The sequence below is a fragment of the Ammodytes marinus genome (genome assembly GCF_949987685.1).
Source record: "Ammodytes marinus genome assembly, chromosome: 8".
NCBI classification, from domain to species: domain Eukaryota; kingdom Metazoa; phylum Chordata; class Actinopteri; order Uranoscopiformes; family Ammodytidae; genus Ammodytes; species Ammodytes marinus.
In genome coordinates this window covers 16,039,410-16,181,258 of record NC_137212.1, presented here as the reverse complement: position 1 = coordinate 16,181,258, position 141,849 = coordinate 16,039,410, and the positions used below count along the sequence as shown (strand labels likewise).

At 40.2% G+C, this 141,849-nt stretch overlaps 13 protein-coding genes across 14 annotated transcripts; 5 read left to right on the top strand and 8 right to left on the bottom strand.

Annotated features, from left to right (window-relative positions):
• Positions 1-3,314: 3,314 nt before the first annotated feature.
• LOC307254418 (atrial natriuretic peptide receptor 2-like) lies at positions 3,315-16,499 on the top strand (the record flags this gene model as incomplete). Its single annotated transcript, XM_080032809.1, has 23 exons — positions 3,315-3,359; positions 4,000-4,090; positions 4,384-4,516; positions 4,934-5,057; positions 7,507-7,611; positions 8,006-8,108; positions 8,733-8,878; positions 9,211-9,298; positions 9,627-9,771; positions 9,942-10,028; positions 10,161-10,304; positions 10,723-10,844; positions 11,501-11,645; positions 11,890-11,938; positions 12,023-12,139; positions 12,284-12,403; positions 12,590-12,683; positions 13,035-13,122; positions 13,320-13,459; positions 13,712-13,864; positions 14,556-14,654; positions 15,677-15,768; positions 16,389-16,499. The coding sequence occupies 23 exons, from the start codon at positions 3,315-3,317 to the stop codon at positions 16,497-16,499; spliced, it is 2,541 nt and encodes an 846-aa protein (XP_079888935.1).
• Positions 16,500-18,054: 1,555 nt separating this feature from the next.
• Positions 18,055-24,189, top strand: LOC307254889 (afadin- and alpha-actinin-binding protein-like; the record flags this gene model as incomplete). The annotated part of the gene is made up of 14 exons (XM_080033436.1): positions 18,055-18,120; positions 19,744-19,853; positions 20,259-20,428; positions 20,570-20,773; positions 20,954-21,064; positions 21,164-21,299; positions 21,391-21,466; positions 21,699-21,879; positions 22,150-22,297; positions 22,802-22,938; positions 23,205-23,378; positions 23,478-23,595; positions 23,843-23,990; positions 24,096-24,189. The coding sequence occupies exons 2-14, from the start codon at positions 19,835-19,837 to the stop codon at positions 24,187-24,189; spliced, it is 1,716 nt and encodes a 571-aa protein (XP_079889562.1). The 5' UTR covers positions 18,055-18,120; positions 19,744-19,834.
• Positions 24,190-26,489: 2,300 nt separating this feature from the next.
• Positions 26,490-38,418, bottom strand: LOC307254417 (vitellogenin-like; the record flags this gene model as incomplete). Its single annotated transcript, XM_080032808.1, has 35 exons — positions 26,490-26,593; positions 26,692-26,853; positions 27,000-27,165; positions 27,279-27,373; positions 27,550-27,644; positions 27,735-27,915; positions 28,011-28,134; positions 28,229-28,364; positions 28,454-28,596; positions 28,690-28,896; positions 29,115-29,183; positions 29,303-29,347; positions 29,451-29,596; positions 29,753-29,995; positions 30,379-30,583; positions 30,664-30,805; positions 30,894-31,079; positions 31,160-31,253; positions 32,367-32,553; positions 32,654-32,773; positions 32,888-32,989; positions 33,075-33,199; positions 33,286-33,383; positions 33,463-33,680; positions 33,967-34,185; positions 34,272-34,397; positions 36,040-36,205; positions 36,297-36,454; positions 36,555-36,705; positions 36,794-36,942; positions 37,027-37,188; positions 37,274-37,525; positions 37,613-37,764; positions 38,006-38,026; positions 38,379-38,418. 35 exons carry the CDS (start codon positions 38,416-38,418, stop codon positions 26,490-26,492), a joined length of 4,989 nt encoding a protein of 1,662 aa, XP_079888934.1.
• An 11,764-nt stretch (positions 38,419-50,182) lies between these two features.
• On the bottom strand, positions 50,183-61,123 carry LOC307254416 (vitellogenin-2-like; the record flags this gene model as incomplete). The annotated part of the gene is made up of 34 exons (XM_080032807.1): positions 50,183-50,308; positions 50,414-50,575; positions 50,796-50,961; positions 51,064-51,158; positions 51,267-51,361; positions 51,476-51,659; positions 51,746-51,875; positions 51,955-52,093; positions 52,304-52,446; positions 52,537-52,743; positions 52,836-52,904; positions 52,992-53,036; positions 53,155-53,738; positions 53,826-54,027; positions 55,465-55,603; positions 55,700-55,885; positions 55,999-56,092; positions 56,174-56,360; positions 56,451-56,570; positions 56,691-56,792; positions 57,647-57,771; positions 57,857-57,954; positions 58,048-58,265; positions 58,363-58,581; positions 58,794-58,919; positions 59,014-59,179; positions 59,263-59,420; positions 59,508-59,658; positions 59,745-59,893; positions 59,985-60,146; positions 60,227-60,478; positions 60,566-60,717; positions 60,851-60,871; positions 61,084-61,123. 34 exons carry the CDS (start codon positions 61,121-61,123, stop codon positions 50,196-50,198), a joined length of 5,199 nt encoding a protein of 1,732 aa, XP_079888933.1. The 3' UTR covers positions 50,183-50,195.
• Positions 61,124-79,286: 18,163 nt separating this feature from the next.
• Positions 79,287-84,450, top strand: ctbs (chitobiase, di-N-acetyl). Its single transcript, XM_080032280.1, has 7 exons — positions 79,287-79,458; positions 80,280-80,418; positions 80,514-80,722; positions 80,856-81,027; positions 81,122-81,219; positions 83,723-83,884; positions 83,979-84,450. Exons 1-7 carry the CDS (start codon positions 79,345-79,347, stop codon positions 84,165-84,167), a joined length of 1,083 nt encoding a protein of 360 aa, XP_079888406.1. The 5' UTR covers positions 79,287-79,344; the 3' UTR covers positions 84,168-84,450.
• A 303-nt stretch (positions 84,451-84,753) lies between these two features.
• On the bottom strand, positions 84,754-89,650 carry spata1 (spermatogenesis associated 1; the record flags this gene model as incomplete). The annotated part of the gene is made up of 12 exons (XM_080032292.1): positions 84,754-85,014; positions 85,423-85,521; positions 85,874-86,049; positions 86,367-86,492; positions 86,583-86,703; positions 86,980-87,040; positions 87,143-87,308; positions 87,910-88,294; positions 88,581-88,634; positions 88,854-88,971; positions 89,347-89,453; positions 89,591-89,650. 12 exons carry the CDS (start codon positions 89,648-89,650, stop codon positions 84,865-84,867), a joined length of 1,623 nt encoding a protein of 540 aa, XP_079888418.1. The 3' UTR covers positions 84,754-84,864.
• Positions 89,651-90,614: 964 nt separating this feature from the next.
• LOC307254719 (guanine nucleotide-binding protein G(I)/G(S)/G(O) subunit gamma-5-like) lies at positions 90,615-91,917 on the top strand. Its single transcript, XM_080033203.1, has 3 exons — positions 90,615-90,800; positions 90,964-91,117; positions 91,632-91,917. The coding sequence occupies exons 1-2, from the start codon at positions 90,720-90,722 to the stop codon at positions 91,087-91,089; spliced, it is 207 nt and encodes a 68-aa protein (XP_079889329.1). The 5' UTR covers positions 90,615-90,719; the 3' UTR covers positions 91,090-91,117; positions 91,632-91,917.
• On the bottom strand, positions 91,917-95,897 carry rpf1 (ribosome production factor 1 homolog). The gene is made up of 9 exons (XM_080033202.1): positions 95,587-95,897; positions 94,554-94,610; positions 94,339-94,419; positions 94,148-94,243; positions 93,773-93,926; positions 93,436-93,518; positions 92,954-93,135; positions 92,708-92,834; positions 91,917-92,595 (listed from the first exon to the last, which is right to left on the bottom strand). Exons 1-9 carry the CDS (start codon positions 95,830-95,832, stop codon positions 92,554-92,556), a joined length of 1,068 nt encoding a protein of 355 aa, XP_079889328.1. The 5' UTR covers positions 95,833-95,897; the 3' UTR covers positions 91,917-92,553.
• Positions 95,898-97,871: 1,974 nt separating this feature from the next.
• Positions 97,872-101,552, bottom strand: LOC307254610 (deoxyribonuclease-2-alpha-like). The gene is made up of 7 exons (XM_080033059.1): positions 101,472-101,552; positions 99,724-99,821; positions 99,463-99,625; positions 99,300-99,381; positions 99,040-99,198; positions 98,736-98,933; positions 97,872-98,443 (listed from the first exon to the last, which is right to left on the bottom strand). Exons 1-7 carry the CDS (start codon positions 101,487-101,489, stop codon positions 98,070-98,072), a joined length of 1,092 nt encoding a protein of 363 aa, XP_079889185.1. The 5' UTR covers positions 101,490-101,552; the 3' UTR covers positions 97,872-98,069.
• Positions 101,553-101,977: 425 nt separating this feature from the next.
• Positions 101,978-108,570, bottom strand: dnase2b (deoxyribonuclease II beta). Its single transcript, XM_080032091.1, has 6 exons — positions 108,457-108,570; positions 108,162-108,336; positions 107,215-107,298; positions 105,631-105,790; positions 104,815-105,012; positions 101,978-102,831 (listed from the first exon to the last, which is right to left on the bottom strand). The coding sequence occupies exons 1-6, from the start codon at positions 108,564-108,566 to the stop codon at positions 102,497-102,499; spliced, it is 1,062 nt and encodes a 353-aa protein (XP_079888217.1). The 5' UTR covers positions 108,567-108,570; the 3' UTR covers positions 101,978-102,496.
• Positions 108,571-110,181: 1,611 nt separating this feature from the next.
• uox (urate oxidase) lies at positions 110,182-114,738 on the top strand. The gene is made up of 8 exons (XM_080032563.1): positions 110,182-110,280; positions 110,981-111,193; positions 112,218-112,334; positions 112,567-112,645; positions 113,636-113,822; positions 114,004-114,127; positions 114,356-114,439; positions 114,531-114,738. The coding sequence occupies exons 1-8, from the start codon at positions 110,260-110,262 to the stop codon at positions 114,603-114,605; spliced, it is 900 nt and encodes a 299-aa protein (XP_079888689.1). The 5' UTR covers positions 110,182-110,259; the 3' UTR covers positions 114,606-114,738.
• A 128-nt stretch (positions 114,739-114,866) lies between these two features.
• samd13 (sterile alpha motif domain containing 13) lies at positions 114,867-117,134 on the bottom strand. The gene is made up of 5 exons (XM_080032075.1): positions 116,999-117,134; positions 116,506-116,624; positions 116,113-116,155; positions 115,840-115,951; positions 114,867-115,746 (listed from the first exon to the last, which is right to left on the bottom strand). Exons 2-5 carry the CDS (start codon positions 116,531-116,533, stop codon positions 115,603-115,605), a joined length of 327 nt encoding a protein of 108 aa, XP_079888201.1. The 5' UTR covers positions 116,534-116,624; positions 116,999-117,134; the 3' UTR covers positions 114,867-115,602.
• Positions 117,135-117,276: 142 nt separating this feature from the next.
• Positions 117,277-132,293, bottom strand: prkacba (protein kinase, cAMP-dependent, catalytic, beta a). 2 transcript variants are annotated; one of them, XM_080032093.1, is made up of 10 exons: positions 131,973-132,293; positions 128,070-128,131; positions 127,598-127,726; positions 126,535-126,633; positions 126,369-126,451; positions 126,052-126,178; positions 124,545-124,640; positions 123,481-123,603; positions 123,184-123,348; positions 117,277-120,647 (listed from the first exon to the last, which is right to left on the bottom strand). In XM_080032093.1, the coding sequence occupies exons 1-10, from the start codon at positions 132,016-132,018 to the stop codon at positions 120,522-120,524; spliced, it is 1,056 nt and encodes a 351-aa protein (XP_079888219.1). In that variant the 5' UTR covers positions 132,019-132,293; the 3' UTR covers positions 117,277-120,521. The 2 variants fall into 2 exon arrangements, with proteins under 2 accessions (XP_079888219.1, XP_079888218.1); XM_080032092.1 differs by lacking the exon at positions 131,973-132,293 and adding an exon at positions 130,180-130,413.
• Positions 132,294-141,849: the final 9,556 nt, after the last annotated feature.

Below are 141,849 nucleotides of genomic sequence, written 5' to 3'. Positions count from 1 at the left end.
TCTTAATTTTTCTGCACCAGATTCATGCTTTGCACTTTAAAAACGTAAAAAGAATCTCCCGGGGAGGCATACCCCTGGACCCCCTAGGAGGGTCGGGATCTCGACTGTCATATATTTTCACACAGCTGGACATTGAAAGCACTAGTGGAAAACACTGGGTGTGTGGATACAATTTAACAAGGGCCAATAATTTGGCCAGCGCTACCATTGGAGAGGGGCCCCCTAATCATATTCCGCTTAGGGCACCATGAAGGCTTGGGCCGGCTCTGTATGAACGTCAGGTTGAATAAGACGCCCTCAAAGTACCTAAACATTTTTCAAATAATCTTTTTATGAAAATAATCTATAATATTATACAGAATTTAACTTAACTCTTTAGAATTGTTTGGTTTGAGTAAACTGTCTCAATGAATATTGAAGGAATTACCTTAAGATTTGGTAAAGATACTCATGCTCCCCTCAGTAACTTAAATGATCCACTGGCTTCCTCCAGTGCCATCTTCAGGTTAAAATCTTCAATTCGTTCAATACTTTAATACTCTAATTTATGACCAAATACCTGCAAAATGTGTTTATTAAAAAAATTGTGAATATTGTAGATATGTCAGTATACTTAAATGGTCTATGGGAGCATGTTAGTATTAGATTGGCTGCACATCGCTGGAGTGGCTGAAGCATTTTTTAAATGTTGCACAAACCACCCACAAACCAAACCAAGTCATTACTCGTAAATCCTGTTTGTTTGAGTCACACGGTCTACTGACTTTACATAAAATATTAACTGTCAGTAATGTGCTTGTAATGCTAATACCAAAAAACCTCATAGTGCAAATATAAGCTTTTTTAAGATATTTTTTTGTTATGTTATGCTTTATTAGACAGATTGGAAATACAGGGATGACTTTGGAAGGATTATCCGTCACTCCTTACATGACTTGCGCTTCAGTCAATAACTGATTAAGTACCGTGGTTCGAGATTTGTGGAGCTGAAGAGCTGCCACTTCTGGATGATTTCCTCTGTTCGGACTAAGTAGGGATTGCCCTTTGGTTCCCATTCAGTCAGTTAAATGATTGGCTAAAGAGTTTGAGAGAAAAAGGAATTGACTCTTAAATTTGAACAAGATTAAACTGCAAATGAATTACATCAACAACACTTAGACATTTCATTAAAATTTGAAATTACTTTGATAAAACTAACTTGACACTGAACATGATAAAATGAAGAGCAAAAAAGGAAGAATAAAATAAATGTAAACCTTAAAACATGTTTGGTAGGTTATAAACTTAATATTGTGTGCATGTGGATTTAAATGTATCGGTTCTCCCCTCAAGGCCTTTAATGAATCCTGTTAAAGTTTCAAATCTTCCCTCTAATTTACTCAAGTGGACATGCTTGAAATGCAAGACTATTGTTGTTGGCCTTTCCCTCTTTGCAATGAGAAAACCACAGCCGTTCCCCTCCTTCTCTAGGTTACCTGCTTTCACAGCATGTCCCAAACGCATGTTAAATTTCTTTCATGCAGTAAAATGCCATTCAGGATTTTATCCCTTAAACACGACCAGCCGAATAAAAAGTTCAACATTGTATGTTTTGCTCGTAGAAAACTACTCAGGATGTGAATGACACTTGGTTTATGTTTCAGTTTGAGGTTTGCCCTGATTAAAGTCATGTGGTCTCCATTAAAAACAAGTAAGTACTGTACGTCCTCAGCAAAGCCATGTGTAGACCTGTCGTGACTGCCGCCCGCCACTCTGTTTTTTGCATTCCTCAAAAAACATGAACTGTAAACTGTGTGGTGTGGCATGCCCTTTTTCTACAGCTGTGCTGTAATTATGCATTCTTGAAAAGCCAATTAAATTTCACAGATGTTCAGAAATGTTGTCTTTTAGTTTAATCTTATTCTCAGGGCACACAGATGCAAGCAATGTTAAAACATTTTCATTTTCATGGTATGATGTTACATAAATATCCCTTGCGCCATAAAGACAAGGACTCATATAGAGGCCACTTTCAAAGTTCAATCACATATAGTTTACACAAATTACTAGTTTCTCCCACACAGTTCCAGGATACATGGTTATCCAATGAATAGGATTGCAACAATAATACGTGCAATATAGGACCTGATAAACGTGGCCAAGCAGTTTGACTGCACATACTGTCAAAAGGAGAGGACAGCATAGTGACATATGGTGACAGTGATATAATGACTGACTGTGCATCGTCACAATTCGATCCAAGTTAAGATTTATTACAAATGTAGTCTTGCACAGCCAGACCAAATTACATTACAAATCTGAATGGCAAATGGACAGTTTTTACTGTCTTTCACAGTAGACAGCCAGCAGCTTCTCATTTACACACACACACACACACACACACACACACACACACACACACACACACACACGCACTGCTGTAAAGAATCACATATTGATCAGTGTGTCTCATAAACTGCTTGCATTTGGACAACCGCATATACGAGTGCCTGTTATCATGTGATCAAAGTTCTAAACTTTAATTGAATCACAGCTGAACAGAAATGAGAAGCTAGTTTTTTGTCAAACTACGTATATTTTTGTATTGTTCTATAAAGAAAGAGTTTTGTTGGAAAAAAAAGTGTCTGTAGTTCCTCAAAGCAAGAAACTTAAAAATGTAGACTATTATTTTCACACAATACAAAAACTTGATTGTTTCGCCAAAGGTCACTGGTTTGGCACCTGTAAACTCAACTACTAATGCTTCCTTTTGATGAAGACAATAAAACACTTTCTTCATTGTGAGCTTAAAATGCATAAATTGTAAAGTTTATTAACATTAACGGGCCCACAAACCTACCAGGGTTGAATGCTCAAATGAAATGTCAGTTGATAAAAGAAAACCTTTCCCGGTATATATCATTTATTAGATGAAGTCAGATCATCTAAAAGACAATAGAAACCATGGCATGGTGGTGTGTGTGTTTAAAGTATGTGTGGCAGAGACCTATGGAAGATTCTTCTGACCCGTAGGGCGGTGAAGGTGAGCTGGAGCTCCTCGAGAACAAGGACATGGGCAAAATGTGATTGGAGAGCCCCTTTAACTGATTGGATAATTAGGAACAGGGGAGAGGGTGGGCTTCAGGAATAATAAAATAAGAAATTGGGGCAATGGTACTTCACTCTCTCTCTCTCTCTCTCTCTCTCTCTCACACACACACACACACACACACACACACACACACACACACACACACACACACACACACACAGATTTGGTCATTCACTCAGTCAGTCAGTTCAGAGTGGGTCCAGCCATAGCAACAAATCTCCTCATGGCTCTACGGATAGCTGCATCGCTTTACCTGTGTTTCGTGCTGGTAAGTTCTCCCTTGCTTACGAGAGGATTTTAAAATCAAACAATATGTCAGATTTTAATTCCAGAGAGGAAGTGTGGACTAAGTTGTGTTTGAGGGCAGTTTGTCACGTTGATGAACTGTATCATGGCTGTGTTACACAGAGGAAAGTATATGAGCCATACTGCGTGAACTGAGAGAATTATATTCACATTTTCATTTCTAGCAGAGGAAGCCCTCTTGCTTTTGTTGTCTTGTCAGAAACACTTGCTGCTGCGGGGCATGTGGTCATGGGCCCGTGGTGTTCTGCGTATTGGTTACTTGCCAGCTTCCTTGTGGGGGCTAATTTCCACGATTAAAAAAACTCTTCTGTGATCAACCTCGAATGAAAGAACAATTCTGTGATGCTTGCTTATATTTATTCACCATTGTGCTTTTATTAGGGTTGCGAATGTCAGTTGCTGTTTGATGTTGCTCTTAATCATTCTGGCTCGAAACCAAAAAGGCTTTACATAGTTGAGTTGTGTTTTTCATTCATAAACATGATATGGGCAGCCCTTACTCACTGATGGAGACTGAGACTGAGGCTTTTGCAAATGTATTTACACCCACAAACACAATAAATGCCTTGACATAAAAAAGCTTATACCCTTCTTGTCGGCAGGGAGTAAATTGCTGGCATGATCTGGACAACACAGAGTATGACTGTTGGCCAATCAACAATCCAAATGATTACAACATGATTAGCTGTGGTGGTAAGTTTTTAAATCATTGATTTGTTGGTCTTGGTCTCTGTTTTCCTGACTGTTTTGTATTGCATTTCAGTTTATGTGTGAGTTTTTTTTGAACTGCAAAAATCAGATGGCTTTCCTCGAGTGGCTAAAAAAAGAAAGGACACAACATCGTAAAGCATTTGTCAGAAATGAATTACAGTGACTTAGTAGGTGGGGTTTGCAAATTTGGTGCACGGTATTTCCTTACTGTATGCATAGGTAGGTGCACTGTTTGTATGTGTATGTTCAGGCAATGTTCCTTTGCCCTGCCACAGGTCTGGAAATGGCCTGGGTGCAGCGTCCTCCAGAGAAAGTGTCCAACGGGGAAGAGTTCAATGTCTCGTACACGGTGACGGCCTCAGATTCATTCTACGAGTATACAGTGAGGAACCAGCTTTTCCAGTTCAGGTGAAGGTGTTACACAAACACGCGAAATCCTGAAAGTGTGCCATGCTCACTCACACGCACACAAATGCAGCCGCATGCATCAGAGTTGATCGTTGAATGCTGCACACACACACACACACACACACACACACACGCACACACACGCTTCACTAGAATTAGCCTTTTGTGTTTGTCTTCAGAGTAAACATTTAGTATGTAAGTCAATGTATCATTAAAGTATCATTAGTAAAATTACATCGCAGTTTTTCAATACACCGTACAAACTATGAGTTTCTGACTGATCCTTTTTCAATCTTGTTCAAGGTTAAGCTCTCAGAAAGGCTAGTGTGGATCTTTATGTTTTTGTTTGAGCCCTACAGCATCATGTGGTGTTGTATCAATGCGTTTATCAGTCTATCCACCCCTTTTCCCTTATAGTAATGCGTCAGAGGCAAAGAAGTTCTGTCATGAACACGAGTGTCCGGCGAATTGGAACAACGCAAACGAAATGAACTGCTGCGTGTATCACGCCAACATCCACTCCTGTCCTCTCGGCCTCATGGTGGGTACCAGGCAGCGAGCCACCTGACACTTGGATTCATCTCACTTTCATATTTTCTTCCTCACAGACAAAAGACTAAAGCATACACTTACGCAAATATGATCTTTAGACTATGCCAGAGCTGTTGAGTGATTAATGGGCAGTTATACCTTAGGAGTGCATTATATTGCATGATACACTGATATAATTCATTGGGAGTCTAATCATCTCATTATTTCTCATGTTTTTCATTGAAGCATTTCACATTCCGTTGAACGGTTGTACACTGAATTTTCCCTTGAGCAAATTTAAAGGTTCAGTAAGCGGAATGGTCAGTAGCTAACTTCCTGTCATTGACTGCAGTTAGCAGTCCCCTCCCTCGTCCACACGTCACCACATTAACCCCTTCAGACCCGCATTTTTTCTGCTGGGCAAATATTTTTTTTTTTAGCTAATTCAGACTACTCTTGAACATAAAAACAGAGTGGAAATATTTTTTTTTTTCGAACTCATGTTTTTATGAGTTTTTTTTCATGTCCATTCCAATGGACGCCAGGACACGATGCACGTAAAATGCCATAAAAACATTAAAAATAAAAGGCATATATGTCCTCAGGTATGGCCTAAACATCTGGAACTGGATGTTTTTGAGTCTGTGTAAGTTTCTGAACATGCACAACTTGATAGGTGTATCACAGCGAGGGTAGGCAACAGCAGTGGGGTCATCACCAGGAAAGCCCAGTGCCTACTAGAAGAGAGGGAAATGCTATGACGCGGTCTGAGCATGCACATGAAGACAATATATGTAGGATTGTAGATAAGATGACATAAAAAAGAAATCAGTTTTGCCTTCAGTAAAACGATCATGGAACTTCCAACACATAACCATGCTTTTTATAGTAGGCTAATTAACCTTTAACAAGGTTATTCGCCCGACTCCTGATGTCCATTGCAATGGACATTGGACTTTGAAAAAATCCTACAAATTAATTACGTGACATATGTTCAAAATAACTTCAAATATTATCACTTGTAATAGTTGAAATTATACTGAGAGCACGTTTGTTTGGCTAGCATGAACATTAATGTAGATTTTAGATTGAAAAGGGCAGTTACTCTTCCCTCTCTGGATCGACTCAGCCATACTTGTCTTGTCAGATGTCTGTCACTCTCTCAGAGCATGCTCAAAGTCATTACATGATTTTGATTGGATAATCAGGATCCAATCAGTAACCAGCAGTGCTGACATCATCCAATTACAGAGTATTTATTGGTTTAGAGAAAGAAATATGTCATGTCCATTCCAATGGACGCAGGGTCTGAAGGGGTTAATGCACTGCGGTCTTCAAGCAGCGAGTTATCCAGCATTATCTCTGATCCGTAAGTGTGATAAAACATGATAAAAACAATCAAAACAGACATTGGAAAGGATTTTTACCGGCTCCGCCATTGTAGGCGCATACACATTCACCAATCTGTCGCCGTGCACCGGCAGTGAAACGGGTGCCAGTTTGTAGCGTTCTCTCTTCTGATTGGTTATCAGTGGTGGGATCCCCGAAAAGTTTTATTTGCAGATTACATGCAGAGCGGGTGACTGAGAGATCGGCTTTATGAAACGCGCACACTATATAAGTGATCACTGTATGAATAAAGAGCGATTAAACACTTATATTAACATAAATAAATCACTTACTTCACCTTTAAGAAAATCTACAGTGTAGTTCAGTGTCATTCAACATTGTTTACTCTGTCTGTATCAGCTCTACTCTATCTGCTTAATCCAATACTTCATTGTACCAAAAGTGTATGATTCTGACTTTTGGGGGGTATTAAAATACACTTCCTTTTTTCCAGCTGCAGTAGCAGTAGGAAATCATTTTAGAAGTTGTGTGCATTTTATTTTTATTCTCCTTTTAGCAAACCTAAGCTCAAGGTCTAGTATCTTTGCAAACCTTGAATAAAATAATATATTTATCTATGGTTTTAATCCTAGTTTCTATAGATTGATTTATCATGAATCTGTCATGTGCCTGTTACCATGGTCAGTCTGCTGCTCTGTGCAAAGTCATGTCGTTTTTTAGATATTTGCTATCAAGGCACCATGACTTTGAAATGTTGTAGAGCAGCAACGTTTTTGAAGAAATCTTAATGAATATATTGTTGTTTGTGAAGTGGTTGAACAATTTGTGAAGTTCCTCAAGGAAGAACCATCACCTGAAAGACACAAACTTATCAGAATTAGTTCGAATTTCAAGACATTGTTATAAACACAGCATGAGGGTTAATATAAGCTAAAATATACAACTGCCCCCCCCTACCCTGTGTGATATTAAAGATTTCTAAAAGTTTCTTGTTGAATCCTAGTAAAGGTTATTATATCATATCAGCACTTCCTAGCACATGAATAAACTGTCTAATATGCATATTTTGGATTAAAACCTCTCCAAACAGTTTTGTTATCTCTTCACAGAAACAAGGTGGCATCTGTGGCCCATGGATTCCTGACGATGGTGAAATAGTGACTCATACTGTATCCAAAGCTGGCACGATGAGCCAGAAATACTGGACTTCAAAGGTGAGCCAAATAAAACAAAACCATACAGAAGAGTGCATCGTTTGTAACAAGTTTGGAGGTTTGGATAACATTTGTAGTATTTTTCTATCTCCCCATTTTATGGTCATATCTGCATTTATTCATTTCATGTTGTCAAAACTGCAAACCCACCCAATGCAATTTTTAACTGAACCTTTTTTGGTAAAAAGGGTAAAACAAATAATGTTCAACCAATTGAGGTTCAAAGAGGAATTCCTCCTTGCCCAGGCAAATCCTAAAAGTCATGTCTTTACAACATAGCAGCAGTGTTGGAATCATTTGTCTTAGTGAGGGACAGAGACTTACTACTGCACAACCTCACTCCTCCAAAGCAGAAATGCGTTTTTACTTTTCTCACAGAGTTTTTCTCACGTAGGTGGTGCTAATCCACGTGGGAGTCACCTCAGTCATTGCCCATATCAAAATAGGACGTATGCACGCGGCACTGGAGTCGAAAGTGCTTGTCGTCAGTGCTCAAGGTCAGTCTGCGAATACTAGCAAAGTTTCCATTTGTTGACCCTGCATTGTTTGCTGAGTGATGCCTCTGCTGCTCAGCCCTCCAGCTCTGTAGATCAATAAAACGCTTAAGTAGTAACCAAACAAAGGGGTTACTAGCCCCACTGAACCTGCAAGATTCAGTAGGGAAAAGGTCAACCTTTGTCTGACCTTGCAGAAGAATAGCCGTCATTTCAAAACTGTTACACTATCAGCTGAGTTACAATAATAAAAGTATTTTTGTTCTTGCTGGTAGAAACCTAGATAGCCAATACAAACTGGTGACTGCAGAAAAGATATAAGCATACTTTTATACAAATATTTATTTGGTTATGTAGCCGTGATTGTTCTTGTTACATGATGAGGCATCTCTTAGAATTACATTTAAATAAATGAGCCAAGTTATGGAATATATTTCCTAAAGGAGTGTATTTAAGTGAAACAATGTAAATACTTGTACTTTACACTTATGTTTTAATTTTTATACTTCCACTAGATTTTATTTATTTCATTACTAATTTGGGTGATACAAAATATAATGTACAAATAAATTATGATGTATTATTATGGGGTTAAGATCAAATTTGACATTTTTAAAATTGTTTCAGTGTGTGGGGATGATGTGTGCGAGCCGGAGGAGAACTGTCTGAACTGCCCTGCAGACTGTGGCATCTGCCCGATGTCCATCACTATTAAGGTGGCCATTGGGCTTCCAGTTGCTCTTTTCACCAGTGGCTTCATCCTCACCATGGTGGTCAGTCCAGTCTGTCCAAAACACACACACAGACACAGACACACACACACACGCACACGCACACGCGCACACGCACATGCACACACACGCACACACACACACACACACACACACACACACACACACACACACATACACACACACACACACACACACACACACACACACACACACACACACACACACACACACACATACACACACACACACACACACACACACACACACACACACACACACACACACACACACACACACACACACACACACACACACACACACACACACACACGTTTTATGCACTGATGTTTATCCTAATGTCCTTCTTGCAGTGGCTCCAGTACCAGAAACAGAGGATGTTTTGGGATGAAAGTTGGATCATCAACTACAAGAGCATAATATTTGGTAAAATGTCTCATGGTGAAGCAGTTTTTTTTCTCTATTTCCCTAGAAGTCTTTACCCAGGTGAAAGCTCTAGACTTTCTCTTGCCTTTAAAACTTGAGTGTGTTTAAGGGAGGGATCACTTTGACCTTAAAGTGACAAGAATTTGGTGTGCCAAAAATATTATTGATATTTTTCTCCAAGTAAGAGTGGGACCTCCTGAAGGTTATTTTCCCCCCTCTAACTCCCACAATCAAAAATCATTTGTATTAAATGTTACAAGGTTTATAACCCAGCAGTATAACCAACATATTCTTGTATTAACAGTACATCTGACATAAGTACCTTACTGTCTGGTGTCTGCAGGCAGAGTGTGCTGTACGGGCAACGACAGCACCACCAGCCTGCAGCGTGTCAAGAGCAACACCAGCATCAGTCAAATGACTGATGTGACCGTGTGCACTGGAGTCAACACCACCTTCAAACAAGGCTTCATCCAGCCAGGCCTCTAGTGAGACACCTTATTTTTTTTGGTTAATTTAAATGCTCACGCATCCTCATTCAGACACATTTCCTTAATCTTTTACTCTCTTTTTTTGCTGTATGGATCAAGACAGGATGAACAATACTACATACTGTACTAACGTACGATGTGGCTTGATGATATTTACTGTGTTGCAGTGATGGGAGAACCGTGGCAGTGAAACACATCCAAAATAAACACTTCACCTTCTCTAAAACCATCCGGAAGGAGGTGAAGGAAGTCAGGTAAGGAAGAATTCCCGTCAGGGGAAAGAAAGAAAAAAAATAAGAATTTTACTGACATAACAAAGTCATGTCTCTAGTCCAAAGTAAATAACAGGTCATTGCAACCTATTTAACTTTTTATAATGGCTATAGGCAACTGGACCATCCCAATCTATGCAAGTTCATCGGTGGTTCCATCGAAGTCCCCTACGTCAGCATCATCACAGAGTACTGCCCCAAAGGGAGCCTGTCTGATGTCCTGCTGAACGATGACATCCCTATCAACTGGGGCTTCAGGTGAGACAAAAACATTTTCTTGATAATTTACTGCTTTTACAAAGTAGTAGTGATAGCACCAAAGACCTGTTCTCAATCACTGCAATACCCTTAATCTTCCTCTTATGGCTTTTTGTACAAGGAGCTGAAACTCATGGTCAAGTAGCTGCTTGCTGCTGATTAGATGAGGCATCTCAACATAATGTGATGTGTTTAATCGTTGGTAAATGAGGAAGAGCTGTTTTACTCCACAATTGATCAGTCTGATCAGAAAGACCAAATAAAAGTATCTTCTTACAACAATAATGTCTCAGTAGACCACAATTCAGGGCAAGCTATGGCACATACAGTTTTATATTTTGTGTTGAGGGTATAGCATGACACATGATGTTGGAACACATGAACAGAACCATCCAAGAGCGTTTATATCCTCATGCAGACTGTCTTTTGCCACTGATATCGCCCGTGGGATGGCTTACCTGCACCAACACAAGATGTTCCATGGGAGACTTCACTCCAAGAACTGTGTTATTGATGACCGCTGGGTGTGCAAAATCTCAGGTAATAAAAGTGTTATTAAGAAATAAAATATGTTTTACAGTCTGTTTTTAAGCAACATACATACAGCTCTGGAAAAAAATTAAGAGACCAGTCCAAATGTTCAGTGTCTCTCGTTTTACTATTTAATAGGCATATGTTTGAGTAGAATGAACATTTTGGTTTTGTAATATAAACAGTAGACAACATTTCTACCAAATTCCAAAAAAATATTTGTCATTAAGAGCATTTTCAATAAGTAATATAGAGATATAGAGATGAAGATTTAAGAAAAATCCAGACTGGTCTCTTAATTTTTTCCGGAGCTGTATACAGCCATACATACATACAGCCATACATACACACACACACACACACACAGACACACACACACACACACACACACACACACACACACACACACACACACACACACACACACACACACACACACACACACACACACACACACACACACACACACACACACACACATACATACATACATACATACATACATACATACATACATACATACATACATACTTTACACAAACACAGTCTCAATAACACTGAGAAAAACATCTCTTTATAGGAACCGTTCAGCCACATCCTACACCAGTAGCATCGGGAAAAACCAACATCCTGTGTCACTGTACTCTATATTTTTCTGGCTTCAGATTATGGTCTCACGGCCTACAGAAAGGAGGAATTTGAGGGCATCAGCAATGGTTACAATTGTGGGGACGTAAATCGTATATACTGTGCCCCAGAAGTCCTGCTGGGAAACAGCTCTAACATGATACCAGCAGCAGACGTCTACAGGTGTGTTTTAATGTCATAGTATGAGCAGATCATTATAGTTAAATTAGTTCATTTTGGAGTGCAATATTAAGACCACATGAAAACGTATGATACGGTTAAATTAAAGATGTGGAAAAGGTGTTGTTTTGGACCAACAAGCAGCTCAATACATCTGAGAAAGTGTTGCCGCTGCATCTTAGAAACAACACAGGGAAATACAGGGAAACTAATATAATTTTCTCTACATTTCCCCTCCTCTCCTCAGCTACTCCATGATTCTAGTTGAGATCGCAACTCGCTCTGACCTCATTTCAGTGAGTATGACTGCCTCCTCAGCAGATTATAACCTTCGGCTTCACTTTGATCTTTGCTTTGTAACCAGCAGTCCTCTCTAACAGGACCAGACTGAGGGAGTGACCATGAATCCCATGGATCCCATGTGGCGGCCCCCTCTGCCTGAACTCAAAGCCGGGAAGGCAGATACTGACTGTCCCAGTCAAGTAGACTACTGTGAGGTCTGTCACATGTGCAAAGGTTGGAAATGTAGCCAGAACTGTGTAGGGGGAAAATGTGATTTTGGTACAAACTTACGCTTTCGTAGAATTGCCTTTTGAGTAACAACAGAAACCTTGAAATGTAATCTCTGTTTTGGAACACAGCTTATTAAGAAGTGCTGGTCTCATAACGTCACCATGAGGCCCACATTTGAGCAGGTGAGGAAGATGCTCGACAAAATGAACCCACACAAAGTCAGCCCTGTGGACATGATGATGAAACTGGTAATAACCCACTTAAATATGGTCTAATAATATGGTTAACGTTGGTTTAAAGATGTCTGCATTCATTCTACCATGATTAGAACAAGAAATGCAGAAAATATAAAGGGAGATTATTATGGATCCAAACCTACTTTTTTCCAAAGTGATAAAAAGATAATTGCTAAGAAAAGAAAAATGCTATTACAGATGGAGAAGTACAGTAAACATCTGGAGGCCATAGTCGCTGAGAGAACACAGGACCTTCTACAGGAGAAACAGAAGACGGATCGGCTGTTATACAGTAAGTCAAAAGTGTGGAGAGATGTGTAACACTTGCATTGTTTTAATGATTGATTCCAAGCAAATTCATGATATTGACCATATTCTTATGTCAATTGATCTAGTAGGGCGCATGAACCTAATTTGTAGCTCAATATCAAAAGGATAACGAAAGGCAAACTTTAAAACATGCACATGGAAAGTTGCCCAAGCAAATGAACTGCTTACATTTGATGCTAACATCTTCAAGTAATGAATTTGACACTATCAAAAGTGCTCACTGCCATCTAGTGGTGCAGAAGTAGAACTTTTATCAATTTTACCCAATGCCTTGAAGAAAAAGCAAATTTTTGCATCAGACTTTATTGTACAGGTATGTTACCAAAATCGGTGGCGGATGACCTCCGTCAAGGTCGAACAGCTGAGGCTCAGAGCTACTCCAACGCCACCGTCTACTTCAGGTCTGTGTTGGTGAGAGCGTTCTTTTAACTGACATTCCCTCAGTTTAACTTCAATTTAGAATGTGTTTTGTTATTTATTCCACCCCTATACATTGTCATGCTTCCAGCAATCTGCTTTTTTTTAAAGAAAAGGTTTTGGTACATACACGCATGTACAACCTATGATGACTAACAGTGTCTTACTCCCCCTGTGACAGTGACATTGTGGGCTTCACTCAGCTGTCAGGGGCCAGCACTCCCCACCAGGTTGTGAACTTCCTCAACCAGCTGTACACCACCTTTGATGACATTATTGACATTTACGACGTCTACAAAGTGGAAACAATAGGTGATGCATGTAAGTAAGGATGATACACTGATTTTGAACTAAAAACTTGTTTTAAATCATTTTGCTACAGCATCCTTAAAAAAAAATATATATATATCTATCTAGATATATCTCAGCTTTGAAATAAGGACTGAACATATAGGCGACTCGAGTATCTTAATGCCAAAACCAGAGTATCTGAATGGTGCTGTGACATTTTACTATATGGTCAACTCTCTCTCCCTGTCCCTCTCCCTCTTGTAATAATGGCTATCCCTCAAGACATGGTGGTCTCCGGAGTCCCTCAAGAAAACGGCATCAATCATGCTGGAGAGATAGCCAGCATGGCTCTTGATCTGGTCAGTGTCTGCCACTCTTTCAAGATCCCTCACAAACCCAACACGCAGCTGAAGATACGTGCTGGGATCCACTCAGGTACTGTTAATATCTCATCTGTATCAAGCATCAGTTTCCATCACCACCCCACCACAAATTGCACAAAGAAAAAAATACATATAGTATTATATGAAGGTTGAAATGATCTGACAGCAGGAAGACAACACCTTATGTAGTGCCCTTCTAATTTGATTAAAGCAAATGTCCTATGTTTTAAGGAGCCCTTGAACCCCTCAGCTTCTTTTTACGGGTTCGGATTTGTTTGGGCATGTGTCAATCATTTTATCTGTCATTGGAGATTAACCTGTCGGAAGGGCGGGGCATAACAAAAAAGTCCGGGGATGAGAGAAAAGAAGCTGCGAGAAGAAGCTGAAGAGACTACACGTTATGTCGGAGACATTCTATAAAAGTAATTTAATCAAAACAGAATTGAATGAGAGGGCTACACTTAATTCGATATTTTCCCTAAGTAACTAGAGTACACTTTTATAGAATACAATGAACAAAGGTTTCAGGATTTGAAAATAAGTGTTACCTTATTAAACAACCTGTTAATAACATAACATTTAAATGCACTTTCATGTGTACAACTCTTTGAGTAAAAGTAGCTCTACATTTTTGTTATTGACCCCTTATATCTTCACATGCATCATCATGGTTATGCAATGACATAAAAACAATATTATTCCCTGAAAGTGTTGCCTACAATCCCTGCTGTTTATTCTGCCAGGACCTGTTGTGGCCGGTGTGGTTGGCACCAAAATGCCTCGATACTGCCTATTTGGGGACACTGTCAACACAGCATCACGGATGGAATCAACAAGTGAAGGTAATGACGGATTAGGCACACTGCCTTTCATCCAATTATTGTCTCAAAGGGAAATAATTGTGCTCAGGAAATACCAGGTTAATTAAAGTATTCACTGGGCTCTCCTAATATTGTACAGCTCTGATTTGCAGAGATAGATTGTCTGCAATGTTGTTGTAACTGGCTTCAGTTCAGAATTATCCTTTGGTCTGTGATGTCATGGCTGCTATCGTTCCAGACGGGATTGTCTCCGTGTTGGCTCACCAACACATTGGGGTTATAACATGGAGGATGGACAATGTTCTCACCAAGCATGTAATCCTCTGCATTAGGCTAGTGGGATACTGGAAAGACACTGAGTGACTGCAGGCTCAGATTGTAGAGGTTAAGTCTTAACTTTAAAATAACTATCATAATTTGAAGTATGAGATGAAACAAGACCCCCTTTCTAAGGGAAATCTAAGTCATTCCAATCTTAAGTGACCCTTTTAAGTCAATACACACAAACATGCCCGTGCAGACATTACAGACATGCCTCACAGATCTCAAACTGCCTTATAGGCCTACTCATGTACAGTATATTACTTGTATATATTATACATATGCCACTTACAGCACTACATTTCTTTAGTAAATTACTTACATGCAATAATATATGGGGGAACTAAAATATAAGTACAGAGCATACTGTATAACTTGTGTATGAAATGTGCATCAAAGAGAGTAAAGTGATGTGACACAAAATAGCTATGATAGATCATATAAAATAAATGAATGAAAATCTATTTTATTCAACACTTTACTACACACAGTAATATTAATATGTATGTTGTTGTATTGGTCAACTGTAACAATTTTTTATATTTTTGTCCAGTGCATTGTGCCATACAAATCATGTTGATTGTTAAAGGTTTAAGAAATGGATGAAGAAACATGCAATTAAAAAATAAAACAAACAATTAAACTGCTTCAACAGATTACAGGCATGCATTTTAACATTAATAAGTATAACATCACATGTTTCTTCATATTTATGCCCTAAGCTCTGAAGATCCAGGTGAGTGGTGCCACAGCTGACCTGCTTCATACACTCAGAGGTTATGTTCTGACATGCAGAGGAACCCTTAGTGTGAAGGTAAGGTAGTATATTCATGTAGTATATGTTTGAGATATTTATGTTGTATATAACTTGTGCTAAATAATATTGGTTATAGCAAATTATATATTGATTGGACCTTTTATTATGTTGGAAAGCACATCTCACTGATAAACACTCGGCATTACTTTAACTTGGAACATACTAATGCAGTAGTGAAACAGTCCTGCAATAAATCCAGTCTTCTTGAAAATTACTGAAAAAGACAAGGTGTTTATGAGGCTTGCGAGTTGAAAAGATTGCAGGAAATTCAAAACTTCCCTTCAAGGGGTAAAGAGATTGGGTGTGGCTAGTATTTGCCTTTTTCTCAGGGAGGTATTATATCATCCAGTTCCACTGGCTTCTATTCCAACTGAAACTGAATACCTCTTTTTTTGGGTGGTGCCAGTGTGATTATGGGGGAGGGTTTTTCTTCTCAGTCCCTTAGGACAGGGCCTGCATTTCTGTCTCCTGTGATGTCTTCCTAAGAGGTAGCTGCTCTCTGCCCCCGATCAAACCCTAATGTCTTTATTTAAAATTCAAAGGAACACATGCTTTGCAATATGACTCTCTTCTCTCGATCATTCACTCTGTCTCTCATTTTTCTTGACCCCTAACAGGGAAAGGGTGATATGACAACATGGTGGCTGGAAGCAAAGAGAGACAACTACACAGATCCACTGATGAGAACATCTGAATCCAGAGAAGTCCCAGTGCCGGTCAGCGACTAGATTGGGTATAGCCTAAAATGAGAAAACAACAGTATAAAAACTGTTCAGGTTGTGTGTTGTCTAAATGAATTGTGTCCAGTGAGCTAATATGGAGTTTAATGTGCAGGTACAATTGTAGGATGAACAAATAGTTAATCATTAATGTAATTGTAATAATTAAGTGTAAATCTATTAGATGTTGCCAGTAAAGTGTTCAAAAGTGTTTGCCATTATTAATGGTTCCATTGCTGTTATCAGAAGTGATGATGAAAGGCAAAATCCCTTCGACAATACTTTGTGGATGTAATCAGAAATGCATTATATCTACATTATATCTTGTAGATATAATGCATTTCTGATTACATCCACAAAAAATACATTGTCACATATTATCTATTTTTTGCACTTATTGAATAGAATGTAAAAACATATGCAGAGAAACATGCCACAGTACAGGAAATGCCACTTTAATCTCACATTATATCTATTTCTCTCTCTCTCTCTCTCTCTCTCTCTCTCTCTCTCTCTCTCTCTCTCTCTCTCACACACACACACGTATACAATGCTTTATTTGTATTTTTGCAACATAAGCCACTTTGTTTATTTTTTCTTATACATTAAGAGTAAAGATTAATTCACTGCCTAGAAATTAAGAGAACCCTTTATTATTCTATGTAAATGTCCAAGTAATTTTATTCCCAAGGAATTTAGATAAAATCCATTGAGCATTCCAACTAAGAACTGATCTGAGCAGATAATGGCTTTTTGCACAGACAAACCATGTAAGCAGGAAAAAGCAAGTGTGTTATTAATAAACATGATTTTTTTCCCATTGTCTTTTGCAATTTAGCCTACTATAATGCATGGTTGCTCACTGGTGTTGCTTCAATGAAAAACCAACAACAGCAAAATAACAAAAACTCAGCCAGTTGCCATTGCTATTAGTTTGATGTTTTTGCATTGAATATTGTTTATGTATTGTTGTTTTTCCTTTGAATTTGCTTTGAACTCGACATCATTGTAAATGAGGGTCACCCCTCAATTGGTCTCTCGAGGATAAATAAAAGTTAAATAAATAAAATAAATAAATAAATAGTTTAACCTACATGTGTGTTTTTATATTGCAAAAAAATAAATAAAACTAGCCTACTTGTGATTTCCATTTGATGTAGTTTGCCTTGGATTTTCAAAATGGTGCATGACAAATGATGCCGGATAGATTTGAAACACACAAACCAAACCCACTGAACTCTTTTATTGTTTGTAAAATAAGAATGTACAGTTTTCTTTAGGAGTTTTCTTTTGTAAGGTATTACTGACTGTGCAGTACAATGTGCTATTTCAATGTATTGTTATTGTATCCACTGATTGTATGAATTGCATTAAAAAAGTTTAAAAAATATGTTAGTGTTTTATTCAAACAATAACATTGGTATATAAATGTCATTGAAGTGCCTTCTCGCCATGAACCAATCATATTGCGCCGTGCTTGGTTGCTAGACAACGAGTCGGCCAATTAGCGTGCTGTTTGGATCGGGTGAAGTGGTGTATATATGTACTGTCATTTGGAGCGATAAGAAGCTGCAGTACCGTGTACGAAGAGAGCGACTGGAAAATACATTAAACACGTTACAACGTTCAAGTAGGTGCCGTTAAAAACTTTTCTGCTCGCTTATTTATAGAATTAACATTTTATACGTCTGCATTCGTAACCATTCATCTTGTTTGGCTAATATAGCCTGTCCGTCCGGTTTCAATAGAGGAGGAGGTACGCGGTGGGTATTTTAACACTGACTGCACTGTAAAGCACCTGCCTGCCTGCACACCATTTGCTTGATTGCTTTATTTGGTTTGACTAAAGTGGTGAGGGGGAAAAAAAATATTTATTGGCAGAAAGGTGCCTTGGAAATAACTACAACAACGTAGCTCGTCACAGGCGGTTATTTTAACGTAGCTTAATAGTGCAGTTAATTTACCCCCCAGGTAAAACAATGTGACACAATCATAGATTATAACATAGTACATAATTAGAGATTTTATTTTGTGGTCCTGCCTGTTGAACTATAGGCCTATTGCATTAACTGTACTTTAATTTCCATTTTATTTGACCTGCCTAATTCACTTAGGCCTACATGAGGTTGACATAATCGACCACATTTAAAACTGAAAAACTAGACATCTTATAGGCTAGGCCTACTCTACCAAGGTGGGGTGTGTTGCAGGGCTTTTGATTAGACTAGCTTAGTTCAAGCAAGGTCTTTTTTTTTAGCAACTGAGTGTGTAGGTAGATCAGGCTGAGCTGTATCCTGTGATCCATCAAGTAGCCTATTTTTCATGTTTGAGAATCTGGTCAAAATTGTCACTCAAGTGAACAGTAGGCTATATTCCCGATGGTACAGCCATTCTGTTAATGCTGATATAAAAAAAACTTCCCATTGGAGAATCTATATTGTGACCGATGAGTAAAAAGGTTAACACTTGTTGAGAGTCTATGCAGGGTCTGGGCTTGTGAAGCTTTGTGGCTGTAGGCTTGCCATCTGTCTACCCAGGATGATTAGGTATCACTGAAACCAAAGGGTAAGGTCAACCAAGTTAATGATGAGTCTTGCCATGACTAAAAAATTCAAAATGAAATTCTTCATAAAAATGTATATTTCATTTTTAAATGCAGCGTGTTCTCATTGGGCTGGTATATTTTTTAATATCTCTGGATGAGCTGTTCTACACTATGATACCATATGTTTTCAGTTATATCTGTACATGGTGGTTAAAAAAAGGCATTATTCCCACATATGTAATGAAGAAATGTGTGTATGGTATTTCAGATGGTTGCGTGGTTCCACAGATAAACCTCCATGCTGTCTGTCTGGGATTAGTCTGATCAGCTGATGATAAGAGCATTGGGATAAGGTGCAGTCCCAACCTGTAACCTGCTCAAACAGTGACAATGTCATACAAAAAACACAAAAACAACATCATCAACACAGGATTCATAATACGCTTTGTGAAAGACTGTTAATAAACCCACATTTCCAAATATAGGTTTTAAAGATTTTAAATAATTTTTAAGAGGGCCATGGCAACACCGTTTGATAACTGTTCAGTTCCTTCGCTTGTGATGGATCAATGAATAAGCCCTTTTTTAATCTGTGACTGTTAATCAGGCTGCGTGTTACCACACTTTACCGCTGCATGTTTATTTCCATTGTTGTTTTGTAATCCAGACTGCTGAATGGGCGCTGCTAATCTGACCCTCTATTTTAAGGAGTGCGTAGGCAGATCCTGTGGCGAGCCTTGTGTATCCTGTACATGGAGTAGATGATCCAGGCACGTAGCCTGAAGGCTGCACTGCAACAATGCCTGTGTACTCTGTGGGTGAGTTTGGATTTTGATACAGTATTCAGTATTTGATGACCAGTGAATATGCACTCTCAATGAGACATGTTGAACGATTGTCTGTTGTACTCATTAACTCGGAATTCATTAACTCTGCTCCATGTTTCAAAAACTGTATTCTATATATTTTGTTATATGATTTTGACTTTTATGGTTGGAAGTGAAGTGTTATGCTTTGAGCAGTTGCGTGTAGGTTACTGTATAATTTTGTAATGTTTACCCTAAACTCTAGAGTTAAGAGAAGGTTAAACTAACCTGATCGTCCAGATGAATGTTAGTTTTTAGTTTTTGTGCCTCCATTTCTGTAACTTTTACGGTAAGTGGTTTCCTTTTCTTGTCAAGAAATAACAAATTACTGAAGGCCATGCTGTATTTCTTTGACAGACTTTTCACCACCACAAGTCAAGGACATACACAGCGGCTCCGTTGAATGTAGAGCATCCCCCGTGAGGCAGTTTAGCCAATCATCCCTGCCACCGCACAGAACCTCCTACATGCTCAGTACCTTCTGCTCAGAGCACAACGTGCAAGAATGTCTATCACACATCAATCAGGTCTGGAGCCTTACAGGTTTCTTTGATGTATTATTAGCACATTTATAGATGTGTAAAGGCTTGTGCCTGGGGAACTTAGACATGTACAATATAACAATATGACCATGTCCTCCATATGCTCCTTTTCTCTTCCTTTTACAGGAGGTGTCATCTCTTGGCCTCCCATCAGTTTGTACGGAGTCGGGCGGCAGCCTGGAAATGAATTTGGTGGCTGTGCTAAATTGCATGTATGACCTGATTCAGCTGCACCACAGGGGCCTCCGAACCCTGGAACACATGGAAGTGGAGCAGCTGAAGTCCAGCAGTACTGTGGAGCACCTGAAGCTCACAAGCACCCGACTAAAAGTACAATATCATTTAAACCCTGTGTTTCCTCTCTGGGAATATTGTATTCAAATTGATATATAGATAACAGAACAAATGTGGAACCAAAACTAAGCACCTCAAGAGTTGCTTCGTCAATGCTACAGATAATAGCTACTCTCATATTCAATTCCCTTGTCAATGTTTTCAATTTTATAATAGGAGCAGCTTGAACTTTCCAATAGAGAAAACACGGGACATCTTGAGAGAGAACGACAGCTCCAGTTAAAAGTGAAGAGTTTGCAAAACTGCCTGAAAAATGAAAAAGAAGAGGTACTTGATTTGGTATTACTGTCGCAGACAACACTGAGTCCGTCCACAGGCAGGATGGCTATTTTAACAGTAAACACTTGTTTTATTTTCCCTTGCCAGGTGCAAAAACTTCAGAACATAATTGCAAGCAGGGCTAGCCAGTACAATCATGAGATGAAGAGGAAAGAGAGAGAATTTAACAAACTGAAGGAGCGCTTGAATCAACTTCTAGTTGACAAAAAAGAGAAGAAACAAGGTTAAGATCCCCATTATTTGCCTCGTTCTTTTTCTCATCCTCCATCCTTCTTTAATTTCTGATTTTCTAAATTTGTCTTTCTGGCTTCCAGCCATAGATGTATTAAACAACATTGGGAGAGCTGATGGGAAGAGAAGCCTTTGGAAAACGGAAAAGACAGAGGCAAAGTAAGTTCATTTATTTTTCCAATTCTCTTACATTATCTATTCACATTATCTTTAAAGCCATATTTGTGTTCGTAAATACTAATTAAAAATGTAATCAATCGCATGGTCTGAGAAAGTACTACTCCAACTGGAACCGCTGAATCCTGGATGTTACTGTAGCTTTAATTGATGTCCTCTGTAGATGTTTCATTTGCGTGATATTATAACAGATGATTGTCTTTCTCCTCCTAAGGCACGAGGGGGAGATGTATAAGACTCTGCTGAGCAACTACGAGACACGACAAAGAGAATTGCTGCTGGAAAATGCAGAGTTGAAGAAAGTTTTGCAGCAGATAAAAAAAGACATGATGTCAATTTTAAGTTCAAGGAAACCAACGCTGAAAGATGACAAACATGGAGGCGATGGCTTACAGGTATAGGACAAGTTGTTTTTCTCTTTTCTCTTCATTAGCATTCAGCGAGAGAAGGAGAGGTGCTACTTTTAATTTTTGAGTGACTTAAGTAGTATATTGTAATCTTACTGACTGCAAACTGATTAGGCTCACAAACTTAACAACCACGGCTTCAAGGTATCACAATTTTGCGGACAGCTGATAATCGATGTCATTACCATTATTTAGTGTTTTAGAAAATGCTTGCCAGATGCAGTACCGATAGAAAGATGTTTTCATCGTCATTGTCAGGGTGACTCGACGGAGGAAGACGACGTGGTTGATTCCAGTAAAGAGAGCGTGGAGCTGTATTGTGTTCAGGCCCGGGAGAAGCTCACCAACAGTATTCGCCTCCAGTGGAGAAGACTCAAGAGCCACGTCGAAAGATTGGACAGCCAAGGTGGTCTTCATACGACATACTGTCAGTGTGTCTTTTTCCTGTGTTTTGGTACCATTGAAGTGGCAAAAGGGATTATAATAATACTTCAACTTAAAGAAGACACAGGTCTGATACTTTCTATACTGAAGACACTGGTCTGATGATCAGGATTTGTAAAGAAGTAAGAACTAATATGTGGACTGAAGAGGTTTCTATAGACATTCAAGACATCCTGTTCAAACCAATATATAGTGCACTCAAACTGACCAATGTACTTTAATGTACCAAACCATTTCACCCCAGTGTGAAGTTAGTTTCAAATAGTAAAACTGTTAAATGGTCATTTGTGGTTATCTGCCTAATCGACTGACTTATTTTGTTTTGTATTTGTGTATTGTTTTGTATTTATTATGTGATGTGTATATTCTCTGTCTGAATGTACATGATTTTCGGCTTCCGTTGAATAAATGAACATAGAAGCTAAATGTAAACATAATTGTAAATTTGGTAATGTTGTTTGTTAAGCATCTTCGGCTCAGATGGATGAGAGTAAAAATACTGATGCGGTTTCCCGAGAGACTCATGAGGAGGAGATGGACAGACTTAAGCTGGAGATCCAGCAGTGCAAGGACTTCATTCAATCACAGCAGCTGCTCATGCAGGTCAGACTGAATTGTTGCCATTAAGCTTCCTAGAGAGTTCAGTAGTTCAAGTGTGTGCCATATCACTTCTATATAATAAATGTTGTAGAGTTCTAAGGTCTTTCATAATTTAAAGGTGTACAATATTGAAGTTATACGTAGTGTAAACCAAGCACTTAAATGTAACCCTATTAGCGTGTTTCTGGAAAGATATTGTATTTTGTTTGTTGTTGTAATTATCACGTCTTCTTTTATTTAATTCTCCTTCTTTTTTAATTTTCTTGTAGCAGCAGCTGAGTTCCCCGTGTGTGGAGGAGACTGCATCTCTGCTTAGCGACTGCTACATGCTGCAGGAGAAAGATCGCCTCAGAGAGGAGTGGAAGACCCTAGAGGAACAAAGAAAGGTCTTTGAGAGGGAGAGGAGGAACTTTACGGAAGCAGCTATAAGGCTGAGCCATGAGGTGATTAGATTTATTATTATTTGTTTTTTATATACCTGTGTGCTAACCTTAAGTTTAAAAAGTGTGGATATGCTTTTACATAACTGATTTTGCTTGCAGAGGAAGGCCTTCGAGGATGATCGAGCAACGTGGCTCAAACACCAGTTTTTAAACTTGAGTCCATTTGCTGAATCAAAGAAAGCCTCGATGTCAAAGTCTAGTAGTGCGTTTTTGTTATGTGAGTGTCTACCCATTGTACTGGCCCAATAATGTGTATTATATCTTTTTGATATGATCGATATTTCTGTATTAATACATTTGAAGGATAGTGATTGTGATATGTTATAAATATAAATTTCATCCCTTTATACAACATCTGCAACACAGTTGTATTTCCCTGAATCATTTTTATTTTACATTTATGTATATTATAGTTACATTGTTGTAATATATAAAAATAATAAAGTTTCATCTTATCTTCACAGCTGAAACAAAGGTGAATGCTTCGTCGGCTCCAGCGAAGTTCATCAAATGCCCGTCTGACACAACCTCTTCCTCATCTAGTTGTGTCCCACTAACATCGCAATCAACAGCCGACCTGTATCACACACTTTGCCTTATCCCAGAAAACAGGTAACAATGTCTGTTTTTATGCACAAAATTGATGCTTGGAGAAATGGTAAAAATCAGTAAATCTGTAAATGAACACTGCAAATCTGTAACCCTGACTTTTTCCAGCTCAACCAAACCAAAGAGAGACACTGAGCATGTTGAAGAGTCCACCATCGTTTTTAATGGAAAAGGTTCCAGTTGGACACAAACATTGGAATGACAATGAAGACCACAGCAGCCGCACACTCACTAATGGAAGGAACAGCTCCATATAGAGCCATACACCGTACAAAAATAATCTTTATTGAACACTTGTATCGTGAATTCCAGACACTTCAATATAGACTGTAAAATTATTAAATATTTGTTTAAAGTTGAAGCCAAACAAGAGTTCTGGATAGCTTAGCCTGGTGTTTTGTGTGTCTGAAGAAAGTCTGTTATCTAATAGTTTTTTTAAATATTTTTAGATTATCTGATAACTGTTTTTATCTATTTATTTGACACTGTCAATCTTGTTTTGGCAGTCATATCGTATTTCTAGGTCTGAGTCTAGCATTTTTGGCAACATGGGTGTGCCACAAAATATCATGCAACCCAGTAATGAGATGTTTGCTTGGCCCTTGTCAGTGGACGCTGACGCACCTAAAACTGTCTTAATGTTGCTGTTTATGTTGCAGATTTTGAACTTCTGTTGTTTTTTAGGTTGTAGAAGTAATGCTGCTGTGTCACTGAATGCAATAAGAAACTTGGTAAAAATACGAGGGAGGTTTCTATAGTTTAATATAGAAATGTTTTCGTCAACATTATTTTCTGGTAGCTTTTGCAGATACATTAGAAGTGGATGTTGTTGCAGATAAGTAGGAAGAAGGGCTGTAAAATTGAGCAAGGATCACATAATGTTTAGTAGAACCCTGACACCTTGGACTGTATGAATGTACATTCCTCTAATTGTTAAAACAAAAAAAAAAGGGATGATGATGATGAATGTGTTTATATTAGTGGCTTTATATTGTTAGATAAGAATAACTCTAACCTGGAATCCACAAGAATTTGAGATAATGTATTCTAGAAAACCTTATATTCTTAAAACATTTATTATACATATATTCTTAAAACATTCATTATACATAATTGAAGCACACTTTTGTTGTCGTTTGACCTTTATTGGCCTCTGTCATGAAGAACAGCAGAACTGCTTCACCTGTCCCATCCCATTTATTGGTGGCAAATAACTGACAAAGGGTGTCAACTTATCAAAATGGAGGTGAAGGAGCAATTCAACAGGTCCGGAAAAGAGGTAAATTCTTTCACAATTTGTTGTGTAATTTGCACGTTTGCTTGAATATTTTTTGAATAGAACTGTTTTGCAGTATGGGCGAACCTTACTGATATTATTAATACTGACACTGATATTATTAGATATAATAGGACGTATGTCCTACGTCCGTTACTGCCATGCACATGCACATGCCATGGTGTGTCAGTGGTCGCTGTGGCACATGCCAGGCCGATAAACGATCTCGGCATCTCTCCAAAATTCTACACGATACCCCATAATGACGATAAAAAAGATGTTTGAGATTTTTGCAAATGTATTACGTAATAAATAAATAAACAAAGAAATCATTTGTACATACATAACTATTCACAGCCTTTGCGATCAAGCTCAAAATTGAGAAGGGCTTTAGTTAGGGAGGTGGCCAATAACCCGATGGTAACTCTGACAGTGCTCCAGTGTTCTTCTGTGGGGAGAGGAGAACCTTCCAGGAGGACCATCTCTGCAGTACTCCACCAATCAGGCCTGTGTGGTAGAGTGGCCAGACGGAAGCCACAGCCCATCTGAAGTTTGCCAAAAGGCACCTGAAAAACTCTCAGACAATGAGAAAATAACATTTCTCATGTTCTGGTGAGACAAATATCGAACTCTTTGGCGTGAATGCCAAGTGTTATGCTTGCAGGAAACCATGCACCACTCATTACCTGGCAAAAACTATCCCTACAGTGAAGCATGGTGGTGGCAGCTCCATGCTGTGGGGATGTTTTTCATTGGCAGGAACTGGGAGACTTGTCAGGATTGAGGGTAAGATGAATGCAGCAATGTACAGAGACATCCTGGAAGAAAACCTGCTCGAGAGGCTCTTGACCTCAGACGGTTAAATTACACAACAAATTGCGAAAGAACTTACTTTGAAAAAATGTTTTTTTTTTAAAAGTTGCCATCATGGGGTATTACAGTATGTATAGAATTTTGAGGGGGAAAAAAACTATTTAATCCAGTGTTATTCCAGGCTGTAACATAACGAAATGTGGAAACAGTGAAGCGCTGTAAATACTTTCCGTATGCACTGTAGTCGATTGATCATTTTAACCATGCACCAGTCATATGAAGGATTTTGTGATTTCACTGATTCTCAACAATAGGATTCTTCAAGCAAAGCATGACTGTAAATCCATTTATTTTTTTTGCAAATGTTTATTTCAAGATGCAGTTCATGTACAAGTGAGACAGTAAAGTGTTATTTAGGCACACTGAGCAGTGCAGCTGCAAGCGAGATGGGCTTCTGCGGTTTCCCTCAGGTCAACACTCTTATCATATATGTTGGTCAGACTCTCAGGGCGAGAACCTGCAAGTGACAAAGCAAAGCAATTAGGGACTGTGTTTTTTTTCTATACATTTTCATACTTTGTCTCTCACACCAGCTGGGATTTCTTGCAGACTTACCAAGAGGCAGGCAGTGGAAGCCAACAGTGACGGAGGTGGTCTTCACTGAGAAGCAGCCGGGCAGGCAGCGCAGCACAGGCTCAACAGAGAAACATTTGGAGTCCTGTCCATGGATGTTTACCTGCTTCTCCAGCTGCACAGATTCAAGCCTCATACGGCACTCTGTGAGACAAAGGTGTTGACAAGGGAGTTACTGATTGCATCAGTGTCTCCATGCATGTGAACTATTGTGGAGAAGAGGATGGTACATCTGAAAAAGGATATTGTTAGAAAAAAAACGTTATTCAACAATGAGCTTTGTATCTTACCAGTGCTGTCCCTGCAGCTCTCGGCTGGAAGAACCCAGGAGTGGGCGTAGCTCACTGCGTTCTTGATCACACGTCCGTTGGGTGTGAGGTATTCCTGTCTGACTTCCCCATCAGCCTTTCCACAGAGTCCACAGGTCTGTCCCTTCATCCAGTCCACAATTTTAACCTGCAGAGCAAGAGCAAATTAAAGATTACATTTCTTTTAGGTCACAGTTTTAATCCTTGACCTAATTAAACAAAAATACATCAGTCCTTTTTGATAGTTAATATTGCATTTACCGTCCATGAGTTCTTGGCAAAGTAGACTTCTTGAAGACCAAGGCTGGGAGCGTATACAGAGATGCCCTCAGCCTTTGGCCTGATCTGGATTTTAGCTGTTAGAAGAAAATAATAATAATTTGATAATCTTTTACTTCAAGCCAGTTTGTATACATTACATACACACAATTTAATAGTCTTGAGGTATTGGGACAATCATCTGTTGTTGTAATATAATGTTAAAGGTGAAGTAAGCGATTTTTTATGTTAATATATGTATATGTATAGACACCTGTGGGATGCTGGTAAGGCAGGCTGTTCATGGGTATTTCCATTCCGTTGACCTTCACAATCACTTCGGTGTTCTTTGGGTACAGGTCAATATCACTGCAAGAGCAGAGATGAACATTTTATTTTTGCTTTGTCACCTTTTGGTTAGAACCACTATGTCTTCTTCTTTGTTTAATGGACACTCACATGTCAGCAATTTTCACATTGATGTGGTTCTGTTCCATGTGATCCTTCTTCAGCAGAACGATGAATTTCATCTCTTGGGTGCAATCCTGTGCCAGGACTTGGTAGCAAGACAGCGGCATCTCATTCTTATATTTCCTGTTGTTAAATGTGGTAAGTGTGTCTCCGGCGAAGCTACATTCAGCTTCAAAGAAAAAAAAAAGTTTTAATTCTTTGCACACATCTAAAGATAACTGACAGTGTATTTCATGTGAAACAAACCATAAGATGATCCATTACCTGCAGCAGCCTTGGTAAACAAGTAGTGGACTTTATCAAAAAGTTCATCAAAGGGGGTGAGATCTTTGAATTCATCCAATGGCAGAGCCATGGGAAGATGCACGGCCATCTTATAGACGGTACGCTGTAGACAGATAAAAAACCCTATTATTAGAAGATGACAAAAGTGAATACAAATATGATTTAATAATTTTGAAGCACTAGTAAATTAGTCCTACTTTGGGTGTTTTCCAAATCAGTTCAAGGGTCCTGTCAGATGTGGCAACCACTGTAAATGAAAGCTGCTTGGTGCTGTTTTCAGCTTTTTCTTTTATCACGCCAGCCGGCATGTACGCAGGAATGTAGTTGTACATCCTGTGAAAGAATTGAAAGAAATGTTTATAGTCTATGAAAAGTATCCATATTACTTATGTTTGAAGCATAAAGATAGAGCCTTTTCCTACTTTTGAGCATAACGTTTAAGGGCACATGGCAGTACATTCCAGGACACTCTGAGGCGGGCTGCAGGGCTTGGACCAAGAAGTCCGGTCTCGGCAGTGATCATGGTGTCGTACTTCTTGCACTCCGCTCCCCAGCCGATTTTAGCCTATCAATAGATGTGATAATGCAGCTAGCTTAAATGGTACCTTTGAATATAATGTCCAAGGATCTGTGATATGCAATGCAAACATTGTCTTACTGTGACTTTGTGCTTGCTAAGCAGAGCTCCATCAGCGCAGAATTTCCAATTGTCAGCGGCAGCCAAGGAGGCCAGAATGATCTGAAGTCTTGTGGTAGGTTTGTCTAAGTAGACTGCCATTTCGTATCCAAACACCTTGCTATCAGCTGTGACAGCACGGAAGATGACGGCAAAGGTAGGAGGAAGTGCTTTTCCAAGGAATTTGTTCTGTGGGAACGATCATAGTTAATTCATTCGATATGGACCCAACAAACTATCAGTGAAAAGATTTGACCTTTTTCTTTTCAAATATAAGATAATAATAATAATACATTTTATTTATATAACGCTCTTCTCTCACTCAGAGCGCTTTACAAAAACAAAACAATAAACAAACAAAAATAACATGTAGAGTTGATGAAGAGTTTAAGATGACCAAGATTCACCTGTTTCCGGAGGTTCTCAAAGCTTGAGGCACTGCTTTTGCTCTTAGAAAATGCTGCTGAGGTGCTGGCCTAAATAAATAAATAATTGAAGTTAAAATACCACAGTAAAAAAGCTGCAAAACAAGTTAAAATGTTGAATTATAACTTTACAATACATTGTCATTGTTTGAAGCACCATCCAAACACACCTGCTTCTTGTGGTTCCTCTGGAACTTGTTACGATACATCACCCTCTATTCAGAATAAAATATATTTGTGTTACATTTCACACTTAATATAATGTTTAGACACGGTCATGTTCTTCTTGCAAAGTCACGAAACAATCTTTCTTTTTACCTTTGAGTTACGATGACTGGAGCTAGAGGAACTTGAGTTAGTGCTAAAGAGAGATGCAAGCCTAGTTGCGGAGCTGGACCTGGAGGACCTGCTGGATTTGGAGGAGCTCTTGCTTTTCTTGCTCTTGCGTTTCTTGCTCTTGCTTTTCTTGCTCTTGCTACTGCTACTGCTACTGCTGCTGCTGCTTTTACTGTGCTTGCTGCTGCAGCTGCTGCTGCCGACGACTTTGCTGCTGCTGCTGCTGCTACTGCTGCTGCTGCCGACTTTCCTGCTGCTGCTGCTGCTGCTGCTTTTTTTTTTGCTTGGAGCAGCTGCATCAATGGCCTTACTGCTAACACGAGATGATGAGCTGCTGGAGCTTCTGGAGCTAGAGGAGGAAGACATGCTTCCGTTCTTCAGACCAGGAACCAGGATTTTTTTGAGCTTGGTCAAAACTGGGCTTCCCTCAACTATTTCTTCTTCGCTCAGATTGATCTGTTTGATGAGCTTGTCTGCAGCCTTCGGTCCAACTTGAACCTCAATCTGCAATCTCTCAATGGCTTCACCTTAAAACAAAAGTATCATTAAATAATGCCAAATAATGGGGCGGCGGTGGCGAAGTGGGTAGAGCGGTCGGCCACTGGAGTGCAGGGTCGGTGGTTCGATCCCCCGCCTCCCCGCCACATGTCGAAGTGTCCTTGGGCATGACATTGAACCCCAAATTGCTCCCGATAGTTAGCTTGCACCCTGCGTGGTAGCTGCTGCTATCGGTGTATGAATGTGTGTGTGATTGGGTGAATGTGTACAAAACAATGTAAAGGCTTTGAGTCTGTGAAAAACCAGGGAAAAAGCGCTATATACAGTAAGTAGAGTCCATTTACCATAAACCACTGTGTTGTGCGTCCTGCCTTTACAAAATAAACAAGGAGTGTTTTTTCTCAATTCTTACTTGTTTTCAAAGAAACAGCAACAGAGTGCCAGCCAACCATTTTGTACAGAGCAGTGTCTCTGATGAAAGCAGCGTTTTCAGTGGCGACCTTGAAACAGCTTTTCAGTCCAATGGCTTTAGCACAGTACGTCTTCTCAAACTGAGCGGCCTTGGTCTTAATAATGGGCGCTGCCACATCTGGGTGAAGGATCTCTGAAGAGTTGGACTATGAAAAGAGAACATATTTATTAAATTGAAAATGAAGATACTATTGCAGCTATCCTAAACACAACGCTTAACGCTCACCCAGCTAGAAGATGCAGATGAAGCGATCTGAGATGAGAGAGTCTTCATTGAAGTTGGGTGCAGGACTTTGGTGCGGAAGATGGGAGTGATTTTTTCAGCAGCAAGATCCTCAATATTTCTTACTACAGCCAGAGTCTCAACACTGTGGGTGGAAGAAGAAAGGTAAATGGATACATCTTTGAAGTGACAGAAGTCTTAGAATGTAAGGGTGCACAAAATGTCAAACTTACTACACTGCAGCAATGGGTTCAGGAGCAGCAACAGGTAGAGCTTCGATCTTAAAGGAGCCCTCGTTGATGTCAAGTTTCACATTGATTTTAGCGGGCACAAAGGAGTTTAGTTTAACTCTGAATTGCATGGCAGCCTGGATTATGGCGGTGTTTACACCCATCACAGCAAATGTGTTTACAGCAATGCTAAAAAGAGAAGACAATTGTGTGCTACATTTCATGATATTATATATTTATTTTATTGTAGTGTCAGACGTTGTGCCTACCTTGGTTTGATCTCAGTCTCAAGCTGAATGTCTGTCTTCAGAAGTTGAGCAATATGGAAGTTTTCTGGCAGAGCTGGTGTTGCGGTGGCCTTAACTATGAACAAAAAAAGAAATACACCCATTTGTCACCACTTATTACAATCCTATTAAAGCTCTTGGTTCCATTATGATATTATGAACCATGTCCTGTCATTGCTTCTAATTGGCCAGAACTAGCGGTTCCAATGTTATTTTAAAGTCTGGCACACTGTTTTATTTTTTCTTAGGAAAAGCAGTGATAAATAGACATTTGCTTTTGTAAGTTTGCAAATAATGTATTTGGTACCGATGATAATATTAGGCTGGCGGCCCCTTTAATCAAAAGCGGTAGTATTTTTACGACGCCAGCTGTCGTAAAGCTGTTTTCTAGCGTGTGTGGGTCAGTGCGAGTGTCAAATGATTAGGACAAATATAGTGCATGTTCGTGTTGAAAGTGTGAAAGAGGGCACCGAATCGTTTCGGCTCCGTGAGAGTGGTTAGTAACACTGCATCAACTTATGCCAGTCAGTGCCACACACACCTGATTGCAATGAGTTGATGCAGTGTCACTAACCACTCTCACGGAGCTGAAAGATTCCGTGCCCTCACAGAAAGCGAATGAACAAGAGACGGCAGTATGGATCACGATGAGATAATGTGTTTATGCTGTTGTAAATAATGCCTATTTTAGATGAATAATGGTCATTTGATGATGATGAAGCAAAGTAAAGTTTGTTTTAGAACTGTTCATTCACTTAGGAGTAAACACTGCAGGACTAGTTCACTCCTGTTAAATTGTTTACACGTTGCTTGGCAACGCCCTCCTCCCGCCTGTCTACTCTCCCTTTTAGCTTTAAGTTGTTCTTCATTGAATTTTCTTTTATTCTTTGATGGTTCTGCCCTGTTATCAGCCATTATGACGACAAATAACTGTCTCAAACAAGGCTCCTGCTCCCCTTCCCTTACCTGGAGGGATAGGCTACTCAAATTGCGTTGCTGTACTACACTGAAATCTGCGACCAATAAGAATATGTGACCACAGAGCCTGCATGCGCTGTTTTTAAAGATGTTTAAAAGTTCCTCTTAGACACTTAAAGGCTGATTTGGAACTTGTATTGTCTGTTTTCAAGTTCCTCAAGAGCAGGTCAGCTACAAGCTAAACTCTGGGTGCTTTCTAGCTTCTGCTTACCTTGAACGGCTGCAGAAGCCACAGCAGCAGTGTACAGACTGAGTTCCATTGGAAGACCAGCAGCAGTAGGCATGATACGCCTCACCTCAGTGGCCAGGATAGACTTAACCATGTGGAAGGAAGTACCAGACAAGAGAGCCTTGATGGCGTTCTTAGTACCTGTCTGAACAGCAGGACCAGTGGCGAGCTATAGGGAAGAATTCATCATAACTATTGTGTCTGGCAAAATATTGTGGGAAAAAAAATTGTATTGTCTTGAGGTTGACAGGTGGTAATTTGAATCATACCGCAATGGCCTGGTCAAGGAAAGCTTTGTCAATGTTGGCAAAGGCAATTTCTTGTCCAAAGAATTTGACATAGATGGATGCAAGAGGTGGGCTGTTGGGCATTGCCTTCATCTCAGAAAGCTGTGGAAAGAGGAAACACAATCCAACATATTAATTTCTTGTTGTGTTTTATCATGTTCCATTATATACTATTCCATCCTTGTATTTGCCACTTCTTAATGTCTCATTGCTTACAGCCTTAATGACACGCTTCATTTTGGTGATCCTGTCGACATTGTCAAGAAGTGCAGGATTTTTCAGAAGAGCCTCCTGGAGTCCCTCAGTTCTTACTCCAACCTAGGAGAAATTCAACATATTACACAAATAGTTTTCAAATGACTGATTGGATTCCCTAGATTGGATATATTTTCCCCCCTTTTACCTCCAGAACATCAGCAGCAGCTCCAACAAGATAGGCACTGGTCTTAGCCACAATAGATCTGGGCAGAATGGTGGCAGCATCATTGATGTAGAAAGCGCTGGCAGCAGCACCAAGCATCAAGGGACCTGAAAGAGTTTGAATAGATGCAGTTAGTTGATGTGACAGAAAAGAAAGGAAACCACAGTGAGACCACATGTGACATTTGCCTTACTGTTATAGATATCCATGTGGATTGCTTTGCTGAAACGCAAGCTCAGTCTCTCCAGCCTTGGGCTCAAGATTTTGACGGCAATATTACAAGCTGCAGCACTGCAATGGAAACATAAAAGAGCTGAGTAAGCAGCAGAGATCTACTTGATGATCAATTAGGGTCAGAGAGTGTTCTTACACTGAGGCATGGATAGCAGCGGTGCTCCTGGTCAGAGACTTCATGTAAGAATAAACGAAGCTTGCCACCTGCAGATTCTTCTCTGTCTTCACAACGTTGGCAAGAGTTGTCACCAAACCCATTGGAGGGTTTGTCTCAAACAGGACAATGCATGCAAGCATACGGAGCTCTGGGTGAAGAGTCTTGTCCACGAAGAGCTGAAGAGCCAGTTCCTGGATCTAATTGACAAGAGGAAGCAACATCAGTATGGAGTTATGGTCGGGCGCTCTGGTGGCGTAGTGGATAGAGCCTGTAGCATATTGGCTTAGGCCCTGTTGCAGTGGTCGCGGGTTCAAATCCGACTTGTGGACCTTTACTGCATATCATCCCCCATTTCTCTCTGTCTTCCCATTTCAACTCTAATCTAATAAAGCTTGAAAATGCCAAAAAAAAGTATGGAGTCATGTGTAAATACTAGAATAACTTTTAACTTTTAAGAACTATTCAATGGTATTGAGAATTCACCATTCTGGGCTCCTTCTTTGCAATGTTCCTCAAAGCCATGATGGCATCAGCATGGACTCTCATTGGCAGAGATGCAGCGGCAGTTCCGTGGATAGGCAGAATCTTCGTGATTGGCTTAAGGCTAGAAGGATGGCCAGCATTCCCCAAAACCTTCAGGAGCACGATGATTTCCTGGGTGTCATCTCTAGATACAGCCTCTGCAAGGAGGTTCTGGATAGGCTGTTGAGGAAAAAAACTAATTGAGATTTTTCTAACCCAGACATGTGTAGAAGAGTTTGAACATGAAAACCACAAGGATTAGTCACCTTTACAATTTCAGCAGGGCAGACAGCCATCTCAGCACAGTATTTTGAAATCATGGTACCATAGCCAAGGAGAACGATCTCACGAAGCACTGGGTTTTGCACAATTTTGTGGTTGACAGCCAGGGCCTAGAAGAGAGAAAAAATCTGAAATGTGTCATACCTCCATTCTTATCAGAATCAGAATATCTTTGTCATTTCACAAAGTGCAATGAAATCGGGGTAGAGGCTCTCAAAATAAGTGCTTTAAAAAAACATATATATATATATATATATATATATATATATATAGGGGAGAACGGGGGAATCTGAGGCATCGGGTAATGTGAGCCACCCCCTGTATCTAGGCAACGGAAAACATTTGTGGTCATGTGAGATATGTGTTTTCAAGCCCCTCTCATTTCCCCATGGCCTTGAAAGAGAGGACCTCATGGTGCTGTGGTAAGCATGTTTTTTTCACCAAAATAGGTATTTTGCATGTAAAAGTAAAATTTTTTAAATTTGCTGTCAACTTAATCAACTGTTGTGCCAAAGCAAATGTATTCACGTAGAAAAACTTCTATCATACGTGTTGATGAACTACCAACATATGAAACCATGGGATGCTGATAACTGAAGATTAGCCTGAAATGCTAAGAGAGGTAGTTTTTTCTCAAATTGTGGTGGTGGGGGAAAGTGAGCCAAATGCTGTGGGGGAAAGTGAGCCACTGTCTCACTTTCCCCCACCATGAGGCACAAGTTAAGTTTAGTCTTAAACATATTTTAATGTAATATTACATGACATATGTTTTATTTTAATGTCATACACATTGTAGAAAAGCCATCATGCCAAGGAAATACACCAGGAAGACGACCTGGGGCAACCACACGGAAAGAGCACCTTCTCATCTTTCCCTGTAACCTTCAGGGCTGGAATGTGGAGTAGGCCTAGTTGTAGAGTATGACAGGCTGATGTTATAATCCAGTTGGGTCTTCTCCTGTGTTCTGAGTCCCAGGCTGTTCTCGCTGGTTCTGATTTTCCTATGCTTTGACCCCCAGACACTAGCTGGCTCTAAGGGTCCTGTGTTCTGACCCCCAGACTGTTCTAATCTAACTGGTTCTATCTTTCATTTGAATCTTATTAAAACCTTTTGAATTATAATATGTTGTATTAGATTTTGTTCAGAGTTACTTTCAAGTGTTTAGAAACTTTGCTTTGCTCAATTGACCAAACCCCATCATTCTTTTACTATAGTCCGACATTAGTTCTGGAATGTGTGGCTAGCTTTCAGGATTCTTACTGTTACAATATGTGTTGTTATGGTAGTTTCAGAGTGGAACAAGTAAGTGGATCAGTTTACTCCACAGCTGGGGTAAAGTGAGCCACATGACAACTTTTTTTAAAACAATCATATTTTCACTGCCCTTTGTCTAGAAAAAAATCTGCTAATGCCCATTTCTAGGAAACATCCTGAATTAATGGGAAATGTGTAAATTTGAGTGATAAATCATTTTAGCTCCCTTAGAGGGGAGCAAATGTAAAAAGTGGCTCAGATTACCCCTTTCTCCCCTATAATAATAATTTTTTAAACAAAAACAAAATGAGATTTTGTTTTTTAAATATATAGAATGTTTTATAATTCAAAAACAAATATATATATGTTCTCATATTTAGAAAAATAATAGCTCTGGGGTAGATGATTGCCCTGTAGCGCCTACCAGAGGGCAACAGTTCAAACAGGTCAGGTTATTATTATAACTGAAAAAGTAAGTTGCTTTGTCATTTACCCACCTCAACCTCCTTGATGGCCTCAGCGTTTGCGGTCACCATGTGAATAGATGCAATCAAAGCCTGAGCTGCTTCAGCAACAGTAAGCTCATTAACAGATAATTTCTCTTTGATGAATCTCAGGGCAGCAGAAGTTCCAATGGCAGGGATGGAATCCAATATCCACTGTCTGTAAGATGAATAAGGATTGAGTGAACCTATATATTTGTATATACTGTATAAACTACATCTCATTAAAATGTTAAAATGCTTCACGTAACCTGTAGGCAGGTCTTGTTCCGTATTGGCTCCAGAGTAAGGCCAGGTCTTCAAAGCGGGCTGCACGGAGGAGCTGAATGAGTTCCAAAAACTTCAGAGGGGCATCCTCATGGACTCTCTCCACACTGTGGGTGACCAAATGATTCAGAACCTCCCCAATCTAAGAACATGGGATTGAAGGGGAAGTAATTTAATAGAGCGGAAATTCCTAATCTTACGTTCTTGACATAACTGATCTTCACTGATCTCTGAAACGATACCTGGGCTTGGACATTGTTGATCTTAATGAGCTGAATGGGTGTCTGAAGAAGCTCAGTGGAAAACTCATACTTTAGGGATCCACGGTGAAGATACTGAGCCTGGATGGGTACAATGGGGGCCCCCTGAATCTCAAGGAACACCATAGATTGCCTTGAAGTAATATGAAAAAAGGTTAATCTGCAGCTCCATTAAATCCAGACATTGCCACTTTTACATTAGCTTTTAACTATTGACGTACTTGGTCTGCATCTGAGCAGCTCCATTCATCTCAGTGAAAGGTGAGAACTGGATCAGCTCATCGACAGCTGCCTCCAAGATCAGGATGCCGTTAGCAACTGGCTTCAAGATGTAATTGTATGCCGAAGCTCCCATCAGGTTCTTTGAATCCTATGAAGATGAACCACATAGTTACATTATGACACAATATTTCCTGCTTTCATGGATGTATGTCAAAAGGTTTTAAACCTATACCTGCTTGCACTTTGCCCATTTCTCAGTGTATGCCAACCCCATGTCCTTAACGATTTTCTCTTGACAGTGGTTCAGATCCCTGGTCTTTGTCAGAAGGATGCGTTCAGCCTTTTCGTCTTCACTGATGGCATACAAGGTCTTGCACACACCCTGAACTCCGGCCTGATAAGAAAAAGCGTAAGTTTACTAGGGAGATTCAATCTTCTTCAATGGATTTGTAATCAGCAATGTAGGATCTTTGACACACCTCCTGCAATTCATAGACATTTTGTGTCTTCTTGATGTTGAGCTGGAGGATATTCAAGATACCTCTGTAAACGTTCAACACCAGTGTAGAGATTCCCTCAGGTGCGTACATTTTTCCGACAACACCATTGGCATACTCAAACTTGATGGGAGTCATGAGCTGCGATGACATGGCTGAGGTGAGCTTGGCTGCTGGGATTAAAGGATCCTTAGGCCAGATACCACTGTACTCAAAGAGCTCAGGTTCCACAAGCTGGAGTGTAAAAATAAGATGTATTACAGGGCAGTTCACATTTTAAAAGTATAAACATTGTTGCTAACATATGATTTTGATCTTTACCTTCATCATATACATATTTTGGTCAGCGGTACTGATGAGAACTTTACTGCTGACTTTCAGCCCAGCTCTTGCCAAACCTTCCTCCGGCAGACCTGCAAGGAGCAATGCCTCATACTTGTAGACAAAAGTCTTACCAGGGGCAAAGGCAGGAGCTGTAAGAACAATTTCAATTAGTTTATTCTACCTTATCTGCAAAACAATGAGTTATGCATGAAATCATATGAACAATGAATTATGAAATAAATCTTATTTTACCAAATTAAGCCACTTTCCTGTAGCTTTAGCTGATGTTGTACACATTGCAATGCATTGTGTGTTCAATTATTTTTGGGCTTATACATTTTTTGGAAGAAGATGGAAATTGTTTAGTTTAGAATTCATCACTCAACTTACCAAGGTTAAGGGGATTTCCAGCTGTAACAAAATAAATAAAAATAAGTTAATGATCTGACAATATTTTAGCTTTTTTTCAGCATTACAAGGCATTTCAATGCAATTTAGAAACAAAATAATTGAAAGGTAGATGTTTTTTTTACAGTAAATGAACCACATCTAATTGGAAAAGGTTAAGATAATAGCTCCCTTATAACATCTAGGGACGTTTACATTCTTCAATAATAATGACCATTTCAAATGCATTAGATCAATTTCATCCATTTACAAGATAAAGTAACTTGCCGTGTCTGATAACTTTATATCACATTTAGCTGATGCTTTTATCCAAAACAACAAGTGCTAAAGTGATAAAAACAGAAATCTTACTCACCCACAAGGGCCAGAGTCAGGGCAAGCACAACCGCTCTCATGGCTGATGAGGTTGTGAATGTCTGCAGTGAAATGCAGCCTTTTAAAGGGAAATTTCTGCCCGAGAGGTCGAGGTCCTGAAGACATGACTTGATACCTGGCATGTGTCATTGTTATACTCTTATTAGATTTTAAACAAATATGGGTTTGAGTTAGGGAAGATTGCAGAGCACGTATCACGATGTTGTTTCAAAGTTCACACATTGGGGGCACCATGACTGTGGCTGTTTGCTCACTTTATTTGTTGTGGTCAGGGTGACAACTTATGTCATGACAATTTGGTTTGACAGCAATTGAAGGGGTCATTGGAAATGTGAATACTATGTACAGACAGAAAGAAAAAAAAATCTGAAAGTTGGCTTCTTTTTTAAGTTAGACTCAAAGTATGGTTGACGTGTTTTTAGTAAACTCTGTAGTCCATTTATGTTTTATAAAGTTTTATTAACATTTAATCAGTTTACAATACAGTGTAGATCTAAACAAGTTTTAGGTGATCTGCAATACAGCACCATTTCACTCATATAATCCTACTTATTTTTATTTTTTTTACAAATCATTTAAAAAAGACAGGTATGTATCATTTGTGTTCATTTTCACTTGTAATTTAATTTTTTTTTTTCAATTTTTTTTTCTGAATCATGAAATGGTTGAATCCTGATTTTTTTTTATCCATGCTCACATTTTTTACATTAATTGATTATCTACTCTACTGTATGTACAAAAATATTAACCATAGGTTATAGCTCTTTCACATACATTTGTTGACCACGTTTATTTTTTAATTTTTTAAAAAGTTTTATTTGAGTGGTTTTATGGTTTTTTACATATGGACAAAAAAAACAGAACAAGTAAACACTAGTGATGGGCCGTAACCATGGGTCGTAACGTGCCGAGGCTTCGGAGCGTATGTCGAGTAATCCCGGAAGTTTTTAGTGAAGCGCGTATCGAGCATGGACATATAAAGGTATCGAGGCTTGTATCGTTTAGGGCGAATCACGTGACTGATGACGTTCGAAGCCTCGTTTGCTCAAGAAGTGCTTTGGGTATGTGGATCCATAGACATACATAATTTATTATGTCTATGTGTGGATCCACTCGCACTTTGCGGGTTAGTGTTGGCGATTTATTGGTTTGGGAGTGATGTAGACGTGGATGTTGTACCAACTTGCTGTGACTTTCTTGTGCACCCCTGCCTCCGCTGTACCATGTGAAAGAGTCAGAGTGTTCTCCAAAGCAGGAGAAGTTGTTTCCAAAAGGGGAAATTGTCTGAAGCTCAGCACAGTGGAACACATTTTGTTTCTCAATAAAAATTAATCAAATCCTTAAGTTGCACAAGCACATTCACTGCCCCTTTAGGCCAGGCAAAGTAACCCATTTTTGGGCCAAAAAACCGACAAATTGTAAAAGAATTTTTTTCAGCTCAGATAATTTCTATGAGGTGTCCAGAACAACATACTAAAAGTCCTAAGAAATCCTAGTTGAGGAAATATGTTTAATTCTCATCAATCCGAGGTGTGTGCCAATAAGGCGAGACACCAATAAATCCCAATAGGGCTATTTTTTTCCTTTAGTCCTATCAAAATGAAACTTTACACGATGAAAGTATCCATGACAATGAAAACATTTTGTATTACAAGTTTCTTTGAAAATGAATTTTAATATGCAAATGAGCTATACACTAATCGTACATGCCCAAAATCAACCCAAATAGGCTTAATTTTTTCCTTTACTCCTACCACAATAAAACTTTACATAGTAAAAGTATACTAGAAAAGTAACTTTTTTTGTATTACAAGTTTCTTTTTAAATTAATTTGAATATGCACATGAGCTCCACACTTATTGAATATCCAATCATCCTACTGCCAATGGGTGATGGCAATGCTGCTTTTAGACTGGCCTCAAACCTGAAAAACTGCCTGGCTTACCTGCCAGGGGTATAACAGGTGCCTCTCATGAATTAGATTTGTCTCTTCAAATGCCACTGCACGCAATTTGATAGCACTACAACCAATCAGAGCAATGAACAATGTGACGTTTTAAGCCCCGTTCATTTAGCGAACAGTGGGATTAACTGTTAAATTTAACTTTTGCCGTGGTCGTCTGCAAAACCGAACATTCCACTTACTTGCTAATGAAAGATTTGAGTGCCGTCTTCCAAATTGTAAAGGGTCGAGGCCAAAGCCATCTCAAACTCAAACAACATATCCGCAGCCATCTTTGATGTTTACTATCACGGCTTCGACGGCGCACTGTCGTCATCCGTTTACGTCCGCCCCAGAGCACCATACATAGGGCTCTGGCCCGCCCATATCAGATAGAACCAATTGAAACGTAGCTCAGGATTTCTTGACATATTTAATGAGCTTCAATGGAGAGTGCCCAGACCAACAGGCGCAGCACATTTAATTTGCCAGCGCCTAGTGGCAGGTCTGGATTTACAGGCTAGTGCCATTCCCTTTCCTATGCCAGATGTAGAATCACAGCCTGAAATGGCATGGAGAAAGAGGAGATTGTCACGCACCTTGGGACCAAGTAACTCCTTTGTCTACTTTATGCACCATATCCGTCTTATTTTTGTTGCTTTCTTTGGTTCTTGTGCCATAAACAGCTCGTGTGCATTCAGATCAGCATGATGCAACAAGAGTACTAACAAGTCTGTGTCATCACCTACTGAGACTGTGTCTTTTGTTCTGGCAGAGGCAATGGCAATTTGGACAATGAGCACATCTGCATCGTGCTTTGCATAGTTTGTGATATACCATTTTTATCTTACAAGTTTCTTTGAAAATGTATTTTAATATGCAAATGAGCTATACACTTATCAAATATCGGCTACCCAAAATATATCCGCATAGGCTTAATTTTTTCCTTTAAAGATCCAAGTGACTCCTGCAGATATTGCTGCGGTTGGTTGCATACACATTCAGTACTTTATGATTCCTCCTATACGTGAACCTATTGAGTATCAGCCACTGGCTCTGTTGCCAGCAGATAACAAAACATTACAGCTGGATGTTTTCTGGAAGACATCCCTACTCCTTCACTCTCAAAGGTCATCGCGGTCTGGTATGATGCAGATCCTGCAACTTCTAGATGAACACCCTGGGAGAGCTTCAGTAACATTACTTCCAATGATTGATCTTGATCCCAGTGATGAATCCTGCATATACTCAACATTGAGGTGTTTGGCAACTCAAGCTCTGCAGTATGATGTGACCCCTGTTCTGACGTTCAACCAACCCCTTCTGGAAAGCCTTGACCATTATAGGTTAACTTCTAATACAAATGTTTTACTTTTCATTTAGACTTTCATTGTGTAAAGTTTTAACGTGGTAGGAGTAAAGGTTCAAATTAAGCCTATGCGGACATATTTTGGGTAGCCTATATTTGATAAGTGTATAGCTCATTTGCATATTAAAATTCATTTTCAAAGAAACTTGTAAGACAAAAAATGGTGTTTCACAAACCATGCAAAGCACGATGCAGATGTGCTCATTGTCCAAACTGCCATTGCCTCTGTCAGAACAAAAGACACAGTCTCAGTAGCTGATGACACAGACTTGTTAGTACTCTTGTTGCAAGTCTGATCTGTGGCAAGTCTGATCTGTATGGGTTCACTTTGGTGGGCCTACACTGACCTGGTTTGATCTCTGTTTTATCTAGTGCCACCCAATTTCTTCCCTAAAGATCTCTCATTACATTGGTCCATTTCATCACTCATTTTGGCCCACCTGATTATGTTTACCTGCTATTGAGCAGGTAAACATAACCCTGAGCTGCATTGGTTAAATTGTTAACCAATGCAGCTCAGGGTTCACAAACTTTTGGATATTCAATAAGTGTGGAGCTCATGTGCATATTCAAATGCATTTAAAAATAAACTTGTAATACAAAAAAAGTTACTTTTCTAGTATACTTTTACTATGTAAAGTTTTATTGTGGTAGGAGTAAAGGAAAACATTAAGCCTATTTGGGTTGATGTTGGGCATGTACGATTAGTGTATAGCTCATTTGCATATTAAAATACATTTTCAAAGAAACTTGTAATACAACATTTTTTAATTATCATGGATACTTTCATTGTGTAAAGTTTCATTTTGATAGGACTAAAGGAAAAAAATAGCCCTATTGGGATTTATTGGTGTCTCGCCTTATTGGCACACACCTTGGATTGATGAGAATTAAACATATTTCCTCAACTAGGATTTCTTAGGACTTTTAGTATGTTGTTCTGGACACCTCATAGAAATGATCTGAGCTGAAAAAAATTCTTTTACAATTTGTCTGTCGTAAAATGCTATTTTGCCTGGACTACTTATACCTTGTTATAACACTGCGACAGTTTGAAAATAATTATTCCTGTCATTATGAGTAATTCAAAGTTTGACAAAAAATATTTATTGATAGATTTATTAGATTTATATGTATTATCATGTTTCATACCCATAATAAACCAAACAAAATATAAGTTGTATTTATATGAATTAATACATGAACAATACATGAAATGCATGTATTAAGATGTATTGATTTATTTACTTGTCAGTAACTCATTCCCATGACTGGTTGCAGGACAGTATTGAGTGTTTTACAAATTGATAGAATTATCTGGCTATTTAACACTGTTTGACCAGCAGGGGGGGTTGTATTGTGTTCAAATCGGTTCAAATGAAGCCTCGAGAAATTAACCTTTTTGTGAACCATTTGGCTTTAAGGCTTCAAAAAGCTTCATTTGGCCATCACTAGTAAACACATACAATACATACCCAACACCCAACCCCTCGACATGTTTTCGACCGTGCTCATGGAGCTCAGATTAACATGATAGTTGTATGTAGGCCTACAAGTCTTACCTGAAGCCTATGAATAAAGTAAGCATTTAAAACCTATGGAACGAGTGGACATTCAAAGTTTCAAGTGTTAACTGTAGGCTATACGCACGCGTACAGACCATGGACATATAAAGAAATGGACACCGGATTGAAACACGGCCTCCATTAATTCCGAAGAAAGCTGCTCATTGGCGCAGAGAAGCAACAAGGAAGCATGATCAGGGCGGCAAGCGTAGCGGACTGGAGGTGGGAGTAGAATCATTCTCGTTCGGTAGCATCTAGCCTGGCGAAAACAAACTGAAAGCCGTTAAAAGCCGTTGGGCTAATAAATGATGGTATATTCTGTCTGACATAATTCTTTAACTTGTTCCTTTCAGAGAAAATCATTAAACTGTATATAATTTGTTGAAGAACCTATTTCGGAGTTCTTTGAAGGTATTCATGTCAAATGTGAGAGCCGTTCCAAATAAAACCAAAGATTCTAAATAAAATAAAAATTTCTTTATTTTTTAAATTGTGACTGAATTGTGTTGATAACAGATTGTTGCCATGACTTGATTTCAAGTTGGGAATATTTTAGTATTTTCAGTATGTTTAATATTGTTATTATAGAGAATGTACACGGTTCACAAAGAGCATTGTTGATTGATGGATTGTATTTAGGTAATCCTTATTCAGCACTATTTTGCATTTATTAAGTGTAACAAGTGATACATGGTTCCCACTTTACAATAAGGGTCACAAATAACATTAAGAAATTGTTAATTATGCTTAAGTGATGCTCAATCAGCACTAGTATGCCTTAATTAAGTGTTAATTCATGAGAAATGGTTCACACTTTACAATAAGGGTCACAAAGTCCATTAATAAATGGTTAATTACACTTAAGTAATGCATATTAAGGATAATTGTACTTCAGTAATGCCTATTCAGCACTGTTGTGCATTTATTAAGTGTCACTTAATGGATAAATTGTTCCCACTTTACAATAAGGGTCACAAAGAGCATTAATAAATGGTTAAGTATGCTCAAGTAATGTTACAAAAATGACATTTGTTACCAGTTAATTAATGCTTATTATTATATTAATCAACTTTTGGTAATGTATTAACTAAGGTTAATATAGGATATTTATAAACATTAAATAACGTATTAATTAATACCTTAGTTAACATGAACACCATTAGTACATGCTTACTAGACACATTAGTTAACAGTTAACTAATGGTTAGTTAACCCTTATTAGCATTAGCTAACCATTAATTAATGTACCCTTATTGTAAAGTGTTACCATTCACTTTATTGACAAGAGTTGTATGAGAAGAACAGTAACCACTCTCATGTCTGTACCTTAAATAAGAAGCTATCCCTAGGTCCAAGAGCCTGTTAACAATTTAGCTTGGCTTAGAAAGCTAGCCTAGCTCTGTCCGAAGGCCAAACAAACAACCCAATGTGACTGGGTAAAAATGTAAAACTTTTTATTACCCACACATAAAATGGCAAATCTATCGTATGTGTACAGTGTCCCTTAACATTTATTCTAAGAACAATGTAGGCCCATTACACATTCACAACATGGGATTTCCATTATCTCTTTTTAGTCGTGTTTGTCATTGTTGCAATGGCTGCTCTACGTGCCTTACCCTTAAAGGCCTACTTCACCAGTGGGAATATGAAGGTGTATTGACCTCTGAGATCCTAGTGTATAAATGTGCAACATTTTTAGAAATTGGTTCATCCTAGCCTGAGAAAAGGCAGAAAGAGTGTTTTATGGTCTCACTGTCTAACCCTACAGTTTGCCCAGTTGTGACATCACAGTGACATCAAATAAAGTTTTCTTGAACCATATACAGCAGGTGAAGATTGCCAAGTTACCTATATCCCCAATTCCGAAAAAAGTTGTGACGATATGGAAAATATAAAACAGAGTGTGATCATTTGTTAAAGGTGCTACGGGGAACTTTGTTAACTAGTAGCCACTTTGGACAAAAGCGGTAGTATTTTTACGACGCTAGCTGTCATAAAGTTTGTTTGCAGCACGTGCCGGCCGGTGCAGGGTGCCAGTATCTCGCTATTAGGTCCATGTCCATGTTGAAAGCGAATGAACGAGAGATTGCAGGATGGATCATGATTAATGCAGGTGTTCGATCCGGACAAATGTATTGATAAAAACTACATAAACACAGTATTCTTTGCAATGATGGTATCTTTCGCTGTTACAGGAAATTTATGATCATCAGAGGAAAAATTAGACTGTTTTAGAAATATTTAAAAGTTCCTCGTAGCACCTTTAATCCTTTTTCACATACAATCAAGTTGAAACCAATGCAAATGCAATATATTTTATGTTTTACCCTATCTATTTCATTTTTCGTAAATAAATGCTTATTCTGAATTTGATGCCAGCAACACATTTCAAAAGTTGGGACAGGGGCATTAAAAAATTGTGAAAGCTGTATAATGTTAAACATTACCTGTTAGGAACATAATTCACGTAAACATGTTAACTGGTAACAGGTGATATAAAGGGGCAACCGGTAAAGATTCAGTCTTCACAAGCAATAATGGGGTGATGCTCGCCACTTTGTGAAGAACTGCAGAGGAAAACAGTCCAACAGTTTAAAAACAACATTCCTGCAAATAATTTAAGGATTTCAGCATCTACAATCCATAATATAATGTAAAGAATTTTATATACTATCTATGAATATAATGAAAAGATTGAGAGAATCCGGAGTAATGCCCACGACCTCAGATGGCACTGCATTAAATACATGATTTTATAAAGGATATTACTACATTGTCCATGGAACACTTCAGAAAACCATTGTCGGTAAACACAGTTCGTCGCCACATCCACAAATGCAAGATAAGAATTTACCATGCCAAGTAAAAGCCATAAACAACAATATAAACAACATCCACAAATGCTGCAGACTTCTCTGGGCCTGGACTCATCAGAGATGGACTGAGGCAAAGTGGAACAGTGTGCTGTGGTCTGACAAGTCTACATTTCAAATAGATTTAGTAAATCATGTACGTTGTGTCGTGCGGGCTCCAGTGGAAAAGGACCATCCAGATTGTTACCAATACAAAGTTGAGAAGCCAGCGTTTGTGATGGTATGGGGCTGGTTAGTTAGTGCCCACGGCATGGATAACTTGCACATCTGTGAAGGCATCATTAATGCTGAAAAGTACATACAGGTTTTGGAGCATCAAGCTGCCATCCAGAAAACGTCTATTTCAGTGACTTCCCTTTTTTAAGCAAGACAATACCGAGCAACATTCTGCACGTCCTCCTAATACAGCTTAAAATGTGTGTATTTACAAAAAACAATAATGTTTATCGGTTTAAACAAATACATGTGTTTGTACTGTTTTATATTGAATACACGTCGAAAGGATAGGGAAACGATTCTGTTTTATTCACATATTACATAACGTCCCAACTTTTTTGGACTTGGGGTTTTAGTATTCCAAAACCAAATATGGGGTTCTGATGGTGCATTCTGGTGACTTGAAAATAAAAATAAATAAATGAGTAGCCAACACTGTTCTGCAAAGGTCTACTATAAACCTGACAGACTATTCCCACGTCGTTGTGATGTCTGCAGTGCTGCTTGATATATGGGCAGAGATTTGTGTCAGTAGAACTTGAATTTGAATTGATCGACTTGAATATGAATTGATCAACCTGCATTTGAATTATTGATACTTGAATTCGAATTTATACACTTGTATATGAATTATCCATTTGAATTTGAATTAATTGTACTTGAATCTGGATTTTATTTACTTGAATCTGAATCAGTTAATATTCCAAATGACTTTCAAATAAAAATTCAAAATTCAAGTTTTCAAATTCAAGTAGAAAAAATTCAAATTCAAGTAGAAAAAATTCAAATTCAAGTAGAAAAAATTCAGATTCGAGTAGAGATGTGCACATCCGGGTTCTTTGAGGAAGAGCAATCGAGTGCAGATCTCTGATCCTAGGCTACAGCGTCCGGCGGGTGACCGTTGTTTAACGTTCAGGAAATATAAAGTCATAAATTAGTTTGTTTAATCATCATCTGTGTTTTTGACCTCTTGTTTTATAATTGAAGTATCTTTTAGAACACTAATCACGTTTGAGTAATGAAACTGAAAGTAGTTATAATATCGCCAGGCTATAGGCTATCAATGAAAACAGACGGTCAAACAGCGTCCAAATGAGCTAAAATCCTAAATAGCCTACAATAAACAGTAACATGGCAAACTTATTTTTAGGCAAGCTCTAATTCATTATTTATTAATTTTTTCACACGTTTACATGTTTAGAGGCGGAGGATTCCTCCGACGCTCTCTGTCCGGCTTATCAGACAGCACTCAGCTGTTTTTTGGAGCATTAAATGCTTAATTTCCTGCATTCTGGTGAATTTGTATTCACCAAACACCTTTCTTCAGTGCAAATGAACAGTAGTGCAAATAGACCGAACTCTGATGTGTGACTATTTATTCTTGTGCCCCGCTGTGATCGCTCTCGCTGTCATAGCCTACTCTGGTTTGGTCGTGGCATCCTCGCTGCTGTCCTCGGCATTTGAGACGCAGCATTTATTTAATGCTCATAGTTAATCACATAGCCTAGTGCTGAAACGAAAGCTATCAAGGCCGTGGTTTAAGGCTGAAATTATAACCGGGGCAGTGCACCTTAACGTTGTCGAGGGGAAGGCTTCCGCGATCTCCGTTAGTTTCAGTTTACAGCCGACAAAGTTACAATCACAACGACCGCATAGACAGCGCATGGACAGCGTTTTAATGAAGCCTCTCATTCTTATTATCATAAGGGCGTTGATGCAAATGATGAAATCTAAACATTACGGCGGCCCTAGTGGTGCGTAAAAGGACAGCGCAGTTGGCAATCTCTCCTCAGTACACTACCGCAGCTAAAAAGCCACAGTAAAAGTCGATCGCACAGCCGATTCCTGCCTCTGACACGTTGACTCGCAACATAATGATGCTATAAAATGAAGACATTAGGCTACATTGCCTCTATTTTCTCTCCACACAAAGCGTTATCTCTCCCATTGCACACACGCATGCCCCGGCCGCTTCTGAGAGCACAGCCAGTGTTGGTTCCACCCGAAAAAATAAAATAAATACAACTTGGACATAGGCCCTGAAGCTGAATGACCGCTCTAGTAACGGGCAGTCCATTACTGGACGCCTAATACTAGACCCCGAATATAAGACGACCCGACTTTACGACCGAAGTGTTAATAGGCTATGTTCGCCTTTAGCCTACTTGATGCATGCGCGCTCACCGGCCGGCGGGGACACAATTCTTATCAGCGGTAACCGGCACACACCTTGGAGGAGCAGGTGCGCAGGTGAACATTGCATCCTGTCAGCGCGTCTCTCTCTCTCTCTCTCTCTCTCTCTCTCTCTCTCTCTCTCTCTCTCTCTCTCTCTCTCTCTCTCTCTCTCTCTCTCTCTCTCTCTCCCCCCTGTGGTAGGGCTCTTAGCAGACGGAGGGAACGTAGGCTATAGTGACTATGTTGAAGTTATCTACTGCTTTGTGCCATTAACCTGGATTTTTAATGATAACCTAATGCATTAGTGCGCGCCCCAGCACTCTGAGTCTACCGAAGTGCGCATGGGAAAGCGGGGCACAAACGTGACCCTGTAGGACAGTTAAAGCAAAATCACTGCATAGAAATCTCCATCGGGATGTTTTTATCATTTCCTGATGATTTTACGTTTGCTTGTCCAGCTCAACTGACAGACAGCTGAGTGCTGTCTGATAAGCCGGACAGAGAGCGCCGGAGGAATCCTCCGCCTCTAAACATGTAAACGTGTGAAAAAATGAATAAATAATGAATTAGAGCTTGCCTAAAAATAAGTTTGCCATGTTACTGTTTATTGTAGGCTATTTAGGATGTTAGCTCATTTGGACGCTGTTTGACCGTCTGTTTTCATTGATAGCCTATAGCCTGGCGATATTAGCCTATAATAACACCCGCCGGACGCTGTAGCCTAGGATCAGAGATCTGCACTCGATTGCTCTTCCTCAAAGAACCCGGATGTGCACATCTCTACTCGAATCTGAATTTTTTCTACTTGAATTTGAATTTTTTCTACTTGAATTTGAATTTTTTCTACTTGAATTTGAAAACTTGAATTTTTATTTGAAAGTCATTTGGAATATTAACTGATTCAGATTCAAGTAAATAAAATTCAGATTCAAGTACAATTAATTCAAATTCAAATGGATAATTCATATTCAAGTGTATACATTCGAATTCAAGTATCAATAATTCAAATGCAGATTGATCAATTCATATTCAAGTCGATCAATTCAAATTCAAGTTCTACTGACACAAATCTCTGCCCATATTGATAGCCCTGAAATACGCCCCACAACATACAGTGTAATTCCTCACCATTTACAGGGTAATATTTTGTGGTAACAATGTACAAGTACGGCTACCGATATACAAAGTGGATTTTTTTTTTACGATAATTGAAATAGGTTAGAGTCACAAGGCAAGGCAAGTTTATTTATATAGCTAAATTCAGACACAATGCAATTCAAAGAGCTTTACAGGGGGGCATATCAAAAAAGTGTTGTCATTTTGGATTGCTAAAAGGTGAGACCTTGATGAAGTGCTGATGAGATATTTTTGGGGGGATGGTATTTCCCAAGGACTAAAAATATATTCTTATTTATTATGTTCTTATGTTTTATTTGAACAAATATGGTAATGGAATGAATGACATCTCAGTTTACATTACAAGTTGCTTTATTTATTTGTTTATCAGCTTCATTTGTGATGAAGAGACCCTTCTGCAACATTTACAGTTTACATCAAGCAATTACATTAATATACATTGTGTACCTCAAACTTAATAGTTTGCAATGCTTGCTTGAAAATATGAAAATAAAACATGTGACTGAAGGCAATGAGCTTAATTGCAGTGAGCGGTGCATTGACAGGCCAGGTGGGCTTCTGCAGTCTCCATCAGATCTATGCTCTTCTCGTAAATGCTGTTCAGACCCTCAGAGAGATTCAGGTTAGACTCTGAAAAAATGGAGAGGGACAAGCATTTACATTGTGTATAAGAAAACAAGATAGATGTAGAATGATACAGTTCTATGAAGAAGCTGTGATTTCTCGCAGACTCACCAAGAGGCAGGCAGTGGTAGCCAACAGTGACTTTCGTGGTCCTCACTGGCATGCAGCCGGGCAGGCAGCGCAGCACTGGCTCCACGGAGTAACACTTGGACTCCTGGCCATAGAGGATCATCTCCTTATCCAACTTCACTGATTGAAGCTTCATGTAACACTCTGGAAAAGGTTGAACATGGAAGGTAAGCATTGTTAATATGATTACCTACAACAGACCTGACCATAAATCAGATTCTACATATAATCTAATGAAATGCTGCTTTGATGTCAGTTTGTTATGATTTTGCAAATTTATTTTATATGCTTCAATTTTGGTATTCTGGCTATGAATTATATTATGATAGAGAAAGGTGAGACAGGTAGTTCGGGTAAGTATTACCAGAAGAATCCCGGCAGCTCTGTCCAGCCTGAACCCAGGAGTGAGCGTAGCTGAGTGCGTTTTTGGTAATGCGTCCGTTGGGTGTGCGATACTCCTGTCTGACTTCACCGTCAGCCTTTCCACACAGTCCACAGGTCTGTCCTCTCATCCAGTCAACAACTTTAACCTGAAAGAAAGAAAAACAGTTCGGCATTTGCACAATTACCAGCTGTATTTAAATTAATAATAAAAAAATCGAATTTAAATCAGTTAGATTTTTTTATATTACCTTCAAGGAATTCAGATCTAAGAACACTTCCTGAAGACCATGGCTAGGAGCAATGAGGGAAATTCCCTGGCCCTTCTGTCTGATCTGAATTTTACCTAAACATAATGCAAATATAGGTATACATATAAAAATGTGATAATATCCAACAAATTAATAATTTTAGCATGAAAGTTGCCTTCAAATGGATAAAATAAGATCAAAACCTGCGGGATGCTGATATGGCAAGTTGCTGATGGGGATTAGCTCTCCATTAACCTTCACCATAATTGCACTGCCCATGGGATACATCTCCACATCACTGTTGAGAAAACAATGTAAAGGCATGTATGACTTCATGTCTTTATTTCCATATTTAGAATTTTTCTTTTTTGACCATTCCCACAATTTAGATATACATACTGGTTGTTCTTACATGTTTGCTATCTTAACATTGATCAGGTTCTGTTCCTGTATTTCGTCCCTCTTCACCATTACTATGAATTTATGCTCTGACGTACAATCTTGAGCCAAAACCTGGTAGCAAGAGTGTGGCATCTCGTTCTTGTACTTCTTGTTGTTGAATGTGGTCAGGGTGTCTTTGACCAGGACACACTCAGCTGGAGTGAAAGAGAAAAGGTTAATCAGTAAGTTAGCTATTTGCTGATCAGTCTGACTATTTAGTCTATTCTTTAAATGTATTCACCTGCATGAGCTTTGGTGACCATGTAGGAGATTGTGTCAGTCCAGCTGCTTTGGTATGCTTCAAGCTCAGCTGAAGTGTTTCCGAATGGCAGAGATACAGGGAGTCTCAGGCCAAGTTTGTTTATGGTTATCTGGAATATTCAATTCAGGGGGGTTTACGATGAGTGCGTTGCATTGTCTGTCTGTAAATATTATGCAATAAAACTGTACCTTTGGTGTTTTCAGCACAACATTCAGGCTTGTCTCGTTTGCAACAGCCATAGACAGTTTGATCTGATTGCGAACATTCTTGACCTTTACCAGGCTTAATCTGGTTTCCTTAGCGATGCGGTTAATGTACTCAGACAGCCTAGATGGACAAAAAGTTTTTTTTAAGAAATGTCAGACTGAGTGTTAAATGCACACAGAAAATGAAAACACGCCAAAGAAGGTCTCTTATCTACATCAAATAGGCCCAACAAGTCAATGTTTTTTTGATGAGAGGCCAGGATACCGTTGTTTAGCATGTTTTTTTAAATAAAACAAATTTTTTGAAATCTGCTTTAGTTTGGGGCATTACTCCTTTGCATAGCGCATCATGCTCTTTGGAAGTTTCTCCCAGGAAATCTTCAGGCGAGCTGCAGGGTCCTGACCCACAAGACCAGTCTCGACTGTGATCTCAGTCTCGTACTGCTTGCAGTCAATGCCCCATGCAATCTTGGCCTAAGCAAAAATAAAATCTCAATCATCATCACACACATTTCTAAAATCTGTTGGCATTTCAGTTAATATTAATCAAATCCAAGTTTTTACCATCAGCTTGTGGTGGCTAAGCATCACACCATCAGCGCAGATTCTCCAGTGGTCGTTCACAGCCAGGTTGGCAAAAATCACCTGTACTCTGGCATTAGGTTTGTCAAAGTAAGCTGCAATCTGGTATCCCTGAGCAATGTGGTCAGCCCTCACAGCACGGATGAGAATGGTCACGGCAGGAGTGACAGCATTAGTGAGGTACTTAGCCTTAAAGTGGAAAGCAGAGTTTTGATGTTAATGAAAGTCTGGATTTTCCCCACTGACACAATTAGTGTAAATGGCTTGATGTAATGACTTACCTTTTTGTAGATGGCTTCGAAGCTGTGGGCACTGCTCTTGCTGCTGGCGCGACCAGTTGAGCGGTCATGCTGCGAATAATGACAACATACGTTTAGCATGCTCAAACAGTACATGACGTGGCTGCATCATGCTCATGCAAAACAATCTCTAAATACCTGGTGGATGTGGTTCTTGGTAAAGTTCATCTCATACATTTCCCGCTGCAATAAATAGAAAATAAAAAAAATTAGTTGATACATATCTGAACACGTACTTTTTGATTCAACTGTTTTTTTTTATTAAAAAAAATGTATATACATGTTCAGTGTTTTGTCTCACCTTGGACAAGGAGCTGGAGCTGGAGGAGCTGGAGCTGGAGCTGGAAGAGCGGCGTCTGGATTTGAGAGAGCGGCGTCTGGATTTGGAAGAGCTGCGTCTGGATTTGGAAGAGCTGCGTCTGGATTTGAGAGAGCGGCGTCTGGATTTGGAAGAGCTGCGTCTGGATTTGGAAGAGCTGCGTCTGGATTTGAGAGAGCGGCGTCTGGATTTGGAAGAGCTGCTGCTGGAGAGAGATGAGCGACTGCTTGATTTGGAGGAGCGACTGCTGGAACTGGAAGAGCTTGATCGGCTTCTGTTGGGAGCAACGCCGTCAACTGTCTTGCTTTTGCGGCGAGAAGATGAGCTGGAAGAGGACTTGGATGATGCAGAGGAAGAGACTCTTGAACTGGAGCTGCTGGAGCTGGAGGAGCTCGATGTGCCGTTCTTCAGACCAGGAGCCAGGAATTTCTTGAGTTTCATCAGGACTTTTTTGTCCTCAATAATTTCCTCTTCATCACTCATGTTAATCACTTTCATGATCTTTTCTGCTGCTTTATCTCCTACCTGAATCTCAATTTCAATCTTCTCGATGACTGGTCCGGCAACTGCAACCATATAAATAAATAGAATAACTTATAAGCAACTTCCTGAAAAAATAACTAATATCAGTAATTTAAAACTATTTCACTTGCCTGGCACAACCTCAACCGTGACAGCATGTTTTCCAATCATGGCGTAGAGAGGGCAGTCCCTGATGAAGGCAGCATTGTGAGATTCAATCTCAGTGCATGCTTTCATTCCAAAGGTTTGAAATGCAGCACACATTCTCTTCTCAAATGCCTTGTTGACCATTTTCCTTGGTAGGTCGACAGGAATTATTTCAGATGATGCTGACTGTAAACCCAAAACAGATATCACTACGTTACATTGGAACATAATCCGTGTACCTTCCGTTCAATCCATAACCGTTTGGAAATCAAAACACGAAAAAAGAAACTGTTTGATTTAATTTTTTAGTTATTTGTTTCATTTAAAAAAAATAAAGAACGGACTGTTTTATTCAAAATATGCCTGTAAAACATGAATTGATAGCCATTTCTTATTTTTTATTTTCCATGTCGCCCTTTACATACGAAAATGGGAAAGGAGACAAACAGAAAATGTAAAAAATGTGCATTTTCATTTTTGAAGTTCCAAATAATAATTTATATTAATCAGCGGGTTAAACTGTGTCCTGCTGCCACAATGCCACGAGCTATGCGCGGCCAGCGCCGTGATGGCTCTGACCCATAGACTGTTTTCTGACCGTGGCTGTCTCTGTCTTTTAAGTAGGCTAAAGCCTCTTGTCGGTAACCCAGCCGAACCGTGCCGAACCGAACTGTGCTGCTCAGAGGAAACGAGGCATGATCTAAACAGCGACAGACATACAGCTGTTGATCCAGATCAAAACGGGACAAACCACCAATTGATGAATCTTTATTGAGAGGGGAAACATATTTTGGCTGGCTGCCAAAGGCTGCTATGTCATTGTCTGTCATAAGCTACCATCAAGAGCCTTATTTTACAAAAAGCTCAATTCAGATAGCCTATAGCCTAAACGTGGACAAAATATAGCCTAGACAAGTTTCTTCTTTCCTCGACACACACACACACACACACACACACACACACACACACACACACACATGCGCGCGCCCCCTTAAACTGGGCGATTGCCCACTGTGACTCGGCAAGTGAAGTGAAGACAGGGAAAAAAGAGAGACAGAGACGACGATCGCCTCAGACGCAATTTTCACTCGTGGAACTAACCAATACAAATGCTTTCATATGCAGCTGTCTGCACTGGGGCTCACGCCTCAGCTGATCACGAGTATCAATAACATTATCAATAATGTAGGGTGTGTCCCTCAGTTCCCAATGCGATGCTGATGTCCGCACGTAATCGGTGATTAATGAATGAAGAGTAAAACAAACATTTATTAGATGATTAGGCTATGAGACCCAAGGCAATTGCCTACCTTTGCGCAATGGTTAAGTTCGCCTCTGGGCGCGCGCGCACACACGCACACGCACTTCTTTCACTAAATTGAAACATGTATTTTTCAAAATCAACATTTAGGCCATTATTCTCATATTTGATATCCTGGTCATGAATGTTGATTCAAAATGGATAAAAACGTGTTTTAGTATAATATATAATGTAGATGAGAGGATGATTGTTAAAAAAACAGGTAACTTTTCGTTTTTCGTGTTTTGATTTCCAAACGGATATGGATTGAACAGCGTAGATGATGTTTGTATTGGAAAAGGTGGTCACTGAATCAAACTTACCTTACTAGCAGCTAGAGAGGATGCCATACTCGACCATGTTGAAGTGAAAGACTCCCTTGACAGCTTTGCTGGAATCATTGGTGTGTTTTTGGCAGCTGCAAGGTCTTCTACATTTCTTGCAACAGCAAAAGTCTCAACACTGTTGGAGGAAGAAAAATCGTTTTAAGAAACACAATGTTAAAACTGGTTGATACATGCTACTTGGTGACTACACGATACTAGGGAATGTACACACATTGCAGATGCGATCTTGTCCACACCATGAACAGGGAGGAACTGAAGCTTGAAGTTGCCCTTAACCATGTCAATTCTTGCCTCTATCTTCGCAGGGACAATAGTGTGAACTCTGGCTCTTGAGATCAGGGCAGCCTGGAGTAGAGCAGTATTCACTCCCATAACTGCATAGGTGTGCATTGAAACACTAAAAGGGATAGAAAATATAAACTTTGATGCTGAAATCCCGAAACCATTTGTTTTTAGTTACACTGATGAGAAGAAGGTTATTAGCTTTCAAGTAATTTACAACTATATTACCTTGGAGCAATGGCAGCCCTCATGCTGATTTCAGACTTCATGAGTTGGGAGGGATGGAAGTTCTTTGGCAGAGATGGTGTCACTGTGGCTTGAACTGTGAAAAAACAACATATTTTCAGTTCTAGCATAGGTCATTTTCTCAAATCAACACTTAAATTACACCAGTGGAACTTACGTTCAACAGCTGCAGCAGCCACTGCAGCAGTATAAAAACTGAGCTCCATGGGGAGACCAACAGAGGTAGGAAGAATACGACGCACCTCAGCAACCAGCATTGGTTTGGCAAAATGCATTGTAAAGCCAGAAAGCAGACCATCCAAAGCCTTCCTGCCATAAGTGTGCATTGCTGGTCCACTTGCAAGCTTCAAACATAAAACATGCTTATAAGACATCATGTATTCAATTTAATATAAAATTATTTCTAAGCATTTGTACAGAAGAAGATGGGGTACCTCTACAATCTGATCAACAATGGCTTTGTCAATGTTGGCAAATGCAATTTCCTGTCCGAAGAATTTCACATATACAGAGGCCAGGGGCTGGCTTGAAGGATGAGCCCTCCATGCAGAAAGCTGTGCAAAGAAAATAAAACAGTCCATTAAACACTGTAGCTTCTTTAAGCAAAAATGTGCTTTGATGACATCATTCTTAAAAAATAATTGTATTTTTTGTAATGATCCCTTTAAACTTACAGCCTTCATAACTTGTTTAATCTTGGTGATCCTTTGTGTATTCTCAGGTGCCTCTTGGGTTTTCAGCAAGGCCTCCTGGATTCCCTCAGTTCTCACTCCAAACTGAAAAATAAAATAAAAATAGCATTTTGTTTAACTTGTTTTTAAAATATTACAAAAAATAGAATATAAAAAATGTATATACTGTAGACCTGTTAACTAATTTTAACAAAATGGCATAAATTGACAATGGCAATATTATTTGATCTAATGTTAAAACTATTTTGTCATATATTTGTCAGGCCATTGCTAATTGAGTGGCAACAATTAACCCTTTTCCACCGAGGCAAAATTGGGACCGGTTGAGAGCAGTTGCCCAATCGGGCACCAGTTCTTTGTTTTTCCACCGCAAAAGAGGCTACCGGCCAGAAAAACTGGGTCCGAAGCGGCATCAACTCTGAGCTTGTCTGAAAGTGGGAACTGCTTATGGCAGGAGCAAAGGGCGCGATTATCGTGACCAACCAGACCAACTAAACTAACTGGATAAGTTGTGTTTGGTTAATAAAGCAAAGCCTGAGAAAAAACTTGTAAAAACAGGATCTATCCGCCACTGTTGTTGATGTTGTGCTTAAAGCTAGCGTTAGCATTAGCTGGGAGGGCGGTGATGTCGGTTGACATACACAGACGTTTACAGTGACGTCATGACTCATGACATGGCTATGTAGGTGAATCAGCAGCGAACCGACTCTAGTACCGGCCTGGAATTGACCTTGTTTTCCGATGGTGGAAAAGTTGATCAAGCCTATCAGCTTCACAAACCTCTCTCTGTATTTCTCAGTATTGCAATGTTTATAAATTAATATCAGCCGACAACAGTTGTTGTGCAAAGGTTTGTACGAAAGGAATGCACATGCTAGACATATGATAGCCTATTATAGTGTTACCTACAGTAGCTATGGAAAACATGAGTGTCATACCTCAAGAATATCAGCGTAAGCTCCTGCCATGTAGGTGCGAGCTTTGGCCACAATGGCTCTTGGCAGGACAGTTGCAGCATCGTTAATGTAGAAGGCGCTGGCAGCAGCACCCACCATCCAGGGGCCTGCAGGGAAAGATACGAAAACTGTCAAACCACATTTTGAATCTGAAATCCCTGGAGGAAAACTAATATTCGGTAGTGCTCTTACTGTGGTACGCATCCAAATAGATAGCTCTGCTGAAACGGTAGCTCAGTCTGTCGAATTTAGGGCTAAGCATCTTCACAGCCACATTACAGGCGGCAGCACTGAAAGTAAAAAGTTCAAAAATAAGAGATTCTAGGTCCTACCATGTTTAACTAGCAAAAAAATGTAAATGTAAATGTTATTGAAGTTCTTACACAGAGGCAAAGTCAGGAGCGGTGTTCTTGGTCATGGCTTTTATGTAAGAGTAGACAAAGCTAGCGACCTGCATATTTGTTTCTTTCAGGAGGACGTCGGCAACAGTAGACACCAGACCCATGGGCAGCTTAGTCTCAAACAGTACGATAGTAGCAACCATACGGAGCTCTGGGTGGACAGTCTTGTCCATGAACAGCTGTATAGCAAATTCCTGGATCTAAGTCCCAAATGAAAAAATATGAGAAATTATGATGAAACAGGTTTTAATTGTATGTACTACTAGAAAAGAAACGATTTGGAGAATATAGTCTCACCCTCTTGGGATCCTTCTTAGCAATGTTCCTTAGGGCCATAGCTGCTTCAATGTGAACTCTGTGAGGCATACTAGCAGCAGCACTGCCAAAGCCAGGCAGGAGCTTCATGATTGGCTTCAGGCTGGCAGGGTGTCCAGCATTACCCAGAACTTTGAGAGCGAGTACGACCTCCTCAATTTCACCTTTGGCAAGAGCCTGGATTGCAAGTTCGTGGAATGGCTGTGGAAGGAGCAGAAAGGTATTCCCTTCACTGATGTTATATAACACAATTTTAGTTAAATAAAACACATGTACCAATCATACATACCTTATAGCTTGCACCTATTTTAGTACAGTATTTTATTGAGTAATGTATTTTAATGTGTTCTATGTGTGTGTGTATGTTGGATGTGAGTGGACCATCTGAGTCCTTAATAAAGATTATTATATACCCTCACAAGCTCGGCTGAGCAAACTGGGTTCTCCACACAGAATTTAGCAACCAGGGTGCCGTAGCCCAGCATGGCAATCTCACGCAGAACTGGGTTTTCCTGGATTTTGGGGTTCATCGCCAGGCCCTAAGGATTGGTGGAAATAAACATCTGATTACAGTATGTGTGCCAGTTTTTGCACAATCACATATACCCAAGAAAACATTTAACGTTGCCTTGCCTCTGCAAGCCTGATAGCCTCCCGGTCGGCTGTCACCATCTGCACAGACATCAGCAGGGCTTGAGCAGTTTCAGCCATAGTCAGCTCATTTGCGAGGAACTTCTCCTTGACAAACCTCAAGGCAGCATGAGTGCCAATGGCAGGGACAGCATTCAGGATCCAGTGCCTGAGAAAGGGAAAAATATTCTATGTTTATCATCAATGGCAAGTTTTTTTCATGGCTCCTCTTTGAATGAAAGTTGCAGTTACCTGTAATCGGGTCTAGCTTTGAATTGAGTCCAGAGGGCCTCAATACTTTCAAATTTGGCCACACGCAGCAGCTGGATGAGCTCAATGAACTTCAAGGGGGCATCTTCATGGACTTTGGCCACATTGAAGGTCACCAGGTGGTTGAGAATCTCAACAATCTGTTAGGTAACAAAATTATTCCCATGAGCTTGTCGCAGGATAAATTCAACATAAATCGGAAGAAGATGGAATAGTTGCTGAGGTACCTGAGCCTCGGCATTGGTGATCCTCAGAAGCGCGATGGGTGTCTGGAGAAGCTCACTGCTAAACTCGTACTGCAGGGATCCACGGTGAAGATACTCTCCTCTAATGGGCTCCATTGAAGTCTTTTCGACCTTCAGGAAGGTCAGGATTTGCCTTTGAATATACATGAGCACAACATCAATCTCCACTGTGACACTTTGTACGGAGAATGCTGCTTACGCCACTGTTATCGCACATACTTAGCCTCCATCTGGGCAGCGCCATTCAAGATATTAAAAGGTGAGAACTGGATGAGCTCTGTAGTAGTTGCCTCCAAGATCAAAGCGCCTGTGGCGGCTGGCTTCAGGATGTAGTTAAAAGCGGCAGTTCCCTTCAGGATCTGTCCTCTCTGCATTGTCAAGATCCACAGTATTATCATACCCACAGTGTTAAGAAATGTTCCGTATTACAGTGTGAATTGAGATGGAACTTGCACTTACAGCCTCACACTCAACGCATCTCTCCATGTAAGCCAAGCCGATGTCCTTAACGATTTTTTCCTGGCAGTTATTCAGGTCCTTGGTCTTGGTCAGCAAGATGCGGTCAGCCTTTGTATCCTCACTGATAGCGTAGTGGGTTTTGCAGACACCCTGAGCACCAGGCTAGTTCACAAAGATCGAAACACAGTTGAAATATTGCAACATTTTGTGGTTTGAATTATATGTAAATTAGTTATATGTACCTCCTGAAGATCATAAATATTCTGAGTCTTCTTGATGTTCAGCTGGAAGATGTTGAGGATTCCCCTGTAGATATTCAGCACAGTTGCAGAGATGCCAACTGGCGCGAACACTTTGCCGACAACACCATTGGCATACTCAAACTTAATTGGAGTCATGAGCTGAGCAGCCAGGACTGAGGTGAGCTTAGTGGCCGGGAGGTAAGCATCTGTTGGCCAGATGCCACTGTACTCAAAGATTTCAGGGTTTTCAAGCTGTAAGGGAGAGTGACAGTTGGAATGAATTGTGAACACTTACCTATAGGCCACACAGAAAACTCAGAACATTTTAAAGGTATTTACCTTCAACATGAAGGTGTCAGCAGCCATGGCACTGATCATAACTTTGGTAAGGACTTTTACTCCGGCCCTCGCCAGGCCGTCCTCGGGCAGGCCACCCAGAACAAAGGCTTCATATTTGTACACGTAGGTCTTGTCGGTAGCAAAGTCTGGGGCTGCGAGAATGAAAATGAGAATGAGAATGAGAGAAAAGAAAAGAAACTAGTGATTGCATTTACAATTTACAACAGTTTTAAAACATTTGAAAATATAAAATCACATTTCTTATGTAAAAGAATGACAACTTACCAAAATGTACCTGGTGACTTGCTGCAAAATAGTAATACAAAGTTATTTGATATTCATATAGGATAACAAGATGTGTTGTGAAGGAAAATGTGTATTTTCTTTTCTAGCATCAGTTATGTATCACAGACATTACATTATTTACAAATGAGATCACTCTTAAATCACAATTATACACAAGCTATATTACATTTGAGTGAAATGTAAGGTATGAAATTAGCAATAAAAACACTCACCCACAAGGGCCACAGTGAGTGCAAGCAAAAACACCCTCATGGCTGGAGGAAGTGTTCTTCTGTAACCAAAGGGTTGCTTATAAAGCCAGTGTTTGTTGACTGAAATGTATCATTAACTAAATATCAGCTTGCAATGTCAGTGATGTTACCATGCCCTGGTCACACAGATTAATCAAACAGTAAAATATGAATGGAAATGTCACAGATGTCACAGAAAATAAAACATTGCAACTGGACTTTTGGCTTTCAAACAATGTGCAGTGCTAAGAGGGATTTAGGCTTACTAATTGTGGCTGCTTTAAAAAAGATAAATAAAAAAAACTTTTATGTCTGCAAAAGTTTACCTTATTTATTTTAGGCCTGTTGTTTTAACAGCATGACAACATAAAATCCAAGCACGTAGCCTATATAAATACCCGACAATTGAAAAAGCAACTTCTATATAATCTAGCTATGGAATTTTGCTGTAGATGTTCCTTGGAAGTATGCATATTTAATAGATAAGTGGATTAAATGAAAAACATTCAAATGTAGGCTACTGAAGAAATTAAGAAACTTTTCATTCGCTTCACTACAGTTTTAAAGAAATGTGTCTTTAAACATATTGACCGCAACATTAGTGATAATGACATATTTGAGCCCTGAAGGCTACCACGTTTTGCATAACTCTTGTTTTACCTTAACTTTTGTTACACTCATTACCTTAGAGGACAAAAACGTCCCCTCCCTATAAACTGCCATAAAAACATTATACAGTAATATTTTTTTCTACTTTTTTTACAAACCTTTTATCCCACTTGATCTCTGTACATACATATCAAATGATCATTCCTTTGTAATTGCTTTTAACCCTTTACAAGCTTATGTGATGACTTGAGCCATTTTTATTTAAAAAAAACACGATAATTGAAATAATTCTCTTGTAATAGATGCAAAGTGGATTTTTTTGAGTGGGATAATAAATCTCAAGGATATGTTAATGATTTGCAATAAAACTGCTTTTGATACATGTTTAGTATTTGTGCAGTCACAGATGCAAATACATACTCAAACTCAGCTCCCTGAGGACAAAAACTTCCCCTCCCTATAAACTGCCCTAAAAACATTATACAGTTATATTTTTTCTACTTTTTATGAAAACCTTTTATCTCACTTGACCTCTTTACATACATATCAAATATGAATTCATTGTCAATTGCTTTTGACCCTTTTAATTCCAGTTTCTGGTCTTAAGTTTTGGATTATTGCCTAATATCACCAAATTCATATGTGTTTGTCATCATGGCTGTGGTTTGAAAAAACAAAGTTTTTACAGGATTTAATGTTTTCAAATTGGGCCATTTTTTCCATACAAGTTTGAATTTGTAAAGTTTGGCTTTGTGTACACAAACACACACACTATATTTTCTCAATACACACATATACACCACACAATAGCATCCCTACCAACACACTCACACCATTTAGGTTGATTCTTTTTTCTATTGCACTGTGGGGGGCAGGACCGACAACCTGGAAAATTGCTATGCCAAATATAGGGAAATGGCTCAAAATGGTGATGGTGTTGAAAATGATACATTTTGATGCTTTATGTCGAGGATGAAAGCATAAAATCATTGAAAAAAAATGTATGCAAAAAAGGGGACACAAACATCCTTAGGGACATGACTGTAACAAAAAAGTGTCCTGCCTTTTATTATAGATGACACAAAGTTGCTGTGTAGAAATTGAAAAAAAAAATTGAAAAAAAATCCCTGGCCAAAATGTATTCAGGTAACATAAGCACAGCCAAAGTTATACATAAAACAACGCGTTAAAAAAGTGTGAAAGGACAAAAACGTCCCCAAGAGCATCTAAGGGTTAATGTGGAAAGCAGAATGACATTTGATATGCAGGGGCATCGTTATGTAGAAAGCAAAGAACCCTCCACACTTGTTGTAATGTTTACACAAGTCAGTGAATAAACCAGGTTAAATAAATACAAACCCAATTCCGAGCAAGTTGACACGTTATGTTAAATGTGAATAAAACAGAATGTGATCATTTCCTAATCCTTTCCGACATGTATTCAATAAATAACAGTTTATCAGTTTAAACTGTATAAACTGTTTAAACTGTATAAACTACCATTGTTTTTTGTAAATATACACAAATATACAATTTGAAAATTACTACACATTTCAAAAAAGTTGGGATGGGGCATTAAAAGATTGGGAAAGCTGTAGAATGTTCAAATAAATAGCCTACCTGTTTTGCACATTACTCACATAAACATGTTAACTGGTGTTACGCGCTCCCACCTCGCTTCTCTTGTCTCCCCTCATTTTCTCTCCCAGGTGCTGGGGCCTGATTCTTGCCAGGTGCTTCCAATCCCGTGGAGTATAAAGGCGTGGCCTGGGCGGCCGGTCTCTGGCGGTCTCTCTGCCTGCCTGTCGGACGGTGTGCGGCTGACCCGCTGCGACTGCTGATAGTTGCCTTAGTTTGTGGGTTTACTTATGGGGGGCTGCTAGACGGTATTCTTTTTGTTTGTCGTAGTTTAGAGGGGCCGGGGTTATAGTTTAGCTGGAGGAAGACCTGGGCAATATAGCAGTCAACTGTGCTGCCCCAGGTTTTTCATCCCGTTTTCCTTTTTATTTGCAGCCTCCTATGTTGAGTTGTGTTGTGGGATTATTTTGAATAAATCACGTTATTACTCCGATTGCTTTGTTTCATTTGGGTTTATTTTGCATGTCTACTGGCCGGCCAACGAGCCTGGGGCCCGGCCGTAACATAATGGGGGCTCGTCTAAAGTTTGTTTAGCGGTTGGTGGTGTTTGGTTTGACGCTCGGCACCGTAGTTGGAGATTTGTTACAGCGCAATGGAGTTTGATCTAGAGGATTTCGTGGGGTACCCAACCACTGAGAAGGTGGAGGGGTGTACAGTGGAGCATTTAAAACTCATTGCGGAGAGGTATGAGATTCCAGTAAGCAAGACGGGCAAAAAGGTAATTAAGGATCAGCTGGTTCAAGCGTTGGTTCACCAGGGAGTGTTAGCGGAGCAGGGCGCGGGTGCCTCTCCTGAGTCTGAAGGGGCGGGCTTGAGCAAGCAGGTGAGGTTGAGCGAGATAGCGCTAGAAATGCGTAGGTTGGAAGTCGAGTTAGAGATAAGGAGGATGGAGGGGGAGAATATGCTGCGGCTAAAGGAGATGGAGTTAAAAGCGGCTGTGCCACAACATGCAGCAGGTATGCAACCAGCTGCGTTTGATGTTACTAAACAAATTCGCCTAATTCCGTCCTTCTCTGAGGAAAAGGTCGATACTTTTTTTGTCCTTTTTGAACGTGCCGCAGCTAACTGGGATTGGCCTAGGGAGGTGTGGGCGGCACTAGTGCAGTGCGTAGTCATTGGTCAAGCAAGGGAGGTTTGTGCGGCGTTGTCCGCTGGAGACAGTAGGGATTACAACAAAGTTAAAGCTGCCGTATTAAAGGCATATGAGCTTGTGCCTGAGGCATATCGCCAAAAGTTTCGTAAATATAAAAAGCAGGAGTCTCAAGCTTATGTTGAATTTGCTCGGGAGAAGGAGCTATTATTCGATCGTTGGTGCTCATCGCAGGGGGTTAAAACTTACGATGAGCTTAGAGACTTAGTGCTTGTAGAGGAGTTTAAAAACTGCGTGCCTGACAGAGTCTCCGTGTATCTTAGTGAGCAGAGGGCTGTTAAGTTGTCCAATGCTGCAGTGCTTGCTGATGATTACGTGTTGACTCATAAGGTTGCATTTGAGAAAACGGTGTCGCAAGAACGTCAGGGTAAAAGCAGTTACGGTGCCTCTGCCCAGTCATACAGGAGCAGCACTTCTAGTGGTGGGGAGGAGAAGCCCGCTAGAGAGGGACAGGGTATGAGGGAGCGCCCTGTGTGCTTCTATTGTAATAAGCCGGGGCATATGGTTTCTAGCTGTTATGCTTTACAGGGGGAAAAGAAAAATGTGAAGTCCGTGGTTCTTGTGAAGACTTCTAAACCGGGGGGGGGGGCCTCAGTGTCGGGAGTCGGAACTAAACATATATAGTCCGTTTCTGATGAGTGGCGCGGTGTCTTTAACTCGGGGGGGGAGCAAGGTGCCTGTGAGTATTTTGAGGGATACAGCCGCGTCCCAGTCATTTATTCTAAGTGATGTTTTGCCCCTGTCTAGCGAATCTGATATTGATTCTAGTATCATTGTCCGGGGGTTTGGGATGCAGTGCATGGGGGCGCCGCTGCATACAGTGTACCTCGAATCAGATTTGGTGACCGGTCCGGTGGTTGTCGGTGTTCGTCCCTGTTTTCCCATAAAAGGGGTCTCCTTTCTTTTGGGAAACGACCTGGCGGGAGGTAAGGTGTTAGCCACGCCTGAGTTAACGGCGGTGCCTATGGTGACTGAGGGTAACGATAGGCTGGCTCAAGAATATCCTAGGGTTTTTTCGGCGTGTGCTGTGACCCGTGCAATGGCAAAGCGTCAGGTAGTGGATGACGAGGTTGATATATCTGACACCTTTCTGAGCGAAACTGTTACTCCTTCCTCTGGCAAGCTGTCCGGTGAGGAAGGAAGGTTCACTGATGTGTTTACGGGGCGTGGGTCGCTTGTGACAGAGCAGAAAGGCGATCTTAGTTTGTCTCTACTTCTTGAAAGCGCTGTTTCAGCGGGGGACATTGGGTCTGGGTCTCGTGGGTTCTTCCTCAAAAATGGAGTGCTCATGCGTAAATGGACTCCGCCTTATGCAGAGACAGGTGACGAGGGGGGAGCGGTTACCCAGATAGTGGTTCCGTTAAAGTATCGTTCCGATGTTTTGAGTTTGGCCCACGATCATCAGTTAGCTGGGCATTTGGGGGTAAATAAGACTTACGATCGGGTGCTGCGGCATTTCTTTTGGCCTGGGTTGAAGAGAGACGTAATGCAGTATTGTAAGTCGTGTCATGTTTGCCAGGTTACTGGTAAACCAAATCAAACAATTCCACCGGCACCGTTGTACCCAATTCCGGCTGTAGGGGAACCCTTTGAACGGGTTATCATTGATTGTGTCGGTCCGTTGCCACGTAGCAAGTCGGGTAATCAGTTCTTGCTTACTATCATGTGCGCAGCAACACGGTTTCCTGAGGCTATTCCACTGCGCAAAATAACTGCTCCTGTGGTGGTGAAAGCATTGATCAAATTCTTCTCTGTGTTTGGTTTACCGAAGGTGATACAAAGTGATCAGGGGTCGAACTTCATGTCACGGGTTTTTTCTCAGGTGCTGAAGCAGCTTGCGATAGCGCACGTCCACTCGAGTGCGTATCACCCTGAGTCGCAGGGGGCACTAGAGCGGTTTCACCAGACACTTAAATCGATGCTGCGGGCTTACTGTTTGGAGTTTGATAAAGACTGGGATGAGGGGGTTCCCCTCCTGATGTTTGCTGTAAGAGAGGTGGTACAGGAGTCTGTGGGGTTTAGCCCCGCCGAGCTGGTTTTTGCTCACTCTGTGCGTGGTCCATTGAAACTGCTGAAAGAGAAGTGGGTGGGTGGTGCTGAACCTCAGAACCTGTTGGATTTCGTATGTGATTTCCGTTACAAGCTGCGCCGGGCTTGTGACCTGGCGAGGGAAAATCTTAGTGCCGCTCAGAAAAGAATGAAGGGGTGGTACGACAAAACAGCGGCAACCCGAGTTTTTGCTCCCGGTGATAAGGTGTTGGTTCTGTTGCCGATTCCTGGGTCGTGTTTACAAGCTCGTTTCAGTGGCCCGTATTGTGTGGAAAAGAAAGTGGGCGACTATGATTACCTTATTGCTACTCCGGAACGTAGCCGCAAGAAGAGACTATGCCACATAAATATGTTGAAACCGTATCGGGATCGTGACGATGGTACCGGCCCGGTCTGTGTCAAAGATGACACAGTCCCGGCAGAGGGGTGTAACGTTGTCAAACTTGACGGAGAGTCAGTTCTGGCGCTGTCCGGGGCTGAAGTTGAGTTATCTGATGGGGAGCTGTCTAGTGCTGAAAATGCTGTTGCCGGGGGTGGGCGGGACATGCTGGAGATTGAGGGTGATATTGAGGTTCCGTCTAAAGCGCTAGTGCAGGGGAGGCTAAAGAACTCTCAAATACTGAAGGAGCTGGACGCTCATCTGGCTCACCTACCTGTCCTTCAACGCGCTGATGTTACGGGGTTGATTTTGTCACACACCGCCTTGTTTTCTGACGTTCCTTCGTGTACCTCTGTTTTGCACCATGATATCGATGTGGGTGGTTTCCCACCGATTAAACAGCATGCCTACCGTGTGAACCCAGACAAGCGGCGTCGCCTTAAGAGGGAGGTTGAGTATATGCTGGAGCATGGGATTGCGGAGCCTAGTTCAAGCTCGTGGAGCTCTCCCTGCCTGTTGGTGGACAAAGCTGATAAATCAGATCGTTTCTGCACTGACTTCAGAAAGGTTAACGGGGTGACGAAGGCGGATAGCTATCCGTTGCCTAGAGTGGAAGATTGTGTCGATCGGGTCGGTAGTGCTTTGTATGTCACGAAACTCGATCTGCTAAAAGGGTATTGGCAGGTCCCGTTAACAGAGCGTGCAAAGGAGATCTCCGCATTTGTGACGCCCGATGATTTTTTGCAGTACAAGGTGATGGCTTTTGGAATGCGCAATGCGCCTGCTACTTTTCAAAGGCTGGTGAATATTGTGTTGTCAGGGGTTTCTGGGTGCGAGGCTTATTTGGATGATGTGGTGGTCCATTCTGATGACTGGCAGAGCCATATGCAGCAGTTGGGCGAAGTGTTTGATCGGCTGAGCAGCGCTAACCTGACTGTGAATTTGGCCAAGTGCGACTTTGGGCAGGCTACTGTGGTCTACTTGGGAAAGGTGGTGGGCCGAGGGGAGGTGCGCACGGTGCAGGCCAAAGTGGAGGCTATCCATAACTTCCCTGTTCCAGGTTCGAGGTCAGATTTGCGTTGCTTTCTGGGGATGGCGGGGTATTACAGGGGGTTCTGTAAGAACTTTTCCGCGGTTGCGGCGCCATTGACTGACCTAATAAGCCCAAAGGTCCGGTTCGAGTGGTCCGATGAGTGTGAATTTGCGTTTCAGCAAATTAAAGCCTTGCTATCTAATGCCCCAGTACTTGCCGCACCGAAATTCGATCAGCCTTTTAAACTGGCCATTGATGCTAGTGATCTGGGAGCAGGTGCTGTTCTGCTCCAGGATGGGGATGATGGCGTAGAACACCCTGTGTCCTATTTCTCTCGGAAATTTAACCGTCATCAGCGTGCGTACTCTACGATCGAAAAAGAAGCTCTCGCCATTGTACTCGCATTAAACCATTTTGAGGTGTACGTCGGGTCGGCAAGCGTTCCTGTCACTATCTATACCGACCATAACCCCTTGGTGTATCTTCAAACGATGCGAAACACCAATCAGAGGTTGATGCGTTGGAGCATTTTTTTGCAGGCCTTCAATGTGGTAATTGAACATATTCGTGGCAAAGATAATGTTATCGCGGATGCGTTGTCGCGCTTGTAAATTGTTGTGTTTTTTTTGTGTGAAAAATCACTAACTTAGGTTGGGGGTGTTACGCGCTCCCACCTCGCTTCTCTTGTCTCCCCTCATTTTCTCTCCCAGGTGCTGGGGCCTGATTCTTGCCAGGTGCTTCCAATCCCGTGGAGTATAAAGGCGTGGCCTGGGCGGCCGGTCTCTGGCGGTCTCTCTGCCTGCCTGTCGGACGGTGTGCGGCTGACCCGCTGCGACTGCTGATAGTTGCCTTAGTTTGTGGGTTTACTTATGGGGGGCTGCTAGACGGTATTCTTTTTGTTTGTCGTAGTTTAGAGGGGCCGGGGTTATAGTTTAGCTGGAGGAAGACCTGGGCAATATAGCAGTCAACTGTGCTGCCCCAGGTTTTTCATCCCGTTTTCCTTTTTATTTGCAGCCTCCTATGTTGAGTTGTGTTGTGGGATTATTTTGAATAAATCACGTTATTACTCCGATTGCTTTGTTTCATTTGGGTTTATTTTGCATGTCTACTGGCCGGCCAACGAGCCTGGGGCCCGGCCGTAACAACTGGTAACATGTGATATTATCATGAATGGATATCACAGGGCATCCCGTAAAGCAGTGGTTCTCAATTACTTTCTGCCATGGAGACAGAATTTTTTTCGCGCCCCCCCCCCCCCTAAATTGAAATACTATTGAGAACCTGCTAATATTTATTTATCTGTAGGCCTACAAAACCACTGTATGAGTTTCTGGCATGAGCATTCTGCGTACAATCACCTTATTATCAAATTAGATAACAAAAATTAGCTTGAGATAACTTCTGCAGCAAAAAAAATCAAAGTTCAGTTTATTAGCTAAATTTGTAACATTTAAACAAGACTGCTCAGTCTGTGTGAATCTCAGGACAGAGAAACAAGAGCAAATGATTCACTGAGGTTTGCATTTCATTCAAAACATTTTTAAACTGTAAACATAGTTAGGGTGGTGTTTTTTTTATTATAGGCCACTAGGCCTTCTGTGATGCGATAACCAATAATTCATTAATGTTATTATTAGTCTACTTGCTTGATTTCTTTTAAAATAGCCTACAGAGACACTTGGAGACACGTGGACGTTTATTTACTGCATATCCCGGCCTTTCGCGCGGATATGACCATACACAAGCACACATCGCGCTTGCTAGCACTTAAAAAAAAAAAAACTTGGTCAGTTGGAAATCAAGGCAGCCCGCCCCCCCCCCCCCCCCCCCCCTGACAACTCACGGGGCGCGCCCCACCATTTGAGAAACACTGCCTGTGAAGGTCCCCACATCTGCCCAGTTCAGACCAAAGATTCGCCTTGCAACTGCTTGCAACTGCAACTCCTTGCGACGAGACGGCTGAGACGTTCTAAAACTGGACTTTGCGATTTGACATGTTGAATCTTCTGCGACGCCTTGCAACGGCTTGCAACGCGCTGCAACGAGCAGTTCACACTGCTGCGATTTATCCCCCGCGACGTTCTAAAACCGTCTCGTCGCAAGCAGTTGCAAGGCGAATCTTTGGTCTGAACTGGGCAGACTACCGGTCGCTCCAGAGTTCACTTGCAAACGTCCCGAGACCACCTCTTTCAAGCAGAGCAGAGTCCGGTTGTTTTGTGCGCACCAGAGTCTTGCCTCGTTTCCACAGAGTAGAGCAGGTCGGGTCGGATCGGGTCGGAGCGGCTCAGCTCACTTTTAAGAATCTCGTGGTGTTTCCACTTGTGTGCTGGAGTTTAGGCTGGACTGCGATAGCCGCCAGGATATTGGTCAAACTATCGGGCTGTGGACGGAGAGCTAGTTATCATTAGCATCAGCGTTAGCCGACATCACGGCAACAGCTGAATAATGTAACACATTACACAAGTTACACTACATGAAAACAACGGGCTGTAGACGCTAGAGTTATAATTGCGTGTAGGAAACATTGTTGAGACTGGAATTTCGTACCACAGCGGCCGTTCCATAATACAACACTCCCTTTAGCAATGGCTTAATATAAGACCTCCCTGTGCTGTGTATCTGCGGGAGCGAGTGGCATTAATAACTTCAAAACAGTAAAGGTTTAACATGATTACGTGCTTTTAGATGCTTTAATCATATGCCGAATTTATAAACAGACCATATTATTAACAATAAATTAAGTTATGTACATGGATACATTCATAAGTAAACATTTAATAGACAGATTTGTGAAAGGGGTTTGGCGCTGTGTGTTACATTAGCGATCCTGCAGCCAGGCTCTACTTTTCACGGCAGTAGTTTGGTCTTTAGATGTCGCCAAACCAAAATTCCTCCCTAGTTCTGCTTTAATTTCAACCGTGTTGTTTCCCTTTGCATGATACATGTCAGCTATGATGTTACATTGAATGTGCCATGTTTTACAGATGTGAGTGACCTGACTGAGCCTGTGTTTGATGAAGTGTCTGTTGACCCACCCGGACCTTCACACAGCTATCTGTTCCATCAGAGGAGGACGTGTTCACTGGGTGGGACAGGTGGTCTTCTTCAGCGAAACCAGCAACAACAAGAGCAGCAACATCTAGGCCGCTATAGAAAAAAAGTTTCACAAATCAGAAACTACGTTTTCTATAATCTATAGCCTCACTGTAATATTCTAGTCCAGATTTGAAGAGTCTAGGTGCAGTGGTTTTCAATCAGGATCAGTTCTAATGCAGTCTGGACCCCCAAAAAAACTTGAAATGTATCTTTATTGCATTTTCACAAATAGAAAAAAAGTTTCACTAATCAGAAACTATATTTTCCATAATCTATAGCCTCACTATGATAATCTAGTCCAGATTTGAAGAGTCTAGGTGCAGTGGTTTTCAATCAGGACCAGTTCTAATGCGGCCTAGACCCCAAAAAAGCTTTGACATGTGCCTTTATTTCATTTTCACAAATAGAAAAAAAGTTACACAAATCAAAAACTATGTTTTCTATAATGTATAGCCTCTCTGTGATATTCTAGTCCAGATTTGAAGAGTCTAGGTGCAGTGGTTTTCAATCAGGACCAGTTCTAATGTGGTCCAGATGCAAAAAAAGCAGTGAAATCTCCCCTCTCTTTCTTTTAAACAAACTTAATAAAGGTTACATCAATTGTAAACTGTTTTTAAAGAATGGTTAGACTCTCTTCGATAATCTAGACTAATTAATGTGGCTTTACCGCGGCGATTTAGGAGGTTAAACAACGGAGAATCAGTCGCTCCGCCGCTCCTTAAGAATCCCTTAACTTTTCCTTCTGCCGAATCGGCTGCTGCGAATCAGCTGCCAACTTCAGCGTCGTTGTCCAGTAAAACGGCTTTATCACACTTTTAGATTGCCAACATTTGCTACACAGCGTAGGCTAGGTAGTGTAGACGGAAAGATAACCTTAATAGCACTGTGAGTCAAAATCATGGTCAAAATCTGCATAAACAACAAGCCTGTCTGAACGTGTGCATCACTTTTAAGTGTCCTCTGGAAACACTTACGGAAGCACTTCCGTCGTGTTTCGGGCTATTTGCTTGCGTTTTGTCTTCTTGCATGTGTTTTCTGATGTTGCAGTGCCGTGAGCTCTCAGGGCCACCGTATAATACGCTCACAACAACACAGGGGAAACCAGGGGCACTGTGTTGCTTTGAGCTAAAATGCTTTAGCAAGCTGAACTTTTCTCAGGCGCACCAGAAACTATCTTGTGTGCACACAACAGTTTCTGGTGCGCACCATTAAGTACTTTTGGTTGTTGTTGTTGCCAATGTCACTTAAGGCTGGGACTCTAAAGAATCCAATTACTTTAACTAAAAAAATAATTATAATAAAGTTTCAGAGAAAATTGAACGTTATACAAATGCTTTTATGATTTTTTTTTTTTTTACAGTTGCAAAAACAATGTTACAGACTTACTATAAAATGTCATTGCATCATGACCTGTCAACAGAAACAGTTGCAGAGGTTCACTCTTTAGGCCTATAGGCACTCATTGAAATACTGGAATAATTCAACATTTCTACCCCACCCTATTATTGGAGGATAAACATTTTTACAAATCATATTAAGTTACCATATATGGTCCCTAACCAGTCTAGGGTAAATATGTTTCCCAAAAGTGTACATCTAAATAAGCCTTCTCTAGGCTACTCCTTCATGGAGAGTCATGCATGGTGAGGCAATTTGGGTGTCAACCATATCCAGAATTTAGTGCACACATTTCCAAATTATACCAGTCCATCAAAACAAAACAAAATTTAGGAGGAAAAGATTAATTGGGCTTACTCATTGGCCCTCATTTATCAATTTTGCGTGGAAACTGGTGCAGATTCTGGCGCAAATACCTCCCTACGCCAGGTGTCGCGTGGGATTTATCAAACAGGCGTATCTCGCCAATCTCAGTGTACGCCAGGCCATTATTGATAAATGCGGCGGATGAAAACTAGCGTATCACGCCCCTATATTTTCTCAGTTTAGAGGCCTCGCCCAGAGGTTTTACGACATGGATATGCGCAATACGGCACTTCCCTGAAGTAGAAATTGACAGAATCACAGCGAAAGTAGAAAAAAAGAGTTTCATTTCGGAGCATTAGCCTACAAGCAGCATCAAAGAACGACAGAAGGCAGCAGTTAGGAAGGAAATAACTGCTGCGGTCAACAGCGTTGGTGTTGACTCAAAATCGCCACTAAAAAAAGCGTGTTGCTGTTCTGAAATGCAACCAACTGGTGGTGCGGGGCTGCGGGCATAATATAAGTGGTGGAGGAGAAAAAGACGCACCAACTGTCCGATAATGGTCCCCATAAAATAAATACACGTCTGCAGAGATTTGAATGATTAGAATGTATTGGTCCTTTTAGATAGCACTATTCAAAAGGGTTTTAAAAACAAAAAATAACACATTTAGCGTTTTACTGTATGACAGCATGCGCTTGGCACGAGTGGTCAGCCCGGCCGTCAGCTGCACAAGCCGACCCGGCAGCGATCAGCTGTGAGAGCGCCCACCGTCCTGCTCCACCAGCAGATAGGAACAACGTGCCGGTTAACGGTGGAAATAAATCGCTCGCTTTAGCATTAATGACACATTAAAAGAGGAACTAACATCTACAAAGTGCGTCAAATAAATAAAATGTTAAGCTGAATGTTGTGCCGTGTATTTTTTTGTATCATAAAGAGCAGTGTATGTCTACTACATATTTAATACTTAGGCTAACATTTTGAATGAATGCAGCCCCCGTGCCTCAGTGTCCCCCCAGCTGCTCCAAGACGGAGACAACTGCCCTTACACAGTCCCATGCAGCCCTCCTAAGTGGCCGGTGTGCGCACTATTGAATCAGCTCTCCTACTCAGTTGCACACCATAAGCTGCTCATTTTTAAGTGATTAATATCTTTATTTCGGTCTTATTTGCACTGCATTTGTATTATCTTCTTTTTCCAACATTGTATTTATTGATTTTTAACATTTTGCACATACAAAGTCTTACACATTAATCAGCAGGTTTGTACCCTATATTAGCACCAAGGTGTAGGACATTACAAAAAAGATATATGAAAAAAAAACATATATATATATATATCACATGTACAACAGGATTTAAATAACGAAAATAAAAATAACGTGAGACCCCTCAATTCAGGCGTCTAACAAACAAAACCAAAAGTATATAACAGACAAACAATAAGTCCTGTAGTATTTCTAATGTTGCAATCGGGGAATACAAGTAAAATCACATTACAATCTAGTATTCATCATATAATCACGTGAGCGTTGCAGAGGGCAATTTATTCATCCCCAGGTTCTTCTATCATATGTGCTATATCTCTCCTCTCCAGAAAACTTATAAACGGACCCCATATGTTATTAAAGAGTGACTCCTTGGCCTTGATAATGTATGTAATTTTTTCTAAGGGCAGAGTTGTAGATAACTCAGTAATCCATTTATTTAAACTGGGCATGCCCACTTTTTTCCATGACAGAGCAATTATTCTTTTAGCCAACAATATACCAATTTCTAAAAATATGCAGTGTCCTTTCCCAATATTGTATTTTTCTGGATATAGGCCGAGTAAGAAAAGTTTGGCATCTAAAGGTATTTGTATTGGAATAATATCCTGGATACACCTCCTCACAGCCTCCCAAAACTTATTAACTTCTTCACAGTGCCAAAGACAATGAAAAAGAGTACCCTTTTCCTTCTCACACTTGATACAGATATCTGGAACGTCACTGTTGAATTTATTGAGTTTTTCTGGGGTGATGTAAGTTCTCATGAGCCAATTGTACTGCAGTAATTTAAGACGAGTGTTAATTGTTTGTGATTGTGCTTTGGTACATGCTCTCTCCCAGTCCACAATGGTTATGTTGTCATGTAGGTCTTCCCTCCAAGCCTCCAGCCTCTTTACCGATGACTCTGAGGACTCGACTACTAGAAGGTTATAGAATTTGGAGATTATGCCCCGCCCCAAATTGTCCGTACACATTATCTTTTCTACTTTTAATAAGGGTGGGATAGACAATGATTGGCCCTGTTGTGATCGGATAAAATTCCGCAATTGTAAAAATTTAAAAAATTGATTACGGGGGATATTATAGTCAGCAGTTAGTTTTTCAAATGATTTCAGATATTTCGTGACTGGGTTAAATAAATCTCCAATTTTTTGTATTCCATTGCCAGCCCAGAATTTGAATCCTGCATCGGATTTACCTGGAGGGAAATTGTATTATCTTCTAATAATTGTCCAACAAACTCATCGGCTACCCGGCACAGCCTGCACTGCGAGTCCAAGCTGTTTTCAAATTTGCGTACACGAGCTGAGAGCTGGTGTTGCCCCCTTGACTTGGTGGTAGTCAAGAGGGTGTGATATAAATCCTGATTTGAGAAACAAGAGACACGAAGCAAAACTTTCATTAGTCTCGATCGCAGGATTTATTCTGCACCAGGACATTTATTTCTTCCAAACATCCTGAATTTTACTTTATATCAAAACAATATAAACATATTCAACATTTTTCTTGACACTTAAAAAGTGATTTCTTATTAGGTTACTCTTTTGGTCTAAGTTAAACTAATTCACTCAGTACACAATGTTATCAAAAGAAAAATACAAAAAGTGCACTAATTTAGCTGTTATTTAACTTCTGTTCATTCATCAAAAACAACTTAACATTACAGAATGCACCTTTAACAGGTCTACGTTCGCACACAATGACATATCCCATTCAGCTGTTTAGCTACGGTACGGGCGTCACACCCAGAGGTGGGCAGAGTAGCCAAAAAATGTACTCAAGTAAAAGTAAGTTACTTTAAGATTATAATTACTCAAGTAGAAGTAAAGGTACTCATAAAAAGTATTACTCGAGTAAGAGTAAAAAAGTATGCAAGTTACTCAAGTATTTGTAACGGAGTAAATGTAGCGCGTTACGACCCACCTCTGGTCACACCCTTGCATTGTCCTCACACTCACGTGCCTCAGCATAGCATTACAACACTAGTCACTTGATCATACATAGATTAAATCCACAAACACATATTACAAACCCACGTTTGGTATAAACTAACTGTAAGCGGCTAAACCGTGCCGAGGTGAAACTCACGGCTTCATGAACCCAATGTCAGCATAAAGCTTGTAAGAACCCACTAGCTCCGCTAGTTTAACAGCATTAGCATGTAGCTTCATGGTCACGATCACACAAACATTCACAAAACAACCCGTTACTCTTATTCTGACTGAAACTACTACACTCATGACCTAACTAACATGTTTACTCTTCAAAGTATGCTGTGTGTGTGCATTTTGTATGACTATTAACCCACCTGATTTGAGAAACAAGAGACACGAAGCAAAACTTTCATTAGTCTCGATCGCAGGATTTATTCTGCGGTGCCGTGCCCCCGTGGTATTAATGATCCCCTGGGCGCTGTGCGCCCTCTAGTGGCTTGGTGAGTCATTATAGCGAAAGCTGACATTTTAAAATAGATTATTTAGTACAAAACAAAAAAAATAAAGGGGTGTCTATTTTTATCTAACTAAACCTTCTTTTACACTTTTTACTGATGCATCACATGTATTCATATTTTTAACCCTTTTCACACAATGTAGAACTACTTTTTCTAACCCATTACACTGGCGTGGGGAGATTTGCGTGGAAATGTACGTACACCCATTTTTCTGGTCTACGCAAGATTGATAAATGAGGGCCATAGTGTCTGCTTTAAAAAAAGCGTTTTATGTCTGCAAAAGTTTACCTTATGTAGGCCTTGCCCTATAGGCCTACAGAATGTTTTAACAGCAGGACAACATAATCCAAGCACGTAGCCTAGGCCATATAGCCTACCCAACAATTAAGAAAACAACTTCTGCATGGGTTATTTAATCTAGCTATTGAAATTAACATTCTCTTTTGATTTAGCTATTATTTCCCCAGAAAAGTTTTAAAGGAATTTTGTTGTAGATGTTTCTTGGAAATATGCATAGGCTATTTAGGCCTAATAGATAAGTAGATGTAATGAAAAGCATTCAAATGTACTGAAGCAATGAAGAAACTTGTCATTCGCTTCAATGCAGTTTTAAAGAAATGTGTCTTCAAATATGATGACATATTTGAGCCTTGAAGGCTACCACATCTTGCTTAAAGGATTACTTCACCCATACTGAACCAGCGTTCCATCATTATGAAATGGCTATTATAATATAAGGAAAGAGGTTTTTCTTGACTCAGTCTTCCCTTGGCCCAGCTGTCCTGATAATCCATACCCACCCCCCACCCCACATAGGTCTTAAAGTGAAAAGCAGAATGACATTTGATTTGCAGGGGCATCGTTATGTAGAAAGCAAACATTTGGCCAATTACTAGGCTACTCAAAAGTTAATCTCATGAGGCTTTTTTTAGATATGGGTTTCAGTGACGTTGTCGTGCCTTAACCTGGCCTTTACATCCCACTCCCATAGACTCGACATGGCAACAAACCATGTAACAAACTCAGGTTGCGTTCCGAATCGCATAGGCCTACTCTTTCTTTTTTCTATTCTACATACTACTAATACTACTACTATACTACATCCGACGATAAAAATAATCTAGTTAGGATGCAGTAGGCATACTATTGGGACATACTTTACTCTCTTATTTCATCATAACATTGCGCCTTGAGCTTGCCTCTTGCTTTTATGGTTGCATTCCGAATCGCATACTCTTTCTTTTTTCTATTCTACATACTACATCCGACGATAAAAATAATCTAGTTAGGATGCAGAATCTAGTTAGGATGCAGTAGGCATACTATTGGGACATACTTTACTCTCATATTTCATCATAACATTGCGCCTTGATCTTGCCTCTTGCTTTTATATCCGTCGCATCCCCGTTTGTTCTCATATGGAGGCTTCGTCGATGTTACGTCACTTCACGTGCGCACTGGATTGTGGGTCAGAATCGCCCAAATAGGATGCACTTTTCAACACTAACAATATTGGCCGCATGAAGTAGGAGGACATCCGGGTACTTCTAACTATCCTAAATCTGGCCACAAGAATCGGGACATCCTACATCTTTTCTTCTACATACTATATAGTAGAAAGTATGCGATTCGGAACGCAACCTATATCTCTTTATAGGTCCATGTTTTATATCCGTCGCATCCCCGTTTGTTTTCATAATGGAGGCTTTGTCGATGTGACGTCACTTCACGTGCGCACTGGATTGTGGGTCAGAATCGACCAAATAGGACTATAGGATGCAGTTTTCAACATGGTTTTCAACACTGAGGCCGTGTCTGAACTGCCATACTAACGTCCTACTCATACTCATTTTGACTTCAATTTGAGTATGTGACGGTTGGGTATGCGAGTTTGGGTATGTGAGAAATTCCCGGATGAGTACTAACTTCCGGGAAGATTTTGGGTATGAATCGATCGTATACTTTTCCTACTCAACCGCCCCACAATGCACTGGGTCAATTCTACCCGCCCAGGAAAATGAAATATTTTCGAGCAAGTTGCTAGGCAACAACATTGTTTGGGGTTCCGCGATCTGACAACTGTACGTGCAGTCATTCATACACTCTTACAATAGATAAGAGATGAAGATAAATACCTAACAACATTAGAGTCACTAAGTGAAATGAGTGTTGTGAGTCTGATAGTGGAGAGAGATCAGAGCAGATCGCTGTCCCACACACCGCGGCTCGTCCAGCTCAACTCACAGACAGCTGAGTGCTGATGAGCCGGACAGAGAGCGTCGGAGGGATCCTCCGCCTCAAAACATCATTATTATAAAACAAGAGGTCTAAAACACAGATGATGAACACAGGACTGTAAAAATCTAGTTCAATATCTAACCTGTAGAGGGCGCTTATAAGCTTAACAATGTCTAAACTGCCTGAATCTTATAAGAAGAAGAAGAAATTCTTCATTGCTTGAGTATACTTCAACTGAGAACGTTTAGACGCAGCTCGCATACACAATCGATCTTTGAGTAGAGAGTATGCATGAGTATGTAGGATGTAGGACGCTAGTATGGCAGTTCAGACACGGCCTAACAATCTTGGCCGCATGAAGTAGGACATCCGGGTACTTCTAACCATCCTAAATCTGGCCACAAGAATCGGGACATCCTAAATCTTTTTTTCTACATACTATATAGTAGAAAGTATGCGATTCGGAACGCAACCTAAATAATACCGGTGCGCGATAACTGCATGGAGTTTGTACCATGTTAGCCACCGTAGGCCAATGATTTGTTTGCAGCTGACAGCTGACTGCTCGGAGTTCATTTGGTTTATATTTTTTCTAGGCTCAACTGTTTCCTTGCCCCAACACAATGTCCTGGTTTCTATTGTTTTTGTCGCAGATAATCCTGGTTTGCGGGGCAACCGTGTGTCCGTGTGAGAGACCGGAGCTCTGTCAACAGATCCGCGAGGAGAGAGACTTTGAGGTAGCCTAATTGACACAAGAACTTCTGCCCGCAGCACCAAACATAATCAACCCATTACAAATCATTTAGCATCTGACCATACCTACTCTACCACGGTAGAGTTGTAGCCTAGGCCTAATACTTGTCGAGTTTGGGAGTATCAGTGTGAATTTAGAGGTTATTTCTTCTTAAAATGTGGAACTGCTGACTCCATTGAAATAAAGCATTACATGAATGAATAGTTCAACGTTTTTTTTAAAGCGTTTTGCCTCACTCTCCAGCTCAGGAAAAGGCAACAGAAACCGTTCTTGTAACGTGGGTGCATTTTTTTTTTATAAAGAAATGGGCAAATGTCGCTCATCCAGGTTAGTTTAGCTCAAACACTGGTAGTCATGGGGAGTAAGTCAAAATAGGCTATACCATCTCTAAACGCTCTTATGTGCTTGTTGGGACTTTATCACGTTATGTTGCACTTTTTCTTTTCACACGTTATTTAATTTTAGAATCAAATAGCCTACATGTTTTTGATTATTAATATGTGACCATCACAGGCACTTCCTGGTCTCCTTACAGTTTTTATTCTGGAGTTTCTAGTTTCCTCTTTCTTTGTCAAACAGACACCCTGCATGGGGCGGGGTGTCTGTTTGACAGTTCCCTTTTTTGACTACATATGGCCTCTTCGCCTTGTTTGTTGTCACCTGTTAAAAACTTGCATATTAAATTGCTAATTGAGACCCATTTTGCAGCCTATAAATACTACTTTATAGCAGTTTTTAATAGTAGTAGTATTAGGAGTATATAAGGATACGTGAGACTGACACGTGTTCATGTGTTCCTTTAAGGTGTTTGTTTTTGACGTGGGCGGAAAGACATGGAAGTCCTACAACTGGAGCATGGTGACGACAGTGGCAACATTTGGGAAGTATGACGCTGAACTCATGTGTTACGCTCACTCCAAGGGAGCACGGGTCGTACTTAAAGGTAAACTCAGTTTTACTCTTTGCTGTGATCTGAATTGAAAGTCCATTGTGCTCACAGTTTTATACATCGCTCTTCCCTTGTCGTTTTGAAAAAAGGTGACCTTCCCCTCACCTACATTGTGGACCGAGAAAACAGGACGGCTTGGATAACTGAGAAGGTCAACTTGGCCAAGAGTCAGTTTATGGATGGGATCAACATCGACATCGAACAAGTGGTGGAGGAGGGCTCTCCAGAGTACCGTGCTTTGACAAACCTGGTCAAAGAGACCACGGTTGCCTTCCACCGCGAGATCCCGGGTTCCCAGGTGAAGTCTTTTGTCCATTACCCTTAGGAATTAACCAGGCAAGAAATTAAACACAGGTAATGATGCTATAAGCCGTCCCTGACCTGATCTCAGTGATGTAATTCAGAGATTATTATTCTATCATTATCTTTAGGTCTCTTTTGACGTTGCCTGGTCACCAAATTGTATCGACAAGCGCTGCTATGATTACGTTACCATCGCTGAATCCTGTGACCTGCTGTTTGTGATGTCCTACGATGAGCAGAGCCAGATCATGGGGGATTGTATCGCGATGGCCAATGCCCCAATCTCTCAAACACTGAAAGGTTTGACATCCAGTTCATTAGAAATGAATGAGAACAAATCAGTATGTGAATGCAGAATTACTTAGAATAAAATGCCTGTTATCTTCCTTTTAAGCTTATGACCAATATTTGAGTATGAAGATCGATCCAAAGAAGCTAGTGATGGGAGTGCCATGGTATGGCTATGACTACCCATGTCTCAACCTTTCCCAGGTAAGATATATGGTTAATTAAAACAATATACAGTTAAGAAATCATTTTAATGTTTGTTCTTTGTTGTTTTAAGAATTATAATAATAATTCATTGTATTTACATAACACTTTTTTGGAGGGCACTCAAAGATGCTTAACATCAAAGAAAAAAATTAGAAGAAAAGACAGAAAATTAAATTATAAAGTTTGGAGTGGAGTCAGGCATGGAATGGGTGGATTCAGTTGTCATAGGCTTTCTTGAAGAGTTTTTTCAGTTTGAATGAGTTTATTGAGTCTAGGGTTGCGGATGTTTGGAGGGAGGCAGTTCCGGGGGGGGGGGCAGCAGCAATGGCAAAAATATGTTGTTTAATGACCCCTGACTATTCCTCTAGTGCCACCATTTTGTTGGATCAAAATGTCTTTACATCTATCTGGATGGATTGAAATCTCATGATTTATGAAGCATGATCCTTTATACTTTCAACTTTTCCTGTAGCGCCATCTGCTGGTCAAAAAGTTAATTCGTCCAACACTTTTTTTTGACCAAGTAGGCTACCTGACAAAATAATGATATTCCATCAGCCTCATGTTAACATGGTCATTGTGAACATGTAACCGAGGATGTGGTTAGCATGTTAAGGTTAGCATTTTAGCTTAAAGCTACACAGTACCCCTAGTAATGCCGCAGACTCTTCGTCTTGCACTTATTGTCAGCAAAGCCAATGAAAACTCTGAAATTAACATTGAATTGAGTCTGAAAGTATTGATAGGCGTATTAAGGCATTGTGTATTCGCTTCGGGGCAGCTGTGGCGAAGTGGGTAGGGCGGTCGTCTACTGGGTTTCAGGATCGGGGGTTCGATCACCATGTTGAAGTGTTCTTGGGCAAGACACTTGCTCCCGATAGTTAGCTTGCACCCTGCAGCTGCTGCTATCTGTGTTTGAATGTGTGTGAGATTGGCCGAATGTTTATAAAAATTTTTTTAAGTGCTTTGGGTCAGTGAAAAACCAGGGAAAAGCGCTATAGGGGAAGGTGGGGTGATTTGTGCATTTTGGAAGTTGCAAAACCACTTGTTTCTAGAAAACCGTGGAAGAAATTGGAAATGTGACCACATATTTAAGAAGAGCCATCCATTTGACTCATCCTGTAAAGAAGGGAGACACAAGGAATAAGATATAAGCACATTTAAGCTAAAAAAACTGTGTTTTGCCTTTCAAAGTAAAATTTCCATGATCAAGGTTTTTTGATTATTGTGTCTGAACAATTATAGACACGTTTGAAAACATATGACACATGTTTTAGTGCTTTGGTATGCTACACTTTGAGTCTATATAGTTAGCACAATGTCAACCCTAAATTGCTGCATCATGCCTATTATCCAAAATTCTGGGGATGGGGTGATTTGTGCGCAAGGGCCTGGGTGAGTTATAAGTAAGTAAGTAAGTAAAATGTATTTATAAAAGCACATTTATGACAGTTTGCACTGTCCAAAGTGCTGTACATAGTGCATTCAGTAGGTAAACAATGAAGGTAAAATAACAATAACCAAAATAAAAGACGTAAAGCCCATACATCCACATAAACACAGATAGTAGTGCAGAGGTAAGTAAGTAGTGCAGAGGTTAATGGGGAGGAAACACCAGGGTGTACATATGGGTTTTGAGCCTTGATTTAAAGGCAGAAATGTAGGGGGAAATCACATTTGTCAGGTGGCAGTTGGTTCCACAAGCACGGAGCAACTAGTGCAAAGTACATTTCTGAGAGTTGTGCCAGTGGCATGGCTGTATACGCTGGTCACCAAAAGAAAGTGATTGTCTACAGTAGCTCAGAAGAGAGTGACATCTCAATTCCACTTAACGACACCACTGATGAGAGTTCAGATGGCCAGAAAGATGATGATGGTGACTTTGTCATTGTGACACAATGACGCACAAATCACGTGATTTGTGCGACAAGACAACTTTTTTTCCGAAAGCTATATTTCTTAAACAGTTTATTCCAGATCCAAAGTTTTTATTGCCAGGTATGCACAACATCCTGAAATATATGTACATATTTGAGTTGGAGACATAACTGTCAAGGCCTCACTTTAAAATCACTTTGAGTAAAAAGTTGCACAAATCACCCCACCTTCCCCTATAAGTGGAGTCCATTTACCATTTATGGGATTTGTTATCTACAAGAAGAAAAAATAACATCAACTTTTGGCTAAATATGCATTGCATAAGTCACTTTGAATAACCCTTGTGTATTAAATACAGTATGATATACACATAAACCCATTACCTCAAATAAAATATTATGATGTGATAACAATACTCACATTTAAATCATAAAGCTTTTTCGAATTAAACTATTTTAAATGTTTCTCTTTTCTCTACCATTCATGATCTCTACTGGATTTTTTTCCATTTTGGAAAATTATGTCAAAAGCAAGCATTCTACTACCATTATTTGTGTATGCTTATTTTAATGTTGCATTGAGTCGTGAGTTGTTTCGTCTGTAATGTCTTTTCCCATTCCAGGAGGGAATATGCTCTATAGTCAAAGTGCCTTTCCGTGGAGCCCCATGCAGCGATGCAGCTGGGAAACAGAAAACATACAAGTGGATAATGACTCAGGTCAACGTCTCATTGTCCGGCAGGCTCTGGGACGACAAGCAGCAGGCTCCTTACTTCAACTACAAGGTGCATTGTCATTTTTTTTATGTCTTCCTTCTGCTTTAAATGAACTAAAACATACAACTTTGACAATTTTGTTCATAATCTGCATTTCCCCCAGGACGAAAAAGGACAGATCCATCAGGTTTGGTATGATGACCCGCAGAGTATTTGTCCCAAGTCAGATTTTGTTAAATCCAAAGGTTTGAGGGGCATTGGCATGTGGAATGGCAACATCTTGGACTATAGCGATGAACCGGTCGCCAGGCAACAGACCGAAATCATGTGGAATGCACTTTTAGGATGCTAGCTTAATACTGCTGTAGAAATGTATATCACCCTGGAGCCCGCTCCCATTTGTTGCTAAGTCAATAAAACCCCTTTTGTAGGAATAATGGGGTGTGACTTCCCTCGTAGTTCAGGGATGCATACTTGCACTTCAGAGTTTATTGTGGCTTTTTATTGCTCTCGTCTTTGAATGTAGCTGCGTCTCAGACATTCCTCTGTCCCAACTGAAATAACTGTGACTCTTTTAAATGTGACCTACTCAAACAGTCTTTTTGGATCGACCGATATCGAGCTTACTGAGATCTTTGCACTTTGTTTTTCATAAATAAAACATTTTCAAAATGAATCTGTCAATCATTGAAGCAACATAACCACTCAAACATGTCGGTTTTAGCTTTCCTCTTTCAGCAACTAGCTTACAGCACCAGAAAAATCATGTCAAGATAAGTCAACAGTATCGATGCTGTGAACAAACCAGGCCACGTCAGACAGCATGCAAATTTAAAAGAAATTGTGCAAAAATGCAACAGCACCAAAATACAAAACTCATGTACAAAATAGTAGGCTGTGTAGAAGATACAACTGCATATACAGTATATGCATTTTATTTAACATTTCAATAATATTTCTATTGCTTCTAAAAGACAAAATAAAATCAGTCTGTCCCAGCAGATTTGAGGCCAGACAACAGGCTTGTTCACGGTGCTCCCTGTACTGCTTCACACAGCGTTGCTCTGAACTTTTGGTCTGTCCCGTGTGGTATTTCCAAAACCTAGAGAGGCTGCGGGACCAGGATGGGAGGACTGGCTCTTCTTCTGGGCCAGCTCTGCTTTCAGGGCCCTCAGCTCTGTGGCAGCCTGTTTCCTCAACTACGCAGCCAATGATGAAAAAATATTTTTTTTTGTTATAATACACAGATATTGGGTTACCAAGAATAAACAAAGAAGCTAAGATTAAAAGTAAAGATACAATTTCACAGTAGCACCGGGCTTTTTAAAATGGAACACATGTTTGTTAAGATGTTTGCTTATTACATGAAATTGTGAAGTCCTTTCTGGGATTTTGGCAATATAAAAAAATCCCTTGGTGTTGAAATGTAGGTTGTAAGAGTGAAGTGGATGGAGAGCTTTATTCTGATTTTCACTAGGTGGTCCTCACTAGTGATGATTTTGGGATACTTTCTACCGTATGATGATGGACGGGATGTTTGACAAAGGGACACAGACTTGTGCCACTTAACGGGGCAGTTTGAGGAGAGACCAAAGATATTTGGTCACCTTTATCTCCGTCAGCAGCTTCATCTTGGCGTCCTCTACCTTCCTCTTCAGGTCATCGATCTCATGGCTCTCCGTCATGATTTGAATGATGAGCTCGTTCTGGAAAATCAAGATATTTTATTCAGTCGTTCACATTACTTTTATAGTCAGACGTCGTCGTGCTTTCAAATGTGTGTGTTTTTTAAGTGCGTTAGTTACACTTGGAGGCATCGAACTCCTCATATCGCCATGATATTACTGTAATTCAACCTTTGCCTTTTCTTGCTGCAGGTCAAAATGTATGAATGTGAAATGTGTGTATTGACATTTCAAAATATCCCTTGGCCTATCCAATTTCTTTGGAAACAATGCAAATATTTAGACTCAAACCTACGAAGGTCATATAGAATTTTTAGGGAAATAATTAACACATTTAGCCTGTTTTTAATATCAAGCAAAAACAGGCATATACCTTTATGGAAGATCTGCCCTGTCGTCTGGGCTTCCCTCGGTTATCTCTGGCCTGGAGCTGGTGCAAGAGTTTGTTGTAAAATGTCTCCAACTCTTGTCGTAGGTTCCTCAGATGGTCCTCCAATGGTGCCGTGGCCTTTTTGGTCTCAAAATATTTCTTCTTCCAACTGTCACGCGCTTATAAATTGAAGGGGAAATAAAAAGAGCAGCAGCTGCAAAAGTTTAGTTACTTTTGACCGTTCATTAAAACAGTTGTAAGAATTAAAAATGTTCTTTTTCTTTTTCTTAAACTTACAAGAAAAAGGGTCTCATCAACCCTTCCATTACGTATCAAGCATTTTGTAATAGAATATTTATTATTAAATTGAAGTTCATTTTCACAGTCAGCATGTCACATGTTGAAGCACACAAGAAAAAAATGTAAGAACTCAATGATTCCTTAAAAAAGTTAGCTTATCACTAAATAGGATTTATTTATTTTCTTATTAACTGACCTTGGTTCCTGCGGTGTCTGTTTTGAGCCAACAGATCTTTCCCTTTTCTAAGCAACTCTTGCCTCGTCCACTCCAGCTGCTTTCTCTCCTCCCGCACCAGCTTGATCTCCTCGATCAGCTCTTCTCCTAACAGAAAAAATAAAAACATATCAGTCTTTTTAAAAGAAAAAGAACAAAAATTAACCCCTCGGTATGCGGCCAAAAGTGACAGCTTACTGTTTGTGTGAAAGAGGGGAGACACGGATGTGTTTTTATGAGCGACTGTTGCCGACTCCGGACATGGAGCCGGAGAGGTGCACCGCACAGGCCGAGACAACACCGCTGGACTTTCTGTTACCTTGAAACAAGCAACAAATAAAACGAGATTATTCTTGTACTGAGCAGATTTTTGTGAGCTTCCAGTTCTTTGTTTACTTAAAATGCATCACACTCCACAAAACCCATCTTCTGCCAACGGAATTTGGATTTATCAATACAACAAACAACTTGCAAGAAACTGGACACTTCCTGCTTGTTTTTAAAGCCTTGCAAAAGTTCATCTAGAGCGACCTTTCTCAAGGGGAGAGACAAGAGAAAGGCTTTGACAACAAAATCAAAAAGTGCTATACATTACTCCAGTTGTTGTTTTGTTCCTGACTGGCTTCAGTGCGCGTGCGTCTTTTTTCCCCCCGAGCCTGCAAACAGATACCCAGTTAGAAGCAGAAGTGGTGGTAGGAAGTACTATACACTGCAGAGTATGAATGTGGCACTCTGTGATGCTAGCTACAACACGGTACCCGTCTGTGAGGGAAAAGCCTGAATCCCTGTCCTCCAGAGACTGGACCGCTCCTGAATCTCTGGCCTCCCTGCTCTGTCTGTGCTGCCGTTTATCCTTTCTGCACATTTCTTCTCTTTTTGGCAACTCCTTCACCTGAGCTGGTTCAGCTTCATACCTCTGTGAAGCTGTAGGTGAAGAGCATCAGAAGAGTGACGTGAGATCCAGAATATTCATTTGAAAAAAAGGGCTAAACGATATCTTCACCAACATGCTGGGCGGCGAATATACACATCTTCAACACCAAAATCAAAAGTGCCTGGTTATGTATTATGTTTACCTTGTATAACGTTGCAAAACCAGACTTGGGTAAGATGCTATTTCAAGGTAGATAGTACGTATATAGATGAAAGTTAAAGGTGCAGTCAGAAATTCTGGAGAATGCTTGTTCAAAATAAATTAATATCTTCTCACGATCTGCTACCGTGTCGTACTGTGTTAAACAGCTTAGGCTCTGTTAACTGATATGTAAACCAAGGGGCTTGGACCGACCCACCATAGAGCCCTTTTACAGAGCTTAGGGTTTGTTTAACATTGTATTTTGTTTCAGCGCACACACAGTGTGGACAGGTATCAGATTGTGAGGAGATTTTCACTGATTTTGACAAAAAGGTGATTTTGGCAACAAGGATTCTCCAGAATCTCTGACTTCACCTTTAAGTGTCATGCTGCCTAATTTGAGCCACTTGAGCGTGCAAATAATTATTTGCTGCAGAGGAAAAACTCAACCTTTATTCTGTGAAGCAGGCTGTGGTGCCCGTTGATTCTGAGGCTGCCGTGGGCAACAGTTCATCTCTGCCCATTCCGGCTTGTTGGAAGAGAGGCCCTCCTCTTCATTTTGCCCTTCTGCCTCTGAAGAACTATAGCACTGCTCTTCATCTTCCTCCTCCTCTTCCAGGCTGGGGGTGGGAGGTTGCTGATGGGAACAATGAGGGATGAGGGGGAATTTAACAGGCTCCTTTGTTCCCGCTGGCAGGCTGCACGTCTTGGGAGGGTGGTAATAGGTCTGGTGGTCCGGGGAGCTGCTGCTGCCGGTGTCCGGGGTGAGGGACTGGGAACAAACACTGCTGTCGCTCTCCAAAGTGGGCAATAGGTAAAGCTCCGGCTGCGGGGCCTGCAGGCCGACAGGTGACGACAAGACATTAGTGGAGCATGATTGGTACATAATAGATTCACAACAGTAGAGATTATATTGATTTACAGGATACACATTACATACAACATACATTTGTAATCTACCTGATATGACAGGCATGGGCCTTTTAGACTTTTTGAAAAAACATAAAGGCAATGTATTAACTATTTTCTAACTATTACATAACCCTGATTTTTTCAGTCAGTGATTTGTGAAAATAATTAAAACCTGTTGAGTGGAAATATGGAGCATGGATTCAACATACATACGGTGGAGCGAATGCTTTCACTTTAAGGTCCTTCTCCTGTTTACTCTTGACCTGTGGTAGAGAAGAATTTGGTTGAGTGGCACAGCAGTAAAAAAAAAGAACAACAATGTGCTCACACACACACACACACACACACACGCGTGTTTTACAAATCCTTTTCGAGCAGCGTGAATAGTGAACTTGATAATCAAACTGTCTGCTTTGTTTCCCTCTGCAGTGAAACACAACCAGCAATTGAACACCTCCCGTAAAACGACCAGCTGCACTCACCAGTGCCAAACTGCGCCCCACACATTTCAGGAAGGAGAACTTGTCGATGCTCCTCTCTGCACCAATGAGTGCTCCCAGCTCACTCCTCAGAGTTTTTAAGGTGACATCGGGATATACCCTGTAAAAGAGATTTAAAAATAAATGAATAACTTAACTGCTACATAACATATGACTTTGGCTATGTGACCGCACAGGATTATCCCAGATAAAACTGCCTTTAGTCTGTGTGTCAGTGGATCATGGTTGCCTGATATAGTCTGAAAGTTGAACATAAAAACAATTGGAAAAAGATGAATATTTGCTGGAATAAATATGTATTTGGTAGGCTATTACTTAACATGAGGAATAGAAACACTTTGTCCTACTTAATTACCAGGTAACAAACCTTCCTATTTTATGAAACAATAGCTGTGATCTATTAAAGTATTTTAATATATCTTCACTAATTTATACACAGCCTAAACTACATTTTAATACAAATTATTTTTCTGACCTGATGAAGCCCGCAGATATGAAGCTGTCAATGGCTTCAGCAGGGACTTTGTTGAGCTTCACATTCCATTGGTCATCTGGCACGTACAGCACATGCAGCTCCACAAACTTGGGACACACAGAAGAAGGGGCACGTTTTAGTGTGCATAATAAGCGAGTGACCATATTTGCTAAATGTCTTTGCTCTAACGTTCAAATTCCTGCACAAAAAGCAGCGTTGCATGCATTTCCTCAACATAGCCTACCTTACAACTGGCCGGCCGTCTGTCGTCCTGATATCTCATTGACTCACAGGACAGCTCCATCTTCAGTCTTTATATGTCCATGGTCCAGCTCAGCATAAGGAGCGATAGAGGGAAGATTTCCGTTAAGGTATGTTCGCAGGAAGCCTGTTTTCTTTGGAGCTGTGAAGGCGTGGACTGGCAAGTTACAATCTGGGTGTAAATCAAACACAGCCAGTGGTCCAGAGGGGTTTCTTTTAAGAGAGTGCCAGCAGCGGTTGCTCTGGTGCTGATGATAAGTGCTGCAGGAAAAAAGCAAATTCTCCCATATGGAGAATTTCTCCCATATGGAGAACTGCACTCAAAGGGGAAAAGGCCTTTAGTTTTCATACTCATTTTTAAGTATTTAATCTTAAAGTTAGAATGTTGTCAATGCAATTTTTGGATTTATATTTAGCTTTAATATTGCTTTAAAATATAATTCCAATGTCGGGAATTGTGTCATAGTTGTTGTAGGTTACGGCATGATTTGTGTGGCTAGTTATCGCGTCCAGTGTGAGAAGCATTCTCACCACTAGAGGCCGCAATTTGGATCGGATGCTGCTTTCGCGTACACTTAAAAGTAACCGTAATTTAGGTTGAGGAGATAATATTTTTCATAAGAAACGTGTTTTTGATATGGTGTTCAGATCCACCATATATTTAAATACATACATGTATTTATATCTATGCAGAACCACTAGACAACGCTAACCACGACGTAGGTATTCGATGACGGCGCTAAAGGATAAGATTATTTATTTTTGGCAAACATAAAAGCGCAAATGGTCTTCTACGAAAACGATTATTTTATCTCGGAATTTACCATGGATTATTCAGTTAATCTCCAACTAATAATATGGTACTTTAACGAAATTTACGTGCAGTCATTTGGCGCAATGTCCATCTCTAAAATAACTTCAGGAGGAAACTTTCTAAATAATTTCTGGTTTAGGCACATCCCGTGAAGGCAGCAAACAGCTGACACGCCTTCAAAGAAACCCGGAAACTCTGTAGTGAGGAGGAACTATTTAGGAAGCTAGCTATCAACAACAGGTGATTTATCAACATTTTGCACTTGTGCAAGTCACAGTCACTCAGTGGTATCTTAACAATGTCGGGGTCCTCCAACATCGTGGCGATGAAGAAAATCGTTCAACAGTTACGCCTTCAAGCTGGCATAAACAGAGTTAAGGTAACGGTTCGTGTCAAGTCGCTAGGTTACTGTTTTAGGGCGTGTCACGTGTTGCTGGTGGTTCCCTTTTATTTACGGTCCTCTTGGTTTTAGTACAGTGTCAGCCAAAGGACCCGCTCGTCATTTTGAGTGACAGAAGTGTTTTTCCCCACTAACATAACAGGTGTCCTGGGCCGCCGCAGACCTGCAGCAGTTCTGCCTCCAGAACGCCCCGCAGGATCCACTTCTCGCCGGCATGACGTCGAGCATCAACCCGTTCAGGCCGCAGAAAGTCTGCTACTTCCTATAGCACCGAAACGAATGCCCTCTGCTTCTGTGTGAGTACCAGCACAACACGTCACTAAAGAAAGCTGTGTTAGTTTTCTATCAGTCTCAGTGTTTTTTCCAAGAAGTCCCAGCCCTGAGCGGTTTTCCTCACATCCATTTATTCTATCCTGACAAAAGCTATCTTATTGTAGCGCGTAGAAGCACATTACAACACTATTACAATACTATTTTTTTAAAGGTTTTTCTTTTTTTTCTGTTTGATCACTTCTTCAAATCCTTGTTTTATTAAATAAATAAATTATATTTTTTGTGTGTATGATGATCTGATATTTTAATCATCATCTATGATTCTCTGCACTATTTGACTTTTGTATTTAGTTTACCACATTCTGGATTGGTTGCAGTACCAGGAAGAATTTTTTAAGAGCACAACTTTTACGCATTATGCAAGAGGCCATACACAGTAACCTAAACTTGATTGAACTCAGATGTGTACAATATTCTGCAGTAGCTTTTGTGTAAAATGTAATCTCGCTCCGAGCAATAAATGTAACATTTATGCAGGTTTTGGACTTTGTGGTGCCTTGAGGATCCTGGCTGCAGAACCTGCGCAGTGTTCTGGAACTGTCTCAGGAGTTTGGGGACAAGTGACTCACTTAAGTTTTTTTTTCTTTTTTACGTTTGCCTTTGTAAAATCTCATACAGAAACGTTTCCAGGTGCTGTAGCACAATCACCATGCAAACCTACTACTTGCTTGGAAGATAACCCATACCAACACACACACACACACGCCTTTTGAATTTGTAAATGTTTCACAAGTATAAATAAATGGCATTACCACATTTTAAACTTGCAGCTATTTTTTTTATTAAAATTATTATATGCACATTTAGAAAATCTGAAGCATGCTTGATGTGTAATCGACATGTATGTTGAAAGTCCTGTCACACATAAATGCACCTGCCCTGTAGACACTATTTACCCTTCTCCAGAAACTGACTCCTGTTTTACTGCTCCGTATATCATTTCCAGACCTCAGGATGTAACAGGTGTATCTCTGCATGCACAACAGACTGACTAGGAAAAGGCTCACATTGACTTTCTGGTCAATTTCAGAGCCATGTTTATAAATACAGTATGTGGAGACACGTTGCACATCTTTCTATGTTTAGAATTATCAGGTTATTGGTATTCATGTGGAGTCCCATCTGGTGTCTCCCTAATAACAGAGAGGGTGAAAGTCCTTGCAATTAACTACACTCTGGTATCCAGAAAGCTTTGCAGAAGTTGTTTCTCATAAAATCCAGTTCTCCCACCTCAAATTATGTTGGAAAGGCCAAGTGTCAGTTGACATGGGTTGCCCAAAAAAAAATCTGTTTTTTATCCACAATAAAGTCTGTTTGTGCAACGCCACAACCAGCAATAAAATATTGGATAATAGCAGAGATGGTCCTTGTCCGAAGCAAAACAAAAAACTTTTTTCATTCAAAGCTGGAACTTCCGTCTGCAGGCATCCATCTCATGGCGCTGGAAAAAGAAAAAACATTTTATTATTTTGGAGGAAAAAGCTTGTATAATACTTCTATTCTGTGTCCGATTTAAAATGTACATTTGACATGTTAAGTGCTAAGAGACTCACCTTCAGGACCCACTCGTACTCCCCAAACTTAGAGTCAAAGGTGCCTTTTTGTAGAGAGCGGAGTTTGAGGGTGAATCGGGGCCCTAGCTCTTGTATCCCAACTTTCTTCTCATTCTTGAAGATGTACCTTCACAGAGCAGCAGAATTGTTACAAATTAGCCTTCCAAATTAAAGATAAGCTTTCTTCAACAGCTTCTGGGGGGTAAGGGTTACATTTATTAGACAAATCAACATCCTAACGCTCACCTGTGGAACCTGAAGAAGACAAAGTCTCTCTGGTTGTGGAAGGTGGCGACTTGTCGACCCACAAACTGAGGGTCTTGTGGGAAGAGTGCAGCGAACAGCCGGCCGACGGTGTGGCCCAGACGCGTGGAGAAGTTGTTAAGGATCACCTCTGGGCAGTGTTCGGTTGGATCTTTGCCTCGCCTCTGCAGTGAAGAAAAACACTAGTTATGATAGGGTGGCACAGCTGAGCTCCAAAGACAAAATGATGAAAGTCTGATTTAATGCTTTGTGCAAGAGGAAGGATGACTTGTAAAATGTCCAGAATGCCACAAACTTTGGAATGGATCAATATCAATATATATCCATCAATACAGAGGCACTTTCTGACAAGTTCCACTCTTTCAGCTAAGTAAGGCTTCATAAAGCCATTATGAACATTATGGGTATTACAATCGATACATTACAGAGACAGGTGGGAAAAGAGTTTGGATTTGTTAACTTGCCTTCATCTCCTTGCGTATTCGAACACTGCTAACCTTGAAGTGAGCAGTCGGCCCGTCGGGTAGATGACAGAGAACCAACCCATCTTAGAGTCACGGTTAAGGGAGCTGACATTAAAAACACTGTCTGCCAGCGTAGAGCCATTCCACATATTCACTTACTTACTGTAACTTTCATATTCATTCCTGAGCTTTTACCTAAGAAAATAACTGAATGGATTTGATTCAACTGAATTCTCGTCATAATTCAGTTGTATAATACATGCTAGGTAACAGAAAAGCACTTTGGAGCATTGTGTATCATACTCTTCTCTCCTGACACGGTTTTATTTGAGGATACTGATTACTTTGCGGTCCTCGTTGATCACCATAAGGTAGGTGAAGTTCCGGGCGACACACTGTGGAATGACTTTCTTCAAGGCCAAACCTCTTCTGTAGTACACGTGTGCATTTGGGATTACCGTGGCGAGCTGATTACAAAACTTCACCGTCCTCTACATGATGCACATCAGAGAAAGATCAACATGTTAACAAGGTAAACATTATTCATTCTTTCTAAATACAAAAACATTTTAAAGTTTTTGTACAACAACAAAAAGAACAGCAATATGAGTTTGAAACACAAAGTGGGGCTGAGAACACAGTCCCATTTCGAATAATTCGATAAAGACTGTACAAAAAAAAACGTGTATAGTGCCAAGCAGCAGCCCCTCACCCCTCTTGGTCTGTCTGATGTTGTGATGAGCACTTTGGGGTTTGTCAGGCCGTTGAAGTAGGCAGAAAATTCATCCGTTCCCTCATCAAATGCAACCTGTAGATGGCAGGGGACACACAGATGAGTGAAAATTCATTGTGAATAACACCTCAAGATAGTTTGAACAAGCTCAAGCCAAACTCGGTCCAAACCTCTTCATCTTCTGGGTCAACCATTGTCTCGTCGTACACCCTCTGGTTTTCTATGGTCTTTGGGACCTCTTTAGGTGGTGCCTACACAAGGGACAGAAAAATTAAATGGACAAATAAATGCCCGATATTAATGACAAAGAGGCCACATCATACGTTTTCATGTTTCATCTGATAATGGCCACATTTGGGACAGGACAAAAAGAAAAAACACTCACCTTGTCACCTAAAGCTTCCCTTTCCTTTTTCCTCTTTTTCTTAATCTGCATCTTTGCCTGAATGGGAAGACAGAACAAATATTAACGCAGAATACTGCAGGATTCAATGTCGACTATTGACTGTAGCGCATATAGTTGATTCATCGTTGTTGTTTTTTGTCAGAAAATTATCTGAATAACCTTTGATGATTACAGTCAATAACAATATACAGCAACTGGGTCACAAGTATTGGAAGGGTTTCATGCTCTAGTATCTAGGGTTTCATTTAAAATTGAGACCGAATTTGAAATAACTATATACAAATAATCAAACTAGTATTTAGACATGTTTAGACCTTTAAGATCCAACATTTAAGATTTTTAACGAACCAGATTTGCACTGAAGTAGTGCTTGAGTAAATGTATTTAGTTACCTTCCAGTTGGCCTATGTAGGCCTTTTAAATATTAGAAAAACAGTAGGCTACAATTCAGCAGCACCACAAACTAAATATCAGAAGAGTTGCATTAAAAGTGGAGTCAGTGATGTCAATAGTCAGTCTGAGCTCTGCAAACTGGTTTGTAAACAAAAGCGGTCCACCTAGCTAGCGCATACACAGTACGGACAGTTAGTGGATCGTGAAGTTATTCACTGATTTTGTCAATAAGGGATTCTGACAAGCATGCTCCAGAATTGCACCTTCTTCTTTAAAGCCCAGTTCAGACCAAAGATTCACCTTGCGACGAGACGGTTTTAGAACGTCGCAGGGGATAAATCGCAGCAGTGTGAACTGCTCGTCGCAGCGCGTTGCAAGCCGTTGCAAGGCGTCGCAGAAGATTTAACATGTCAAATCGCAAGGTCCAGTTTTAGAACGTTTCGGCGGTCTCGTCGCAAGGAGTTGCAGTTGCAAGCAGTTGCAAGGCGAATCTTTGGTCTGAACTGGGCTTAAGTCAGCATGCAGGGCTAAGTTTAGCTGTAATTGGGAACTGGAAACTAGACATAGCCTAGTTAATTCGCTAATGGCAGCTGTATCGTGCATATTTTGTTGCATTTACCTTTCTTTTCTCCAGCTTGAACTTCATGAACATGAGGTGTCTCCGCTGTTTGTTCTTGATTTCGGACACACTGAAGGTGGGGGGAAAGGCAGATTCGCCTTCTGCTGGCGGCTCGCTCTTCTCCATCTCCTCCTTTATCTCAACGCCGTCTCCATTACTCACACTCTTCTTCTTCTTCTTTGGACTCTTATTCTTCTTTTTCTTACCATTGTCTTCCTGAGACACGGGGACTTCTGTGATATCCATCTCGTGTCAGCTATCTGTTGTAGGTATCCCTTGCCTGTTTTCTGTTTTCACGTGCTGGTTGTCCGTTCGTGTGCTCGCGAACAGGAAACAGGAAGTGAGTGACCCATTTAGTGAGGGGGTCGGCGATGAAAATGTAGGGACATCTAGTGGTGAGGAGGGGAAAGAGCGTAGACAAACAGCCGCACTCATTCATCAGATACTAATTACACATCAAGCTGCCAGAGGCGATATTTGAAGTCATGTTTATGGCCATATGGTGAATGCAAGTCCAATACTCTCTGTTTCAGCACTGTTTTTGGTCTTTACCAACTCCGTAGTTAATAACTGACACTAGAGCTCAGGGCCGCCGCTCCCTATACGCAGAGTACGCAGACTGCGTAGGGCACCAAGTTCCTGGGGGGGGCACCCCAAAAATTTTTTTTTATAATTTTTTTATTTTTTTTTTTTAATTAAAAAGGAAAAAGAGATGGTCCGGGGGCCCCCCAAAATAGTTTTTTTTTTTTAAAGTTCATGATAATCATTACATTACAAAAAATATATAAATTAGTTATGAACAGGCCCATCGTTGTTTTTTCTTAATTGTGTAACCTATCCAGGGGTGGATTACTGCACAGGCACACCGGGCACAGGCCCAGGGGCCCAAGGGCTCAGGGGGGCCCTTAGCCAGAGATACTGATAGTAACTTTTCATGTTGCATAGTCAAAGAGCTCAGTCACTGATGTCAATAACAGGGTCCAAAAAGGAATAGCCTAAATATAAATACTCATTAAAATGTAACAAGATAGAAATCATCATGGGCCCCTCAACTAGTAGGGGAGAAATACAAAAGCAAGTTAAAAACAACAGCATTAGTAGCTCTGTCTAAGGGGGTTGAAGGCCCCCTCACACATACACAAATAAGCTTTATATGTGTGAATTCTAAATTGTTCATATCCACCCTTTATCTGTTGAAATGGGCCCCTCCATCATAGAACATGGGTCTGCAGACCAATCTACTGTTTTTACAGTTGCAGAGTAAAGAGTGCTACCTGTTTAAGAAAAATCTGAAAAATAATGTTCCTTCTGCATCTCAGGATTTGATATCTCTCTAGTCTCTAATTTCCTCACAAAGTGCACCAGATTGATGCATTTTACTTTAAAAAGGTAAAAAAAAAATCCGGGGGGGCATACCCCCGGACCCCCCCCCCCCCAACAAGGTACAGGGTCCCTCCAACAATACCCCAAAATCCTGTGGGAAACACTGACTTCCTTAATATGTTTTTGCCATTAATTGTATGTATCCGTGTAGAAAATTCAGTGTACCTGACTGGATAGGGACAAGTGGGGGGCCCTTTAAGAGTGTAAGCCCAGGGGCCCATTATCTCATAATCAGTCTATGATCCTATCACTCAATTCCTTTGCAAAGGCAGTTTTTTCACAAGTTAAGCTGTTCTTTCTGTTAGTAAATGCTGGCAAATGTGCCAAAAAGCAGTCGCAGAGATCTTGCAAGGGCAAAATATTTCCGCTCGCGCCCTGCGATCGCGAGCTTCTGGGTGTCTTTTTTTTGGGGGTGAAGGGGGCATCACTGACAATTTCTGCTTAGGGCACCCAAAAGCTTAGCAGCGGCCCTGCTAGAGCTGCTAAATGCCATCCACTATGTTCACCATCTCGTCACGTTATGTTTGCTGCTGTTTGGTAGCCTGGCATTCCCAGACCTGCCACTAGGCGCTGGCAAATTAAATTTGCTGCGCCTGTTGATATCAGGGTCTGGATTTCCAGGCTAGCTGTTTGGTGCTTAGCAAGTGGTTTATAGTACATTGGGGCTTTTGAGCCAGATAGTATCCCAGCATTAAAACCTTTAGTCCTACTATCTATGATTAACATATTGCACAGATGGGGATCTTGGTGATTATAGGGGCCCCCAATAAATTGAATCTGTCTGGCTGACAGAGGGCTAATTTCTGACTAAAAGAGAACACCGGCAGCAACATGAGTTTTGTAATTGAATGTTGATGTAAACATTTATTCAATTCATTATATCTGAAGTAATACAAGCCTGATTGTATAGAACTTAATGCTTAAGGAATGATTTTGAAGATTAAAACATTGGACTTTTTCCACAGATTAAAATACATAATAGAGAAGACAAAACACAAGGTTAATATGGTGTGTATAACGTAAAATGATTTGTAATGGTGTAGTGGTTTTTGGCAGTGCAGTTACCGATTTTTGTCACCCTTCGGGATAGGGATGGGCCCTTAAAGCTCCCTGTGTTGAGCATCAGAACTTGTATCTTCATGTTTACATGGTTCATACTTGAAAATCAGTTTGCGGAAAGCTTTCCCAACTGCAACATCATTGGTGCATATTGCTCCTCCACCTCTTTTCATCTGACTCTTTTCCCGATTCATATCAGCGATGCAGGTCCAGCCACCGTCGGACGTTACACACCACTTGGAGTGATCTACAGTATCAGCAAAGTCCATACTTGAGATCTTTACTCTCGTCACATTGTACACATGATGAGGGATGCTGGCGCTGCAGTTTGAAGACAGAGGGCCTTTCAAAGATCCCCAGCTCTTCACATACAGATTATCCTCCAAATGTTTTACTATAAGTCCAGAGTAGAGATCTAAAAAAATATCAGAAATGACACAGAGCACAAACCTATTAACTATGACAAGAGTGATCCCTGTACAATTAACCATTGGACACAACATCTTCATGCAAACATAACAGAACTACAAAGCAAAAGGGCAGTGATACAGCACACATTTAGTTGTTTTCAAAACCTGTCACTGTGAGGAGAATTTTAAACATTTTCCTGATTTTACTCGGTGAAAAAGCCTCTAAGGTTTATCATATACCCAACACTAAGATTTAACACTGGAATCCTGAAATGTACGTCCTTTTGAAGCACTCACCATCCCCAAAACGGGTGTATTTTGCAAAGCTTAAGAACCTTTTTCCACTCATTGAAGACAAATTTTTCACACGAAACCAGGGTTTGTCCGACTTCTTTGGGTAGCAGTCTCGCTGTGCGACACATCGCAGCTCATTATGAAAGGTTTTCGGGATGTCAGATTCATATGAATAAGCATGAATATACATAAACTGCATTCCTGAGAAGATATAAAGAATATCAACACATTATAATCTTTTTTTTTCAGAAATAACTTTATAAATTGCAGCCAAAACATGTCCGTTGTTTAACTGGCATTAACCCACCTATTTCTTTGAATGTATCATAGGAGTAGGTCACACACATAAATGCTTGAGCATTTACATTTCCATTTTCAGGCCAGAAGTCTCTACTGCCTTTTTTTGGAAATCTTGGTGTACTGTGTGAGAGCCAAACTCCAGAATGTTTGTCCAACATCACGACTCCTTTAGGAAGTATAACAGCAGAGGAAAACAGAAACAGAGCTTTGTTACATTAAGATGTTTCTGACTTTAAAAGCAATGAAGTGGAACATTGCTGCACCCACCTTTGCTGTGGCCAAACGATGCTGGAGCAATACCTTTTGGCGAAGGTTGATCATTATAGAGCATGTATCCAAAGCCTTCAGACTACAAAACAACAGAAAACTCTGAATTGAACTCACTGTTATTTGAAGTGCAAGAGAGATACACATTCTTACAATACTTCACCTTTTTGACATAGAAGTCAAGAAGAGGTTTCAAGGTGTTCGCCAGAGTGCCAGATCTACTGTTAATTCTCTCTATGCTGCGTCTCCATCCGTTGGTGCTCTCATCCATGTACATATATGACAAACCATCACCTTTCATTTTGGGCAGCTTGTATATAATATACCTAGTGAGACAGCACACAGATACATTAAATTATGTATGCAGCTGCCATTGAGAGTATAGGTGAAAATAATAAAATCAAAATCAAAAGTTTCCACCAACCAGTCCACCTCGTTCCCATCGTCATTCCTGCATTTCACATTGGAGTCACACGCTTGAAACATGATCCCAACACTGAAGAGGAATCTCATCACTGATATCTGAAACAATTAAACAGAATCATGATAGTATTATAAGGACAAAAAGCAGTCCTGTTTTCACAGAAGAATCTCAAGTTCATGGCATGTATTGAGAAAATATTGTGAACAATTGAGCAGGTTCTAGGGGCAACGATGAGAACTTTGCAATTTTTCTTGCATTTAATTTGGACAAATTGGGGACAAAAAAATTGTGTACAGTGTAATTTAGAGTAAGATAGACACAAAATGCCATTACATACATTTTACTGAACTTAAATTACTATGATTATGTTTCTTCAACTTTTATGATCTATAAACGTTGTTATAATGATTTATAGTCATGTTTAACCATACTAAAGTGTCAAGTAATGGCTTATATGCATTTAGACGTATTCCCTGCCGACCGTCTGGGGTGGCTGTGCAGAGCGCTAAACACTAGGGCAGCCGGTCGCGATTCACTTGTTCAAATTTCCGGGATTTATTACATAGAGAATCCGGATTTTTCCATTTATGGTAACTGCAACGTGCTCCGGCCATGCCCCCACCTGCCTGCTCAAATCTGCCCACTCGTGTTCCGGAAGGTAACACTTTCAGCGGCGTGTGGGGATTGCAGGAGGGGGGCTGAGAAGCACAAAGCCGAGTGTGGACAACGAATGCTGAAATTGCTGAGATGAGAGGAAGAGCTTCCCGAAAATCTACATGGTTTTTTGTGCTGTGATTCGTGTCAGGTTGCTCTATAGGAGTCATTAATGAGAAATTAAGACCAGAAAAGTAGTAGCTATAATAGGAGATCTTTAAAGGTGCTCCAATGAACTTTCAGTTTGTGTTCATTCTTGCACCGCCTTTGGACAATAGTGGTAGTGTTTTTTCTACGCCAGCTGTAGTTCCTGGGTGAGTGACCCATGACAAAGGCATTAAGAAAACTATATAAAAATAGCATTCTTTGAACTGATGGTCTCGTTTGCTGTTACATGTAATTTATGATCATCAGAGGAAAAATTAGACTGTTTCAGAAATATTTAAAAGTTTTCGTAGCACCTTTAAATTAGCTGCACACATATATGTGAACAGATCTGATGGCTTAATGAAACAATCTCAATTTAAGGTCGATAGGTGAATCCTTGAACAGCGACAGGAATTATGTCACCTGTCATGATGGCCTGGTGGTCACATGACAACATGACACACTCAGTGTCGATAACTGTGCCCGAATTGGAAGCTTCTTAATACGTTTTTATTACTAATCAACTTTGTAACTTTTTAAATGGAGAACTGTTACTATATGTCAGCAACATCAGGAGGTGTGATATGTAAAATTACGCACATGGGTTGTTAGAGGTCCGCATGTCTACAAAGCCATTTCCTACAAGATTAAATCACCCAATTGTGCAACATAGAGTTTTGACAATTCAAATCAATAGTCAACATTTCAATACTTGCTATTGTAAACAAACATGTTTAAAATCCTTACTTTACAACTAACAGTCCTTTCGATTATTTAAAAAAAAAAACGTTTTATTCCACTTCCCTTATCTTTATGCTGTAGTTTTTAGTAATTTTGATCATTCTACGAAAACATCTAGAACATCATGTTTTGAATTCTAACATTTCAAATTTCAACTACTTTTGAAGCATCATCTGCAACATTAAACATGTTAACATTTAACTTACGTATGAAGCCATCGTCATTTCTCCTCACAGTCAGTCTGCAACCATGCATCTGTTTTCTGAAGCTGCTTTCATTACATCGCACTGTTAAAACGAAACTCACACCCACATTTCTCCTGGGTCATGTACTTCCTTGTACTTTAAGCAGGAAATTCATTGAGATGATTCATCGATTTTTGCAGCTGGCAACATAATGTTGATAAGCGGTGGACAGTGTGAGGGTTTAACTGTCATTTGTAGGACCCAGTTTGACTGGTTGCTTTGATGAAGGACCACTACATTGACAGGTTGACACAAGCTGAATCCCACCCATCTGGTATTTCCACCGCATTATACAACAGATCATAGTTCATCAGCTCACAGAAATAACTGTAAGCATTTAGGACCTAAAGGAAACCAACAGAACAAATCTTAACAAATCAAAGTGCGGTAATAACGTTTGTCTATTATTTTTTTATTTTTGTTCTTTCACACATGGAGATTGTACCCTGAAAAGAGAGCAAGTGGTTTGTTTTGAGAAAGTTATACTTTTCTGTGCAGTTAATAGCGAAATGTAAAGAGCAGTAAAGGTATGTTCACTTTCTAAAGATCTACAGAGAAAATATTAAACGCACAGTATAATTCTAGCTAGTCTGACCACAAGGCGACACTGTTGCCCCTTAACCCTTGGTTAAGCGTGAATTTTAAGGTGAATTAAGGTAACCCAGATATGATAAGGTCAGATGCCATTACAGTCTACTCCTGTGTGAATTACAACAACTCATCCAATAACTTCTCTATTTAGTCATGGACTACACATCACATCAATTCAACCACAATCTGATTTGCAGGTGGCTACTGAGAAAGGTCCACTGCATTAGATAGAGGGTGAGGGATTTGCTTAATTTTGCTCCTTTTTCAACACAGATTTATTTAATTACAGGATCTACATCTCCCCATTCAGTCCCTTAAAAATAATTTGTAACACAGTCAAACTACGCTGTGTGGGAGACAAATCCAGTCACAATCACCCCATCTTTCTCTCTCGTTCAACAGCCAATGTACCAGTCCACTAGCTGTCTGAAAGCCTTGTAAATCAAGGGGTTGAAGGAGCAGACTAGCCCCCCACCGCGCCACTGTTGGGCCCTCTCCCTGTTCAGATCCCCTAGACAGGTCAGCTGGTCCTCGTATGCCCAGGACACGCACCACTTGGAGTGGTCGTGGTAGGACTCAAACAGGACCGGTCCGGGAAGTTGAACCCTCTTGATGTTCATGGCGTGTTTGGGCAGGGAGCAGTTGGAAGGCAGCTTGTGACCTCCCCTCTGCCACGTCTCCACCAGAAGGTCGGCATCCAGGACCTGAGCCACCCAGCCCGTGTAGATGTCTGAAAGCATAATCAGTAAAAAAAGGTGTGAGTTCAGTTGCAATTATGATGGAAAATGACATAAAAAAGCACAATGTTTATAGTATGTTTATACAATGATATTCTAAGAGTGTTATGTTTATTATGTTTTCTTGTTTTGGCAATACTGTATCCCAAATGAGAATAATTTCACATATGACAAGCTCATGAAATCATTTACGTAAGTCTGGGACTTTATATCTTAGAAGTTAAATCTGAGGTGCCATGTGATCATTAAAGCGAAGCAAATAACAACAACACATATGTTAGTTAAACTCTTGATTCTTAAGTGGAAAAATTACTTTGCATAATTGTCCATTAAAATGCGATTATGTCACAAGCAGACATTGCCTGACTGTAGGGGGAGACAGGCCAGAATACAAACAAAAACTTTCGGAGCGCACAGTACTTTTGGGGGTGTGTTCATACACCGCTCTGTTCTGAGCTGATAGTGTGTCTGCATTTGATAACCAGAGACTGACTGAGGCAAACATGTGAAATATGAAGCCCAGAAAGTAGCATGGTTGTGTTTGTGTAAAAAGTTCACAACTGCAGTATTGCTGGTTGTGTGGGGGTCTTCTCAATGTTCTCAGGTCTCAATGTTCCCAGATGTACAGTGTGTGGAACCCAATGGGATAAAGGGATAGTTCAGTATTTTTGAAGTGGGGTTGTATGAGGTATAGTTAGTGTGTTACCTTATGGAGATGGCGATCAGTGCAGTAATTTTAAGGAGTTTGGAAGATACGTTGCTCTAGCACAAGTCAGCCTTGTTCTGTTGCAGACTGGGACAGAAGAAAAACTTTTTTCTTCACATATAAATGCTAATCTAAAAAATTAATATCGGTTCAATTATACGCTTAACTGAGATTTTTCTCCACAGGTTTTGGTTTGCTGCCAGACCGCCGTTTATTCTTTTTATTCTTTGTTTGTTTATTCTCTGCCAATCATTTGCTCGGTTCAGAGCTACTGGGGACGTTTCATGAGACACAAGAAAACAAAGATAAACGGCTGTCTGGCGGCAAACTAAAGCTGCGGAAAACATGGCAGTTTAACGTACGTTTTAGGTAAGCATTTATATAGGTATGTGGAGAAAAAACATTTTAATTTTGGCCCTGTCTACACGACAGCACAAAGATGACTTTTGCTACAGCGACATTTCCCCAAAACTCCATGTAGTGACTGCGCTGATCACAATCTCCATGAGGTAACACACTAATGTCTACGTACATCATACAACCGCACTTAAAAAATACTGAACTATCCCTTTAATGTCATATTCCAGTGATATGGAAAGTGGAAAGTCGTTAGCCTCATAGCATAATTGCCTAAATCATATTTACTCTTCTCTACTTTTACACTACATCTACTCTATTCTACTTCTACTCTAAATCTACTTTACCCTACTTTATAACCTTTAAAATATGACTTAGGCAAGTATGCTATTAGGCTAACGAAAAGTAGATGTAGAGGAGAGTAGATGTAGAATAGAGTAGATGTAGAGTAAAAGTAGAGTAGAGTAAATATGACTTAGGCAAGTATGCTATTAGGCTAACAAAAAGTAGATGTAGAGTAGAGTAGATGTGTAAAAGTAGAGTAGAGTAAATATGATTTAGGCAATTATGCTATGAGGCTAATGATATGGTTTTGTGGATAAAGTACAGTTGTAAAATAAACAACACTGACTTGATATTAATGATACATTCATGATGTGTTAACTTGAGCTGAATGATTGATTTGAGATGCAAAAGAGTAAGTAAGTAATTATCTCATTGAGCCCGGGGAACATTGATATGTCTGTTGTGTATGGCGCATGTTGTGTGTATTATCTTCCCAAAAAGACAAATTCTATTCTTATTTTATCACCACACATTTCTACATATTTTTTTGAGAACAGCTTTAAAGATCCATCTCAATGCGTAAAAAGTTAAGTAAACAGTATATGAACAGTAATGAGGAATACCTTACCATCAACAAAGCGTTCAGATTTGACAAAACTGACAAACTTTTCCCCTCGCATTGAAAAAAGCTGTTCCACTCCCTTATCTGAGGTCTGCGGAGGTTTGGTGCCCTCACATAACTGGGCCAACTGCGGCAGGTCGGCCTTGAATGCAGCAGGTACCGAGCAGTTATAAAAACGCGGGTAGATGTATGCCATCTGCTTCGCTGGGGAGAAAGGACATACAGTCACCAAGAAGAGAGAAACAAGCGATACTCTATGTTTGAAAAGTAAAGGGATGCACTAGGATGGTACTGTATTAAAATGAACTGTATTCCCACAAAAAAATAAAACAGAAAGAAAATACATAAAAAAAAATTTAAAGAAGAAAAAATCACATTTTACCCAATAGGGTTGAACTGGATTTGTATTTTGCTGATATACAATGTCAAACCAGTATAAAATTGAATGAGTTTAGGATATGTCTAACTGTGTCTGCTATCTTAGACGCGTCAGTGAATATAAAACTATAATTTCTCATCATTGTTTAGTCTTCCACAAACTACATTTAGTCCTTCTCCCTCAGTCTCCTTTCTAAAGTTCAACGTTTCCAGGGCCTATTATGTGAGAGTAGGCCCCTCAGAACACAATTGGTCAATTACTTTGCAGGTTTTTTGTACATTTGGAGTCATATCTATATGCTGTGAGTGTTTTACATAATGCCACGTCACTGTGTAAATGTTTTCAGCAAATAGGGAATTTTGTAAATTGAAGTCTGGGATTTGTACTATTTGATTTGAGCTGGAGTAGATTTGAGCCCTGTTGCTTCATGAGCGTTCACTCACCTATGAGGAGGAACTGCTTATACTGGTAGGTCACACACAGAGCGGTCTGGCCGTTGACTTTGCCAGAGGAGGGGTAAAGGTAGCCTCTCTCAGGGAACATGGGGAAATGGGGGATGCTGTGCGACAGCCAGAAACCTTGAGATCGGTCAAAGAGCAGTGCCCCTGCGGGATGAAGACACACACAACGCTCAATGCACGCACGACAACTCCCTCATACGTGTTAACCAGCGTGCAGGATTGCAAACATTTCCGTCAAAGTCATGTCAACAGCAGTTATCAGACGGCTGCTCTTTGCCCGTTTCCTCCCCCTGACACCAAAACCATATTGATCTTTTTTTTCACTAAATCATAGCATTGCAGAAGAGTAACTATCTGGAAACGCATGTTATTTGTCATCATACACACAAAAAAGTAGGAAGCAAACTTCAAAATACTGAAATCATTTTATTTGTTAGGCTACTAACTAACTTTATTTTGGTAATACCTTGACTGACCACATCAACTGTCATGTACTGTATATTATGGGATAATGCACCTATACAGAATGTTATTAGAAACAAAATCCTTTGACATTTTCATGATGCACTGTACCTTTAGTGCAGTGGTGTCAAACATACGGCCCGCGGGCCGGATGCGGCCCGCGAGATGATTAAATCCGGCCCGCGACTTGTAGAGCACACATTTATGAGCATTTCAAAAAAAAAAGTAAGTCTCTAGCCCATTCCTGTGAGGAGATATGAATTTTTAAAGAAATAACCAAAATGCTCACTCCAGCCGCTAGGGGGCAGCCTAAATAAAAAAAAAGCACATTTTAGCAACGTGGGAAATGGTAAATGGCAATCTTGCTTCACCGCTATTAATGTTTCCTCCAGTGCTTTATGGCAAAGTAAAAACCAAAAAAATAAAAAATAAATAAAACAATTTTTATTTTTAGTGCTGAACAATTAATGTACTAGCAAGCGCGATGTGTCCGCGGCTCTGCACGTGCGAAACGAGCAGGAGCATGCTAGTGTAGGCCTACAAGATTTATTTCCTAATTTTCCATGCTGCTTTATTTTTATGTTTTAAATTGGGAAAAACGAATTCCAAAACAACCAATAACCTCTGTATTTAAAAATAAATCAAAACAGTAGAAGTTGCACTTTTATTAAATTTTATTTTGTACTGTCTGCATGTTTGCACAAAATGTGTCCCTGTACATATAGTAAACAAAATTGGACAACTGTAACGTCAGTGCCTGTTGTATTTGTGTATTCAAATAAACAGTTGTTTATTTCATTAGTGCGTATTGGCATCTTTGAGCAAAATACCCCCCAAATTTTTGCTGCGGCGCTTCGCGCCGCACCTCCTATTCCCATGGCCAGCAGCAACCTTTACTAAGACATTTCCTGGGGGATACAGAGATCCCTTGTGATCCGTGATAATGTAGGTTACAAATGTAGACTGAGTGATAAAGCATATTACTGAAAAACAAAGCTAGAGATTTGGAGTTGATGTACGTTATTTTGCCATTATTGTACTGGTCCGGCCCACTTGAGATCAGAGAGGCTGTATGTGGCCCTCGAACCAAAATGAGTTTGACACCCCTGCTTTAGTGTGTCCATATCCTTGCATGTAGTCCAGGATTGGTGGTCCATCATTGTAGAGTGCGTAGACTGAACTGTTAGACTGAGGGAAACACTTGCCTTAGACTGTGAATATAATGTATGGAGAAGTACACTTTTGGTTGGGTATTTGATATTTCTTTATCATTTCAGTTATTTTGTACATACAGCACTCGGTTAATTTCCAAAAGGAATCGGTCCACATTCTAGGATACTGTATATACTCTTAGTCGCTTTCTTGCTGAGAGTTTTAAAGATATGATCGTATCAAGTCTCATATCCGTCCAGTAAATATCAATAATACAAAGGCTGAAAACAGGGGTACATAGCAAGTCTGTCTCTGACCATAGGTAACACAATCATGTTACTGGTCCTGTACAATAAATTGTTTGGCACATATCCCCCTGTCAAACCACAACTTTTTTTTAACTTGTTTTGGTTTTTGTATGGGTTAAAAATATATTACATAATTAGTGAGCTGGTAAGGGTAATTCTGGTACCCCTGTACACAGCAAGACTGTTTCGTTATGCTAAGCTAACAAGATGCTGACTGGGCGGCTTCATGTTTACTGTACAGACCTGAGGGGGAACAGCTTCGTCCAACACTCAGCAAGAAAGCAAATGAGCATATTTAATTCTTACTCTTATTATTTTTTTCATATTTGGTCTGGAAAACTTTCTTGCTCCTGCACAAAGATTGGTCACCCCAAAAAATGTCCAACATTGCATGAGGAAGCACTGTTTTATTGACTTCATCTGGCTGGTAGAGCACAGTCCAGCTTCAGCTCAGTTCCCAGTAGGACACACACACTAGAGTGTCTACTCAGCAAACAGGCACCAGTATCAGCTCTAGTCAAATGTGATCACAGCCACAAGGGTCTAACAGGAGTCCGGGTATATCAAAGATGAAATGGGGCATAATTTCACCTTGTAGGCCTTTCCCATGTAGAGCTGGTTCAGTGTGCTGCCTATGGCTCCCTGACTGGTGTTGACCGTGAATTTACTCATCTGCCAGCTGCCTACTGAGGAGTCCAGGTACATGTAGTCCACCCCGCTGCCAACCTTGCCAATCTTATACATTGGCAGTTTGTAGATGATAAACCTGTAGTGGAGGAAAAACATTTACAAAATAGGACATATTGAATAGATTATTACAACAAAACACCCTCTGTATTGTGCCATTGAAGCATTTTTTTTTTTGCGGTGTTTCGTATCAACTTACCAATCAACAGGCTCACCGGCTTCATTTCTACAGGAAATGTCAGCAATAAACACCAAGCAACACAAGGACACGATAATAATCTGTGGGCACAAACTGAAGAGTGTGGCCATGCTGAACGACTCCTCAGAAGTGAGCAAAAAAAAAGGGGGAATCTGAAATCCTTGGTTAGGATAGTTGCACTTTATGATTGAGTCACTTTCAAAAAAGTGAACACAGTGCAGCTGCCTGTGGATATAAAACAGGAAGTCATAAGATCTGGTCACATGACAGGGGATACTGAGGGGAGTGTGAAGGTTAATAATAATGTTGAATTAAATATTTGGATGATGTCACTGGCTCTGATTCTGTCTAAATATACCTTAAGTCTACATAATGTACCTTTAAATTTACAGGGAGATTTTGTGTCTTTCAGCCCTGCATTCAAAGTGTTGCGCCTGCTTCTCAATGCCACTGGGCCACCGCTCACTGAACTGGAAACCATGTGGTCCGAAGACTATCACCTTGTGAAAAAAGTGTTGATCAAATAAAACACTTGCATCTCACCCTATACTCCATTTTCATGTCAGTGGCCCAGGTTGAGGCTGATTGATCAAAGGAGAAGCAGATGTTAGAGAATGAGACTAAACTAAGCAATAACTAAAACTTCAGTTGTGCAGCTAACCTTTCTAATGTGTGCTTCCACATTACTTCAAATTAAGTAAACCCCCCGTGATAAGTAAAACATTGACAATGAAATACTCAAACACTAAATGACTTGCTGTTTATTATTATTCTTTTTAGTTTTATAGTTAATTAGGAGCCTCCCTCCAACGGTCTATTGGTGGGGCATCTGGACCCAAATCTGCAAAGCTGCTTTGCCTATAAGAGGATGACCAAGTAATGACCCTTTATTTATGACTGACCTTTAAAATAGTAAATTTTTGGATTATCAAATGTCGACCAATACTTATTTATTAAGGACTTGTTGACACTTAAAATGCAGATGTAATGGCCTAGCAGACAGCCAAAGCCATTATGTTTTTTTTTAAATTATTTAGAAACACACTTTTAAAAACAAAGCACAGTGACACAAAAGAGAGTCAAAGTCAGAGTTAGTAAAATAACAGAATGCCAATTTCCAAGCTCATGAGAGATTAAGTTAACATTCTCTATTCATTAATTCATTAATTTAAAAGAAATACACAGGGCAGATACATAACAGTGAATCTGTGTAAAAAAAAAAGTTTCATGACAATCAAATTCACATTTTCTTTGTAACATGTCACAGACTTAACAGACCATTAGTCCACTGTAGGCTTACTTGCAGACACACATGGTACGCAACTTCAACATGTGCTTACTCACATAAACTCAAAACTATTTTATATGATTTATAATATGCATCAACACTAACTGTAAAAAAAGTAAACTTAGTTTTATTCAAATTTCTTTTGCTGTTGTTGCCGTAAATCTTTTATTCACTGTTTTTAATCAAAAGTATATTTATTCATGATTTATTTTCTGTCTATATTCTTTACTTGCTTTAACTTACTGTGTATATTGTATACACCAACAGACCAAGGCCACTTCTTCCTATCTATGAGTGAACTAACTCTGCAATAAACCATACTCTCATAATAGTAATTACACAAGTTGTACAGGTAAAACAAGTTGGACTTCAACAAACTTCCAGCAGTCGAAGCTCAAAGGTGATACCACCCTCTCTACAAAATCCGCCCTCCTCGGCAGAGACGCTTTCTGCTGGAGACGGAGCAGGGACTGAGGACAGAGAGACAGACAGCAGGTAAAGGACAGGAAGACATCATGGCAACTGCATCTGACCAGGTAACCACTCATTGTGTTATACATGACGACAACAACAAGAGGTTCTCAAACACAAAACAAGATTATTTCGAGGACACCTCGTTTGATTGAGAACTGGAGTTGATCTCATTTTTGAGGTGAACGACCACAGGGCCAGCCACACAGTCTGTCAAACAAACCAGTGTCCATGTGTCATACAATCGAATAAACACATCAAAATCATAAAACTACTACAGTGATGTATTGATTTTAAATGTCTTGTTCCTCACTTTGTGGATAGGAGATTAACACAGCGAGACCGGGCTGTTACTGATCATCTCGAAAATGAACCAGACCACCCTGTGTTTTCATTCCAGTGAATGAATGCTAAAAAAAAAGTGAATGAATATTGGAATGTGGAAATTAATTATGTCAATGCAACCAATCAGTTAACACATAGTCAGATATTAAATGTAATGTAGAAAACATTAATAGGTAAGAGAGACATCTAAATGCTTTAAAGTACCTGCACAAATATCTCAGGGATACAATGCACACAGGAGACCCGGACAAAGAAAAAACTGACCTACGATCAAAGTTTAGAGAAGAGAAGAGAATGCCACTCAATATATCAACTGAAGTCAATGCACAGTTTAACTATCTATCAAAAGCCAACACAATACACCTGGTTACATCACTGGATGTAAAGAGAAAGAGATCTTTTTTTCCTTTGTATGTGCAGAATGTGGAGTTTGTGCGAACGGGCTACGGCAAGAACTCAGTGAAGGTGCTGGTCATCAGGAGGGATGGGAGCCACCACTCCATCTTAGAGCTGAAAGCCGACGTGGAACTAACACTGAAATCACGCAAGGATTATCTGACTGGAGATAACTCGGACATCATCCCCACCGATACAATCAAAAACACTGTCCATGCCCTGGCCAAGCTCAAGGGGGTAAGTCCACAGCCTTTACTGACAGACAGACACAAGGGATAATAATATAGTGCAGATTGTTAACCTCAATCAGGGAGATAGCAGCAATGAATCATAGATTCCACTTTTTGGCCCCCAACCATGTATATCCATGTAATAGACAGAAGGGTAGTAAGGACCGGCTGTATTAAAGACCCCACAGTTTACTTGGCCAATTATCTCAGTTTAAGTAAATTGCATAGATTGCTATCAATATTTTTTCTAGACACTGTGATGTTGCATGTCTATAGAAAGAAAATGTTGGATTGTTTTGTGATCATTATTTTTACATTAAAAGCTTAACCGCTGGTTTACACAGATTCAATATATTCTACGAAATATCTCAATTGGCTTAACAGGTCAAAACAGAGGGATGAAAATGTATTTTAGCAGGAGGTTTAAACATTAAGGTGTGTAATATTTTAAATGTCACAAGGACCATATTAAAATAACCTTTAGCGTAGAGTGGAAGCCAGTGCAGGGAGGCCACAATTGTTTCAGAAGATCAAACGTTCAGGCCTTATAAGAATCAGAGCTGCAGCATATTTAAGGAGATGGAGCTTTTTTTTTCTAATGAGAGAAGCATCCACACTACAGTAGTCAAGAAAAGATGCCCACAGTCTAACATTGTGTTATCAATGAGTTATTAAAACAAAGCCAGAAATACGGGACTACAGTTCATGAATACAAGTTTGAATTTCAAAGTGATCACCCTTTCTTAAGAAAAGAAAATACAGAGACAATCAGATAACAGTTTATGTGTGGGAGATTGGCAATTCTTTCAACTCACTACACCCGGGTCAGTCAACAGCCAAACCACACACTAAATAAAATCAAGGCCAAAAAAAATCCTGTCCATGTTTATTTAAGTCTGAACTTCTTTAATGTTCTCATTCATCTGAGATAACACCATTGCTTTTGTCACAAGTCAGTCACTTATTCGGACAAGGTTTTGTTACTCAGAGCATGTCACTCACAAGTTTTTATGTTGCACACATCTGCTTAGGTGAAGAACATCGAGCAGTTTTCCCTGGATATCTGCCACCATTTCCTGACCTCTTTCAACCATGTGCTGAAGGCCAAAGTTCACATAGAGGAGGCTCCGTGGAGAAGGCTGGAGAAGGTAAATCACAGGCGTTCAGAACTTGGTCCTAGACACAACAGCGTACACTTTGGATGGTAGATCATTCTACTGTATTTGCCATAACAGTAATAGAAGTGTAACAAACAATGCCAAAGAGTGACTTCAGTCTTTTTCATGTCTGAAAACATGTAGCGTCTAGCGTCAATTATATTATTAAGTGAAATATACATAATCAAACATTTTAGGCATGATCTTGTTTATTTTTTCTCAGAATGGGGTACAGCATGCTCATGCCTTCATCTACAGTCCAGAAGCCTGCCGCTTCTGTGACGCTGAACAGAATCTCAATGGTAAGCAAACACACTCGTAGGCTAGGCTACACACACACACACACACACACACACACACACACACACACACACACACACACACACACACACACACACACACACACACACACACACACACACACACACACACACACACACACACACACACACACACACACACACACACACACACACACACACACACACACACACATTTTAATTCTTTATTTGAGTCCACCAATCACATTACAACAGACAGGATTCAAATATTTCCAGAAATGAGATAGGACAGTGTTCAAGGGTATAAAAAACATCTCCTGCGCCACACTGCCAGGCTGCCTGTCACCGCTGATATGGAGCAGAACTTTGACAGCTGTTTGGATGTCCTGCTGGAGAGCCCTGCCAGCCTTCAAGATGGTGGACATGCCCCAAGCTGCCAAAGATCAACACCACCAGTTTGCTTTGATAGCCCAGTTCACTTAGTTTGGACAGAATGAGCTGGTACTTCATGATTTTATCACTAAAGGCAATGTCCATGTACAGATCGTACACACAGCCTACTTCAAGCAGCAGCACCTGCCTACTGGCTCTGTCCAGAAACACAACATCCGGGGTGTTAGGGATGTTACAGAACACATCAGTAGAGCTGTTGAACCACTCCGGCATAATACGAGAATGTTACGAGAAGGCTACACACACACACACACACACACACACTCACACACACACACACACACACACACACACACACACACACACACACACACACACACACACACACACACACACACACACACACACACACACACACACACACACACACACACACACACACACACACACACACACACACACACACACACACACACACACACACACACACACACACAGTATTTCAAATCAATTTAGTTTGAAAAACCAAAAATGTACTTGCTTGTATGATCTGGCATGATAGCGTGCTGATTTAGCTTGTGAATACTCCACACTTGCCTCCTCTGTGCCCCCACACAGGCGTCCCCGTCCTTCACAGTGGGGTGTCGAACATGACTGTGCTGAAAACCACCCAGTCTGGTTTTGTGGGGTTCCACCGAGACCGCTTCACTACTCTGCAAGAGGCCAAGGACAGGTGTTTCTGCACCTCTGTCTATGCGCGGTGGCTCTACAACAAGAGTGAGGACGTGGACTTTGATGCTGCGTGGTAATTATCAGTGACAACAGAGGGGTAGCATTCCAAAAACATCTCAGTTGTGGATATCCATGATGAGAATCTGTAAATGCAAAGAGGAGGGTGAACATAAAGGAAATCTCTTCTGTTCCACATAAATGGCACATATCAAAAATACTAGAAGTCAAATGAAATACTTTCACCCTCCTTATAGGAACACGGTGAAGGAGTTGATTGTCGAGAAGTTTGCCGGCCCTTACGATACCGGAGTGTACTCACCCTCTGTGCAGAAGACCCTTTATGAGACACAAGTTCTGGTCCTGGACAAAGTTCCAGAGGTAAGTCCTCTATTTTAGACCATAATATTTTAATCAAATCTCCTAGCAGTCGTTGCATCACGGCTTCCTACGCACAATCATGACAAACAAGTTTATACTTGACAAAAAAAAAATTAAATGCCTAAAACTTAACAGCACATGTGCAGAACAGTTTCTGAGCCATGTGTGTCACTCTGCACTCCATTTACATTGAAGAACCTGCAGGCTGTTAAAAAGTTTGTCTTATAGGTGGAGGAAGTAGAGATCGTCATGCCCAACAAGCATTTCTTCACCATAGACATGACAAAAATGGGCCTCAACAACCAAGACGAAGTAAGTTCTGTTAGTACAACCAAACGTTCCAACCAAAAGTTTTTTAGTGGTTCAATCATTTGGTTACCTTCGTATGTTTTTGCCCTTACAGGTTCTGCTTCCCCTGGATAACCCCTCAGGCAACATCACAGGGACACTGCGCAGAAAAACAAAAGCCAAGCTGTGACGGAACCAACAAACTGCTGCAGTGACATCATGTAAAAAACATCAAGATCTGGGCTTTTTGTTAATACAACTCTTAAACATGATAAAGCTTTTGACTGGTAATATATCAATGTCATTTATAAAAACAAGAAAAAACCAACATCAATAAATTCGTAAACTAATATTGTTCTTTGGTGAGAAAAGAGCACCGTTTATTGAAAAAAATCTTTGATTCAGATATTCAAACTCCAGTGTTGTTTTACAAATACATTGGTGTCACACACACACACACACACACACACACACACACACACACACACACACACACACACACTTCAATACAGTAGTCTTTGTGACAAATACTGAAAGCACCACAGGTAGGAACATAATTAGAATATTTACACATAGATATCTTCATATCAAGAGCCTTTAGTTTAGATAATGTAGGTATGCAGGAAAAACAAAATGCTTCTATACATGCTTAGGACGACGTGTGGACACAGCTGCGCAGTTTAGAGCATAACAATGGATTTTAAGGTAAATATAACATACATCAGAATTATTATCTGAATGTATCAAAGTATTCAGGTACAACAGAACAGTTTCCAACTATATATCCTCTTATATACATATCCCTTTTTTACATTTTCTTTTTTTTAAACATAGATTAATTCACTTTGCACACACGCACGCACACACACGCACACACACACACACACACACACACACACACACGCACATTTCATACCCGCAGAGTATTCTCCTCGAATCTGGAAATCCTTCTTTTAAATTAAACACAAAAAATAAAACACTAATCTCAAGCAGCAGAAATAAGAATGGCTCAAAGGGTTAACAGCTAAGTGGACTTCTTGGGCTCCACGCTTATAAAAAACATACAGCATTTAAATCCTGTTAAGGTGCCACTGTTGCTAGAGGAGTCTTCGTGAAGCGGCAGCTAACCTGGGGGTTTCCTCACACAATGATTGTCACTGAGATGGATGTTGGGATGGCCTGCGCTGCTACGAGGTGTTGCTTTTCAGGTGTTGCGTTTGCAGCGGCTTCACGTGATACTCATAGATTTTCAGCGCGGGGCCGAGCTTTATCGACAGTCCCGTCAATACGTCGTTACGCGTCATCAGGAGCAGGGACTTGCCATCGATTTCCTGTCAGGTGGAGAGAGATAGATTTGACTGACATCCTAGTGCATTTTTCCATCACATGACGGTCATTTGGAGCAGGACGTGCACTCCTCCTACCTGATCCTGGAAAGCTGTGGCTTGCTCCTCGAACCCGGTTGCTTTGAAGTAATTGACGACGTCGGCGACCCCCCAGTTGGCGGGGTCCGGCAGCTGGCCGTTCTCCACTGGGCTGCAGAGTCAGAGTGCAACACTGTTTTGATATGGCCTTATGCCAATACATCTCATTTGAACTGGATGGATTCATCTTGATGGCATGCACACTCAACTACTAACAGCTGCTTTACACATTCTTTCAATTTACAATTTTTTATTTTTTTTGGGCGATGATACCTTTTGATGTCAACAGAGCCATTTGCCTTGTCATCCATCCCAGCTGAAAAATAGAAACGTAAAAAGACTTATTATCTTTCCCAACTATTTCCAAATTTTCTCACTCACTTTATATATTCTGCAACCGCTTCATGTAGTCCTCAGCTGAAATCACAACAGTCCTTGGGTAAAAAATATTTAAATCCAACCAATTAAAACTAATTAAAGTTGTTGGTTGTTTGTGGATCATTTTATACACATATTTGCTTGACATAATTGGTGTCTTAGGAAACTTTTACAGAAAAGTTGAATCATGAGTTAGACTATATGAACAATATGCTTGATAATTAACCTGTTTCAGATTCAAGATATTTCACGGACAGTTTTAATGTGTCATCTGAATGAGCCTCTTACAATCGGTAACGCTGCAGTACGTTTTCATCAGATGTCTTCTCGTGGAAACTCAGTGGGTTGGCAGGTAAAACACAATCATTGTTTCTCTTTTGCAGTCCGACAGTCAAAAGGTGTATTCACTGCAACAACAGTAACCCCGCACAGTTATTCAAACAGTGATAAAATAACCAAATTATCTAGGCTAGTTGACGCTGAAGAGCAAGACAAAAGCTAACGCTAACACTGTGTGACAGCGGATAGATGAAAATAAATGACCTAAAAACTCAGGTTGATAGATGGATATAAAAAATGCAGTTACGTTATTTATAACACAACAATGCACAACATTGCTCCACACATATAATAAAAAGGGGAAGCAATTTAGCCTACAGCTAAATATAAAAATAACGTTACGCTAACTGACGATACTATTTAATCACTGGCTCTTCTCATTTCGTATTAAGCTAACGGGGGATAGTTAGCTGGGTTTGCTAATACAAAATGAAACAGCTACCTTGTTTCAGATGATTCCTGTTTGACAACAGTAGTTATTCCGAGTCACACGCGCCTAATCACCCGAGGTGTATATTATAATATAACAAATTGCGGTATTTTTTTTAATAGAATCAAGTAAAGCAAACTAGCCCTTCTTCATCGGTAGCTTCCTTCGCCCACATGACAGTGGAGAATCACGGGAAGTGAAGTTTTTTAGCTCGTGAGATCGGCCACCTGCTGAAGCACAACATTGTTATCATTTCTCATCAGTCATCACATCGACAACAAACAACTATAGCTTTTAAAAAAAGAATTTATTATAGTGACATATCCTTTGATACATAAAATCTGCTACAGCAAAGTATATTCCCCTTACAAACACAAGTTAATATGGGTGCCTTCTAAATGATGTGCAAAAATATCCCACAAACTAAATACAGACACATTTCTGATTATTGATCCCATACTGGCATGTGTGACTAGCTACAAATAACTCAAAAACTGATTTTCCTTCAGTCAGGAGAGTGAAGTTGCTCAGGGGGAAAAGTGCCATCATAAACATCAAATATGACAAACCTTATTACAGGCATTGGGGGATAAATGACACAAAAAGAGGCGTGGTTTAACACACTCCCTGGGAAGATTTACACACAGGCAGTTTGAGTAACATGCTAAATTCCCAGGTGTAGTATTCAAAGTCTGTCCAAATGGTCTAATAATAATTATTATATTAATGAAAAAAAAAGATTCTGCCATTAAATTTTTTTCACCCGTTCGTACAGAATGGGAAAATGAAGTCAGATCCCCTTTCATATAGTTTATTTATTAAGTAAAGAAGAAAAAGAGGGTGAAGAAAAAGAAAAAAAAGGTAACAGGTTACAATTTTAAATAGGCATGAGAGGCATCAATGTGTAAATATGTTTATCACTAGAAATGTTTTATTTTTAATAAGGGCAAATAAAAACAATTGTACAAATAAATAATCCAATATATTCACTGCTTATAACACATTTGTGAATAAAACAGTTGGGGTATCCTTATATATACTGTGAATTATGCAAGTTTAAACATTTAAAATTGAATTTTTATTAGACATCTTTAATATAAATAAAAACAGCATAAGAAACAGTTGTGCCTTTTGAAATGAAATCAGGACTAAATAAAATGTCACGTGATGTGCTCAATTAATGAACAAAAAAAACTTAGTTTAAATTCAGACATAGCCAATATCCATATCCATATACAGTACATCAGTACCTTAAAAAAGCATTCAGTCCCCAAAGCTTTTTCACATTTGGTTGTCATAAGATTGTTGAACATGATTAAATTGCATTTTTCTCATCTACAAACGCTTGAGCACCATGTAAAATAATAATAAAACATCTTCAGACTTAAGAGACGTTAAATTGAAAGACCGTCAACAATGCATTATTGATTCCAACAACATGTGAAATGTAAAACTTCTAATTTCCCCACAACCCTGACTGTCCGACCTGCAGAAGTGACCCCAGACTGTAACCTTCCTGTGGACGGCAGACCCACTTCTCCCATAGGAAATCAAAGGATCACAGGAATAGGAGCAATCAGGGCTTTTTTCTGACATTTGTAAAATTCAACAAGTAGACACCTTGGCCTTTGTAGGTATTAAACCTTTGACATAATATATTCTATGATCCCTTGCTAAATACACAAAACAACCTGTAACGCCGTCAAGGGGTTTGCGGAGACAGGGACGACATCTCAGCAGCAAGGACAGGCAATATTTCAATGTGAATGGGAAATTAATGGTGCCCGGTTTAGAAAAATCCCTCACCAAACATGTATTTCTGTATGTGTCGACAATAAAAAAAATCTGACTCTTGACCTTATTCCCTATGAAAAACATTAACAAGACCACAGCGATTTTAGTCCGTTAACATTCTCTAACTGACCTGACTCAGCCTGAGCAATTTTGAGAGGAAGAATGAGCAAATATTGCTCCATCACAGTGTACAAATTGGTTTGAAAAGAAAATATGCAAAGACACTACTTAAGCTATAGTTGAGATAAATATATATGTTTCAAATAAGTAGTGACCAAGGTCTATGAATACTTTAAGGTTATGTATTTCAGTTTTCTGGCATTATTTTATGGTGAATAGGTTAGTTTTGCTCTCATGGGAATATGTTGCTCAGATAAAAATGGCCTATCTAATGCGTCAATGATTAAATTAAAAAAGGTAACAAAAACAGAAAAGAAAAATGGGAACACTTGCAGGGAACTGCTTGTTGTGACACTGCTGTACAATGCAACAAACATGCAAAAGTACAAATAAAACATTTAAATAAAACAAATATGGCAGTTACACGATGTCTTCCTAATGCTCTGCTAAAGCCCAATTAGCATTTGAAAACAAAATCCAAAAGCAACCCTAACAGACAAAACATGTCAATGTCACAAACACTGTTTAGCATCCACACCAGCGTTTACTTAAGGTTTCCAACAAACTGACACCTTAGGTCAACACAACTCAAACACTTTTGGACATACAAAGACAGATAACCCGTCACGTGGAGTGACATACTCAAACCCCTAGAGGTTAAAGGAAAACGTATAGGAAAAATATATCATCTTATTCCATTTGTTTAATACCACACCTACTAGTCTGAGGTATAAGGAAATGTCCTGTGACAGGATATGAACAAAGACAATGCTACAATTGATCAGTGAATACAGCGCCGACACGTTTCTGCTTCTTTCCATCAGTTTCCTCAAGATGTGAATGCCCGAGTGCTTGAGCTCAGAAACGTCAATATGTCATCAGTGTTGCTCTTCCTTCACTAATACCACTTTTTTCCCGTTTTAGTTTCGGTCATGCTTTAACAACACACAATTGTTTGAAAATCTTCTCTCATATATGAATATCTCTATATGCACAAATACACACTTATTCTAGGTCTTAAGGACTTCAGAATGACAAATAATGGTTAACATTAAAGTGGTCATGATTAAAGATCATAATAAACTGAACCCTAAAAACACACTCAGGCGTGTCACAGACGACAGATAACTCGCAAAACACAACGTTAAAATTTCAGACAAAAGAAAAAAAAATTAAACTTCTATTTTCCCCAAAGCTTCAATCACAATATGTGCAACACCAGCTAATACAATCAATCACTCTTTGCGCCACTTGAAAATAGGCGTAATATTAGGTTTACTTTTGCTTTTCAAATATTTTTTCTGAATGGAAATCAGGAGGCAGGAGGGCTGTTCAAAAGTGGCAAACATAAAACAAACAAGAGAATAAAAAGATGAAAACGTGGTCTAAGTTTTTGTGTGTGTTGCAGCACGAGGTGTGTCTGCATAATGTGCCTGTGTATAGGTTTAGTGCTAACTGCACGCAGGATCATGGCAAGAAGGAACCTCATTCAGCTGTGTGGAATGAAGGAACGAGGAATTTGTTTTGAACACGGGACGGCCTCCGCTTTCCACCTTAACCCTCGGGAGAAGTGCAAATATCCCACAATACGTGAGCCCTGAAGGGGACAGTTCCCCACTCACTAGAATTCAGCAAACTCTTTTGCACACTTTTCCGTTGTCGAGACACGAATTTCCTCCTCTTCGTAGTCATCAAAGTTGCTCGTGTCACCTGGTCCTCTGCACTTTGGCATGAAGGGGGCTTCAACCTAAGGAGAGAATTATTCATCAGAAAATACATGTAGGCAAAAAGTGTCCAACACCTACAGATGGCCGTATCTTCTATAATCAAAAATAAATATATAAATAAATAAATGAACCAATATATTAATTAATACAGTAATCCATTACATGCACCACAACCAAAATTTGACCTAAGAATAAATGACAAAAGTGACCTAAATTAATATATATTTTATCATTATTCAGCCATTTCTTTATTTATTGCCATATTTATTTTTGATTATGGCAGGGACGGTCATCCATCATCATGATAGCTAACAGAAAATGTGTTCGTACTCCCAAGACAAATATATGATAAAGAGGCATTTAATAGTTGATAAAGTGGAAAAGACAAAAAACAAACAAACTAATAGAATGATAACACTACTGATATGTGGGCATGAACACTTCACTTAAGTAGTCTACCGGTAAATTCATCTCCAGATAAACTCAAACCTTAAGACCAGAGGTGCCCAATTTATTTCCTATGATGGGTAAAAAAATTAGGGTGGATGGCCGTGGGCCAATTTTTTGTATCTTTTGTGAAATATACAGTGGAGGAAATAAGTATTTGATCCCTCACCGATTTTGTAAGTTTGCCCACTTACAAAGAAATGAGCGGTCTATAATTTTAAAGCTAGGTTTATTTTAACATTGATAGACAGAATATCAAAAAGAAAATCCAGAAAATCACATAAAAAAAAAATATAAAAATTATTTTGCATTTCATTGAGTGAAATAAGTATTTGATCCCCTACCAACCATAAATAATTCTGGCTCCCACAGATTCATCCTCATGCTTTAAAAAAGTATTCCTAATATCAACTAGTTTCCTGTATAAAACACACCTGTCTCAACTTGTTACCTGTATAAAAGACACCTGTCCACAGAGTCAATAAATCAAACTCCAACATCTCCATCATGGGCAAGACCAAAGAGCTGTCTAAGAATATCAGGGACAAGATTGTAGACCTGCAAAAGGCCGGAATAGACTACAAGACCATTGGCGAGAAGCTGGGTGAGAGGGAGACAGACAACTCTTGGTGCGATTATTCGAAAATGAAAGAAACACAAAATGACCATCAATCTCCCTTGGTCTGGGGCTCCATGCAAGATCTCACCTTGTGGGGTATCAATGATCATGAGAAAGGTGAGGGATCAGCCCAGTTATACACGGGAGGAGCTTCTTTATGATCCCAAGGCAGCTGGGCCACAGTCACCAAGAAAACCATTGGTAACACACACTATGCCGCAATGAATTTAAATCATGTAGTGCCCGTAAGGTCCCCCTGCTCAAGAAGGGACATGTACAGAACCGTCTGAAGTTGAACACCTGAACCAATGAACACCTGAACGACTCAGAGAATGCTTGGGAGAAGGAGATGTGGTCAAATTAGAACAAAATCAAGTTCTTTAGTATCATAGTGACTCGCCATGCTTGGAGGAAGAGGAATTCTGACTATGACCCCATGAACACCATCCCCACAGTCAAGCAGGGAGGTTGAAGCATTATGCTTTGGGGGTGTTTCTCTTCTAAGGGGACAGGTGGACTTCACTGCATCGAGGGAACTATGGATGGGGCCATGTACCATGAAATACTGGGTGACAACCTCTTTCTCTCAGCCAGGTCCGTAAAAATCGGTCGTGGATTGCTCTTCCAGCACGTCAATGACCCTAAAAATACAGCAAAGGCAACAAAGGAGTGTCTCAAGAAGAAGCACATTAAGGTCATGGAGTGGCCTAGCCAGTCTCTGGACCTTAATCCAATAGATCTGTGGCGGGAACTGAAGCTCACGCGACAGCCTCAAAACCTTAAAGATTAGGAGAGGATCTGCAAAGAGGAGTGGTCCAAATATCCTCCTGAGATGTGTGCAAACCTGGTCATCAACTACAAGAAATGTCTGACCTCTGTACCTGCCAACAAGGGTTTCTCCACCAAGTACTAAGCAATGTTTTGATTGGGGATCAAATACTTATTTCACTCAATGAAATGCAAAATAATTTCTATCTTTTTTTTACGTTATTTTCTGGATTTTATTTTTGATATTCTGTCTATCACTGTTAAAATAAACCTATCATACAAATTATAGACCGTTCATTTCATTGTAAGTGGGCAAACTTACAAAATCAGTGAGAGATCAAATACTTATTTCCTCCACTGTACCTCAAAATAAAACATATTGTAATTGAAATTTTACATTCTTAATCTAAAATGAAAATTATTTAGATTAAAACTATTAAGATTATGGGAAAAACTAATTTTCATTACACACACACACACACGCACAAATGTGCTTTAGACAATTGGACTGTAGATTTCAAAAACAGCTCTTTGTCTTCTCACTGGAGGCTTGTGAGTAAATACATTGAAATATATTAAGCAGTAAGTCTCACTATGAAAGAAAGCCTAGTCAAACTGGTGGCTCTTACTGGATCCCTTTGTAGCAAGATCTTTCTGTAAAGTACTCAAGTACAACAACCAAAGATGAACAGTAAAAAAATGACACAACAGTGATATCCTACCTTTCTCTCGTATATGGCAATCCAGTCTGTTGATGAGAACCACTTGTGATTTTTTATGTCGTTCACGCCGTTTTTCAGGTTGCCAAATCTCTTTGTCAGGTCTACCTGGAGCAGGTTTCTCAGCAGATCCTTCAGGTCGGAGCTAAAGTGAGAGGGGAATCGTACCTACCGGGAGTACAAAGATAAAGTGAACACTGGATTATCGAGTGTGATGGACGCAAAGAGCCAGTAAAGAAAATCAAAGGGCCACAAAAAATTCCTCTTTTAAAGACTTTGCTTATGGCTAGCTCTGCGTACCTTGCCAGACACAATCTTTTCATAGATCTGGATAGGCTGATCAGCAAAAAAGGGAGGGTAACCAGCAGCCATTTCATAGATAAGGACTCCAAGTGCCCACCAGTCCACAGCTTTGTTGTAGCCCTGGAAGTGTCAGAGACAGAAACAATTCCATTATTTTCTGAAGGCTTAACCACAACCACACAAACCACTCATATGACCGGTGTCGTAACGGTCTCCCATTTTATAAAGTAATTGGGTACCTTAAAATAACGTATTCAAGTTAATGAATATGTTATGCAGGCCAGAGCCCTGTGTATGGGGCACTGGGGTGGGCGTAACCAGATGACGACAATGCTGTGCATGCTCCGTCGAAGTTGTGATCAACAACAAAGATTGCTGCGGATACATTGTTTGATTTGAAACGGCTTTGGCCTCGACACTTAACAATTTGGAAGACTGCACTCAAATCTTTCATTAGCAAGAAAGAAGAATTTTCTGCTTTGCAGACCGACCGCGGCAAAGGTTTAATTTAACAGTTAACCTCACTGTTCGCTAAACGAACGGGGCTGAATACGTCACCTTGTTCATTGCTCCGATTGGTTGTAGTGCTACCCAATTGCGTGTAGTTGTATTTGATATGCATGCGTTGGTGCTGCCCCTTGAGTTGGGAAGGTCAATTGCTCATGGCCAGACCCTATATCTATATTAGATAGCCTGTATACTCTGAACGCAGCTATCAATACCAGCATAAACCCTACCTACCAAGTAAGGGTGCTGTCGGCAGTGGAAAAGCGAGCCAGATCTAGGGTTACCATGCCCTGCCGAACAATGCCAAACCGTGCTGCGCGTGTGGAAAAGAGGCATATGTCTGTATGTTGATGATCATTGTGCTGCAGCCTTGTCATATAATTGATGTTACCATGCATAAAAAAAATTCCCAGAGCTGAACGTCAGCTCTTACATTCCATACATTTTATTTGAAATCCAGTGTGCTTGAGTACGGAGCCAAAATAATGAAACCTGTTACTGTTGATTCTTACCACACTGTAAGAACGCGTAGGGGTTGGGATTAAAGGGCTCACCTTGCTGAGGATGATCTCTGGAGCCAGGTACTCAGGAGTTCCACACAATGTCCAGGTCCTGCCTTTTACTCTTTTGGCAAAGCCGAAGTCTGTGACCTGAAGAAAAGACGTTACACACGAGCGTGATAAGAAAAACAAGTACCGTAATTTTCGGACTATAAACCGCGACTTTTTCCCCATTTTTCGACCCTGTTATTACACAGCACAGTATATGTTCTGTAGCTACTAGGGATGGGCGTTAGTAATCGAGTACTCCTCGTTTCAAATGAACTCGATTGGTGGATGAGGAAAATCTTTTTTTTTTTCGTGTCTGTAGCCTTTAGGCTGGCGGGCCGCCCCTATTTTAAAATGTTATATACGTGTACAAAACGGATAAAATAAAGTTGCAACTGCAAATAACTTCCACCTCCGTGCCACCGCAGCACAGCCTGTGTTCTCCACAGCACCGCGGAACTGAACACGGTCTCTCCTTTCTCCAGAACATTTTCAGGAATATAACTGTCCAACTATTTCAAAGCAGATGATAAAGTTACGTTTATAAAAAGGGGAGATGACACCTGTTACTCTCAGTTAGTAATGAGTAGACTCCAGGTGAGCATGCAAGGTGCTCTCCGCTTGGAAAGAAAAGTAAAGAAGAAGCAAGGGTTAGCCTACCTCAGGCACATTCGCTCCGAGCCAAGAAGCCTTCAATAGGGAATATTGGGATAAGATTCAAAAACCGACCGGTGTAACGTTCCGTTAATGAGGAATTAGTCGCGGTAATTATTCACGGACACGGAGTGAGCATTACGCGGTTGGATATACAACTATCTGCTTTGGTGAGTTATTTATATGTATTTAAATTGTAGGACAATAATTTTATATTATTTGCTGCCCTTCTTATTTTAAATGGTGAATTAGGCAATTTTTTTTGTTACAACTACAGCCCATGCTTTTTTTTCTCCCCACCGCAGACCTACTCGATTGGTTTAAATTGTGGCCCGTCTATTTAATTACTTTCAGTGAGGAAAATGTGTTTTAAACTTGTGGAAAAAAATCCTTAATATCATATGGCAACTGTGACTGTTTGACAATAAGCATTGAGCGCTTTATTGCGGTGAACCGTTGTTCTGCAGACAGATAAAAATAGAAAAAAGTTTAACGAGGAATCGATTGATCCTCGAGGAATGCAAGCGATCACACGAGTAGCGAAAACACTCATGCCCATCCTTAGTAGCTACTATTGCACTAAATGGTAACACTTGAATACGTTATGCAAATATGCAACTTGTTTGTTGAAATGTTAATAAATGGGAGCTTCCTCAAGCAGCCATCTCTTTCCCGACAATCCCCTCTGTGCACGAACTCTTACATATGGTGTAAGAGGCATTGACCTGGTAATTAAACATTATAACACCTGCGGCTTATAGTGCGGAAAATACGGTACGTGACACGAAAGTTAACATGTAGGCTACTACACTCAAATAGAAGCCTACGTCTGTTTCGTGACTTATCATGGGTCGTGTACCTGTATATAGCCATGCTGGTCTATGAGCAGGTTTTCAGGCTTCAGGTCCCTGTAGATGAGGTCCAAGGAGTGAAGGTACTCAAAGGTGAGTATTATCTGAGCTGCATAAAATCTTGCATGGTTTTCACTGAAGGGAGGGAGGGAGGTAAGGAGGGAAGGTGAGAGAGTCAGACATTGGGGCAATATATGAACATATGTTAACTTAATATTATCCCATGCTAAATCATTCATTGTGTAACCACCTCAAAACGATGACTATCCCAAGCCACGAACGGAGCAGACCACTGTGAGCGAAACCAAAACTGTGTGCACTGTACCTGAACCTCCCAATACGCCTGAGGTGTGAGAACATCTCTCCACCGGGCACATACTCCATCACCATGTAGAGATTTGAGTTGTCCTGTTAATCAAAGCCAGAAACCTTTAAGCGACATCGTAATTGCAACAGATCGCATGATAAACAGCATTCACGCCAGCAGGTACCTTGAAAGAGTACTCCAATCTGACCAAGAAGGGGAAGGAGACGGCCTGTAGTATTTTCTTTTCATTTAATGTGTGTTCTATCTGCTTCAACTTCACCACCTGAAGAAATAAAAATAAAAAACTATGAGTGTTAGGGGTATATTATTTTAATCATATTATTTATAATTCTGTATGCATGTGTGTTATGTATTTCCTAAGTTAAACATAAAGCCACAAGTACCCAAAGGTTTGTCATGATTTATGAGGGCTCTGTATTGGCTTCCATATATCTCAGTAAATTGTGAAAATCAACTTGCTCTAGGCAGATAATCCATCAAGGTGAAAATCTTGTTATGTTGTACATGTATATTTGTCAGGAGTAACTTTCTGCATTCCCAAAATCTCAATTCATTTGAAAAGTCTGCCAGTCTGGTGCATTCAGACGTTGGCGGGAAGACATACTAAACTTGATAGTAAAGTGTTCAACAACATTGATCAAGACACACAGTATTATCAGAACAACATAGTGAAGACTAACAATAAGCAAACACAGACATCACGGAAAGGAAAGTCCTAATTCTGAAGTCCTAAGTCTGGATTCAAACGACATTAACTAAATCAATGTTTCCCCCTGGCCATGACAGTTACTGGGATGAATTACCTACTGTATTCAAGTCTCTGCAAGTTATTTTGCATACTGCAAAATTACAAAAACGCTAAGCAGACATGTGAAATGTACATAATTACAGTAATGTGGGGTAAAGAAAAAAGAAAAAAGAAAAGAAGCTGAAACAGAAAGTCAGGAACATAGTGTTGCTATAAGAGCAACACACGAGGACATGCTAACCTCCTCCCACCACTCTCACATCAGTATTTAGACCTCGAAACTCTCATGTCAAGCGCCTCTGAGGTTTTCAACGATAACTTGCTGGCCGTGCACAAGAGGAAACTTTCCATTTCCCTTTATGACATGCACTTGGCATTTATGTAGTTGACAGAATATCTCAACAATGCAGTCGTTTGCTTTTCGATTTACAGTAGTACTTATGGGATGGCTAAATTCTCTTTAAAACCATTCCCTTACTTTTTGTTTGTCCAATATCTTCATGGCGTAGAACTGGTTGGTTTCTTTATGTTTGACGAGCATGACCCGCCCAAACGAACCAGTTCCCAGAGTCTTGAACCGGTCAAAGTCATCCAGGCCTGTTGTGCTCTGAGGAAACACATGAATAGGGAAAATGACTCTTAGACGGCGAACAAATAACAGAAATGCTTCATCTTTGCTTTGGTGTAATTGCAGCTTTTATAAATGTCACTGATGAGACAGTTTGTTGTTATGTTCCTCAGTGTCGAAAACACAAAGTGTTTTATAAAAAATATATAATAAATGACTGTGACTGAAACAGTACAATTATGCAATCAGCTAACATTCAAGCCAACAGGATCTGAGCCAGGAAGTGGCTAAGAAGATATCATGCACTATGTCTAATCATATTGCATCGTGAAAAACTGTTGACAGTTAAGGGAAATTAAAGTTTGAATTGGGGACAACATACCTGTGGTGGACACTCCCATTTTCTTAAAAAATCTTCTTTGGCTTTAGCTAAGAACTCTTTCACTATAAATAAAAAAGGGACAGAAGTAGGATTTAACAATGAGCATTTTGGTTCCAACACAAGGTGAGGTAACGTGTTCAGGGGAAAAACAAACTGGGGCAGTTTTGAAGTATTCAGGAAAATAAACAAAGGCAGTTCACATGTTCAGGGAAACAAATGCGTTTTGAAAGGTCAGGCAAATGTCAAGTACTGGGGATGCAGGAACAGGACTATAATTGCCAAAAACAGCCACATTTATGAATTAATAAAAAATACCTCCTCCAAAAAACTCAAAACCACCACACACGCCTAGGCGTAGTTCATAAAGTGATGCAAAGAGCTCTTGTGGACTTTACAGGACAGTCCAATTAAAATACAAAAAGCTATTCTGCATCCCTTTCGGGTAATAAGTGGAAGTAAAGGATGGGGTGGGGTGGGGTGGGGAGGGTGTGTTAGTAATAACAGGGGGAAGAGGAAAAAAGACAAAATGCAGAACACAACTGACACAACAGTGCAGGCACAAGAAAGATTGTATTGTGAAAGTCACAGCAGACATGAGATGTCCAAAGTCACAGAGGCACGTTTCTAATAACAGTGGTGCACTTGGTATGCACTTGCTGATTTAAATTCATACTACTTTCCCAATGTACCCTAAATCGTTGTCATAATAAGATGTAGAATAATACAAGCCCGGAAGGCCTGATTTGTGTATTACACTGTGTCTCCGTGATTTAGGATTTTCTCATAAAAAATTAGCGTACCGAAAGTCTCTACAGTTCACCAAGGGGTTTGCAGGAACATTCACCCACATGTAGATGGGAATGATAGAGAAGAGAAGAGAGAAAGACACATGAGAAGAACAAGAAAATTGGAGATTAAAGTGGATTCAATGCAACACAAGACAAAATGACACAGAAAAGGACAACCCAAGTCATCCCTGACAGAGGCTAAAACCCCATTCATTTATTCAGTGAAACTGCAAGATTATTTTGGCTGCAAGACTTTGAAAACAAGGTAAAAAAAAAAAAATAGCCAAAGGTCCATTGTTTTACAGCTGACTTCCCTTTTCTTTCTCACCAGCATTGGAGGCTTTTCACTGTCCTACACTGAAAAGAATGTAGTGAAACTGCAAAGATCTGTCATAAGGAAAACAGTGATTGAATAGACACAACAAAAACACATTTCAAACTCGCAAAACAGTAGACAGAGACGACAGCACAGGAGGTAATAAGGTGATGTATGCGAGGGGAGCAGCACAAATGGCTTGTCATGCCTACACTGCTTCTGCAGATGTCTCTGGTGGTGCATCGAGAATGTGTGCAAATATTAGGGCTGGCCCGAATACCATTTTTCAGGCTTCGAATATTCGTTGGTTTTTCCGAGCGAATATTCGAATATTCGTTCCAGAAAAACACACCATCAAAAAATACATAAAAAAAAAAAAAAAAAAAAAATTCAAAAGATTTTTTTTTTTTTTTTTTTTTTACGTTTTATCCCTATTTACTCCCTGGAACCGCTTTTGACAGTATCTGCATATTTTGTTGAAGATTTACGCGCTCGGAGGTGAAGTAATGGATGCGCTATGATGACACTTAGTGATGTAATATCCTCCTAAATGAGCAATACTACTACTACAACTACAATATTACTAACTTTTATATCCAAATATAAAATTATTTGATGACATTATATTGCAGTACTAGCTTCTTGCAAAACATTAAAAAAAAAAAAAAAAAAAAAAAAAAAAAACCGAAGCTCCGAATACTAATTTAAGCTCCGAATACTAATTTTCCGAACGAATATTCGAATATTCGAATAATTCGGGCCAGCCCTAGCAAATATACAACAAATGTGAGCCAGATGAGGAAGTTTTAAGATCTGAAAACTAATGATAAGAAAAAAAACACACAATCAGACTCTAAAGGCTTATCCGACCCATTAAAGACCTGGAAAATTCATCCCGATCGGTTCATTTCATTTTCTAAGCTTCATACAAGTAGGAGCAAGCTGAGACTCATCCCGCTCAAAGCTGCAGAAGGTTTAAAGAGTTAAAGCAAAACGCTGCACTTACTAGACTTATCCCACATGACGGTAAACATAGAGATACGAGGCACCTCGCTCTCTTGTCCTTTGTGCTCTGGGCTACTCTTACGACATTTGTTGAAAAAGCGAGTGGCAAAAGATTGATCCTTTCCCTGGGCCATTCTCTTTTGGAGACGACTCTCTTGACTTGTGAGCGCAGAAAAAAGGCTCCCAGGCAAAGTAAGCACTTTTTCACACTGAACGCCAATGAGTGAAAAGTAGCTTCCTGTATGTAGTCGAGTGCAATGCAATGCTTGGCTAACCACACAAAGTTGAGCTTCCTGTTCAAGTGCTCAGCTCCAGTCTGAGCGGGCCAAGTGCACGTAGACTTTTTCCCCATGTGGTGTCGTTCGAAAAAAAAACACTTACTGGTCTCTAGTGAGAGGCGTGACGTTGTTTTGACATAATGTATACAAAGTGAGCAAAGCACACAAATAGGCCAGCCTCTTTTGCATCATGTCAAAAACACTGAAAGCTGCTGTGCATTCACAGTACTGATAAGGAACATGTAGGCCTGTAACACTCACTGACTGACTAGAGAGAAGTTATCTCCAGGGGATCATGCACTCTGGTGGCAAAGTTTAACAATGCAGTTTTCGGAGCTTTTCCTCTGCTCTTACAAAAGTAAAATGCCCCTACGAAGTGACCCCTTGCATACATGAAAAACAAGTATCTTGCTGTTTGCATTACAGTCTTATTGTACACAACACTCAGCCCCTCCCCGCAGAAACTAAAGGTGGCTTGAGTCACAAGGTCGGGAGACTGTGTGTGACTCAAGCCAGAAAGCAGGCCAAGATCAGTGTTCTCCAGACAGACCACTAGGCATGTTACAGTTTAGTGGATTACCTCGGTCATTACTGACAAGTGCAACAACTGAGTGCCCCTGCGGCCACTGCTGTCAAGTGATTGATTGGGCACTCTAGGTTGATTTTGCTAGGCATTTGAATCGCTGGACAGAAAATTGCTAGACAACAGGTGCAATTTGACTGGGAGGGGAGCTACCTTTCCTTGGATGATATACACAACAGGTTAATGTCACTGTAACAACAACACACACAAAAAGGAGTGCTCAAGGCATAACATTTTCGATTTACAGTAAACTTGTTGACAGCTGACTTGGCATATCAGTCCTGAGTCCTCACAAGGTTGGATAGAAACAGTTGCTAGCCATTATGTAGCCCCTGTTCGGAAAACAAAAAGCTAAACTAGAAAAAACACAACAATTGGTCAACTTTTCGTAGTTGTGTGTCATTATCAGGTACATGTTGTAACCAGGAAGGGACTAGGCCTTGTACTGCTGCAGCTTAGAAAACCCATGTTTGCTGATGTTATCTGGCTCCAGGCAGGTGACATTAGCTATTTTTAAATTAACTATGGGGCCTTGATAACGAACACTTTATTATGTGAAACAATATTTTGATATTTAAAAAAAAAGCTGTCATTACGTTTAGTCTAGTATCTTTCTTTGCATATACTGTCGTGTAGAAACCTTCAACAGGATGCTGCTCATTTACTCATATGCCACTTTCAATGATTAGTCGGCTTCATCATCTGTGCCACTGTTTCCAAGTGAGACACAGCAAACACACCTTAAAAGCTATCCTACCAAAGATGGTTCTTCTCTGCAGTCCATGTCCCTGTACTGTCTGCTAACACTGGACAACAGCTGATAAAGGCTGCTCTCCACTGACTGAGTTCACGATAAGCGAGCTCACGCTGTACAACAGCTAAAGGTTAGATGGCTAACATAACAGGCCGGCCGGATGGTTTTCAGGTGCTCACCGCTTTCTTGCTCATTGCCTTTCTTGGCAGTTGCTGTGTTTCCCATCGTAGGAAGACAGGGCGATGCACAGCTGGCTGGGAGCGATGATGGTGGCGGTTAGCTAACAGGGTCCTCCTCCGTTAGCCAGCTAACAATTTTCAGCTCGCGCTAGCTGGTTGGCTAACAACAACAACAACATCAATGTCTTGTCTTTGTGGACAGGACCTCGACGTGCACGTCTAACCACCCTGTTGGTCTTTATTTACAGTGTCCTTTGTCGTTCAAGTATGCGTCCGCTGGAATGAAAACATGATCCAGACTTTTCACCTCTGCCTGCTGTCGTTTTGTGCTGCGTTCATGTCATGTGGGAATACCCAGAGCGAAGGTTTGATGGGTGAAATGATGCCTTCAGGTACCAATCAGAAATGCTAGGAAAGACGTCACAAGAGTGGGCAAGAGTTATAAATCATAATAAATACAATTATTGATATTTAACAATGATTTACTCAATAGACTAGACACCATCACTTTGACCAGCGATAAAATAGTTTTGAATATCTGTCCCTCAAATTAATTAAATCATGTTATTATAGGCCTAATAATAGCACTGTAATAATAATAATAATAATAATAATACTTATTTTTATTGTTTTAATTTTTTTTTAAATTAAAAGTCCCACCCTGAACCTAAAGTCACAAAAAATACACATTTTCTAAAGATACACTCACAGTAAACTTACTCTATTAAAAAATATTTATTCAAATATGATGCTGTCTTCAATTAAAATGGATCTTATCATTATTAGATTATAAAAAAATATATTTTATTAAGATCTGATAGGCAACATTGAGACTTTAGTTTTAATTGATTGTGTTAGTTAGTTAGTGTTAATTTGGCCTACATATATATGTTCTCACGCAAAACAAGAATGAATGCAGAAAAAACAGTGGCTCTAAACTTCCTGTTCAGTTTTGAAACACCACCACTTACGAATGTATAGACTATGTTCATTAGTATTTACACATACAATTAGATGCTGCATTATATAGCACAGTAGTTGTTTGTTTTTTCAATGAGACATGAATGCAGCACTTTTGACAGAACACTATGTCAACAACTTTGCAGATATGGGAAGTGATAGCCTTTTATCTTTCAAAGTGCAAACATGCAGACATGTAGACCTTTTACCACAGACACCCACTTTGTGGGTGCATGTCATGATAAACCTAAGTTAAACCTTTTGTTGTGAGAGGCATTATCAATTGCTTTATAATAACAACTACTCAGTTTAAAGTAAAGATGTTGGTGACATGTTCTCATGTTATTTGAGTGAACAAAAGTTAACTGAAGAGCTAGTGCCAGTCTTAAAATGTGTTATATTTTGACTCTTTGAGTTGCACCTGTATGGCTGCTGGAAGTGTTATTATAACAGTGTATTGGTGTGTACAGTGGACCTACATATGACAAAACCGATAATTGCACAAGTAGTTAGACCTCAATTTAAATCAAGTAATCTATGGGTCATCAATTCGTATAAGCCTTTTTTTGCACTCCTTTTTTTTGAATTTTTTAGGGAAAGTGCCATGTTGAAATCAATGGTTTTAGCTCAGCTCACCAACTGGCGCAACATTCTTAAAAATCCTTGCATATACCTGCCTTGATTTCCATGAGGTGCACTTTTGCAGCTGACCATATACTTACCTTACAAAGAATCAAGAGGGGTTACATTACATCAGAATAAATCATTTATAACAAAGACATAGGCTACTCCTCAGGAACATTTGTGTCGCCTCTAGTCTGGTTAACATTTTGCATCAAAAGCAAATTGTTCAGGCTTGCCTGAAAGCCAGGCTGGTTGTTTTGTGCCCCGAAAGACTTCAAACTTTACTTCAAACTTGTCAAACTCTTCTGTGTTGAGATGAATGAGTGGCTCGTGAATGAATGGCTAAATTAAATAAGTGTGAAAAACAAATGCCTTTGATCACAAAGCATGCATGGGTTGTTAAAGAATAGAAAAAATAAATGCCATGGTGCAGTCAATTGATGCAGATATAGGCCTAAGTAAAGTCAAAGAAGTAGCCTAAACCAAGACTTTGAACTGGCTCACGTCGATTTGGCATAAAGTGATATTTTAAACAAACCTGTAGGCTAGTTCACAAAATATGAGTCCAATATAGCCTAACCAAGTCTTTGACACATTTGGAGGAATTTCGATAATACAGCCATAAACAGGCAATAACAAGGTATGGCACGTAGTTAATGACCTCTGAGCAGGTCGCGACCATATTTGACAAGGTTGTGATTCGCAGTCTTTTTATATAGGCTACGTTCGGTTTAGCACCATGGTCAGCGACACAGTTTGGTAGGTTCACCGCGAGTTGTGGAGGACGAGCTGCAGGGAAGCCGCTAGACAATATACATCATAAGGTGGGCGACACATAGGACTATGACGCGTTTGTGGTTAAACTTTTGTTTTCATTCAACTAATTAAAAGTTGAAAAACACATGCTGCCTTCTCATGTACACCATACAGCACAATTAACATCACGTCGTCGGCCACATATATAGGATGCAAACTTCAGCACTTCTTTCAGGCCCCCCTCTCTCACACAGAGGGAATGGTTTCGCCCATGGATTCGCTCTAGCACTAGCACACAAGAGGTCTAAAATATACTGATTTTGTGTGTGTCTATCAACCAACGTCAGTCCTCACAATTAACGCCGTAACACACTATAAACACTGTTGTAGTCGTGACAATACGTCTCGTGAATGGACGGCTTCTCTGAAGATTGTCCCGTGTGTCCATTAATAACGGCGGCTGTGTCGTTCGGATGAGACCAGCGGAAGAGCTTCAATAAATACGGTAACGTTTACGGGCTACTCCGCTTTCTCGTCTTCTCCATCCTTTTGCTCGGGGTTTTGCGGCTAAGCTAACTGTAGGGTCATTGTGTTTCTTTCGAATTACCAGGCGGTGTCTGTGTCTCATTCAGGAGGTTTATCATTTCATTTAGAAGAAACGTGTAAAAAAAAACACCCTCGTTTGCAGGACAGTTAAACATAATGCCACATTTGATGGTAACATGTTAACCGAGCAGCAACACTGCAAGACCGTTTCCTTGTTTGCTCCTTCCACCTGACCTATACAAGTGAAGTGGCTAGCAACCTAACATTAGCGAGCAGCTAACTCATTGGAGGAATACACCTGCTTAGGCTTTGTGACAGTGTATGTGTTTGCACAGGCAGTTTCCTGGAAAAAACTGACATCCAAGATAATAGGCCCACTTTAAGAGATTAATAGCAAGATTTAAGAAGTAAATGTTGCGCTAATCCTGCAATACAGGCAATATCTGTAAAAGGGGGATGGCCTACTATCCTTCCAGTGATCTGGAAGATACCATATTAACTAGTATGCTGTGGCAGGCATAGGTCCCCCTGCTGCTCTGAGCATACCTCCTTAGCTCAGGCTAGCTTTGCAAGTACCCTCAAAAAATGTGACTAAGCATGCAAGACTATTGGTGACGTTTAGCTTTGCTCATAATAACCTGGCTAATTACACTAGGGCTGTGGTGTTTGAATAGCCATTTTGGTCTGCTTATAGTCTAGTGTGCAACTTAAGACACCACATGCTGACAGAGCACCCTGGTGTTGACCATTCCCAACAGAGCAGATGGATTACACGATAACATCAGCATTATAGATGAACTGTAAGTTAGGCTCCCTGCTTCCTGAACATATCCTACAGGTAAGATTTATTAAGAAAGATGTGATAGGTATAATCTTTTACTTTCGTACAGGCGACAGAGTTTGGACTATTTCTTCACTCCAAAGACTGGACTTCTATTTGTTCATCAGGTTCATATTTTTAAAACAACATGCCATTCCGTTTGCACAATGGTTCCATCATGTAGGTTAATGTTGTGTTTTTGTTTTGGCAGCTGGATTCCCCAGTGGATCCATTGACCTGATATATGTCACTTTAAAGGGGCCTTTTTGTTTGTAATGTCTTTAGTTGCCCTTAAATAGATTCTTGTTTGGTCTTCCGACTGTGGACAACTTACTGAGACTCAAGTTAACAGTGATTAACGGTTGAACTCCATATTCAAACTTAAAGGTGTTGATGATCTCCATACATGTACCTTTGACTCACAGACAGTGCAGTGCTTTTGATTGTAAAAACACGTTGTGTGCCCATTGAAGAAACCTTGAATTCATATTTATCCAACAGAAGAAAGGCCAGACAGAATTGCAGTTAATTCAAATGTGTCATACTTTGTCTAAGGAACCAAACCTTCTCTTTCACATTTGAACATTTTGCCTGTAGTACTGTATTCTTTCTGACAAATGTAAGCGGAACATTCAGCTGTTTGTTGGTGTGTTCAATAACCCCTGGGTTGAAAGCACGGTAGCACCCACACTTGTTCCTCCTCATATCAGGAAGAAGGCACAAAGCCAGAGTCGGGTCACTGGTTGGAGCTAAATTTAGATCTGCTGGCAATTCTAAACCAGCTACTTTCCTAGTCAGCAAATCCAGCTATCATTTTTCCTGGGAGTGTCATATGTTGTAGTGGCTAAACAGATAATGATAAATAGAAGATAGTAGTATAGAAGGTTTATTCAAATAGATTTTGCATACTGACTTTTTTTTATATATCTTTAGACCTCAAACATGCCTTTTTAAGTGTATGAAAATGTAAGGGGGTAAAGGGTTTGTACTATTTATATGACAAAAGGTCAATTTTCCACTTGAAAACTCTTTTGTTTACATTTGCGTTTCAGTCAAGGAGGTGTTATAGTACAACATGTCTATTCATAGCCAGCATCTCTGCCCGTTTGGAGTCATTACACATGTATACCCAGCGGTCCAGGCACTGCTGTAATGGAAAGAGACTGGGGCATACTGCATGTACTGAAAGAACCTAGTCTACAAATCCTGCTTTTCAGCGTAAGATGAGGGTATGTGGTGATTTCCCAAGTCCCTTTTATTGAATCTGTATTTGAAGACTGCTTTCAAGATGTAATTCCATGTAAGGCAGGGAGAACATAAAAAAGAAACCCTCAGGGACGTACCGCTGTTAATTGAAGGGAATTGTGGAATAGGTGTGACACCCCTTGTCATGAATAAAGTGTCTACTGCTTTGCTTCAGCGTTTCCTTTAGCTCAATTCTTGTAAAGCTACTTGGGCTGTCTTTTTGGATTAGCTTTTGATATAGAAGGGGCTATGGTATTTTTGAAGTGCCATTGCCATATGACAGTGCGATGATATCTGTGTGAAGATGTATTTCTTGGTAGAGTTTTTCTCAAACCACTTTACTTCCTGATATTTTTTAAGTAAATGTGATCTGGATTGAATGCTGCAGACAAAATATGCGTGCCTGAGAGGGAAGCATGATGTTCAGTAAACACACACACACACACACACACACACACACACACACACACACACACACACACACACACACACACACACACACACACACACACACACACACACACACACACACACACACACACACACACACACACACACACACAGTGCGAGACAGACAAGCACTTGTCATGCATTTATGGCCTGTGAAAAGACTGAGACAGGGAGTGATTCAGATGAGCTGACTCTTTACAATGAAGCCTTTCTGTGTTGTGTGTTGCGAAGTGGAAGTGCATGAGCTCAGCATCCATGCGAGTTCTGGCCAATCAGCTCTGCTGTGCTGTAATAGCCCTCTGGCTCTCTCTGTTGGAGAAAATGCGTAGTTGCGTGATCCGAGAATTAACAGTATATTCTACTTAGCGAAAAGGATTTGGTGAAGATTTTGTCGTTAATGCTTCACTGCAGGATTAATTGTGATGATACCCAGTGGAATATATTGGCTCTGAAAATCGTCTGTCTGAAGTCATGTTGTGTTCCCCCCATTCTTACAAAAAATAACCAGAAGGTCGATAGAAACTGCAAAGTGGGAAAATAGTGAAACATCCAAGGAGCTCACAGATGCTGAAGCTTTGTACATTTTACGATATAGGACTGTGTAGTAAAATGTGCTATGATATAGTTGCAAATATCACATTTCTATTCACAATTAACATACAACATTGCCTAAATTAGAGATAGATGATCAATCGGTCGGACGTTTTTTTTTTTGCATTTTCAGATAATTGACATCGGCGATGCCTGCGCTCATAAGGCCGATTTAAAAACACTACCAAAATATTTGAAAACTGAATAAATGGTCTGAGTCTAAACCTGATGCAAATTGTAGCACTTTGCATGAATATATGAAAAAAATAGGTTAAAACACTTAAAGGTGCTGTAAGCGGAATGGTTCTTTTAGCTAACTTCCTGTCAGTTACTGCAGTTAACAGTCCCCTCACTTGTCCCTACGTCACCACATTAATGCATTGCGGTCTCAGATCCATAAGTGTGATAAAACATGATAAAAACCATCAAAACAGACATTGGGAAGGATTTCTACCTGCTCCGCCATTGTAGGCGCATACACATTCACCCATCTGTTGCTCTGGCGTGCACCGGCAGTGAGACCATGGAGTGTATATACTATAGGCCTATATGAGTGAGACGGGTGTCGGTTTGTAGCGTTCTCTCTTCTGATTGGATAAAAATTTCGGGATACTCCGATAAGTTTATTTGTCGATTACATGCAAAGCAGCTGACTGAGAGATCGGCTTTATGAAACGCGCACATTATGTAAGTGATCACTGTATGAACAAAGAGCGATTTAACACTTATATTAACATAAATAAACAGCGTACTTCACCTTTAACATAATATTAATTGCAGAATATCAAATGTTGATAAATTCAAAAAGAGCAATACAATAATTGTTCATTTATCTGTGTGAAGATTATTAATTAAAAATCCCCTTGTTTGGGGGTTTTGTGTACTTTTCATATAACTTGCAATAGACGGTATGCAAATGTATTAGATGTGTAGTATGTGTTTGTAGGAGTTAAGTTGCATCATATGTGCCTGTCAGATCCTCCCTTGTTCCTGAGGGTATACACGACACCAAAGGTCAGTGCCCCTATTGAGACAGACAGTACACAGAGCTCGTACAGCACTGGGAGGTGGGGGCAGGTGGTCATCAGAACAGCGTGCCTCATCTTATCACTCTGACTCTTTGTTTTTGCCACCATCCCCCTCTCCCCGTGCTGATCTCATTCCAGCCTCTGTTCTCCCCGGGATCAATGTCTTGTGCTTACCACAGGCAGACCAAGAGGCTGGCAGTGAAGACTACTGATTGCTTGAGTAATGCGACTGGATTGTTCACAGGCATCAGAGACTGCTAATAGGTTCTAGGGTTGCTGTTCAAGTCAGCTTGTGCGTACTTTGTGTGTATGTGTGTGTGTACATGTACACCTACACGTATATGTGGGACTGCTGGTTGACAGTAAACATTTGTTGATAGGAAATGGCTGTTTAAACATATTTCCACCACTAGAGGCTACTGTTGATCTCTTTATGAAATGCAATAGAGGCACCATAAGACATTGCACTGTATTGTATATGTGGACCAACATGTGTACGTATGACCGTTGATGGTTATTTGTGTTACTGTACTTAATAACCTGCATCTTTCTGAGTCCACATTTTTGCGGTAATTTTGCCTCTACAAAATTATAACATCTTAATCAGTCTTCTTGTCATTTTTCCCCCTTTTAACCCACAGGATGAGCCTGAGCAGAAAACTGCCAAATAAATTCCAAAATGTTGGTTTGTGACTGGTTGTTACTGTTTGCACGTATTTGTAGGTTGTTACCAGGTCAACCAAAGAGGGACTTCTTCCCTTATATTATTAGGACAATTTTAAGAGGTCAAATTATCCAGCAAATCGCAAGGAAACAATAAAAGATTCGAGTAACATGTAGCAGAAATATGTTGTTTTTTTCCTACTAATCAGCGCATACCATCTTGCAACCCCTTGAGGTGTGTGGGGTTCCGACCCCTCAATCCATAAGTATGGATCATTGTATTAATTCAAATGAGCAGCTTCAAGCACTGTTTGACTTGTGCGGATCATGAGCAGTCAAAACACTTTTAGTTTCAGACTTATCACTGGATGGAGTGACACAGATTTACACCTGTGGGCATGTTTGGAGTCTCCAGTCAACCGAAATGCTGCTTTATCTTTGAAAATGGTAGCACATATAGGAGCCCAAGCAAATCCCACACAGAGACGATAGAGACTCAAACTAAGAACCTTCTTGCTGTGAGGCAACGTTGTTAACCCTATTCAGCCTGAGCCAGCAAACAATTATTAAATGTGACAGGACAGCTCTAGACGATGGTTAATTCCAGATTGTGGTTTGAAGACACACTTTCACGCCACAGCTAGACAACAACAACAACAAAAAAACAGGATTGTGGGCTAATGGTGACTGGTGTTCATTTCCCACAGTGTTGTTCATAGCCCGAAGCGTCCTTTTTAACAAACCAACTGACCACTGTAAATATGCCCTCTGTTTGAATAAGGTGACCTCTCTCAGAAGCATGAGACACAATGGCCCTCATTTATCAATCTTGCGTAGACCAGAAAAATGGGTGTACGTACATTTCCACGCAAATCTCGGCATTTATCAATATGGACGTGAGCGTAGGGTACGCTCAAATCCCACGCCAGCTCTCAGCTCGTGTACGCAAATTTGAAAACAGCTTGGACTCGCAGTGCAGGCTGTGCCGGGTAGCCGATGACTTTGTTGGACACTTATTAGAAGATAATACAAATGCAGTGCAAATAAGACCGAAATAAAGATATTAATCACTTAAAAATGAGCAGCTTATGTGCAACTGAGTAGGAGAGCTGATTCAATAGTGCGCACACCGGCTGCATGGGACTGCGTAAGGGCAGTCTCCGTCTTGGAGCAGCTGGGGGGACACTGAGGCACGGGGGCTGCATTCATTCAAAATGTTAGCCTAAGTATTAAATATGTAGGCTAGTAGACATACACTGCTCTTTATGATACAAAAAAATACACGGCACACCATTCAGCTTAACATTTTATTTATTTGACGCATTTGTAGATGTTAGTTCCTCTTTTAATGTGTCATTAATGCTAAAGCGAGCGATTTATTTCCACCGTTAACCGGCACGTTGTTCCTATCTGCTGGTGGAGCAGGACGGTGGGCGCTCTCACAGCTGATCGCTGCCGGGTCGGCTTGTGCAGCTGACGGCCGGGCTGACCACTCGTGCCAAGCGCATGCTGTCATACAGTAAAACGCTAAATGTGTTATTTTTAGTTTTTAAAACCCTTTTGAATAGTGCTATCTAAAAGGGCCAATACATTCCAATCATTCAAATCTCTGCAGACGTGTATTTATTTTATGGGGACCATTATCGGACAGTTGGTGCATCTTTTTCTCCTCCACCACTTATATTATGCCCGCAGCCCCGCACCCCCAGTTGGTTGCATTTCAGAACAGCAACACGCTTTTTTAGTGGCGATTTTGAGTCAACACCAACGCTGTTGACCGCAGCAGTTATTTCCTTCCTAACTGCTGCCTTCTGTTGTTCTTTGATGCTGCTTGTAGGCTAATGCTCCGAAATGAAACTCTTTTTTTTTCTACTTTCGCTGTTATTCTGTCAATTTCTACTTCAGGGAAGTGCCGTATTGCGCATATCCATGTCGTAAAACCTCTGGGCGAGGCCTCTAAACTGAGAAAATATAGGGGCGTGATACGGTCGTTTTCATCCGCCGCATTTATCAATAATGGCCTGGCGTACGCTGAGATTGGCGAGATACACCTGTTTGATAAATACCACGCGACACCTGGCGTAGGGAGGTATTTGCGCCAGAATCTGCACCAGTTTCCACGCAAAATTGATAAATGAGGGCCAATGAGATGCTGGAAACCCCTATTTCTTGACAGCCGCATTAATATTTCACA

Bases quoted from the DNA above. Each gene is read 5' to 3' on its own strand.
- ctbs (XM_080032280.1), top strand. From the start codon at position 79,345: ATGTCCTGGTTTCTATTGTTTTTGTCGCAGATAATCCTGGTTTGCGGG. The intron at 81,028-81,121 runs GTTTGACATCCA...CTTCCTTTTAAG, and splicing joins AATCTCTCAAACACTGAAAG to CTTATGACCAATATTTGAGT. The intron at 81,220-83,722 runs GTAAGATATATG...TTCCCATTCCAG, and splicing joins CATGTCTCAACCTTTCCCAG to GAGGGAATATGCTCTATAGT.
- LOC307254719 (XM_080033203.1), top strand. From the start codon at position 90,720: ATGTCGGGGTCCTCCAACATCGTGGCGATGAAGAAAATCGTTCAACAG. The intron at 90,801-90,963 runs GTAACGGTTCGT...CTAACATAACAG, and splicing joins CTGGCATAAACAGAGTTAAG to GTGTCCTGGGCCGCCGCAGA.
- rpf1 (XM_080033202.1), bottom strand. From the start codon at position 95,832: ATGGATATCACAGAAGTCCCCGTGTCTCAGGAAGACAATGGTAAGAAA. The intron at 94,420-94,553 runs GTGAGTGTTTTT...TCCCTTGTGTAG, and splicing joins GGGAAGCTTTAGGTGACAAG to GCACCACCTAAAGAGGTCCC. The intron at 94,244-94,338 runs GTTTGGACCGAG...TGCCATCTACAG, and splicing joins TTGACCCAGAAGATGAAGAG to GTTGCATTTGATGAGGGAAC.
- LOC307254610 (XM_080033059.1), bottom strand. The intron at 98,934-99,039 runs GTGGGTTAATGC...ATATCTTCTCAG, and splicing joins TGATACATTCAAAGAAATAG to GAATGCAGTTTATGTATATT. The intron at 98,444-98,735 runs GTGAGTGCTTCA...ATATTTTTTTAG, and splicing joins ATACACCCGTTTTGGGGATG to ATCTCTACTCTGGACTTATA.
- dnase2b (XM_080032091.1), bottom strand. From the start codon at position 108,566: ATGGCCACACTCTTCAGTTTGTGCCCACAGATTATTATCGTGTCCTTG. The intron at 108,337-108,456 runs GTAAGTTGATAC...CCTCCACTACAG, and splicing joins GCCGGTGAGCCTGTTGATTG to GTTTATCATCTACAAACTGC. The intron at 102,832-104,814 runs GTAAGGTATTCC...TTATGCTTTCAG, and splicing joins ATCTGAACGCTTTGTTGATG to ACATCTACACGGGCTGGGTG.
- uox (XM_080032563.1), top strand. From the start codon at position 110,260: ATGGCAACTGCATCTGACCAG. The intron at 111,194-112,217 runs GTAAGTCCACAG...ACATCTGCTTAG, and splicing joins CCCTGGCCAAGCTCAAGGGG to GTGAAGAACATCGAGCAGTT. The intron at 113,823-114,003 runs GTAATTATCAGT...CCCTCCTTATAG, and splicing joins GTGGACTTTGATGCTGCGTG to GAACACGGTGAAGGAGTTGA.
- samd13 (XM_080032075.1), bottom strand. From the start codon at position 116,533: ATGAAAACGTACTGCAGCGTTACCGATT. The intron at 116,156-116,505 runs GTAAGAGGCTCA...TCTATTTTTCAG, and splicing joins GTACTGCAGCGTTACCGATT to CTGGGATGGATGACAAGGCA. The intron at 115,747-115,839 runs GTAGGAGGAGTG...TCCACCTGACAG, and splicing joins CCACAGCTTTCCAGGATCAG to GAAATCGATGGCAAGTCCCT.
- prkacba (XM_080032092.1), bottom strand. From the start codon at position 130,312: ATGGCCCAGGGAAAGGATCAATCTTTTGCCACTCGCTTTTTCAACAAA. The intron at 127,727-128,069 runs GTATGTTGTCCC...GTGTTTCCTCAG, and splicing joins AATGGGAGTGTCCACCACAG to AGCACAACAGGCCTGGATGA. The intron at 126,634-127,597 runs GTAAGGGAATGG...TTATTTCTTCAG, and splicing joins AGATATTGGACAAACAAAAA to GTGGTGAAGTTGAAGCAGAT.